The sequence below is a fragment of the Epinephelus fuscoguttatus genome, linkage group LG2 (assembly GCF_011397635.1).
Source record: "Epinephelus fuscoguttatus linkage group LG2, E.fuscoguttatus.final_Chr_v1".
NCBI classification, from domain to species: Eukaryota; Metazoa; Chordata; class Actinopteri; order Perciformes; family Serranidae; genus Epinephelus; species Epinephelus fuscoguttatus.
In genome coordinates this window covers 24,219,287-24,354,049 of record NC_064753.1, presented here as the reverse complement: position 1 = coordinate 24,354,049, position 134,763 = coordinate 24,219,287, and the positions used below count along the sequence as shown (strand labels likewise).

General features: G+C 41.1%; 6 protein-coding genes across 8 annotated transcripts; 2 read left to right on the top strand and 4 right to left on the bottom strand.

Annotated features, from left to right (window-relative positions):
* Window positions 1-31,443: 31,443 nt before the first annotated feature.
* LOC125882096 (protein phosphatase 1 regulatory subunit 3E) lies at window positions 31,444-36,376 on the bottom strand. Its single transcript, XM_049565765.1, has one exon. The coding sequence runs from the start codon at window positions 35,999-36,001 to the stop codon at window positions 35,078-35,080; it is 924 nt and encodes a 307-aa protein (XP_049421722.1). The 5' UTR covers window positions 36,002-36,376; the 3' UTR covers window positions 31,444-35,077.
* Window positions 36,377-36,763: 387 nt separating this feature from the next.
* On the top strand, window positions 36,764-40,939 carry si:ch73-103b9.2 (uncharacterized protein LOC100150067 homolog). The gene is made up of 3 exons (XM_049565691.1): window positions 36,764-37,022; window positions 37,093-37,311; window positions 39,404-40,939. Exons 2-3 carry the CDS (start codon window positions 37,117-37,119, stop codon window positions 40,232-40,234), a joined length of 1,026 nt encoding a protein of 341 aa, XP_049421648.1. The 5' UTR covers window positions 36,764-37,022; window positions 37,093-37,116; the 3' UTR covers window positions 40,235-40,939.
* Window positions 40,940-42,455: 1,516 nt separating this feature from the next.
* atmin (ATM interactor) lies at window positions 42,456-51,603 on the bottom strand. The gene is made up of 4 exons (XM_049565326.1): window positions 51,259-51,603; window positions 47,118-47,243; window positions 46,536-46,735; window positions 42,456-46,437 (listed from the first exon to the last, which is right to left on the bottom strand). The coding sequence occupies exons 1-4, from the start codon at window positions 51,505-51,507 to the stop codon at window positions 44,661-44,663; spliced, it is 2,352 nt and encodes a 783-aa protein (XP_049421283.1). The 5' UTR covers window positions 51,508-51,603; the 3' UTR covers window positions 42,456-44,660.
* A 328-nt stretch (window positions 51,604-51,931) lies between these two features.
* On the bottom strand, window positions 51,932-57,957 carry cenpn (centromere protein N). The gene is made up of 10 exons (XM_049565678.1): window positions 57,658-57,957; window positions 57,406-57,451; window positions 57,251-57,310; window positions 56,902-56,975; window positions 56,629-56,802; window positions 56,432-56,533; window positions 54,366-54,420; window positions 54,096-54,205; window positions 53,786-53,909; window positions 51,932-53,428 (listed from the first exon to the last, which is right to left on the bottom strand). Exons 1-10 carry the CDS (start codon window positions 57,826-57,828, stop codon window positions 53,307-53,309), a joined length of 1,038 nt encoding a protein of 345 aa, XP_049421635.1. The 5' UTR covers window positions 57,829-57,957; the 3' UTR covers window positions 51,932-53,306.
* Window positions 57,958-59,784: 1,827 nt separating this feature from the next.
* Window positions 59,785-62,290, top strand: cmc2 (C-x(9)-C motif containing 2). Of its 3 annotated transcripts, XM_049565917.1 has the most exons (5): window positions 59,788-60,099; window positions 60,407-60,480; window positions 61,044-61,114; window positions 61,202-61,273; window positions 61,382-62,288. In XM_049565917.1, exons 2-5 carry the CDS (start codon window positions 60,444-60,446, stop codon window positions 61,463-61,465), a joined length of 264 nt encoding a protein of 87 aa, XP_049421874.1. In that variant the 5' UTR covers window positions 59,788-60,099; window positions 60,407-60,443; the 3' UTR covers window positions 61,466-62,288. The 3 variants fall into 3 exon arrangements, with proteins under 3 accessions (XP_049421882.1, XP_049421874.1, XP_049421890.1); XM_049565925.1 differs by lacking the exon at window positions 60,407-60,480 and having other exon boundaries at window positions 59,785-60,099; window positions 60,998-61,114; window positions 61,202-61,253; window positions 61,382-62,290; XM_049565933.1 differs by lacking the exon at window positions 60,407-60,480 and having other exon boundaries at window positions 59,792-60,099; window positions 60,998-61,114; window positions 61,382-62,287.
* Window positions 62,291-65,177: 2,887 nt separating this feature from the next.
* LOC125881963 (chromodomain Y-like protein 2) lies at window positions 65,178-115,905 on the bottom strand. Its single transcript, XM_049565483.1, has 7 exons — window positions 115,392-115,905; window positions 96,277-96,883; window positions 88,417-88,634; window positions 70,689-70,861; window positions 70,383-70,593; window positions 68,580-68,723; window positions 65,178-68,483 (listed from the first exon to the last, which is right to left on the bottom strand). The coding sequence occupies exons 1-7, from the start codon at window positions 115,413-115,415 to the stop codon at window positions 68,325-68,327; spliced, it is 1,536 nt and encodes a 511-aa protein (XP_049421440.1). The 5' UTR covers window positions 115,416-115,905; the 3' UTR covers window positions 65,178-68,324.
* Window positions 115,906-134,763: the final 18,858 nt, after the last annotated feature.

Sequence of the window (134,763 nt, the reverse complement as noted above, 5' to 3'; positions counted from 1 at the left end):
AAGCTTTTCAGCACAAATGGTTAGTAACTGTTTGTGTTCACCAGCGCAGAGTATCCAATGTTCTTTCAATTCCAGGTTGTATGATTAATGTGCTGACTGGCTATTAGCATCTTAAATCCAACAGTTGGCCTTTGTCACAACTAGATCTTTGATGCTGGTTTGGTGTGTCTGGGCCTTAACACTGAAAACAGACCAAAAGTGTTACACACACACAAACTGCTCAAACTGGAAAATAATTTACAACCATGACATCACCTAGACAAAGCTCAGATATAACAAGCCGCCTCTAGCCCAACAGCTATAATGGTTTCATACAATTTAAATATCTCAGTTAGCTGTGCCAGTGTTGTATTGTTTTACAGTAATCAGGAGGCATCAATGCTAAACCGACATTGAAAGAGTCAAGATGATGTAAATGATCCCATGAAGATAAAGCAACGAATCCAAATGATGTGAATGTCAGTATTTACAGAACTTGTAGCTGAAGCCAGTCTGCAGATCATGTTTGATAAGTCCGAGTCTTTAAAGAACTAAAACTCTTTTCTCAGATCTGATTGATTTTATGACTCAGGGGTATGTAAAAAGTCGCTACATAACATGTTCTCTATCCAGCAGTCCTCTGACCTCTGCTTCATTAAGAGCTTAACAGTCCTTTCACTCTTCCTACTGTTAATACTGCTTGATCTGCTGTTTCTGTCACAGCTTTCGTCTCAAAAAAGTTCAAGTATCCTCAACACAGATGTTTTCTCTCATCTTGCCTAATTAGCCCTGTCTCCAAGGGCTGAGTAGACTTATACAAATTAGCCAGGATTGGCAGCTCTGTTGACTCATTGTCACTCAGAGTCTTCCTAACTTTTCTAGTCATGTTTTTACCCTCCTCCTTTCTTTCTTCCTCTGTGTCTCTGCTGCATAATTTTAGAAGTACTTCTACATTCTTTCAAACATCTGATGTAGACAGGGCTGTAATAAGCGTTCCTGAGTACAGTGTCCTGGGTGGAGTGTCATTATTAGCTGCAGTCTCTCGTCACCTGTTTGTTTTTCCTACCATGATTATGTCAAAAAGTCTGCAATGAAAAAGGAAAGTCTGGTGTCAAACAAACTAGCAGGAAACATTCAGTTAATTAGTGTTGAATGGAAATTTAAAAGAAGTTTAATGAGAGACGGAGATCCTCTGACAGACAGGGCAGGAAAGATGTGAGCGTAGCAACACTGACGCGTCCTCTTTGTGTCTGTTAACTTTCTAATGTCTATTGTGTTTATTAAGGTTTTAAAGCGGCTGATGGCTTTTGATGCCAGAATAAACAGCCGTGCTCAGCTGCCAACCACAGCTCTGCATCCTGCCAGGCAGGAAGTGAGGGTGTGCATGTCCATTTCAGGGAGGTGACACAGGAAGTAAAGCAAGCCAAAGGGTCAGCAGTTCAGGTCCTTGACGGAGAGTCATCACAGTGGCTGAGAAACAGGTTACAAATTGTACACATTGTTGAATAAAGACAAGTTTGGGGGGAGATTAAGGACAAGTGTTTGAAATTGTGATACTTTTTAACTGTAACAAGATACATCTCAAAATCATTGTTGGGAAAAATTGGATGATTCAGTTTTATCAGCAGCAGTGACGCATGATACACAGACAGGAGAAAAAGAGAAAGACAACACAACCTCTGGAGAGAAGCCTGGACTTTCTCCTTGTTGTTTATTTATTCATTTATTTCTGCAGGATCTTTCCCTCTTTCCAAGGTCAGAGGTGCAACTGAGGAATGTGTTTCCTCCAAACAAGGGAAAACTAACACGTTCAGCTCATACAGTGTAGACTGGGCCACAGTTCATGTGGCTTACTGGAGCATATTCCCCTGCTTACAGAGGGGACCTATTATGCTCACTTTTAGGTTCATACTCATATTTTAGGTTTCCACAACAACATGTTTACGTTCTTTAATGTGAAAAAACCCACTTTATTTTTCTCATACTGTCTGTGCTGGAACACCTGTGTTCACCCTTTGTCTGAAACGCTTCATGTTAGCGCCTGTCTCCTTAAGCCCTCCTTCCGAAAAAAGCGTTTGCAGTTCTTCTGTATTCCATTATTGCAGCCAGGGAATGACTGTAATGCAGTGTGGTGGCACTCACTGTGACAAAACCCTAACCCCCTAACCAAAATATTCACAATCAGACATGTTTCAGCAGGAATATGATCTGAAACTAGGGAGAAATGAACACCATTGGCAGCCAAGATTACATCACATGTTTCCCTGATGTTAGCATGTAGCACCATGTAGCATTGTACTGTACTTGCAGCCAGGGAATTGATTGTAACAAAGTATAGCATCACTCCAAATCACCAATAAAAGCCTCTCCAGCAAAATCTTCACAATCGGACATGTTCCAGCAGGAACATGACGTGAAATCGAATTTAAATTAAAAACATCAGCAACCAAGATTACATATTTCCCTGACCTAGCATGCAGCTTCATGTAGCAGTGTAGGCTACATAATGTTAACATTTGCAGTAGCATGCCAGGAGCAGACTGCTATATAAAGACATCTGTCACAAGCTAACATCAGCTTGTTTCAAAAGTGGGTCCTGGCATTCATGTAGATGCCCCCTGACACACTCCACCCACCCAAAGATTGTTGCAGACCAAGTGTCCTACTGTCATGGCAATGGTACTCCCAGATGGCAATTTCTCTCCAGCAGGACTATGCACCTTGCCGCATTGCAAAACTGCTCAGGAATGGCCCGAGGAAAGTGACAAAAAAGCTTAAGGCATCGGCTTCCCAGATCCAAATCTGATCGAGCATTCGTGGGACGGGTCAGCACGCCACCGTACAACCTACAGGACTCAAAGGATCCACTGCCAGTGCCCTGAGAGCCAAGTCCGACCCAAAGAGACCCCATCATGGATCATGGGCACCTTGACACAAATGTTCAATCGTATTGGGATTGTGGAAATTTTAAGGCTGGGTTGATGCCTTGAGCTCTCTGTCACATTCCTCAGGCCATTCCTGAACAGTTTTTGCAGTGTAGTATGGTGCATTGTCCTACTGGGGGTGCAACTGCCATTGGGAAATGCCTTTGACAGGAGTGATCTGCAACGGTGCTTTGGTGGAACATGTCAAGTGGCAAGTTTCCCAGCAGAACATTGCATTGTAACAAGATGAGCAATGTTATATACTTCACGCGCTGGTGGTTGTAATATTTTGGCTGATCGGTGTATATTTATGAGAAAAGCATAATAGGTCACATTTAAAGTTCAGCCGTGTAGTGTAATGAAGTCAACACACACAAACAAAAAAATGTGTGTTAAAAAGACATTCAACAAAACCAATTTATCTACAAGGTGGTAAAGCTGTGACATTGGTTGAATCTATTTCAAGGCATAAACAAAAAGGTTTTTCAGAAAAGCATTTATTAATGCTGCTTCAGTAAAATCACACAGAGTTTCAGTTAGTGTGCTCTCCACTTCAAGTCTCTGTGATGTTAAAAGGAAAAGCAAAAGCAGAGAAGACTGCAGGCCCTAATACAGATTAAATGTATTCATGTGACATGTGTGGGTCAGGGAGCTTCTACTTTCCCTTGTAGCTCACCCCATTACAGCTGTAGTTGACCTTTAAACTCTTTCCCAGAGAGGCATAGCCTGGCTGGAGCCTGTGTGTGTGTGTCGTCACTGACACAAGTTTGACCCAATCCGCTTTCACCTGTACTTGTCAGTCAGCCATGAGGCCCCTCCCAGGCCTGAGGCTCCTCTCCCCTCCCTTCGGAGACCTTGAAAAGTCTTGACATACTTCTGATGAACATTCCTCCCTTCTCAGGTCACAAAGACCCAACGGAAGACAGCTCCACCGGTGGGAAGAATAAGAGAACATTTAGGAGGGGAGAGGAGGCGACGAGGAGAGAACAAGAGACCAGATGAGAGAGACAGAAAGAGTGAATGTGTGGACAGTGAGGACGAGTGATAAGAGGCCCCGACGTTGTGTTTCCCTGCTGGGTCATCAGTGATCCACATGGAACTGGAGATCCTGGGACACCTGTTCTCTGCAGCAGATGTTAGCAAACTATCTCTCAGTCTGTCATCCTCCTCTAGGTCACAGCATGATGTCCTGCTTGTAATGCATGTAGCAACTATAGAGATACACATGTGGATAACTGTTTTCCTTGACCTTGTATGACCTAGAAACTCTAGTGGTTGGAATTTTATCAAGATGTAGTTTAAGGATGAGATGGCAAACATTCAAAAGTACACACACACATTCAAGCGCACACACACTCAGTCTTTGTAGTAGCAGAAGCCCTTCAATCTCCTGCCCCTCCTTCCCCCCTGCTCTCACTGACATAGCACCGTGTTTCGCCTCAGCAGCAGGAGCAGCTAATAACCAAAAAATAATGACGAGGATGAAAACACAGGACATCAGGGGCGAGAGGAAAGGCCAGCCGAATCCGAGATGGTGCTGCTCGTAAAGAGACGCCTGGAATAATGGGAAAGGAATGTGGTGTAACGACTCCCCTGGGACTGGCCCAGCCGAAGGCCCTCTGGCTCGGGAACAACAAACGGGAACGCTTGAGGAGCGCAGGGTGCACACATAAGGGCTTTAACAGCACCCCCCCACCCCCTACCTCCATTCACACACACATACACACATAGATCCACACAAACACACACTCACCCCCACCCCCCCTTCCTGTGCCGACCTACTGGAGTCGGCTGTTGTTGTTGGCTGCCTGCCACCTTCGGAAGAAGCGCGCCCTCAGCCTCTCTCTCCTTCCCCTCTCTTCAATCCCTCTTCCCTCCCTCTCTCACTGCGAGCAAGCTGCCAGGGAAATGCTGATGACATGACATCTTCGGAGAGGTCCCTGGAAAAAGTGATTACCGCCCACCCTCGTCCCTATCAAATAATCCTATTCCTTGTCTACCGCCCCGCCTTGCAGTCCATTCAGCACTCAATATCCACCCCATCTCTCTCTTGCTGCCTCTCCATCTCCTTCCATCACCTTTCGGTCTTCATGTGTGTGTGCGGCTGTGCATGTGTTCACACGTGGGTGTGTGGTCGTGTATTTCTCTTGGTATTAGCAGCTACATCACTTGTCTTTTCCCCCAGAGAGGAGCAAATGCATTTATTCTCAAACCCTGGCAAACACATTTACGCACATGCAGTCGCAGCTATCAAGAGCAAGCATTTTTTGCTCAGGTTCTGCCCTTTAACCCATGTAATCATCTGTGTGTGTAGTTGTGTGTGTCTGTGAATGGGGTATTCAAGCCAGGCAGGTAGGAAAGCCCCTTGTCTCCTGCTCATTTTTGCCTCAGTGAGCAGAGGTGCTGTCTGATACATGAGGTGCCTGACATACACATACTTGCATACACTTGCATAAGGAGTCTTTAATTCCTTGCGCGCACACACACACACACACACACACTCCTCTCACGGTTCGTCTGGATTCCTGGGGTGTGTTGGTCACGCGAGGAGCAGTGTGAGTGCTGAGCATGAGCCAGTAGTCAGATGAGGAGAAACAGTTCAGAAGGGGGGAAGGATGGAGGCATGATGGAGGCAGGCTGGGCTGCTGCGTTTGGGTCAGAGCCATCTTTACATTCAACCCTTTGACTCAATGCTTGGTCTCTGTTGCCAGAGACATTAAACCACTATGAACTCTGAATTTCCAGAGGATGTCTTGGAAGACAGTGAGGAAACAATTGGGTGACTTACTGGCTAGCTATTAACTGTTTCTAATTATGATATGGATAAAAGACATTGATGTTTTTTTAATACACATGCAATGAATGATGTGCTCACTCTTCCATATATAACAATGTCTCTTTTCAATGTAGTAAATGTTACAATACTTTTTTGTCTTTATTTTTGACAATTCCCAGAGATTTCTTCACTTTCTGTCTCTAGTGATGTGGCTCTAGGAATGTCAGCTGACAATTACCATGACATTTTGCACAGTTATTCATTGTGCCACAAGTGGCGACGAATCCCAATGACTTTGGTCATCCTCTGACTTTTTATCTAGCACCATCAGCAGATCAAAGTTTTCACTTATCCAGTGAGTTATATCAACATATAATGGATGGATTGGCACAAAATTTTGCACAATGACCCTGGGGATTTTTCCTCTAGAATAGCCATGATGTTGATGTTTGTGGTTTTGAGTGAAATGTCTCAGCAGCTACTGGATGAATTGCCATGAAAGTGGGCGTATACAGTTCTTGCAATGCCTGCAAACTAACATGCTAAGATGGTGAACATGGTAGAACATTATAATGGCTAATCAGCATGTTACCATTGTCATTGTGAGCATGTTAGCGTGCTGATGTTAGCATTTTGCTCAAAGAGCCACACTACCATAGTTTTTGCTCAAAGAGTCACACTGCCATATTTGAGCCACTAGCTCAACTCTTGTTGCTTGATTTTATTTATTTATTTTTGTGACAAGTCATTATGGTTTCTGTTTCTCATTCAGATTAACTGTAGTCCTTTGTTGTTGCTACTACAAAGTGCATTGTCTTAACATGAAGGTGCAAAACATGGAATTTGTTCCTTTGAGAATGATATGTTACTGCCTTAGAATTTCTAATCAGTCACCTTCCAATTCCCTGAAGTACTTTTTGCTGAGCCTATAAGGGCCCTGACACACTAAGCTGACAGTTGGCCGTCAGTCAACATCTGGCCGTCTTTCAACCTAGTTTTTGCGCTGTGTCCCACATCGTTGGCACCAGCCGGCCCTTGTTGGCTTTTATTTTTTGGCAGATTCAGCAGATTGAATCGGCATCAGAGATGGCAGAGCCCATCAGTGAATGAAATCATGCTTATTTGCAGTTCAGCTTTGCGCACAGGAAGAGAAACAGAAGTGAGGAAAGTAAACAATCGGCTTATGTCAAAAGAGTGTGAAATGGAAACAAACTTGTTATAGGTAGGTAATATTTTTTTATTCATTGAGGTCTTTAGCACAAAACTGTTCAGAATTGTATGTGTTATTGTTCGCCAGCATAGGGTAAGTATTATTTGGTCGTTTAGCGTCAGTGTTGTTAATGTGCTAACTGGTTACCTAGCATCTTGAGTCCATCCTGCTTTCAGATTTCACTTTTTGAATGATGAATACAGACTACTCCCGCTTGCTGCTATGGAAAATAATTTCCTCTCACACAGGAGCAGAATGTACATGCTGGATGGCCAATGGCTGTAGTTTTTGTGGTGTGTTCAAGTGGAACTCTTTGGCCGAGACACAGGCGACACAACAGTCAGCCTCCCTCGCCACTAGTTCTTTGATCTCAGTTTGGTGTGTCTGGGCCTATTAAACAGAGCATTCAAAGTAGAGACATCAAGTAGCCAGTACTATGGATCTCCAGAGAGCAAATCTCTCCTCCTCTCCTATCCTTCTCTCTACTCTCCCGCTCTCGCTCATGACAACTGCTTTCACAATCCTCCTTCCCCAAGCCATGCTGGGCTAACAGCCAGGCCTGCTGGAGAGCAAAAGAGCCCGTCTTTCTTCTTCTTTCTTTCTCTCAGACAACACAATTCCATCATACTGAAACCACAGTCTTCAGTACTTGTAGGTTTTCTTTTTCCTGAAGGAACTCTTCACAGACGAGATCACACAGTATGCATTGGACAGTGTATTATAGCTGTGGTAGGAGAGAAACACGGGACTAAAAGAAAGTCATTCTTCACTTTTGTTGATTCAAAACCATTGTCAGAAAGATGAGTTCCGTTCGATATCGAATTTCCATGAGACAGCTCTACCAAACCTACGTATTCATCCCGATCATTCTTTCTTTCCTAGTCATCACTTTTTTGTACAACAGCGCTCTTCTCTCTTATGATGTATAGGAAATAGAAACAGGCATGATTGTTTGGTTTGGATGATAAGAGGAGTCGACAGATTTGGACACAGCTCTCTATTTTTCCACTAGATGTCTCTCACATTGAAAAGTACTGTACTGCATGCTGGACTGCGTTTGTGATGTTAAAAGAAGAGATCATTGATTTCTTCATCAGACCTCAGCAGATGACTCGTAATGGTCCATAAAGTCTGCTGTGCTGTATTTGTTCCAGAGTTGGTGTTGTAATACTGTTAGTGTAACTTAGTCATTCCAGCTCAGGCTGCGTTCGCCACATCCAGGAATTTGCTGTTGTGTTTGTCTGTGTCAGTGCGTATTTATGTGGTGTGAATCATATGTGTGATTGTGCATGTGTCTGAGCGTGCATCTATTTCTGTATGCACAAGGAAGTGTGTGTATGTGTGTGTGCGCGCATGGTACATTGCTCATCCCCAGATGTGCCGAGCAGGTGGCCACATTACTCTCCTCTGAGCTAAACTGCAGGCAGGGGAGGCCACTCACCACAGCTCATATACTAATTCTCATGTATCACCATTTACCTGATGACAGAAGGAGCACAGAATCAAAAAGCAGCCCCTGTTCATTTAATCAAGTTTCACCCTGTTTGTGCACGCATGTCTGCGACTTCTCATGTGTGCGCGTGATTGGGCACATGTGTGTTTATCATGATGCCTCACCTCAGCTCTCCCACAGCTTCCCGGCAGTTTCCCGAGGATGAAAGCGAGTGAAACCCCAGACTAGTGGGGCTCCACAGCCAATTAGGATTGTTTATTTAGCCAGCCACGGCCGCCTAGCAGAACAGGAGCACACAGCCAGCCACACAGTCCTGCACTGGAAACCTCTCTCTCTCGCTCTCTTTCCACTCCTTTAAACTCCTTTGGCGCCATCTCCTCTCTTGCTTCTCTCCACCCTTTGCCCTTTTTCTCCAACTTTTATTACCCTCCAGTCAGATGCAACCTTTACAGGATGCTCCAGAAGTCTTACGCTGATAATAGTTATCAATAAGTCAGAGATCCTTTGGTTTGTTTACTCTGTGGTTTCTTTATTTGTTTAGGGATGCAATTGTTGCTACTAGCATTAGCGCCCACAATCAAGCCCTTGCACAGTACCTAAAGAACATGCTCACATAGACTGAATGATAAGCTATTTTCCCTCTCCAACTTTCTGATATTCATCCTCTGGTAACATAATAGTCCAGTTGTGGTAAGGCCTGTCATACATTGTTGCATTTCCAAGCAGTCCGGCATCTGCATTTATCCAATCTTCCATTGTTGGACTCGGATCATGACAGTACTGTGGTTTCTCCCTGCCTGACTTTAGCTGATTCCTGACCAGTATAAATCCTCCAGCCTTTTGTCTGATGTTTTCACTTGAGAAAACTGACGTGCTGAGTTATCGCTGCACAGGGGTTCTCACGCATATTGGCGCTAACCAAGGCAGGACTTCTTTATAGGAAAAATAATAATCCAGCTTGCAACAGATATCACATATGTTCTCTCTCCCTCTCTCATACAAGTCCTTTTTACACAGAGATCATGCTGTATGGGTCGCTACAAAGTCCTGTCTTTATGCCTCCTTTGCATGTTTATACAGAACCAAACGCACCAGTGTGTGATTTAAGTTAGCATGACGGGTGTGACATGTAACACAACACTGTTTGCCTCTAGTGTGACATATAACACATGCGTTAGCAGCACTTTATAAGCAATAAAAATGGTATAACATGGCAACAACATTCATTTACGGTCTCTGTTACATGGCTGCTGATCTCATCCTCTGCTCAGAGGGTAAGGAGTTCTCGGACCTCATTGATTCCCCAATTTGCAAGACATTTTCAGCCGCTCTTCTTCTTCTTTGAGTTAGCTGCTAACTGCTGTCAGCCACTTTTTAAATCTCCCATGGCATAAGATGTCCTGCCAGCTGTCCCATTTAGACAGACATTGTTTCAGCACTGTTACTACCTCTGATGCCGGCTTAAAGGTGAGACAACTCTGCCCCACCCATTCTACGACTGCACCTTTTACATAGCACAGTGAGGCAGAATAACTGCGTGAAATTTCCACCTTGAAGAGGCACTGTAAAAGGGACCACACACACTTATCCCAACCTCACCCCTCACCCTCTGCCGCCTCTCCCTCCAGGTTTTCTATGTCCCTTCACACCAGCTATCAGCCAGCATCCTCTCCCTCATCCAACACTATAATCAGGGCCCTCTTCCCCCCCTCTAAGCCCACGTCTGTTCCCCTCTTCCTCCCCCTACTGCTCTTTGTTTTCCCTTTTCTTCTCATCAGCCCAAACTTCCCATGATGGATTGGCTCGCTGACTGATGCCTGAAGGGGTTTTAGTGATGTGTGTGCAGTGGGGTGTGCGTTGTAGGGTACTGGACAGAGGCAATGTGCCGAGGAGAGAGACGGGGTGAGCGTGCAACACAATATCCCACAGAGATACATTTAGCTTGCGTGGGATACCTTCACGGGGGAAAGATAAGTCTTTATTAAATCAACCACTCCAATCACGCCTCATACATTCTTAAACACACACACATGCTCAAACAGAGTGATTGGGTTTGAGGTGTTTGTTCTGGAAAAAGTCAGCTGGTTGCTCTGAGTGGAGAGTCCTCCTCGACCCCCTCGCCCCAACTGAAAACACCCAGAGGTTTCAAAGTGTTTTTGTACGTACACAAACTTGCAGTTACACACACATATGCATGCATACATTAGCACACACAGGGCGCCTGGGGCTTGTGCTTCCAGGAGAGTGGAAAATGTAAAAGGATCTTTGTGTACCTCTGCACATGCCTGTGGTGCCAGGGCTCCTGGATAGGTGGGGAAGTACCTGTTTACTCTGACATACACTCAGTAACCCAATCAGTGTGTCGGACAGGTACTGAGAGGCCAAATGGGCTGCACATCCCTCGCTGGGCAACAATCCAACTTGACAGAGTTCACTCTGAGGTCACAGAGCAGACAAACAAAACTCTCCAGGTAGGAGAGTCAGCATGCAACCTGGACAAAAGCAACTTAGTGAGACACGTTGCACAGTGCTTTTGAATAAGTTTCAGTATGGAGCTGGCAAGGAACACATTACTAAATGAGTAAGTAAAGAGAATTGACACACAAAGTTTAAGTGAGTTACTCATAGAGCAGCTCAGTGCAGGAATAAAGGTCTGTTCACTGACTCGTTCCACATGGGTGTCTGTGGTTTGGGCCTGTCGTGTGACCACAGTGCATGTGTGTGTGTTTGTGTGTGTGTGTGTCCTCTTACCCTTCCTCCACCATCACTCAACAATGTGGGCATGACTGTGGAGAGCCAAAGATCATGGAAACCAACATCATTTTACAAGACCTGACAGGACTTTGATGAGTAAACCTGGGCGGCTGAGAATTAGTGAAAGACAGCGTTGACTAATTTCTTTTCATTCCTCCTGTGGGTGTACTGTGACCACCTGAACATGTCATCAGCCATGGACTTTGGAGGAGAAAATAAACACTTGAAATGTTTTAGTATTTCTAAATTTTGTTGCAGTAATTGTGATATTCTTCGGATTTTTTTTGAATGGTTTGTAAAGTTGGTTTTTGCACAGATAGCATTTCAGTTAAAGTAATAAGAAAATGCATAAATAGACCAACCTTTCTCGACTGTTCTTGGATAGCGTGGAAGAGCATGTGTCAACGTTGGCATTTTGAACCATTCTGAATCTGAACGTAGATGACAAAAGACAGATTAGTGCTCTAGATCTAACAAAGACACTGAAAAAATGTACATTATCTAGAAGGGTAATGTCCTTTTTTAACTAACACAATGCTATCTGTCACAAAAAAACTATTAAAGAGCTATTCTTCATGTTTCCAAGTAGAAACTTTACGCAAATTTTGAGTGTAAGGAGCACTTGAACTAGAATTCATGTCCAAAGATTCTTGTATGAAGTTGTGCCTAGTTGATTTGCTGACTGATAACTGAAATCAACTTTGTGTTTGAACTGTTTTAATATTAGATTTCAGTGGCCAATGCTTGTTTGGAATTAATTTAAAACCAATCCCAAAACCTTCAACAGACAGTTTGAGTGAAAGTCTGTTAAAGGAACAGTGTGTAAGATTTAGGGGAGTTTTGAGGCATCTCGCAGTAAGAATTGCAGATTGCAACCACTCGAAACTTCTCCCTGTTAGAATTCCTTCAGTGTTCATTGTTCGGGTGGTTTTTACGGGGAGATGTGAACTTACCGGTAATAACACTCAATAAAAACAGTTTCATGTTAAGAAAATCAGTGTTTCTTCAACCTAGAGAGGGTGCTAACTACAGTGGACGATGCCATCCATCCATTTTCAACCACTTACCCGATGCCAAGTTGCAGGGGCAGCAGGCTGAGCAAAGTATTCCAGGCGTCCCTCTCTCCAACAATGCTTTCCAGCTCCTCCTGGGGGACCCCAAGGTGTTCCCATGCCAGATGAGATAGGTTGTCCCTCCAGCATGTTCTGGGTCTGCCCCGGGGCTTCCTACCAGTTGGATGTACCCAGAACAACTCTAACGAGAGACGCCCTGGAGGAATCCTCATCAGAGGCCTGAACCACCTCAGCTGACCCCCTTTCGACACGAAGGAGCAGCGGCTCCTCTCCGAACTCCCTCTAAATGTCCAAGCTCCTTACCTTATCTCTAAGGCTGAGCCCAGCCACCCCACGGAGGAAACTCATTTCGACCGCTTGTATCCCCAATCTCATTCTTTCGGTCATTACCCAGAGCTCATGACAATAGGTAAGGGCTGGGATGTAGATGGACCAGTAAATCGAAAGCTTCGCATATGGCCTTATCTAGAGCCAGTGTTTGTTTTGTCCTTTGTGGGCTACTGTAGAAACATGGCAGTGGAACAGGGTGACCTCCATGGACGAGGACCCGCTTCCTATCTCCCAACAAAAACACAATGATTCTTATTTTCAGGTGATTATACATAAATGAAAACATACTTATTATATTATATTCCATTTCTGCCAATATTTCCCCCAAAATTCTTCACACTGAACCTTTATTTAATAAACTTAAAGATCTTAAAATCACCTCCATGTATAATTTGTAAAAGAATTTTACTTTGAGTACAGTCATGTTACTGTAATACTTAATGCATTTACCATTTACAAACTAAAAGACAGATTTTTTTTTATGGAAAAATGATGTAAGTAAAAAAGCACCCGTTGTAAAAAACTTTTTTGGAGATCAGTTAATGGTATTTCGCTTTTTGTCAGAGTGGTCAGAGGTCAGAGTGAGCCCAGAAAAAAAGTAGCCTATTTCAAACTGGGAAACTACACAAAAACAGACCAGCTAATGCAAATTTAATCATTTCCAGTAAGAACTGTGACCTCTGTTACCATTCTGGGTGAAAAGTTGGCTCACATAAAAGGCGGCTCACAAAAAGATAAAAGTTGCTCTCCCTCAGCGGCGCAGCCAACATGTTGGATACCAGTAAGATCTCATCTATCAGATGCAGTCTCTAGGTTGGCTGGATAGATAATAAAGATGATCATACACAGTCTGCCCACTTCACCCCCCATGTGGAACACCTTTAAAAAGAAACCTGCTGTCTGGACTGTGCTTGGTACATCGCAGTCTTTCCCTCACAGTCTCTGTCTCTCTGACTTACTGTCAGGTTGGCAGAGCTGTTGCTGGCCTGCAGACTGGCAGGGGCTATTGTTTTCATTTCCCTTCCATTAAACACAGCCTTGGGAGAAAAGAGAGGGAAAGTAGGAGTGGAGAGTGTAGGGGAGGGGTGGGGAACCATCTTGGGAGGATCTGTTGCTACTAGACAGCGTGTTTATCATAACAGCTGCTGTCCACAGGGGAAACTTGGCAGTCTACATCAAAGGCTCATTCACTGCCCACCTCTACCATCTGACACACATGCACAGCCATGCACACGGGCATACGCACACCCACAGGAGGACGTGCTATCTTCTCATTTAATGTACAAAATATATTGAAAGAAAAACCCTGTAAAAGGCTCATTCTCAGGTTAAAGGAAGTTATGTTCCAGCCTTTATTACCTAAGCTGTTAGCTCTCGGCAGTGAGGTCTGTTTTTACGATTGTTCTGGTTTTTGTGTAAATGAATTAAAGTTCCATTTGAGTGGCGCCCCTTGTATATGCCAACACATTCTTCAGATTGAGAGCTGAGCTGGCTTCGCTTCAACACATCTCTCTCACAGACTCTTGTTAATAGGCAGCAGTCCTTACAATCCCTCCCCTCTAGACACAGAGAGGGAGACAGAGAGAGAGAGAGAGAGAGAGAGAGAGAGGAGGGGAGGGGGGGCACTGAGAGCGTTTTTATGCAGCAATTTTACCAGACTCCTCAAAGGCTCAGAGGATGAGGTTACAATTTATTTCCTTGTTAAGACTCCCCCTGCTCTGTGAGAGGAGCCCAACCGTGTCACTCTGCTGCCATCATGAGGCCGAAGAAATCAACTACTAACAATTCACCCACACTTTACAGTTACATGCTGCTGCATGTCTTAAAAGACACTTGATTTGGGGGAATTTTAATATTTTTCCCACTTACCCAGAGTCAGACCAACTCATGAATTCCCTTCTTATATCGCTATTTTATAAATTCCTCATATCTCTTTAGAGTAGCTTAGTGTAGCTAAATTTGGGGTTTTTATGGGATCAAGTTACAGGTCTAAAAATACATTATAATCTACATATTTATGTGCCAAATATTACACTTGCAGTTTGGTTGTGCCAAGGTTTACATGCTGATCTTACATTTGAATATGTACAGATTGTGAATAAAGTCTTTTATTGAATAATTAACTGGTTCATTGAACACAAAGGCATTTGAAAAAGACAGTTTAGTCCAAAATTTAAAAACAAAAACATATTTTTCCTTTTACCTATTGTTACTTTTATTAATCTAGATTGTTTTGGTGTGAGTTGCAGAGTGTTGGAGATATCGGCCGTAGAGAGGTCTGCCTTCTCTCAAATATAATGGAACTGGATGGCACTCAGCTTGTGGTGCTCAAAGCGTCACATAATACATTAGAAAACTCAACAGCTAAAACTCTTTCCAGAAATCATGACCCTGTTACTCAAGGTAATCCACAGACTTTGTTGTGAGCAATTACATGTGCAGAGGGAAGCATGCATCTACTAGCTCACGTAACACCTCTGTGCTTGTTATGCTTTGGTAAAGTGATATTATTACTTATTACTCCCTGCCAACAGTAAGTCATTACACTACCTGATATATTATATATCTGTTACACACCACAACATTGGTAGTTGCATCCTTCCTCTTCAATAGCCAGACTTCATATCATGTGTGCCTCTGTGTGAATGTCAGTGTAATTAATCCCTGGTAAGTGCAGCTAAGGTTAGATTGCTTGCTATTGTTTTTTTTTTTCTGCTGCCTGTGACCAATATTTTCCTAAGAATCTGTCTGAAAGAGGGAAAGTAAATCATAGAGACAGGCCCTCATTTCATCAACCACATATTCAGCCAGATTTTTCACTGGTTCTTTGTCACTTGTAGCCTGCAGCTGTTTAGCCAGTGTGGGGCTACAGAGGGCTCACCTTTGGTTGGGTGTATTTCCACGACATTCACATTGCTGTGCTGTCAATTGTAGTGGGTGTTTCAAGAGGTTTGAGGTCATGTCAGTGAAAGAGTTTAAGTACCATCTTTCCTCTGGACAAAATCAAAGTAATAAGAATATTTTCAGCAGATGAAAGCTTGCTGCTTTGTGACATGCAAGCACAATGATTCAGAAAATAAATCCTGGGATGTGACTGATTGTTTCAAATCAATAGTGGACGACAACAAAGGTAAGGTCTTAATGAGTTATTTGTTTTGGTGCTAACTGTAATATTGTGACTGATATTTTATTAGTAATTTGTTACATTACTTGTTACTGGGAAGGTAATGTTGTTACTTTACTGTCCAGCATTACCACTGAGCTACCTTACATTACAGCTCAGAGGAGGACGCGTTGATGCTTACATTTTCCGCTGTCACAAACACAAGCCTCTCGTCCAGGAGTGATGGCCCTACCTTCTGCGCAGTGATACAGTTGGCAGGTGTAGTTCAGTTCAGTAGCAAGAAAATAGTTCCCACATGCTGCTCACAACAGGGTCTCTGAATTGTCGTGAGTAACAGGGTCATGATTTCTGGAAATAAATGTTTTAATGTATTATTTTGGCACTTTGAGCACCACAAGGTGAGTGTCATCTAGTTCCATTATATTGGAGCGAAGGCAGACAACTCTCCAGCTGATATTTCCAACACTCTGCAACTCACACCAAAACAGTCTAGACTGATAAATAGCACTACAGGTAAGAGGAAAAATATGTAATTTTGATTTTTGAGGTGAACTTTTAATAGTCAGCATTTGCAAGGAATCAAACATACACTGTAAAAAAGTGACATTCATGCTAAAAATGGGCATATTCTAGTTGTTCTCTTTGTTCTTTTTTCTTTGTGAGAATATCTTTGTATGTAAAAAAAAAAAAATAAATAAAAGCACAGAGCAGACAGTCAATAAGGGCCAGTGAGGCTGAGAAGAACTGTATCTCGTTTGCTTCCAACATCAGGAGGTCAGAGAGACTGCAGACAATCTTGTATCTTGAGATTAATGTTTTTCTGAACGGCCCCTGACAAATACATTCAGCAAAATAAAAATGAGGTCCATATCAGTCAATGGAACACTGTGCAGACTGCAGTCAGAGGGCAGGAGGTGAGGCCGTCGCATTTCTCAGCAGACATTTTGACTTGCCATATAAATCACAGGTAACACTAACAATGACTGCATTCTAGTCAAGTGTCCTATTCTGGTCTTGACAGTGTGACAGTGAGCCATGCACAATACCTAAACAGAAGTCAGCCATCATTCATTTTGATTATTTACACCTGTGCTTTTCTTACTGTCACATGTCAAAATGTTTTCTATGACAAATGTTTATCATCAGTAAGGCTGCTTGTTTGTTTCATTCACCCAAGAAAATTTGTTGAGCTTGTTTGCACTCTTTTATTGGCAGCCTGCTTGAGTCTAACTCAGTTACAAACATTTATACCTGGCAGACCATTGTACCGTTAGTCCTCCGTCTGGCTTCTGAGCAGATACAGAGGAAGAAAAGCAACTCTAATTTAATTATGTTGATGTTCACAAATTGGTTTTTGGCTTTTTTCGATGAAGGACGTGACTAAACAAACTGACTCATGCTGTCTTTATTGCCTCTGAGGATGTTCAGGAGTGAAATCAGGACGTCTGACCCTTTATCTGCGAGTAACAGTAAACATAGATGCACACACACACACACACACACACACACACACACACACACACACTACAGCTGTTCTAATCCAAAGGGTAATGGTATGCAGTCACCCACTGTAGATAAATATGTATTACATGCTTTCCACTGTGTTGTAATCAATCTTTCATGACTGTAGCTCCTTTTTTTGCCCTCAGCAAACACAAATTACCCAACATCAGTTTAATCAATTGACGTGTCACGACAAAAATTGCAAGCTTTTAAAAGCTGCTGTATGGTACGAAGAAACAATGACAACATTTTGTTCTGTTTAAATGACTAAAAAAAAGCTCCACTGCAACGAAAACTGGAAACATCATTTCACCTTGACGGCCTATAAATGCAAAAATACATGAAACGAATGCTCCAAACTCTCATCAGCTCTCATCTCATTTTGTTCCCATTGAACGAACACATCAATAATAATAAGCAGCTCAGTCATGGCAGCTGAATATGAACAATAACAACTGTTACTGGCAGGCTGCTGCTGTGTGACCTGAGACTGTAGTGGCACAGAGGCTGTTTCTTTCTCGCTTGTGTGTGTTGCAATAAAACATAATGCAAATGCTATCATACGCTAAGGCCCCAGGTAGAATTTATATGGTGACGGTTATCCACACAGGCACTCAGAAACACACACACGTATGCAATGAGCTACGTCTGGAGGACATCAATACAGAGACAGAACACGCTGACGTCAGTGCAGCAGGGCCTTTCAGCTTGCTGCCATATTTCATCCCTTTTTTCAGTCTGTCAAGTTTGAATGAGGTCATTACGGCTTCAACACACTGTAAGTGTCTGATGGTGATTTTGATGGATGATTGAATGAATTTTAATAATGAAAATCATTTCAGTACTATAGTAATTAATAGTTTAACAGCTACACTTTTGGAGTTTCAAAGGATCTGTGTCAGTAGGGATGGAGTATTGTTTGTTTTTTTTGTCTGTTTGTCTGTCTGTCTGTCTGTCTGTCTGCTGTGTGCTGTTGAAATCCTTCCCTCTGGATGTCTCCCCGCTGTCCCTGAGGCTGCCCAGCTGAAACAACACCGGGTTGGAGGACACTTAAGAGCCCAGCTCTATCCTCTCTCGCACACTCACACAGCGCCGCCAAAATCATAAGCCCTCCACTCATCTCCTGCCAAAACCTCTTCCTCGTGGCACGGAAATGTCAGCTCTGTTTGACAGCTGCTGTGATGAATTAGCGCAGATTTTTCGACCTCATTGTTTGTATTAACCTCTCTCTACTGCTTTTTTGGAGTTAGAGAAAGAGCGGGCTGGTCAGTGCGGTGAATCTGACCACATTCTGTATATTCACCTGCAGATTGGGGTCTCACCTATGGTAGAGTGGAAGGTCACCATGGCAACAGTGGGGTCTTTGGAGAGATGAAAGCAAATGAGTGAGATGGAGAGGGGGAGAGAAATTGGCTCACCTGGTGGAAAATAATAGTGAGGTCAGTGTTGGTGATGGGCACTCGGATCTAACATCCTGCAAATCACAGGATGTTAGGTCCTCTCCTGTGTGTATGTGTGTGTTAAGTTTGATATATGACAGTATGAATTTAACTGGCCTGCGCTTGACGGTGATAATGATCATGATGACACAAAACACGCACACACACACACAAATAAAGAAAGGACCAGATGTCCTTCAGACAGATGGAGGCGGTGATGCTGTTTCTGATGACAGGGCCCCAGAGACAGGGGCAATCGCCTGCGTGTCTCTGCTGCCAGCAGGCTCATATTCTGGGCTTTGTTCTCTGTAATCTGCCAACCTGTGGAGCATCCGGGCAGATGAGACACATTTAGAGGGTTGTGAGCAAGAACACAAGCCTTCAGATGGGGCACCAACAAAGCCTCTTTCATTAACCTGACTTGCCTGAGGATTTACACCAATTTAAAAGGATTTGGCTGTGAGTGTGTGTGTGTGTGTGTGTGTGTGTGTGTGTGTGTGTGTCTGTGTGTGTGCTGTATGGTGTGGCTTGTAATGTTGTGTTGACCAGCAAATGTGTCTTTTGCAATATTAACAGCAATGTAGGATTAAAGACAGTTACTAATAACAAGGCTGTCAGTGTCGTCAACACTAAAACATTTACAAGACAGCAGATTATGAATGGTCTCCAAAAGGACAGTGTCTCTGACTCACTGATGTGCTGATGATTTCAGAGCCTGGATGTTCGTTTGCAGCACTTGAAGCATTGCAGGTCATGGAAAAGACAGTAATGTGTTAACTTGTTTGCACAAAAGAGGGCAGCAGAGAGTGCACTGCAAACCTCAGGAGGAAAAGTCACCATATGCAGAGTCTCAGTGCACACATGCATGAAGTGCATCAGTTTGGTTCATCACACAGAAACACTTTCTCCTGCACGTGTGCATGTGCTCAAATAACCCCATCTTTAGCACGCGTCAGGGCTGTGGAGCATCTGCAGAACTACAGCGTCTGGATATATATATATGTATACATATAGCTCCTTTCATTGCCATTTACACAGTCAGTAAGTAAAAACTCATTAAGTCAAGAAGGTCAAAATACAAGTATATAATGAGGCTGTATCAAGATTCATTGCAAAAGCAGCATTTCAAAAATGTTAATATGAAAAAATAGAAATGTAAAATGATGAATTAGAATGTTAAGCTAGACTCTTCAATCTTAACACACTAAAACAATTCCATTTAAACAGCTATGTAAAATTATTTTCATATTTTTATACAGAAATGGGTCAGGCACACTCCTGAACTTACACGGGTCACTGGCAGAGGAAGACGACAGTGCGTCCAGTCACACATTCGCTCCATGTGACCTGCCACTGTCTGTAGGAGAGACTCAGAGAGACATAAGAGAGTGCTCTGGGATAGAAGCCAGACACACAGAGAGGTGTGTGAGAGTGCAGTAACATAATTATTTCATGAGACCTGTTTAGTGAGTGCACTCCACCTAAAGGCAACAGGGCTTATGGAGATGTAGCCACCGGGGTGAAAATGATACGATTCAGGTTACCATAAGGCAGACACACAGGGAGAAGACAACCTAAATATACACACAGTATCTCCCCCCCCCCCCCCTTTTCCACACACACACACACACACACACACACACACACACACGTGGATGCGTAAACAAACTTGCAGTATTTTTTATGTTGCATGCATGACCGCTGCTCCGTGCTTCCTACATCTCCAGTACCCATCTGTAGGGAGCAACAAGCATATAACAAATATTTGTCCTGACAGCAGTCACGTTTTGCTGAATCACTCACGCGCCCTGTTCTGCTCCTAAACAGCAGACAGGGTCTTTATTTGGAAATGAGGGTGGGGGTGAGAGTCAGTGGCGTCATTTCTGGTGATAAAGTGCCCATGGCACCTCTGCAGGGGTGACAATGGTGAGAAGGAAGGACTGGGGTGTTTGAGCCACCCCACTCAGCGTACACAGGAACACACAGTGAGAGACAGGCTGGCATCTTTGGCTCCTGTTACAGACACACTGGAGAGGCACATTAGGCTGATATAGCCCGTCGTAGCACTGTTGAGTATTGTCGAGGGTGACCTTCTCCATTTGCCGTTGAGTGTATTCTCTCTTTCTCTCTCTCTCTCTCTCTCTCTCTCTGGCAGACCCTCATACACTTACAAAGACACACACACACACACACACAAACACACAGAGTGTGCTTTTACAACATGAGTCTAATTGAATGGTTTTACCCACAGAGTCCCAGTGGAGTACAGTCCATCCATGTACAATACATCCATGTAATGGGTGCAACTACCACTTCCTGAAAAATGTCATACCCAACAATGCGTTACACAGCTCAACCAGCTCTGACATTTTGATCTTCTATAAAGCTTTCATTCACTCTCCCCTATTTCGTCATTCATGACGCTGTCTCGGCCACACCTCTTGGCTCGAGTCCATTCATATATTTCTCTGCCTCTTGAAATCCAAGAAGCATCGCCATCCCGGTTCACATTACCCAGTCAAGTCAGCCCAATGCCACTGCTCCCCTTGCTTATATCCAGCGTTCAACCACCACCCTCCACCCATTTTAACTGACATTACCCCCATGCACCAAATAGCCTTCTGCATTTAATGTGTCTTTCTTTTATTGAACAACATATTTATTAGTTTTTTAAAATTTTACAATAAGTAAAATATGGATACATGAACAAATCCACAGAAAAGAATAGATACAAAGACTCAAACACTAGAAACAACACCAGAGGTTGCCACAGTAATGTGCAGCATGAACAATCAAGAAAATCCCTTCAGCAGATACTTACAGATTAGAGATTATATTGACCAAAAAAGAAAGAAAAACATGGCCACAGAAAATGAAATACTAAATATTTATTGGAACACATGAGAATGAACCTTGTGAAAAGGTCATGTTGAAACTGTACCTGAGCCTTCAACAACTTAACAAGGAAAATACATTTATAGTTAAAATAAGGTGGGAGACAGAAGGTAGTCTGACTGTGACACAAGAGGAATGGAAAGGCAACAATGGAAATCAACAAGCTTCCCATCCTGGAGAGAATTCAGTTGGAAGAATGTTATGCGTTACTTTTTTACTCCTGCTCAGAAAAAAAAATTTCTCAAACCTGACAGACTGGTGGCGATCGTGTGGCAACAAAGAGGCAAATTACTTTCATATCTTTTGGGGGTTCCCCTCAGTCACTCCTTTTTTGACTAAAACTATTCTTGAAACTTTTTTAAAACCAGAATAACCTGTAATTTTGAACTGCTGTGCCTGATTAGATTGGAGGAACTCGAATTGAGGAAAAAGGACAAATATGTGCTGAGAATATTATCATTGGCATGTAAGAAATCCCTAACCAAGAAATGGCTAAAAAAAGAAATACCTAGTATTGATAAATGGACTGACTTGGTATATATTTATGTAATGGAGAGAATGACTTTTAGTTTAAGAACCCAGAAGGAAATTTTTACTGATAACTGAACGAAATAGCAGCACATTGTGGTGTGACTATTAGCCCCCCCTACTGTCTCTACATACGTACATCTTGATTTAACTTCCTTGTCAGCACAATCTATTTATTTATTCTCTATCCTTATTGTATGGTACAATTTCTATTTATGTTGTGTTATTACTCGTAAAACACTTTATTGTGATCAAAATCCACCCCTTTTTTGTTTTGGTCAAGGTCTTGTGGATTTTGTTTGCATATGTTCATATTGCTTTCATAAACCAATAAAAAAAGACATAAAAATGGTCTGTTTTGGGAGTAATATGCATGTAAAGTATTCTAATGCTCAAACAGCACTCTCTGCCAGCCTCTAACAGTGGGTACTTTAATCCACTGCGATAAGATGTTTTTCCTTGCGGCATAAGCTAGAATATAATACTATCTTTTATTGAACTCACATGTTACATATCTGCTTGGAAGACTCAGGGTGAGGAACACTGGGTCCATCTCTGGTTCAAAACTCAATATTTATTCTGTTTCAGGTTGCACACTGGACCAGCACGTTGTTGCTTACAGCACGACCAAAGACAAAGATGTCCAAGGGATATATGCATTCTGTGTGTATCTTAAACAGTATTGCTTATTTAGTCCTCAGCTTCCCGACACAGAGCTCTGACCTCATTGCCATCTAACACCTCTGGAACAGGAACATGGACTGTGAGCCGGGCCTTATCATGCACCCTCAGTGCCCAACATCATGACTTCATCAGTGCTCTTGTGCCTTAATAGGAGCAAAGTCCTGCAGCCAGATTCTTGTGGAAGGCCTCTCCAGGACACTGCTACAGCACTATATTGATTGGCATAGGTACAAGATGTTCAGTAATCACATATTGGTAATATTTCTGTGCCCACCTACTTTATTCTTGTCAGAGTATGTACTTTTAATGAGTTATACTTGTAAACTGATAGGTAGACATTTACCTTATTTTCTAAACTGCCACCATTTCAGCCACCATGGTGCCTTTCATGGGCACCAGCCTTTGCCATCAGTATCGGCTGAAGCAAAATCCTTCCAGTGTCCTCAATAAGTTACCTTTCTTGGCGTGGAAGACAGGCCATTTTTAGAGTGCCAACAGCAAACCTGTCAGCTGGGAACTGATGATGCTAAATGTTCTGCTGATTACCTTGTCTCACCACATGGTCCTTCAGTATGTGTGTGTGCCTGCACTCTGATGTGTGCGTCTTTATAAGTGCTTACTAAGTCCACCTGTTTGTTGACGGGACACTTTTCTGTTTATCCATCTTAGGTCAGACTGACATGATGCAGAGCCGATGAGAGTGTGGAGTCTGTCTGGATCAGTAGATTATTTATGAGTGTGCTTCTGGCCCTGAGTTCTTCACTGGTGCCAGTGCAAGAAATTTACTTTGTCTGCAGTGGTCTGAATGTTCATTGCATTATTGGAATACCAGATACAGTGCAAGACAGTGAGAGCATAGAGACATATAAAGGACAGTGATTAAAGTGCGGAAAGAGGGAGAAGGAGAAGACAGCAATGAGGAGAATGGACAAAGAAACATTTAATTTATTGGAGAGCTTCAGCAAATACATAGGCTAAGAGGCAGGTAAGAAACTAAACTGCACATAAAATCATGTGAGTGGGGCAATGATGGAAAATGAAAACAGTGGAGAATGCAAAAAGGAGAATGGGATGAAATATTTTAAAATGAGGAAATGTAATGTTGTCCCTTTTGTTTTATTCAGAGTCATTTTCCGCGCGCAATAACTCCCACTGTGCTCATATGAAACCATTGTGTTTTATTACATGACGTCTGGTGGACCTTGGAGGTCTAGAAGGAGATCAGCAGCATACTAAACAGTCATTGATGGTGGAGAGGACCGACTATACAGCTCTCCGGACTCACACTTCACACACAATGGATGAGGCTAAGACTGTTCAGGATTTTTTGAAATGCATTTCACTTTTTCCAGTGTCAGACATATTCCATTCACTGCTCAGAAAACTGCAGAATAGTCTACCCTCTGTATAGTATGACTGCTCTTACAGTTTAAACATCTGCACCAGACCTGTGAAAAGCATTTGGTGAAGTAATATTAAAATATGTAGTTAACTGTAACATTTAATGCAAACATTTTACTGTATTTAAAACCAAAACATGCAACTAGTGTTACTGATTGCAATTTCACAGTGCTCTATTACAACATACATTAACACATCGCATCCTTCCGTCTTGCATCAGCAATGTACCAAGCGCACTCCACAAAGCCATTCAGGCGGATAAAACAATGCTGAAACCAAAGACCAGAAAGCACTAGCGAGATAAATAATTAGTGTGTGTAATACAACACACCCCTCACCACTGAACTGCATCTCACAGCAGGAAGAGGTGGGCAGACATTTTATGGGAAATCTCTTTAGGGGATAAGATAATCTCATCTCGTATCTGACATGAGCTCACACTGTAAACAGTAAACAAGGAGGGTTATTATGGATAATGTTGCACATCTAATGTGGACCACTTTACCAAAAATAAGTGCCCCGAAATGTAGTGTCAATGATCTACATGTCACTTAAAACAGATTTTTCACTTTCCTAAATAACATTTCAGAAAGTAATTGTTAATTTATGTGACCATACGAACACTGATAATTTATTTATTTATTCTTATTCTTATTTTTGCCACTTGGGGGCAGTAGAGACAAGTTGCGAACACACAGTGACATATCATCACCTTTTAAGTTGATAGGGCAAACTTGTCGGCAAACAGCTCCTTATTGACACATCCAGTCGTTACTGAGCATTATAATTCTTTTGGAGTCATGTTTGTGTCTACCTGATGAATGTTAGCCCAACATTCACTTTCTTTTAGCTTCAGTTTTGGTCTCTACCGACTACTGAGCAAAATATCTTGCTCTTTATCTGCTAAATGCACCTCTGTGTTCACCAGCTAGTCTCTTAAGTCCTGTTTTCACCAAACACTTTCTGCATGGTACCTTTGGAACCAGAGGCCTCAGACATTGTACATCGACCCTAGGTCCACTTACCGCAACCAGAACTCTTTCGTGTGGACGGAGTTGTTGTCACTCGCTGCTCCATCCAGCACTCCACAGAAAGGGGCTGCATGCCGACATTTTCTGAACAAAATAAAACAGGCTGCAGTGAGAGTCTCTCTCCATGGGATATTTAAAAACAGCAGGTTTGCGCATTTGGTCCCTCTAAGGCAAGCTCTAGGGTTAGTGTTGCTGGAGCCCACAGGAACAACGCTCCACAGCGCTTTTTTTTTTTTTCTCTGAGTGAGGATTACAATATATGCAGTTCACATAACCCAGCCAAAATTCATATATATAGACACTTGAAGATTAACTCATTACTAAAAGTGTATGTCATGTAAAAACTAAAATAATGGTCAAAGTTGTCACAGCGAGTAACATTACAGGTAAACTTTCCACCTTAGAAGTCGCAGGCAGTCGGCCCAGTGAATTAAGTTATTTTTTCTCATTTTTTCTGCTGCAAGAGGCAGACATTTCAAAACATTTCATTTTATAGTTACAGTCTAATAATAAAACTCTCCACAGTATGAACAGAGGTTACATGCCAGCCACAACTCAGCCCTGAGCAGAGTGACCATCCACTATTGACCAATCAACAGACTGCAGTGTTCACAGCTCCACCTTTTACTACCAGATCTGTGTGCTAGGTACCCCAACAGAAGGGGTACCAAAAATGGGGATGGTACGAAACAGTTCCATTGGTACCATCCACAAATTTTCACAGTGTAAATGGAAAAAAAAGCATACCGAACTGAACTGAACCATACTGCTCAGTGGATACAGGGCTTAACTATGCTTGTATGCTGTTTGGTGCTGAGCAGGTAGTGTACAGTGGAGTTATTTGAGCATTTTCAGGGGATAATTCTCTGTAGGTTAGCTTCATCACAATGAACAATCCCTTTCACACAGTCCCATTGTTTTCACATTTAATTTGATTTTGTTATTATAAAAATAGCACAAAGAGCTGCTTTAAGCTGAAGTAGTATTGTAGTGCTGTGCAGTTTCCAAGCATTGCTGCTACATTAGTATAATATCCACACTGTTAGCAAAGTACAGCAATAACTATACATAGATCAGTTCTTTGTTTCTCTGTAGGCAGTGTTATAAATCATTTGTAACCTTATCTGACTCAACTGTGGTATGCGGTTTTGGCACAAGGCCATTGTTTTGTAGAAGAATTTCCTACGAAGCCTCTTTAAACAAATTCCTTTGGAATGTCTAAATATGGTGTGTGAGGAAACAAGTCATCTTTCTTTCTCATAAACAAGCCTTTTCAAGAGAATGGAAACTTCCACTGAGAGCTCCAAGTCAGGAGGCCTTCCCACAGATACAGATAAACCCACTGTGGTGTGATTTCTGTGTGTCCTGATGTTTGTTTATCTAATGTTACCCAACAAACCTGTATTGTCGTGGAACTACCTGTTAAGACAAGCACAGTTGACCTGGTAATAGGGTTTCACATGAATGGGACAAAAGCTGAACTGCATTTTCTTCAGTCTGCTGCACTTGCTGCTGCATCTTGGGCTGCCTGCCACCTCCATGAATATTTCATGGTGTGTACTGTATGTCTTCGTGAACTGTTATGAAACTCTAAAAAGCACACACGTGACTTATGTCCCAATATGCATGTGTGGTTTTCAGCCATTTCATGAGACAAACTCACATGATACACACATGTGTGGATTTTGGACCAAATGTTTGGGCTCACGTGTCCTTTTATACAAATTTCACGCAATTTTAGCAACAGAGGAGAAAAAGCATTAACTATACATTGCAGCCATAAAATGATGTAATAGATAAAAGTAGCAGTTGAACATCCTCTTCCTCCAGCTCTCCCCTCTCCTGTCTCTGTCCTAAGCCCCTCCCACCAGATGATGACAGGCATAAGCACACACTTCATACGGTAACCCAGTGTTTCCCATGAAGTGATTTATTTAACCTTAATCTGCCCCTCCTTGCCCCATTGTCTAGCACCCTATGGTCCCTCCAGCTCGCTCCCTACCACTGTGGACTGCTTCACCCGAGGGATAGTGGACAGCAGCTAAAGAGACAAATCTTCAGTCAGCAGCTGAATTAGGCCAATGCAAACACACCAATGCCAGGTTTCACAGCAGGCTCTTGGCCAGAAGCAGCGATGGGTCTCGCCAGTGTAATGGCAGCAACAGAAAGTTTGCTGATCTGGCAGGGAGTTAGGGTTGGCTGGTCCCCTGCAGCTGGGGTCAGCATGGGATGGATTTGAATTGCTATGGTCTCATACTGGGGGTTTAGTCTCTGGAGCTGCTGCCAGCTCTCCTGGCGAGGTGGTCTGTAGTAGCGGGGACTGAGGCAGAGAGCAAACTGTGATTCAAAGCTCTTGCTAGCATTAGCAACAAAAATGTGAACACAAAGCCGCAGCTGTTAGCAACATTTTCTCTCTAACTCTGAAACACTTTGCCAATATTGACACGTTTTATTACATTTAAGGTTGGACTCCCTTTAAGACTCTCTTTTTGATAAGTTCATTTTCTGTTTTTGGGTTGCTTTGCATTGTAGACAGTTGTCACCAATGCTGGAACAGCAACTATCTCTGCAGGATTCTGTCAGTGGATCAGGCTTTCGCCATCTGAAGGGATGTGCACATGCATCTGCATTTGTAGAACAGCCAGTAATAATGCTCTCTCTGACATGACCTGTGATTGGCCGAAGTCTCCCATCATGGGCTAGAATTTCTAAGCCTGATAACAGAGCCGAGAGGAGATGCAGAAGTCTAGTTTTCCCTCATAACACCTGAATTACAATATGCTCCAAGTTAATTATTGGATTTTTGCCCAGTGATGCCAAAATTAAACTGCCTACCCCAGCATTATGTATATAAATTTGAAACTTAAATAAAGGAATACCCACTTAAATGAACAAATAAATTAAGAAAATAGAGAAAATGAATACTGCTAATAAAAAGTGCAATGAGTGAAGAAGGAAGAGTTGGTGGAGGAAGGACAAAGGCAATGTGAGGTAAAGAGGGAAAGAGGATGGGAAAAGTAGGCTGGCAGGCTGTTTGACAAAGATTCAGTCTGACTTCTGCCACATCTGATTTTCACCTTGTTGTGAGCGAGTGAATGTGCATGTATATGGGCGAGAATGTGTTTTGAGACATGGGAGAAAGTTTACTTTTAACAAGAGGTTTTGAGGAATGCAACATGATGGGTGATTTACCCCGGGGACTATCAAGAGGAAGAACGCAAAGGGAACAGCTGCGGTCAAAGAAATAAGGACACCATCTTGGTTAGCAGTGCGAGTAGATACTTAAAAACAACAGAATGAATTTTCCAAAGTTGTAAAAGGCCATTTAGCCAATTAATTATTCAGGCCTGGTGCTCAATGAGACGAGGTTATGGCTGCACCCATACACTGCAGCCCTGCCTGCTGCTGAGTCAGGATTGATCTCATGGCACAGCTTTTCTATGAATGTCTCACATGAATTTTTTAAAGTGGAAATCATGAAACCTATTTGTGTGCATCAACTTGACCGTATTATTAGAGCCGTAGGACACACATTCTGTGAGGCAGGAGAAGCTACGCAGGTGGGATGAAAATGGCTCTGTGGTTGCAGTCTAATAAAGCCAAACGCCCGAAGGAGAGAACAATCAGAACGTCATCCATCACATGAACACGGCCGTTATGTAAGCATCTGTTGTTACACAGCATGACAATGTTTCCTGATTACCACCGCTTGGTAATTAATTAAACAGACAAGCATATAACACATGCACTGTGCTGATGTATGTCATGATTAGATACACACACACACACACACACACACACACTGCTTGATGTTTATATATCGTATGTGTCTAACAAATAATAAAACTCACAGACAAGAGAAATGTGCCACGCTGCAGTCAAATCAAACTGTGCATGTCTTAATTTCCTGCTTCACGACTTACTGACACTGGATATCTTAATCTCTCTTTATCTGTATTCTGGGGAATTATGTGATTTTCCACTTCAAGCAAGCTGCTGAGTAGCTCTAATCATAGAATTAAATTGGAATCTCGCAGCAGGTTTTTATTGACTGGCCATATGGATTCACACTGATTGCTAACAGCATTAAGCTGACATGCAGAGCAGCTTCAAACTGCAGGGATTCCTTCAACACAGCTATAAGTAAGCAAAGTTTAACTCAACTTTCTCTGACTGCGGGTCAACGCAGCTCAGTCATCACTTCTTTAGGTTAACATGAAGATTAAGCAGGATCATGTTCCTAATCTGGCACAGAGGCTCCCCGGTACACCACCTACACAACATACACAACATGCACCTGCTGCACATGCCCAGAAAAAACCTTAAAGGTCCAGTGTGCAAGATTTAGCAACACATTCTCACTTTGACCTCATCACATATCATATCACATATCATGTTGGTCATGCACCTTACACGTCCAGATACACGTGAAAGGTACCCTGGATGTGTTGTTTGTTGATGTTCTGGGACGCTGTGTCAAGTTCTGCCCATTACATGCATTGTCTTCTTTCAAAATATTCTTTCATTTTCACAGGAAATTTACATTTACATACAGTCTCTTTCAAAATAAATCCACTATGCCAGTGCAACAATGCGAACTGACATTTTTTCCCCCTCCAACAACACACACACACACGTGGTTGGGTTTAGGAAAAAAGATCAGAGTTCGGCTTTAGAATCTTACGGGAAGTGAACACCAATATACCGGGTGAAAGTCGGTGGTTGTTGGATCCATCAACCGCATCTCGCAGCCACCCTTGTCGGACTTTTGTTGCCTTAACTTTCGTTCTTGTCGCGCTGCATTTTCCCCTGATGCCACCAAGCACTGTTAAATTATAAATGCATCGGCTGTGTCTGTTGCCACAAGTTGGATTTCCATGATTTTGGAGTGAGACCAGGTTGGATTTAGGGGCATCCAGTAGCAGAAATGGTATACATGTATGTAGGATATATTTTTAACTCTGTTTTCATTTATAATCACCTGACACTGGGAATCGTTTTTTTTTTGTTTGTTTGTTTGTTTTCATTTCCTTAGTATGAGGTTTGTATCTACATACAGAGTTGGCTCTCTTCCACTGAGTCCTCCATGTTGTTCTACAGCAGCCCAGAGCAGACAAATCAAACACTGGCTCTAGATAGGGCCTTTCGCCTTTTCATGTTGGCCACTGTAATTCTCTTACACACTTACCATACAGAAGAATTTTCAGTTCTGCAACCTCACCACTAGATGCCACCACACCCTTCACACTGGACCTTTAAGTGCAGCACATGTTCACTGCATTCATTTTTCAAATAAAAAAACTTCCAGTATCAGACTTTCAGAGAGTCCAGAATGCATCATATTACAGTGCCATTATCAGCCATTTAATTCGTAAACTGAAAAGAGTTGGAAACTTTGCAAAGAGACTGTGGCTTTATTTAACTGCATGCCAACTGCCCTATTATTTCTTACTCATGCTATTTAGAGAGAAGGCTGGTATGCTTGTTAGAAGTGAGGAGATTGTAAATTGATCATAATTTGTTTGTCATTAACCAAAATACTTTATAACATAAGTAGCACAGAAAGTGACTGAAATAGAATGATACCACCGATAACCTTTAAATGTTATGTTTGGGGATACACTGTATGCACATTTGCATAATCATATCTGATGTACAGGTGTGGAGATGTTATATAATGTTCAGATCTGATATGTGGTTGAAAGAAAAATGTGCTATTCCAAGCTCTAAACAGATGGGAAGCTAAACAAGCAGCTGTCTGCAGTTTAATAGCTGCACTACCTCTTTGGTCCTTGAGGAAATGCTTATGTGTTCAAAGGACCAACAGTGAAAACACTCACACGTGCTATGTTTCCATTAGCTTTCATTATATGATCTCTATATGCTGCTTATTGCACCTTTGCTCGGCTCTCCTGGCTTCTTCCTGCTTCAAGCTCCAGCCCCTCCCTTTCAAAGACAGAAGGGGGTGTGGTGTCAGAATGTGATCAATTCAAGGACATGTCCGAAGCCATGTTCACAATGGCGATGGCAACAGCCCACTGCAGTGTGCAGCTTTATGAATGGGGGCCAGCAGCAGGCCTTTCCCCTTTAAGATGCTCTGCTGAGCTGATAATCAGACTCCTTGGGAACACACACATGAACAGCTCTGCACACACTAGATCACAGTGAGCTCTTATGATAACAGTAGCTGTAGAGTTTGCAAGAGAGATGTGATATTGCAATAACTGTTAGGCAACAGACTGTTCACATAATTATCAGATAGAAATTAAATTAAAGCAGCAGTGCATAGATAACACTGGGTAATCTGATAGTTTGAAATACTGGCAGGGTTTAGTTTCCATCACAAATGTCTTTATTTACTATTGTTTTAACAAAATATAGGTTACATTATAAACTAAACATAGAAATAAAGGTATGTTAGAGCTGTACATGCAAACATGGCTAACCGTCACTGCAAAAGAGAAAATTAAAGACAGCACACAGTACAGATTAACACAGTCAGCTGAATGCAGATGTTACAACACATTAGGGGATGCATAGGATTTACAAAAACCCAAAAACTCACTGAATTAGATTCAGTGCCGTACAATGGTTATAAATAAGACAAAGGTGATTTAGGCTTTCCACAGTGAAAGACAAGAGCAGTAAAAATGGACAAGGATGGAAATCATCTTGGTTAGTAGCTATTCACAGGAGAAGCTTTCGTACATACAGTGACCCGCAACCCGTTCCTTCCCTTTTCCTTGTTCTCATGCAAAGTGCTTTGAACCTGCTTTAACTGAGTCTGCTCAGTATCAGCTACAATCATAAGTTACTCGTGCCAAAAGTTATCAAACTCCAAAGTGCATCTGGCATTACCTGTGCTGCCCAGATAGGTCGCCTTATCATTGTCTAGAGTCCACACATTTTCATTTTCATTAGCAATCACATTATTTCTTAACAAACAAGCACTTCCTCCATCATTGCTTCATGTCTCGAAGAAAACTCATACTTTAGTAAGGCAGTGTATACCTATAGTTACGCACATCAGGATTCCAGTGTGTTAATTTCATTCACATTTTGGTACATATTTAAGGGGAGATCCTACAAAAACTTATTGCAGCATCTTATTAAACATCATTTTGATACAAATGATCACAGTTATTGGTATTACCAATTCAACAAGCAGCTTTGCTTTTAATTATATTTAAGAAAGTTTTTATAATTAAATCTAATATCAAGTGTGCTTTGAGAATTCATTGTTTGGGCTCATACTATTTTCCAACTTCACAGGCTCAACACAATCTTTTCACATCCTGATCTCTCTATTCTGCCTCAAAAATGCTTCAAAATACACACAACATAGAACAGTAACAGGAAGACATTCAATATGAAACATTAACACATTTACATACATATCTATATATCAGTGAGTTTTGATGCAAAATGTTATGTATACATTGAGGTGAAAATCAGACCAGAAGCCCTTCGTTTTCTTGATGGCAGGGATGATGCACCAATAACAACAGAGTGTGTGAGCGATACCAGAGTGAAGTTGAGTGCTGGTATCCTACAGCCTCATACTTTTTGGAAACTTAAACCACAGAGTCACAATTGATGGAATATGGAGAAAGCATTATTTTCAGACCGTCGACCACCAAGCAATCTCGAGCTGTGCCAGGACTCCACACGATAATATTAATACTAAACATAATCCGCAGTGATTAATTGGTATTGATGCATCTCTCAGTGCCCACATCAGAAGTCTCAACCTGGATAATTAATGCTTTCTGGTATCGCAGAGCATGAATTCTTGAGCAAAGTTTACACAGACCAAAGCAGGCAATATAACACACAGTAAGCTCTGCCATGGCCAGACCTTTTATATCCACAGTGTATTCAAACAAACACATGAGAAAATGCAGGTCTGTGTGTGATAAATAAAAGCAAACATCAACTCCGTGCTGGCCGTCTCTCACATCAGCAAAACTCTAACAACATCAGGTACCGCATTTAAAAACGATATCAGGTTTAGACAAACATTACTGATGGATTCACAGTGGAGATGCTCCAAAAACTAAGTGGTTACAGGAATAGTCTTTATCCACATCATAACCTGATGGCCTCGTTAAAAGGAGAGCCGCCCTCTGATGCCACGATGATGTAAACAAAGAACAAAGTGATGTTCGGATTACAGTCAGAGCACTGGAATTAAAAGCATCCTGCCTGTTGATTCCTCGACTCACTGCACCGGAGTCTTAACTTTCTACACACCTAAAAAGAAAGCACAATGAACACTTGCATTTGCAATAAACTCGTTTGCCTGTGACATGCAAGCCTGTTCGCCACAACGTGCATAATGACAAATGGCAAGGAGCTGGTTTGGAAGACTACCCGCGGGTGGTTTAATTAAAAGCTTAAGGATGCAACATCAGCTGTTGTCTGGAGAGAGAAGACTGGTTGTGTATCATCAATCAAGGCTTACGGTGTGGAAATCAGGCGACAGTTTGTCACCTAAGGACGGAAATATCAGACAGTCAGGTGGTTCAAACCATTGAGGTCATGTGGGGTGCGAGGAGCAGCACTATTCTTGCACAGTGGTGACTGAGGATATTATCATGTACCACAGTCGTCCGTGTAATAGCTACTTTGTCTACGGACAAAAACAGAGTTACACAGTGCAGTCCAAAAAAACATCAGAAATGAAATACACAGTATGTGTTGAATCTCCAAATGTACAATAATACCTATCTGTCTGAATGCATCTGTTAGAAAACAACTACTGTGAAAATAACATCTGCTTTATAATGATCAACCTGAAGAAGAAGAGGAGGAGAGGTCCACAAGTAATTTGAGGTAAATTTAACCTTGCAAAAATTGCTACTAAATGTGTTTTCCTTGGTGGGACAACAACCACGCTACAGTGTGAGTGTTGAAGCCCATTCTTTATAAACCCAGCCTTTATGATTTGATGGAATATGCATGATGCGGATATAATTTGGGGATTTTTTTTTTTTACTTTTTCATCCTCTTTGGACTTTGGTAAGGCTCCCTTAAGTTCTCAATGTGGCAAAAAGTTTAGTTTTTTACATTAATTCAGCAAAAAATATACAATGGGTGTTGAGTATGTGCAAATATATGGCTGGTTTATGACTAAGCATGGAGTCCCTGGATTGAAAGCCAACAGCTATATGGACACTACCTACTTCCCAGTGCCTGAAGGCCTTGTTTTAAAAATGTAAGCTTAATGTTGATAATCATATAATGCATTTAATCTATGCAAGCCCCATGAGGAAAACACTGTACAGCATTCAATGCACAACGTCCCACACCATGGCTTAAAATAAGGCATTTTTCAATGGCATGACAGTGGGATATTATACAGAGAATTTTTTTTTATTATCAAGATAACCTGCCACAAATTTCTATCCGTCAAAACGGCAAAACACTATATTTCTCCCAACCTGCAGGAGACTACTAGAGGAGTATGCTACTAGGTTCACATGGCATCCATATTCGCCAAAATGTGATGCTTTCTGCTCCCTATCAAGCCAATATTTTGCACGCATGCAAAACAAAACATCTCCGTGCCACTAATTCATTTTACAGCATCTCCTGAAAGGAACAGTGATGGCTGAAGTCGGCGTTGCCCGGCACGTTTTTCCGTGGCACGTGCTTCTACATTACATAACGTGATCATGCCCCCCCAAAGGGCTACAAGCTGTACAGAGAGCCCTGACATCAAGGCAAATTATCTAACAGCATCCCTCGCCGGGCACCTAAGGCTTACACTGTAGCCCTCACCACTTAATGTCACCACAGCGGGGCAAATATTTGAATTATTGTGGGAAATTGTTTTCAGTGTCACAGCATGTGTGTAGCTGACAATGGCAGAAAATAATCATTTATAACAAGCTACAGTCATACTTAAGGTACCCGGGGATCAGTTACGCGCTAATTACGCACGCAGTTGTGCCACTGTGGACAACAAAGCTCAGATAAAGTGAATCCATCCATTCTCCCATTCCCGTGGTGGGGACATCTTGAACCGGTGGCGCCGCACTTTGTAGTTGTTCCCATTGTTATTGTCCCAGAACTCCTGCCCGCCGACACAGTATTTAATCGCAAACTGAAATGTGCCTCCGTTGTCGAGGTAGGTGGGCATGACTACCTTGAAACAGAACTTATCAGTGACACCGTCGCTGGAGTCAGGGACGTAGGACGCCAGGCTGTCCATAAATGTTATCCAGTTGTTTAGAGAATACCGCAAAGAGACGCTCTTTTCGAAAGCCAGATTCAAGACGCGCACAAACCCGGATAGGCTGAATTCATCCGCCTCCACGGTCTCCAGCAAGACTTTCACCTCCCTCACTTTCTGCTCAAAGCCGGGTAGTGTGCCCGGGTTGGTGAACTGCAACTCCATAAACACAGACTGCGAGGGCGCACGGGGGAACTTTGTGTCCAAATGATTAAGATGCAGGGTTCCTTTGGGGAGTTTGGCCAATATGCGCTCCGGCACCTCTGGCTCATCTGAATCATCGAAGTGCTTCACTGAAATGAGCTCCAGGCCCAGAGAATCTGCGAACCGGACCTTTTTCTGACTGGTTGGACTCCTGCTGCGGGAGATCTCCAACTTCGCTCTCTCTGTGGGCGTGGGCAGAGACTTGCACCTCCGACGCAGATTTGGACTCTGTGGAGGCTTCAGGAGGATCTCTCTGCCCCGGGGTCTCTCCTCCACCACGGGGCTCTCGGTGGTCTCACAGGTGCCGTTCATCATGTCATACTCTTCCCCATCTTCCAGCCGTGGGTTCGCCGCCGCCAGGCTCCCGAACAGTCCGGCTATGCAGCTGTAGTTCCTCGGCAGGCAGTTCTTTGGGGGCAGCATGACCACGACAGGACGCACAGACTCCGCTTCCATAAAACGCAGCAGTTCCTGCACTGCAGAGCCGAAGTGGTCGTGATGGGAAAAGACCGGCGTCGTGTCGAGAGACGGAGCCGTCAGGTGTCAAGTATTCCGCGCGCGGATAGGTGCTCCGGCTGCGTCACAGGTTGACACTGTCCAGCTCTGGACCAATAAACCGAGCCGTTGGTGTGCGCCTTTGCTCCTGCGGATCAGTCACTATAAAATTGTGACGAAGACATTTCTATTTCTCTTCTCATTGCGAAAATAATAAAAAGTCTTTCCTTCCGGCAGAGATCATCGCTCGTTTCCCCTTTTTTCATGTGGTGAACAAGCAGTGTCCTCTCGCAGCTGACGTGAACCTGCGCGCAACACAGTGTGACGTCTACGTGCAGAACTGAACGTTGCAACTAACCAAAATGGTTTCCTCCTCCTCAAGAGATGAGCCGGTTAACTCCCCCTAACCAACCACAGTATTTATTAATAGCTTATAGGCCTGTGTTTTTCATTGTGACACTATCACGCTGACCTGAATGACCCACAGACAACCAATAAAATGATTTTAAACACATCATAATTAAATTTGTGGGCATTTTCTGCAGTCTGACATAACATCTTTATATTAATATCAGCGTTTTCCCATCATAATCATCATATTTTAATCTATTTCACTTTATTACACTCTACTGCTTCATGCACCATCGGCTTACCGGGGGATACCGTGTAAAATGATGTCTTATTGCATAACATAAGTGTAATAAATCATCTGGGGGAGTGATCTGTTGCAGCATGCGCCCATCCCCTTTTCGCTACGTCACACACCGGCGCAGCCTCTACTGGTTGCTATGGCGACGGCGTTGCGGCTTGTCTCTAAAGGCATTCGCCGCTCCTACACTTGTGTTTGGGGAAACTCTGTCGACCGGAAAGAAAACTCAGCACGACAGGTCGCAGCAGTTGTTTGTAAATGGTGCTTCACGACATGAAGATAGTGATACAAGCCTATTTAAAATGCTGCAGGGACTCAAAGTGCTTCTTTTAGGTGAGTGGAGTTTGGTGTAACTTTGAGAGAACTCCACAGTAGGTTATTTAATATATATTCTACTTTTTAGGAGTCATCATGAGCTAACTCCATAATGGAAACCTTAAAAGAAGTGGACCACAGAGCTGCGAGTGGATCAGAGGATGAGTTTCCATCACAGGAGGACGCAGTTGAGGAGCAGACTTCAGAGAGGAGACTTGTTGATGCCCTTCTAGATATCAGTGAGGAGGACTTCATGAGAGAGCTGGAGCCGTATGAGTATCACTGTTACTCTGGCTGGGAGGAAGCTGTAAGTGAATGAACAGGCTATCTTCTTACTGCAAACCTTTTTAATACTGCTGGGCTTTATCTGATTTAGTGAAGTTAGTTGTACCAACAGCAGGTGTTGGTTCTAAGTGTCTTCTGTTACAGTTTAAAGTCAGTGGCAAAGTTGTTTTTCAAATGAGAAGGAGAAATTTATAGAATATCTGCTTCAATTTATGATTAATTATACATATGTGTTTTGATATAGCCCTTATCTATATGGTGTTTTTGATAAATTTACTCACATACCAACAGTGTTGGGCAAGTTACTCTCAAAACCTAATTTTAAAGTAATGTTACTTTACAAAATTACTCTCTGTGTAGAGTAATAAGTTACTCATTACACTACTTTTGTGTTACTTTCACCAAAATGACCTCAGCAGAACTAATAGTCATTTTTAATGGATAAGGGTCATGTTGTTACACAGCAGGTCTGACCCAGTCATTCACATATAGTGGTTACCACTCTGTATTAAATCCCCTGCTTTCATTAATAAAAGCATGATGATAAAGGACAAATAAATAGCCCAGACCTTTTTAAATAAATGAATAGCCTGAGACACAGCGAGGGTCAGGCAGAGGATCACAGTGTTATAATTATGAGATAGAGATAAATATCTGTGGGCCTGTGATATGAAACACACTAAACAAATATTGAGGCTAGCACAGGAAACAGAATGGCCTGCCCTGTAATCAAGTCACTATGACAAGAGCAAATTAATACATCAGAGCTGGAATGCCCACCTGCCAGTTCCCATTGTGCTGGGCAGCTACAGCAGCACTGGAGAAAGAGTTATGCATGAGGACAGGAAGGTGGACATATGTGCTGATCACCAGGATGAGGAAAAAATAAACTGGAGGCCAGCTCCTTACCCCGCTACTTTCTAGTAGCCTCAGGATGCAAAAGCAGAACGGGATCTGTGTAGATGTTGCAGGTGTATTAACGGAAACACACTGAACATTTTAATGCACAGTACAGCATGACCCAGACATGCCGATCACTGACACCCTTCTATAATGTAGCGTATATTGACATGACAATACTATAAAAAACAATATTACTTTGTTATTGCTAAAACTTTATATATTACTGTAACATGTTACCCCCAACACTGTATGCCAATATTAAAGAAATACTTCAGCCACAAAATGACAATTTGCATATCAGTTATAGGCCAGGAGCCAAGTCCAGCCCTCATGATGTTGTCTGCTACCCTTTTTTCATTATTATTTCCTATTAGCCTGAACCTTGTGCCATCACAAGTTGATCACGAGCACCCCCAACTCAGGGCCATTTGTTCTCAGGGGTCCCTTTTTTGAGACATATTTTTGGCAAGGAGTACCCTGACACAAAGGGGAAAGTAGCAAAATAAGATTCTGGGGCTTGCTGCCATTTTATTTCAACATATCACACACAACATCCCCCCACAAAAACCTAAAATTGACTGTCCGTTTGACAAATGATCATCAAAAATGATCATTTTTCATCACTTTGTGTTTAATATCATTGCTTCACTTGCACATAGAAAACTTCCCAAGTTGATAGGCTTCAACTTGAGCCCATGTTGACCTTTCTATCTTGAAAATAACACTTTGGCCTGAAATTAAATACTGGTATACCAGTTGTATGTATTAGTCATGGCGTGTTACTGTGAATCCGGGAAGCAAAATTTGTTTTGTTTTATTGACTCTTTGGGGACCACATTTTACAACAAATCTATATATAAACATCCATTTACAAGCTTTCGCACAACTTGCACAGTATAATCCAAGTCTCATATGTCCAGTCATATGCTCAGTATTCCCCAAACACACGCATTTTCACTAAAAAAAAACCTTACTATTGAAGTCTGGCTTTGAAGAGAGTATTTTTCTTAATGAATACGGTAACACGGCATGACTTACTGATATACAGTACAGTCATTTTATGGGTGAAATATGCCTTTAACATCATTTCCACTATCACATTTTAACTTGGACTTGGCACAGTAATTCCTTTGATGCATTTTCAGTGCAGACATATCAACACAGTTGTTTGCATATTTAACATTCTATTCCATTTGACCATTTGAAAACAGGTTCATGGCTGGGCCAGAGTTGCTCCACTGAGCTGCATACTTCTGCCTCAGAAGAGGAACAGGAAGCCAAAGCACAAAGAGGCTGACAACCCAATGCCCTCTGCTGTTGACCCAACAGACAGCTCCACCAGCATTGCAGAGCACCGCTGTGAGTCTTATGTGGCCCCGCATAATGGCTTAAAGAAATCCATACCATTAAGCCAGCACATAGGATCCTGGGGTAACACTGCTGAGGTTGCTCTGCAGAAAGATGCCTCAGAATGGCCTGTCCTCAGTGCAGTACAGAAAACTGTGGCAAATCTCATACTCAAGGAAAAGATGGAGGAGGAAGGGGCGCATCTTCCCTCAAAATACCTGGAGAACAGGCCTGCTAAGCCTCAGAAACCCAGGCACAGGCCCAATAACACAGTGCTTCCTATTAAAAACTTCACATTTTTACCACCTATTAAATCACCACACCTGAATCCTCAGAAAGCCAGTGGCCAGTTCTGCAGTGGCAAGAAGGCTCCAGAAGGAGAAACTATAGAGGAAAGCTGTTTCATGTTTGATAAGAAGAGCGGAACAAGAGTGGATCCTAATGCAAACCCAGAGCTCCCCATTTACTCTGCAGCCCTGGACTCCAAGTACCGGACATGTCCGTACAACCCCCACTTGTTCTCTGCTTTGAGTGTTTCTATCCCCAAGAGGTATCAAGTAGCTATGTCTTCCAAACCTGACACGGTGCACCGCACTCGCTACTCAGTGGGAAAGAGCCTCACGCAGACCCTTCACTCCAGCACTGCGGCAGGTGCACAAAGCCATATGCACCCCAGCAAGACTGTGTGTATGTAGTATGTTACTGTCTTCAAACTCTCAGGTACAACCAAATAAAAACATGTATATCTCACTTTGTATCGCACAGGCCTCAGCCTCACCACATTATACAGAGTTTCCATCAGAATAGTTAGCTGAAGGCTAAATCATCAAAGTAACTTATTGCAGACGTAATTCATTTGGTCTCGTGTTCAGTTATTTCAGTCTGACGTAACACTGTAGAGCATACTATGAAATGTTAAGCTCTTTATGTTATTTGGTGCCGTTTTGTTCTGACTGGTTCCCACAAGTGCTTCTTCAGCTGTTCTAGTTACCTAGCAACGGTGCAACTACCTCATAAGAAGCATGGCAGCGTGCCTGCCTTGCACTACGATGTAATCCTCAGCCACAAGCGACAAAGTGTTGCTCTGTGACTATATGTGATGATGATATTAACTGCTGCCAAACTGGTGCATCTGCTCTGTTAATGTTTTATCGTATGCAACTTTAGTTTTATATCAGTCAGTAGGCGAGGCCTGAAGGCTGTGGGTAGAGATGATGATCAGGATGGTTATGCAATGTACAGTGGTTATCAGTGCAGCATTACTCTGATCACGCTTAATGTCAAGTTGGCCTCCAAAGGGCAGACAGTTACAGCAATATCTGATCTTTATACTTTACATTGTTATACTGCCCCTTTGCCATTTAGCTGCACTGTAAAATAAAAAAGATGTGTAGCAGGATTGTTCCACAGTATAATCAAAAGAGCTGCAGTGTTCATTTTACAAAACGTTTGTGATCCCTGAATGTGAATGTCAAATAAAATGGTTACTTACAGCTGATTTGTTGCTTATCCAGAACAAGCCAGGATTCAGAAAGATGGAACTGCATGAAGGTGAGAAGATGGTAGACATGATATATTACCGTTTTGTGTTCTTTAATAAGTACAAAAGAGGTTCCACTCACCTGAAAATGGAAAAATACTTATTTTTCCTCTTACCTGTGGTGCTGTCTATCAATCTAAATTGTTTTGGTGTGAGTTGCAGAGTGTTGGAGACATCTGCCATAGAGATGTCTGCCTTCTCTTGAATGAAATGCAAGTGGATGGCACTCAGCATGTGTCTCAAAGCGCCAACTCAACTCAGCAGCAATATCTCTTTTGAGCAGTTTCATGTAGGAACTATTTTCCTTCTACTTCCTGTGTAGGAATTTGTGCACTCAAACAGTCTGACGATTTAAAGGGGTAATTATTAGTTATTGTCATTCACAACTCAAATATAAATTAAGCTTTCAATTTACTGGTCCATCTATGTCCCAACCCTCACCTATGGTCATGAGCTCTGGGTAGTGACCGAAAGAATGGGATTGTGGATACAAGCGGCTGAAATGAGTTTCCTCTATGGATTGGAGCTCGGACATCCTGAAGGAGCTCGGAGTAGAGCCGCTGCTCCTTTGTGTAGAAAGGGGTCAGTTGAGGTGCTTCAGGCGTCTGATCAGGATGCCTCCTAGGCGCCTCCCGCTGGAGGTGTTTCGGGCACGTCCCACAGGTAGGAGGCCCCAGGGCAGACCCAGAACGCGCTAGAGAGATTGCATATCTCATCTGGCCTGAGAACACCTTGGGGTCCACCAGGAGGAGCTGGAAAGCGTTGCTGGGGAGAGGGACGTCTGGGGTGCTTTGCTTGGCCTGCTGCCCCCGCGATCCAGCCTCGGATAAGTGGATGAAAATGGATGGATGTTTGCAGGATATTGTAAATCTCCCTAATGTCTTGTTGTCCAGCATTCTTGGGGGATTGAAGAAAGAGCCAGTCCTTGTAGCTAGGTTGTACTGTCTGCATTAGAAACATGAAGAGACTTTCTCCTCAACCTGCCAACCGTATCACTGCGCAGAAGGAATTGTGCATCTACTCATGGACGAGAGGCTTGTGCTTGCGACAGTACAAGTTGGAAACACTGATGGTATCCTTTGCTGAGTTGTAACAATAGCTAACGCAGTGGTGCTACATGAGCTAGCAGTAGATGCACGTTTCCTTCTGTGCTGTGATACAGTATGCATTTCTAATTTTGGGAAGAACTGTCCGTTAAATTCAGCTCTCAGTTTCTGATTTTAGCACAGGAGAACAGATTTAATGCACATTGAAGAAAGCATCACCAAATTATCTGTGTATTTTATTCCACTATGCTGAACTGAGAGCTGAATTAAAGGAGCAAGCTGACTGATTCGGGTGTGTGAACCCTTTCTGTACTTTTTGGACACAGATTGTGGTTACACATACGACTGCTCTGTTTTTTTCTTCCACCTTTGCTCTAAAATAACTGACAAGGAGCACAATATACACTTTCCAGCAGTTTATTAAGAAGATCTGTAGTGTAGCTTCAACAATTAATCAAGGCAACCATGAACTCTACACATATAGGCAACAGAAACTCAAATTCTGCTAAAACAAATATTTTGTGCTGGGAAAATATCTGCATGCATTCCCTACTGAGAGAAAATAAAGCACTGTAACTGACACTGGAGACTGACGAGGCTTCTCTCTACACACAGCTCTGTTTAATCCAAGGCATTTTCCTGTTCCTCTAAACCAGCAGGGACCACCTGAATTCAAGAACCACAAACTAGAAGTTGCTACTAATCTCGATACGACAAATTTTGAAATTTATGAGTCAAAATAGAGCATGTTATACTTGGGCACAGTGTCATGTTCTGTACATTCTTCAGTTCCTACAAATATCTATAAACTGTAACAGCATTAACCATCTGTCGATAAAAATAGTGAGATGGCGTTATTTTTTTTTTTTTCAGTAAAATGCTGCATAGCATTATTTTCATGTGACAGAACAGAAATTTTTCTATAGAAATCATAGAGAACAATTAGGGACACTCCAATATTCCATGCAAATGTGATGAGAATACCAATACAGAGTGGATTAAACATGCAAAGCAAAGACCGAAAGGATTATGACAGTTTTCCAGTGTTCATTATCCAAAGCATATTCTGACAATTAGTAATTATACTGAAGCAGCAAACTGTAGCAAATACTTCGGTTAAGGCACCAACGTAACAAAACGAAACAAAGGATCAAGGCCTGGAGCTCTAGGTTCCCCAGTAGAACTCAGTCTGCATGTGGTGCCTGTGCTTAATGAGGTAACTCGGTGCAACAGCTCAAAACAAAATCAAAACATCAACTTGAGTTTCTTGGAGAAGAGATAAAAATATAACAATAAATTAAAATACTGTGTGCGAATGTTAAGAGTGGAACGTATGATGATTCTAAGAGAAGATAACCAACAGGACTTCTTTCAGTCAAAATCAGGTGTTGAATACGAACAATAGCTCCGTGCTAATCCTTGCGCTAATCCACTATACGCTTCTGTACGGTAAAATTACTGGATCACTTTAGCACAGAGCTCTGCTACTGTATACACTTACACCCAGCTAATGAATAAGTCAAAGACGTTGACAGCCTAGTCTGCTTACTGGCTCGAACTGTCTGCTTCGCTATAGAAGCCCAGACACAAAGAGTGTTTACACAACATCAAACTTCACAATCACATTTCAATGAAAGGTGCGTAACAACTGACAAGACATGAACTACTTGTTTCTACTTGTGCCACAACTGTAAGAGTAACGGTATGTTTCAGAGATACATCTTAACGACTTTGAGCAATGCCTTGTTCACTGTTTAAGGTTTTATCTTGGAAATCATAAAGCTGATATCTTCGCATTGGTCAAGTGTTTCACTGGCTGCAAAGCTTGCACGATGTATTCAGAGTTAATAGTCTCACTGCAGCTGACAACGCAACATCAATGAGGCAGCCATTCGATGCACAAGCAGAGGACAGATGTTTTACGCTTCAGTGCTGCTGACCAGTTGAAGGCTTCATGCACGTTTACAAACCTACACGTTAACTAAATGCACAATGTTTGCTTGTGTACATCTGAGATGAAACTTCTCATGCAGTATATGCATATCTGAAAGCTGTCGTACAGGGTAACAATTTCATAAGCCTTTTCTTCACAGCCACACACAGCTAAAGATGTTTCCCTATCCCTTTTATGTGCAGATCTAACACTGATGAAATGTTAAGTCGTTTTTAAACTGCTAGTAAGACCAAACAGTGAAAACCAGTCACAGTGGCTATACACTGAAATATAGAAGTAAACTGGCATTTCAGACAAGACACATATAATATGTTACTTTATGTGCAAATAAATATGTAAACTGTCACAGGAGCTGATTGATCATGCCCAATGAGCTAATAAAGTGCACCAGAGCTGTCAGGATATACACCTGGAAAGGCTCTGAACATGACGTCTCCAGTGGAATGTTCAAAAACATTTTCACAGACTTCTTAGTGCCGAGACTGTGGTCCGCTGGAGGACAGTGTAGACTGATTCCTCTCATAGGAACAGACATGAGAAACCTGTACTGCAAAAGCTTAGGCAGCTTCACTGGGAGGCCTTCAGCTGTTGGGTTTCTCGGGGTGCTGAAAGAGAGCACAAAGCTCCTCACACGTCTGAGTTTCCACAGAGCTGAAATGGGACTCCATGTTCCACGCCAGGTCCGCTGACAAGAAGTCATCCATGACAGTTTGTGTTTCGTTGCTCGTTAGGAAGAGGTGTCCCAGCCCTTCGGCCTGGCTGGTCACAGTCTGTGTCTCTGTGCTGTTCAGCAGCCTTGCGTGCTCGCCCTGACTCACAGGAGCCTGAGCAGAGAGACCCGTGGCAAATGAGGGGAGATCTGTCTGTGTTTCTGTGTCTGAGGACTCTGTGCTCATAGAAAAGCTCGAATGTCGTAGGATGCTGCTCAGGGGCATGTGGCTTCCTGCGTTTAGCAGGAAATTGAGGTCAGTCTGAGTCTGTGTATCGAATAGCTCCAGATCGCTGGCTTGGGTTCGACTTGGTCCCTCACTTTGGTCCAGTTCATCCATCAGGAGGAAGTCCGTCTGGGTCTGGATGTCCAGAGACTCGAGCGGAGTGTCACCGCTCAATCCTCCCAGCTCGCTCTCCTCTGTCTGTGTCTGGATGTGCACAGCACTGAGAAACTCTTCAAAGTCAAAGTCAATGCCGTTGTGGTGCTCCTGAACAGATCCCAGACCTGACCCACAGCCTGCAGAGGTCTCTGTGAGCACCTGGTGGCCCGACATGCTGTCAGACAGAATATTTTCTAGATCATTTAACAAGGTCATTGTTTGGGTCTGGTTATCTGCCATGTTGTTGGAGTTAAGCTCATCTGTCTGCACCCCAAAACACATACCACCAGCTGACTTTGAGTCCTCGTACAAACTGTTTCCTGCAGCAGTGAGGGTGTCATCTATCTCCAGGGCAGTCTGGGTGGATACACTGAGGGAGTCACTGCCAAATAGCTCAGAGCACATGATAGTCTGGTCCTGAGCCTTCTCGTCTGACTGTGGTATGGCAAAATATGTCTGTGTCTGCCTGGTTTTGAACGGGGGCACAGATGAGGAGGAGCAAGGAATTTGACTCATGCACTGGCTGTCTGTCTGAGCTCCAATAGAGGATGTAGCTTTGGCCCGGGAGGAGAATGTCTGGGTTTCAACACTGATTGGCAAGAGGACTTGGGCACTCACACTAATGTCTGTCTGGGAGCAGGATGACACGGAGGACTCACCCACAGAGCACAGCCCAATTCCCTCCCCTACTCCCATTCCTGTGGGCATTTTTGACAAGTATGATTTATCTGTCTGAATGTTGGTGGAGGTGCTTCTTCCCCGTGCCAGGCCGGCTGAGTCATCTGTGCCAGCAGGGTCCAGACTGACCTGCACGCCTGTGCTAATTGGCCCCAGGCTGGAGCGGGAAGTAGGCATGCTATCCTTGAAACCCAAACTCTTAGCATCAAGCTGGGGGACCACAGCCCCCATGGCTTGTGGCAGGAGGTGAAGGGTGCTGACGGAGCCTTGGCTGTCTACTGCCAGCACTACGGACCTCAGAGCCCCGCTTTCTGTAGACGGAAGGAGGACAGGCAGGTGGGCCAGCTGCATCACAGGAACGCTGACCAGAGCCATCTTCGGCTTCGGCAGGAGCAACTTCTGGGGGCTCTTACGAGGGTTGGAGATCTGATTCACTGAGTCTGTGTTATGAATAGTCGTATCAGAAGGGAGCGCAGTCTCTGTAGGCTCTTTACTGGCGGGCATGATCTGACAGCTTGACTCATGGATCTTGACCTTTTCAGCAGCGCTTAATAGTTTCTCCATCTTTCGCTTTTTTACTGGAGGAATTCTGTTAAGAGACAAAACATACAGAGAAAATCAGCCACATTAATCTTTAGTTAAAGCAAAGTTTTGATACAAATCACCCTGGGCTGTGCAGGTACATACCTGTGTTCTGTAGGAATCTCGTGACCTGTCCTGTAGATATGCGAGAGGAGTGCGGCCCTACTAGCATAGGGGCAGCCACATGTGCAATGGTAGGTCTTCCCACAGTCTTCTATGTGCCTCTTTAGGTCCCACTCTGTGCTGTAGCCATTGTTGCACTTGAAGCATTTGTGTTTCTTCTCTGCATGCATCTTCATGAAGTGCTGCAATCAAACACATCAATGAATAAATTGCATACAATTTCTTTTCTTTATATTTCACTTTTGAAGTTGGCTTATTTTTTCCAAGTAACAACTGGTCTCAGAATTGCGAGAGGGGTTAATTATTTAAGATGATTTTACTCAGTACAAGTAGGCTTATAAATCATGCAAACAGTATTTAGCATTTATTAACTCATGGCCGTAAAAAAAGTATTCAGGTATGAATAAACTCTATCAGTATTACACAACTCCTGTAAAATTGATTTTTGTAGTGCATTTGGTGCTGAGTAACACATTAGGAGCTATTCTACAGAGTTGAGACCTCACTACTTTACTCTACTGACGGCATGGATAGGATTACAGATCACAGGAAGAAAAGGCTTACTTGTTTAACCAGGGAGAACTGGGAGAAGGGTCTGTTTGGCCCCCTGGGACAACCCTCGATTGGACAGCAATACAGCTTCTGAGAGCCCTTCATGTCCTTTCTGACCGTGGGATTGACAATACCATCCTGAGGGGGACGATACCAGTGAAAGACAACAAGAGAGGAGAGAGCAGAGAAATATTTGCAATATCAGCATGGCTTACAGTGAGTGTTAAAGAATTAAAAAATACCAGAAATTCCTTGATCACCATAAATACAAGCAACCAAGAGAAAGACCTGTAGTGGTTTCAGGTCATTTTAAGAGACTGAGCTAAGTTTTAAGTAAGCAATCGAATGGCGGTTTTACACCGCATGATTTTTCAAGTCATTTCACTGTCGCAGACAAATTTCCAATGTCGGGATAAAAACATAAGGTGGTCATAAAACTCAGTACGAGCTGTTTTAAGGCGGTCTTTGTGTCTTGCTGTTCCGACAAAATTAAAACATGTTTAATATTATCCATCCACCCATCCATTTTCATCCATTTATCTGGGGCCAAGTCGTGGGGGCAGCAGACCTAGCAAAGCACCCCAGACGTCCCTCTCCCCAACAACGCTTTCTAGCTCCTCCTGGGGGATCTCAAGGCGTTCCTTGGCCAGATGAGATATGTAGTCCCTCCAGCATGTCCCTCCTACTAGTGGGACGTACCCGAAACTCCTCAAACGGGGGGATCCTGATGAGATGCCCGAACCACCTCAACTGACCCCTTTCGACGCAAAGGAGCAGCGGCTCTACTCAGAGCTCCCTCCGGATGTCCACGCTCCTTACCCTATCTCTCAGGCTGAGCCCAGAGGAAATTCCTTTCAGCCACTTGCATCCACGATCTCTCCTTTCAGTCTCTAAATATTAATATTGTTAATTATTATTATCATTATTCATATTATCTTAAGTTAATAATCTTGGCTCGAGAAAATAGTGAAAAATAGGTGTGTTGTCTCCAGCACTAAGCAAGAAGCAAACCGGGCAGACAGTAAAACATGGAGGGGACTCCGGGGAGGAGCAAGAATGTAAACAAGTTTTGGGCACTCCTGGACTGCGGAAAGGGAGGAGTGTAAACACATGTCCTTATTTAATTCGGCCTGTATCTGATCCGACAGCCAGCACTTATTTTAGTGAGATATATTCAAGTTTAAAACAGGTTGCCTCTCATCCCCAGTCTTCTCCAGCTAAAATAAGACAGCTAATCAACAGAGGCTGGTGGCGAGGTGAGGCGACAAAATCCAAAATGTAAAGTTGGTACACAAATATAGTATATTTTTTATATTTTTACAGTGAAATTACAATTGTGACGTCAACATGATGCCTTTATATGTTGTGTTTCCAGAGTTATGTGTTTTTGCAGACATGTAAAGATTTGTTAATGACAATCCTTAAAGTGAGTTTGTCGTGATATTTTCCACCAGGAGCAGGGTGGGAAACAATCTCACAAGAGATCTACCTGTAGTCTTGCAAATAGTGACTCTGCAAAATCCCCAGTCTTTGCAAAATCTTATGGTGGTGTAGCTAATAAGCGACATTGTCCTAAAGTGTGAGAGGGTGTCAGACTTTCGTCTTTAAAAAAAATTGTTGTTTTTTTTTTTTTTAAATCTTGCAGTGTGTGGTAGGCATAACAGGTTCTCCTTATGACTGACAATCAAGATTTAAGCTGATAAAGTCAGGTTTTACTCAACCGAAAATAGTTCTTACGGTAACCGCTATAAAAGACACTCAGTGTCAACTATACTGTACACCAAAAACTACAAAATGTTTGGTTTTTTTTATACCAAGTTTTATTCATATTTCAAAGGCATCATCATGACTACAGATAATAAAAGTGATGGTCGTACATTGCCTTGCTCTCCTTAGTCAGTGCGGGTAAATATTATGTGAATTTATAAAAAAGTCACATCTCTGCAGTTGGCTCTGCTCTACATAACTGGAAAAAAAAAATTAGTGAGCTTGGCAGTGCATGGGATGTAAACATTTGCAGCACCGCTGCTCCTCTTTTACTCCTAAGGCAGACTTGCTAAATCAGCTATCATCATAATGTATATTCAGAGTCAATGGACAACACATCTATCACAGAAAACAGCGCCTGCACTGAATGTATGTTGTACGGTAAAAGCAGACAAAGCCATCACGCTCCATAGCAGTCATTAATACTGCAGTCTTCCAGTGGTCAAGGTCACCTCCATCTGTCGTAATACTTAAGGGAGCAGAACAGCCAAAGCTGACAAACACCCTCTGGTTTATCATGAGGAGTTAGCTTAAAGAGACATTCGCTAAAAATGAATATTCTTGTGGCTGGCTTCGACTACGTCATCTGGTCATAAGCCTGAGTCATGTCAAGACATTATTAGTCATCAGTCAGTGGCTGGCTGTAGCCCAAAAGAGAGAGCAAGCCAACATTCACTGATTTCTCCACACCAGGGTCGGCCCACAGCCTTTTAAGTGGCCATTGCTGAGGTTGATTCCCTTTTTTTCTAGGAGACTGCGCAACACAGTAAGTCAAGTAATAGCCCAATCCTGCTCCTTTATGCTGCTGAGGTCAGTGGTGGATGACGGACAGCTCAAAGCCACGCCAAGAACAGTTACATTAAACTTATGAAAGGAGTCTGAGGTGGGCTGAGTAAACAAGTTCAAATGTAATGCATCAGTCTTCATGACCAGAGAGAAACAGATCGGAGTGAGTGATCAGCAATACATTACTGCTGTGCAATGATGCAGTAGAGCCACAGGGGTGTTTAAGTGGATGAAACACACATGGTGCCCCATACCATGGCTCAATCTTGCAGTCAGACTTGATGAATAAGGCAAAGGGGGCCTACAGCGTTTGAGAACTTCATCATCATGTCAATCAGAATATCATTACTACTGCTGACTGGTGTTTTACACAGATGTGGATTAAAAATAACATGCTGCTCCCTTCATTTTCTCTCCTTGCACCCTTTGAAGGTGCAATCTGTGATGCAAGTGTGGCTGAGCGATGAAAAATCTGCTTTGAACACAGTTACTGACATGTTATAAAACATAAACAGTAACTAAACACACACGATCAAAGTTTCCCGTCGCTCTTAAAGGTCTGTTTACATCAGTAATATTTAGGCACTCATGTAAAAAACAGTCTATATTTAAACTGCACCCCAGACATCCCTCTCCCCAGTGATGCTTTCCAGCTCCTCCTGGGGGACCTAGAGGCGTTTCCAGGCCAGATGAGATATGTAATTCTTCCTGGGTGTTTTGGATCAACCCCAGGGCCTCCTACCTCCTACCCAAACTTTCAAATACACCTCAGTGTGACTCAAATTTATCTGGTAGAGCCACCAACCGGACCTTTAAACACCCTTCCAGCTGGGCCACATGAACTACTTCCAAAAGCTCATTCAAATTCTCACAATCACCTATTTTAAACAAAGAGCTTAGTCTATTGCAGGACAAAAGGCAGCCTTTCCCAGCAAAGAACTTCATTCATGGAGGGGAAACAGTGAGTTACTGCCTCCCACGAAAAAGCCCAGTCCAGTGAGGACATATAAACCAGGGTCAGAAGCAGACTTCAGTCCAAATGCTTTGCCTGCCTTTAACTTTGCTGGTAATGGTAGTTGGCTGACTGTGTATTGGATGCAGCAGTGCTCCAGTGGAGGAGACCCTCACCATCATCTTCACATGATAAGCTGATTTATCCCATCACACTCTAATTTAGCACTGCCAAATCAGATAATCGCCAAATGCCACTACAAACAGTGCAGCAGGCGAAATGTAACGCATGTAAGTGGGCGGTGTGGACGGCTGTGGGGTGCAGCCAATGCAGTAATCAATCATCACGTGAAATCCACATTATTAATTGGTAACATAAGTAACGTTAGCAAGTTAGCTAGCTTGCTAACCACACACGTTACTGAGTAAACTACGGAGCTTCACTCTCGTGACAGTGAACTTTTACCTATGGTTACCGAATACTGCCGTGTTCGCTAAGCATCTCTACTATGTGTTAACGTTAGCTAAACCGAGCTTGTTGTGGATGACTTGCGTTTTCCAGTTTTATGACAGCGAACCTGCGATAATGCGCTAGCTAAGTTAGCGTTGCGGCTACCTGAACACCTCAACATATATACTTGCTAATTACCTTTATCCTGTGTGACTTGACGAGATGCATGTTCAATGCAGGTGTGTTGGGGAGAATCTTGCCACATCCCTCCACGGTGCAGAGGATGTTCGTCCTTACTTCTTTGGTCAGCTCCGTGACGGTGGGCTTTATTATTTCCCGGGACTGCAAAGAGTCTTCGTGACATTTCGGACTGTCCGCTGTGGCGTTATCTCTGTTATTCATCTTGCTTGTCGCAGAGGCAGCCATGTTTCTGTGTTGACAGTCCATTTGTGTTTGGCAGAGAGCCCCGGCAGCAGCATTGAATGAGTGGTAGCATTCCGTCCCTCAGTTTTGCCTGAAAGGCTAGTTTGCTACCTTCCACAAATAGGACGGCTGGGACATAGCCCTTACGTCACATCCGCTATAAAGCAGTACTTCCGTTTAACAAAATAAACTTTTCTAACGTAGCTAATTTCCTATTATATATGTATATTCCTGTGTTTTTGTAGTATTGTTGTATGTCACACATACCGTAAAACTTCAATTAATAGACCGGGCTATTATTTTTATTTGAATAACTGAAATCAACAGTCCCTTATATGGGACAGGCATTTAAATCTTTTCACAAAATTGTTGCACAGCAAAGATCAAAATCATCAATCAAGATCAATCAAATTGTTTTATTTTATACCAGTATGAATATTACCTGTTTAAAAATTCGGCTTAAAATAATATATCAGTTATGCATCATTCATTTGATCTAGTTCTGACAGACGGCATCGGAGAAAGAGAAAAGAGTTACAGTACTTGAGGATTGCATTTGATTAAAACATTATTAGAACTTGTAGGTAACATTAGCCAAGGTTGTGAGAACATTCCCTTCTAACTCAGCTGTGAAGTGGTCATAGTGGGTGGAAAAGAACTTTTGAGTCTGTAAGATACCCACTTGATTCAGCTAACTCAGGCTGCTGATGCCTCATATTAGCTGTAGCTGAACTGGAATATATTTTTGAGCAAAATAAGGACTGGATTTTGAATCATATCTCTCACGGCCAGAATACATGTGGCACAGACACGGTGCGACACATCTGCTGCAAACAGAGAGCATCCATTATATCAACTAAAGCTGCTACACTGACCACCATTGCATGGCTCAATGCTATTTTCATACAGCTAGTCTATTTTTTTTTTCTACGAACTGTATAAAAAATCAAGTACAGTTTGTTTAAAAGTGATTAAATTAAATAGCCCATTGTACCGGGGCAATACAACACAGAAGAACAGCCTTGTGGGTGTATTTACATTTCACATTAAAATTAATCAGTCAAATCAATACATCCTGTTGGTAAATGATCCAGTTAATGAATTCAGTATTGGTCAATATAGCATACACCTCTAAACCCTGCATAACTAACTGCATTATCACTTTGGCAGAACTCACATGTACACAGCTGGAACACCACTACATGCTACAAAGACAGAGTGTGTAGCGGGTAAGAAACCCTGCTCCTCCCTGCCCACATGACGCTTCACATCCATGTCCCATGTGTTTCGGCTGTTACTATGTAGCTGTGTTTGGAAGGGATCTCTTCGCAATAACTATGGACCAAAAACTCTTTAAATGTATGTGCAGGCACGTGAGTATAGTTTTAAGATGAACTTGTAAGAATGTGAAACTATCCTTTAAATGGTTTGTGCACAGGCCAGAGAGTTTTAATGAACCCTGAAACAAGAGCTGTAAATGCCAACTTATTAAGAGCCGATTTACTCACATTTCACTGCAAGTAATGGAACAAAAACTTCAAGAATATTATAAATCCTGCTTTTATATTCAGTTTGGACAAATAAAACATTTAATGGCAGAAACATTCTGCCACTTAAATACCAGCAAAAGATAATACAATGGCAATTATATATTGCCAATTTATTTACAACTGTAAGCACATAAAGACACATTAATTCATTCTGAAATCCCGGGAGCCACTGCTCCTCAAGAGCTAGGTTAACGAGGGGATCAGTGACAGAATGGTAAAAGCAAACTATTGATGGATTAGACGTGACACGCCACCATGTGGACTTAGCATTTATCAGTTCTGTGGTTGCCTTGTTTGTGAGGAGGGACCAGGTCCATTGTCTGTGATGACAAAATAATTCCTTCCTTTTAGGGGAATAGATGAGAGCAGAGGTGTGACAGGGGTGGAGGCGATTCCTGTAAAATTTAACAATACATTCAATTAGTTGAACTGACTTCAAGAACAAAACTATATAACAACAATTACTTATGAATGTGTTGGTGTGATATAAAATGTCAGAAATAATAATTCAGGCACTGAGGGTTAAAAAAAAACACTTACAGACTGTGACATATTCATGATGAATAATATTGTGAGATACAGCATTTCCTCTGTGTATATGCATGTGTATGTTTGTGCCCTCATGTGGTCATTTATGGGATTGCGAGGACTATGAACCATTCAAAATCATTTACTGTTTTACTGATTTACAATATTAGTATAAAGTCTTCTTCCCAAAATGCAAGTGTCTGTGGCTAACAAAGTCTTGGTACCTGAAGATGCACAGTGTCTGAGTGACTCCAGGAGGTTGGTGCTTGCAAATTTGACAACACATCTGAAAGGCTCCTCTCGCTCTGTCATGGTCTTGTTGGTGTGGTCTCTGAATTTTGTCTCCAGCTGAGAAAAGAACATAACACATAAATCAGATGATCACAGCACAGAGTAATACAGAAACCATTTGCATTTTCACTGATATGGTGACACAGAAAGTTACATTATTTGTTTCTTTGACATTGATATCTAACTATTAAAAGTGAAATACTGAAACTCAGTACTCTAAAACATGAGCATGTCTCAGGATACCTTGTAAACTGCCGACTGTAGCTGAGGCAACATCCCACCACCGAAGGCCTCAGAGGCCATCTGAAGTCTGTTTGCTGCAGACTCTGCTTGTTCTCTCTCTATGTGTGGGTCTGTAGATAGAAAGAAAGACAAATAAATAAAATAACAATGCACATTAGGTCCACATTAAGGCCAATACATTAAGCTCAATAAACAATTCTTAAGTACGTGTGACATTATATAAAACTATTAAAGTGGCTTTGGTCAGATCAAATGATTTAACAAACATACTTGAGGCAGTCTCGTTGTTTTCTTTAAGGGGGCTGGGATACTTGGTGGGAAACACCTGGAAAAAACAAAACACAGTCAGAATCCACCCAAAAACAAAATTCACAATATACATCAGTTCAATCTTTTCAAACTATCTTTCATGGTCTTTTTTTTTATTCAATTATGAGAAACCCCTCATCAAGGGCTTTAATAACTTAATATTTAACTAAGAGTTCCTCTTTGTTCAGTGGCTCTACTGACACAAACTGTGACATCATGCAGTCACAGACATTTTGTTGGTATTATTAGGCCATAAAAAGTGATGGTACGGTAATGACATGATAATTCTGACCATAGCAAACCAACTAGACAACCTCCACTGAATTTTATCACCTAAACCACTGGTTTTCAAATCAAGCCAAAATCTCAAGGCACACCTGTATTTTTATCTGTGCACAATAGCTTCTATAATGTGTGTTATGACTCTCATCACGACCTAAGACAATAAAAATAAGAAAAAATAAGACGGGCAGCCTTCGTGACACTGTCTCCTGACAGGTTTTTTTTCTTTTCTTTCTGTGGTAGGTCGTCTTTACTGGTGCTTTGTTGTAATTTGCTCTGTATAATAAAGCGATCAATTGTCCCACTCACAGCTTTCTCCTTTTAAATGTCATCAACCCTCACACTGGCTGCCAATCAGGGCTTTTGATGTGTCACACTTATAAATCCCACGCCAACGGCAACAAATAGCCTCCCTGTGAAGGTTTTGTAAATTCAATTAAATTGCATTTTCAGCTAGAGTTTGCCTCTTTATCAGGAAATTGGTGCGCACAACATACTGATACAGTCAACTTTAAATACATTCATAACTTTTTGTATAGGCCCAGCTCAATATTGCAATAATACTGTATGGTTATCACAGAATCCCCCGGCACACTTGGACTGGCATCATGGCACACCAGTGTGGCGCAGCACACCATTTGAGAACCACTGACCTAAACCACTCAGCTGACAGTAAATATATTGCAAAACTCACGAAAAGACTCGGAGTGCAAAGGTCAAACTCGAACCAGGAAGTAGTTCAGCATCATGATTGACATTTACAATCAATATACTCTAACACCTTAGATAGAACTTCCCTTTAATGGCAAACAGAGTTGACTACAATGTATGATACTTTTCACAGTTCATTGTTAGGGTTGTAAAAATGTTGTGTTATCATATTAAAAACAGAGAACAAGAGAAAGGTAAAGTTTTAAAGGAGCTGTATGTAAGAAATCTAAAGCAAATAGTCATAAAATCCTCCTAATATGTCACAGAGACTAAGGAATAATGTTCATATAACATACTGATCTCACAGACAACAATAGTACAGCCAGAATATTCACATTTAAAAAACATTTTTACGGTCCACAAATCATGTTTATGTTTTGAATTTGTGTTTTGGCCTGTTGCGCCACCCACCGCTGTCTACCAGTCACACAGTCAATAGAGTCTCAGCATCAGTTACAGTTACGACTGAGCTACAGCAGCACGGCAGGCAGCATTAGCAGTGTCCCAGTACATAGCATGAGTGGCCGGCTCCTCATGAGCTGTATCCCGGCAGCAGCGTTAGCAGCAGAGAAGCCGGACTTACTCGAATGGTCTGCTGGAAAACTGAAGATCAAGGACACGGTGACGCGGCCCTGCCACGGCAGCCGCCCGTGGGCAAACAAATCAGTCTCCAGCATGCCGCTGTCCAGCAACCTCGAATCTGTAGGGGAGGGGGGGCGGACACGACTCGCGGCAGTATTTTGCGGCAGAAACCGTTTTTGCCACATTCTTACATACAGCGCCTTTAAGTGTAGTTGCGGTGCACTAAGGGTGAACTTGGCATTGTACATTTTTCCTCAGCTGGTGGTCATCAAGCTGAATAATATAATAAAGATAATTTTACTCCAAAATCAGACACTCTTCAGTACACGATGGCAGAGTTTAGTGATGAGGCAATTATAAACACTCCTGCACAGTGCTTATCAGGAATCTTTGATTCAGTGGGGAAGACAGGGCAAAGCTTTGTATGGTGTGTGTAGTTAGCAATGTCTTACCTGTTCATATTGCCTCATCAGCAGGTCCCTGATGGCACCGAGCTTCCGTCCACTAAGGTTAGCATCTTTGACAGCTTGATGTCTGGTGGACAGAACCAAGGCCTGCAAAGTACATCACTTTCTTAGAGGGAAATGGAAAGACAGAAAAAAAACCCACTGTGCAAACAATGTCATGGATTGTTAAACTCAATCCTCACCTGGGATAACAGGGGCTTTTGCTTTGAGGTCAGGGTTGTCACAAAGACATAAGGGGTTTGAAGATAGTGAACAACATATGTCGGTTTCAGGTGGTTGGGCCGAGAAAATGTGTCTCCCCACGCAATCCGAATCCATACAGCTTCATCTGTGTGCTTCTTTATCTTGATGGACACCTTGAATGCAACGTCAAAAGCAGAGTGTTAAACACAGAGAAGCCCATACAACGTCTTCCAATGGTGCAACTCTAGAATTGTTAAGATTTTCTAACTTACATGTTTAATGAGCTCTTTGAGGTGTGATTTAAATTGTTCCTTGAACTGTGTCAGCTCTACAGAAGGAGCATCATCTGGGAAACAGAAAATGGTACAATACATACATTCAAGGGACAATATGGATTTGATCAAGCAAACTCAACTTCACCAAAACAGTTTTTGATTTCCTGGAACAAGCAGGTAAAGAATACATGTGACACTGGGATGAAATGTGCAAAAATGTTACCTGTGCTTTATAACCTTGTAACAGTTGAATAACAATCTTTCAACTAAAAACAAAGCCCTGATCCCAGCAGCAGCTGTGGTGTTAGGTTAGCATGAAAAGCAGCTGAATGCTGTTTTAACATACCTTCAGGGTCCATGAGCTGGAAAGCATACCACATTCCCTGGTTTGGATTGTCCATGACATCTGAGAGATAATGACACCATAAGTGTTAGTGGATTGGCAGTGTATGATTATGGTTAGCTAGGCTGCCTTGGCCAAAATCATTTCACTTGACTTACAGATCATCTCCAGTTCTGTGAGGTGTTTGACTGCACACTCATTTTCCTGTACAAATAAAAAGACAGGTTAAGAGACAGGTAATCCACAACAACATTAGCGGTTAAGTGCTGTGCAACGATGGGTTTCACGGTCCACTTCAGCGACCATTTTGATAGAGAACATGCTGCTAGCTAAGGTTAGCTACCAGGTTGCTAATTTTTATACACTTACTATTTAAAACATCAACTTTTTTGAGGAAAAGCACCACTTACCTCGCAAATGGCGAGCAGTCTTTCCGTTAACGCCCACTTCGACAGAGTATAATCCATAGACTGCTGCTGGGCCCGAGTCAAACGGCCCCACTTGTCCAGCGTTGTTCTCAACATCTGACTCGGTATCCGTCTGACGAGTCGCTGCAGTAAGCGCTTCATAGAGTCGTCCATTGTTCCTCGGCCAGCAAGTATATCGAGCTTCGTTGGTGTATTGGAAGATAGTTTTCGTTAGTTTTAAGGAGTCGGCTCCGTCCACTTTGCACTATGGCAGCAGAACAATTCCAAACAAACCGCCTACAACAGAACACACAAATCGACCAATCAGATGCTGCCAGAAAATCTGACGCACTTCCTGTAGCGCCCTCTGCTGTGCTGGAGTGGTATTACCTGTAGCACTGTCGCTGCTTTTTTCTTTTCTTCTCTTTTCTTTTCGTATTAATCATATTTATTGAGAATGTACAGAACATCCTTGACAACACTCAAATTTATTAGGTACTAGGCAGTGCAAAGAAATAGCAAAGGACAATAATCTGTTTTTATTTTCAGGAGTTTTCAGTAATGTTTGATTTTCTTGTAAACTATTGATAACTTGAACAGTTATTTAAATAAAAGCACCTGAGAAGTTTGGGGGGGAGGTCAGTCTTCTTCATCAGTGTTAAAGGAATGCTTAACCCACAAAATGACCATTTGTATATCCATAAATCATGCCGTGTCACCTTGAATTTGTGGAGAGAACTTTGCTCTTCTTGCATCCCTCCATGTCGTGAAGATATTGATCTACTGATTGATTGGAGACCAAATTTAACAACAGCAAAACTTAATCACAACATCCGTTAAGACATTTTAAACTTGTGCAGTATAATCTAAGTCTCATGTATCCAGTTGTATGCCCAGTCATATATTTGTTTTGTTTTATTTAGTTTTTTCGTTAATGATATTTATTATTTTGTAACAGTTTGTAAACTGATGTTTTGATACAGTCCATCTTCAATCAATATGTTTATAGTTTTCATGGAGATATGCGAGAAGAACTTTTTCACTAAAGCTCATAGAAAATGCAGTATTTTAACAAACATACAGTAAACATCCCACTTAAGTTCAGTCACCATGACACCAATTACTAATGTAAGTTAAGATCACAATGGACCCTTTGTCCAGTAGGCTTAAACAGTGCAGCAACACTGAGCTATAGCTGAGGTATCTTCTGCATTAGGTTGAGACAAAAAAAGTAAACCACATATGAAATGACAGAACAGGGGCAGGGCTATCTCAAATTAATTTAAAAATATCTAGTAGGCCAAATGAAAACACTTAAAGACCTTCCTTCCAGGTTTCAGTGACTTACTGTAGAGTTTTAACTTATTCTTCCAATGGTTCAAACTGGGTGTAATCTTAATGTATATACATGTATAAATGAAAAACTTCCCCAGTCCACATCCTTGTTTGAGATGCAAACACCAAATTTCACAATTTCCTTGTCACCAAATGTACAGTTATTTGCATCAAAATTAAATCTTAATGTTAAGAATTCGTTTAGGATTTTGAAATTAAACCTATTTTATTTATTTATTTATTATTTATTCATTCCAATCTAAATGAATGGAAAGGAGCAGGATGAATTAAACTTATAATACCTGCCCCTTTCTTAAAGCATATAACTGCTTACATCAGATAAGTTGCCATTACAGCTATTACAGTGAAAAACAGTTTACACGACAGACAAAGAAAATAAACAAATCCAAAATCCATAAGTAGAACTATTTCATTACATGTTCTTATATAGCTTCTCTATTCTCTCCTTATACAACCTCTTAAACTTTACCTTGGGAGGAAGTGGAATTGAAATATATATTCTCCTTATTTTCTTACCTTCTTCAACATCAAATCCCTTAAGAATATCTTTCTGAATATCCTTCTTACTGGGTTAGGGAAACATTGCATTTATTGGACAACTGCCAAAGTGTTAAATAGAGCCATAAGCAAAAGCGGAAGTACGCAAGCGGGAACCATCTTGTATCTCCTGTAAACTTCCGTTATCAAATGTCCCGCCTTTTACTGAGAATCACGCATTCTATTGGTGGATAGACAAAAAAGGTGGACGCCGATTCGCTGTTTACCGCTGTCACTCAAGTCGCAGTTACCAAACACTTAGAGGGAAAGCGACAAACGTTATACCAGGCAGGATGTCATGTAGGTCCTTGCTGTTTGTGGAGGTTACACTCACGTCACTACAAAACCAGCACATTTAGTGGAAATTATAGAGGAGTCGTAGCAACCTGCGTCGTTATTTTACGCGAAGAAAGACGAAAACCAGCGTAGTTTGTCAGTGGTTATATGGACCTCTGCAACGGCCACCGTTAGCTTGAGGCCTAGCAGTTAGCTAACGTGACATTACACCGAGGTTTGCTGGGATACTTCTCAGATGACACAGGCTTTCCACCGGTAAGTATATCACAGTGTTAGCAAAGAGCTAATAGTCAACAAGTAGATACAGTACAGATACAGTAGTAGTAAGTAGATACAGTATGTATATTAGTATATTGTTTTGAGCAAACAGAGTTGTCATGTCACAACCCCGCTGTATGTCTAAAGTCAACTCAGTGGTGAAACAGCTCCATTCAGCCAAGCATGTGCCCTGATCCAGAGTCTTCTGGCGAGGGCTGTGTTGTTTACACGGTTCCAGGTTATTGAGGGTGAATGCAGGTAGGTTGTCACATTGTTGTATCTCACTGCCTCTCTGTGTCTGCAGGTAAGTGTCCAGTGGAAAAACAAACCCCATCATCACAATGACAGCTCAGGAAGGAGAGGGATGGGGAGGCATTAGTATCCTTTAGCAAACATCTCCTCTGCATATGTAACAGTGCTGAGTTGACACAGTGCATGTGTCATAAAGTACCACTGAAACAAATAGTTGAGATTTTGTTAAAATCTATTCATTTTTAAGCCATTTATCAAGCAAAAATGCCAAACATCCATAGTTCCAGATCAAATATGAGAACATCCTGCTTTTTTTCTGTTTTATATCTTTATAAATTTGGTTTTTGGACTGTTAACCAGGCCAAACACTGACCTTGGGCTTGAAATTGTGATGATCATCTTGACTGTATTTTTTGGCATTTTGTAGACTTTATACACAGTTGAGTAATGAAAATAACCCTTAGTTGCAGTCTTAGTATGTCTAGCATATTCATACGTAATGAAAAAGGGCAGCACAGCAAAAACGTAAAACTACTTCTAAAGGCAAACTTACAAATGTGTTGCATCTCTTACACCATTATGTAACAGTAATTGTTACATAAAAGCTCCTGAATCAGTGCTCCTCTTGTTTGTGGATTTTCAGTATTGCCGCAGTGGTTCAGTAAGCCCTTAACTCAGCATGCACCCCGACCTGTCACCTCACCTGCACACAGATGAGTGTAACGAACTGATAACTCGCCTGAGGCAGTGCCACGCAGAGGTACGTCACTCTCTAAATGATTTGATTGCTGGGTGCTAATTATGCTCAGAAAATAACAATGTAAATCTTGTTTCATGTTCTCCTCAGCACAATGTCATGAAGTTCTTCGGCACGTGTAACGATGCGGACCGTGCCATGCGTAAGTGCCTGAAGAAAGAGGTGTGTCGGTTATTTCTATGTACCTTGTGAATGAGATGCAACAAGCTCTCTAAGCCCTTCTGTTTTTTTTTCAATCAATATTTTCTTTGTTTCCTCACCATTCAACAGAGACTGGAAAAGCGGGAGCGCAGCAAGCAGCATGCACAGGAGATGAGAAAGAGGCTGAAAGAAGGGCCCAAAGAGCAGCTCTGAAGGACATCTTACTGCAACTTTGCCACTGGCACTGAGAGTTAAAACTACTCAGATAATGGGACACTGACTTAATTATGACACTGCTCAGCCTGCACTGCTCTTTTGATGTTAAGACAGAGGAAGAGTTGTAACTTCTGTTTTATTATATTGGCACTGACAGGTCTAAGAGTCATGTGCTGTTCTTCCTAGTGTAATCACTGTTTTGACATTAGCAGAGAGAAACATGAGTAAGAGGCAAAGTTATTTAAATGTTGGGATCATATACCAGCGATGACATGGTACAGATGCACAGCTCACTCTTACATTTCCTGTGACGTGAACCCTTCCAACACTTTTAACTGCTTTATCATCTGCACAGACTGAAACTTGCAGTGTTACCAGAACATTTTAGGTCAACACAAAAACAACAGCATTCGGTACTTTGGATTAAAGATTGCTGTCGGGGATCATCATTTATTTCCCCCTCTGTTAGCAGAACAGCTCCAGCTCCATCAAAGAGATTAGTGTGGCTGCTGGCACAAGCCTTTCATCAAACCATTATTTAAGTTGGCAGGACACCTCAGGAATATTCTGGTGCCTGTTTTATTCATGAAAACAGGGAAAGTCAATTTCAGGGTATCAGAGGAGCATGGGAAAAGAAAGACCCAAAACAGGATGACCAGTGGCTTTGTTTTACTCTCAATGTGAACATACACTCATGAACACACTCATCATTGTATGAAAGTTTATTTGAATGAGGAATCATAGTGATTCGTTACAAGTTTGATTGCTGTCAAATAAAGTGAAATTGTGACTTACTTTAAGAAACCATGCTTTGATATACTGTGTTGTTATTGTAAAACAAAATATCAATCAGTATCTGCAGGTTTTCCTCAAAGTATTTCCTCAAAAAGGCCTTAGAGGAAAGTAAAAAGTCTTAAATATTTCTCTTGCCTGTCGTAGGCAGCAATAATGGTTATAAAATGTTGTATAATCTTAAAGTGGAATTCTGCAACAGTGGATTGTGCATTCAATATAGCGAGTATTGTCACTGATGGTAGCTGTAGTGGCTAGGAAGTTTATGTCTCTTAATAATGGGCATCTGTTTTTGCAGAAAAATGTAATCTAAATAATTCTAGCAATTACTTCACACTTGGACTGGTATGACTGCTACACAGGTATTAAATCCAATTCTATGCCCTTAAAATGTCATAACTCTAACCCTAACCACAACCCCATAACTTGTTGAATCTGAGCTGGAAGGTTCAGTTATTAACATTTCATAGAGATTTCAGCTGCATCCTCTGGTCCGCATTCAGCAACTTGAGCTGCCAAAGGTTTCGTCATGTCACCTTGTGTCACGTGTGGTCATATAACCCCTCTCTTTGTTTAAGGATGGTCTCCTCCATCATTCTTTGGCTGTCTGCTGGCTCCTGATCGATGACCATGTGTTCACATTCAGGTCATGAAATCACTCTTTAGCCATCTCGATGCGCTGAGTAAAGACAACGAGATGCTGTTGAGGGCTTAGAAAAGCTTGGATCCTCTGCAACATATAGGGTATTCTTTGTTGTTTTTATTTCCGGGTAGGCTACAGAAATAATCTTAGCAGGCCTGTTTCTTCAGCGAGGGCTCTTATTTTCTCACAGACAACACAGGAAATGGCAGGTACCTGTCTGTCCAACAACTGAGCTGAGTTCAAAGACAACAGCTCAGAATAAGAGCTCACATCCTATGTGTCAAAATAGGGTTTTGTTAGATACAGTATTGCAGGGGGCAAAACGGGGGAGTTATGTCCAAAAAAAATTAAGCACTGAGGAGGGACTTATGTTTTTTGTATTTTGGCGTAGGGGATAGACATACAACTTTAAATTATTGTATTTTGTATTTATTCTAAATACCCTCTGAACCCCAAAACCCAGTCCCGCCACTAGAAAGAGGAATTATCATTGGATTTTCAAATTTCCAAAGGTCCTTAAACACATTGTGCGCAACTAAAACTTCCCTTAGGGACATAACCAAATGGTAATATTGTTTGTTTTGGTAATAACTTCTGCTTCAGTGCTGTTTCTCCAGTGCATTACCTACATTTGGTGCGAATATTTAAAAGATATAGTCATGTACAGTGGAGAGAGGCTCACACATTTTCCATTAAATATATGTAGCTTTGGGGAGAGTAAAAGTCACACCCCAGCCTCCTCAGATAAGTATAGAACAGTCTCTTAGTCCTTTTGTGCTTAAGGAAATGTAAAAGAAAACCACACTGTGAAAGTACTATGTCTTTATTTGAAGCAGCTGACTCTACCCATCACAAAGTATGGATCAATCTTTGACAGATATTTAAACTGTAAGGCACCCTAAGGTGTGCTTTGAGACAGCGTGGGGAGAAAAAAAGCATGAATGATGAAACACACACTTACATGGGACCATACATGATACTGTGATTTTAACAGATGAAACACCAAAACCAGCCTAAAATGTAGACATAATGAGGCAAATATGTAGTTTTTTTTTTCCTTAGTAAAAACTTATTAATTCAAATTTTATTATAAAGCAGATGTCAAAGATGCTGTGATGGGAATTTGGATGCAATGTCTAAAAGAGAAACTCAGTTCAAAACAAGTATAGAAATGCCTTTAATATCTCAGGTGACACGCTGAAAAGAATTTGTAGTATTTTACAAAATAAAATAAATACATAAAGACCCATGTCTTAAAGGATCAGTGTGATTTGCATTCAGGAGAATCATTAGACAGATCCTTACCTCATCTTGTGACCCTAAAGCCAAGAGGAGACGAGGAACACTAACTATTATTTACCAGCAGACAAGGATGAGGGAGTGATTGTACAGGCCGAAGTAAGGAAAGAAGAAAAATCACAATCAGTGACGACTGATTGATTATTTAAGCCTCAGTGAGTCTTTGGTCACTAAACTGCCGAACTGCCTTTCTGTAGCTGATTATATATCTGGCAAATTTACATAAAAAGATAAACTCAGGTGCACTTAAATAAATCTACAGTTTTATGAGCATAAAGGAATACTTTACCCACAAAATGATCATCTGTATATCAATTAGTCACGCCTTGTTACCTTAAAACTGTGAAGAAAACTGTATTGTTCTCACACACCTCCACAAAATATGGCAAACATTTTGAGCAATTAATTGGGGACTACCAACAACAAAACTATATACAAGAAAATTTGTAAAAAAAAAAAAAAAAAAAAAAACTCAAACAGGTCATGCTGTATAATTCAAGTCGAATTTATCCAGCCATATGCCCAGTACTTAACTAAAATCTTAGAATATAAAATTGAACAGAAAGTAACAGAAACATATCTTTGTCCTCTTCAAAGTCAGGCTCCAATACGAAGGATTTTTTGTGAAAATGCATGTGATGGGGAAATTTACGCCCAGTCTCACTCCGAAGTCGTCGAAATTTGGCGCTTGGGCGGTGACTTGTGTCATCAGAAACCAATAGAAAAAGGCATGCTTTAAGGTCAGCATGATGCACAGCCGGTTGCTGTAATAGTTTAACTGGGCCCGGTGGCATCAGGGGGAAACACGCAGGACAAGACAAAAGTTAAAGGAAATGGCCACTTTAGAATAAAAATACAGACAATACTTACTCACTAACTTACTAAGCTGACAAGAAGTCCGGTATAGTTTTTTAATCCACAGAACTCATTCAGGGTATCAGAGGATAACAGCTAGCCGGAGTTTTCCATACATTTGAAGTGCATGGAACCCACGTCCAAAATCATTTTGAAAATGTAATAAAACTCTGCTAATGCATTTCAAAAACATCAGAATGGCTCGTCCGTCATAATCCAAGTGCCCTGAAGCTGCGGCATGCAAAATTGACTTGAAAAGACATAATTTACTCAAGTTTTATAGCATCATTTCTCACCGTGGTCAGTTAGCCTGCCCTGCAGGAGTGCTGTGTTTACATGGCAACTCGCGCGAGACTCGAGAACCTTCAGACGTTCTTGTTTGGACGTGGGTTCCATGCACTTAAAGTGTATGGAAAACTCAGGCTAGCTGTTATCCTCCGATACCCCAAACGAGTTTTGTGGATTAAAAAACTACACTGGACTTCTTGTCGGCATGAGGGTGAGTAAGTACTGTCTGTATTTTCATTCTAAAGTGGCTATTTCTTTTAAGGTGGCCAAAGTGCGTGTGTGGTGGCCACGTCCTGTAAGATTCTAAAGCCAAACCTTGTTCTTTTTTCCTAAACCTTACGTGTTTTTGTTGCTTAAACTCAACCATGTGCGTTAGTTGTTGAAGGAAAATTTGCAGTGTTGTACCAACATAGTGTGTTTATTTTGAAAGAGACTATGTTAATGGTAAATTTCCTGTGAAAACGGAAGTGTATTTTGAAAGAAGACGATGCATGTAACAGGCAGAACTTGACACGGCGTCCCAGAAGGTCAACAACCAACGTACCCAGGGTACCTTTCACATTGTACGTGGACGTGGAAAGTCCATGACCAAAAGTCGATATGTGATAAGGCCAGAGTGAGAATGTGCTGGAAACATTGAGCTTACAACCAATGAGACTTGAATTATACTGCATGAGTTGTGTGAGAGTTGCTGTTGTTAAATAAGGTCCCCAGTCATTCAATGAGTCAATATGTTTGCCATTTTCTTAACAAATTCAAGGTAACACAGCATGAGTAATTAATTTACAAATGGTCGTCATGTGGGTGAAGTATTCCTTTAAGTTTTTTTTTTTTTTTTAAATTTAGTAGTTTTTAAATAATTCATCAAACTATTAATCATACCCTGTAGTTAAATACAACAGATGACTGAAAATCAGTAAACAACACCATGGAACACTGACACTGAGTCTTATATACTTGAAATTGACAAATCTGAAATACAATAAAGGTCATTTTATTGATCATCCATTCATACCTATATATATATATATATAAATTATCTGACATGACTTTGATAATTTATGACAAAATAATTCATCTGTTAATGTCAGCTCAAGAGGTAAACATTCACGTGGGAATAGTGTTTACAGATTTTGAATTTGAAACTATATATGTATAAATGATCTGCCCCATTTTCTTCTTTAAAGTTTTTACGGAATAATTTAGAAAGAGTGATTGACAGAGTCGTGTGGGCGTCTGGAGCAAAGGAGACAACATGGCACTGCACATCCAAACAGTTATCTCAAATAAATACAAAAATAAACTGCACCATTTCTAACAATACTTACAATGTTTATACAAAAACATACCCTGAAATACCAGGTACTTCCACAGGCAACACATTCATATGTACAGTATATTACATGCAAATAGTTACACAAACAGTCCACATCATCTATATATTATCCTGTACTGCATGTGTACCACTGCAAAAAAATGGACAAATATCTTCTGAGTTTTACAAAACAATTCTCACAGACCTACTTTTATTTTTTTGGTAAAACAAAATAGATCCCTACATATAATACACGTCGCGATATATAAAATGTCTGGAAATCTTGAATCATCACATGCAGGTAAGGACAAAGTCAACTCCGGCTACACGACTGTTGCATTTCCACGATATATAGATCACTGACAATTAGTGTAGTCACAACATGAGTAACTGGAGGACCAACAATTATCATCTCTTTTTGTGTGCTCGCAAAAAAATACACAGCTAAGAAATGACTGTCGGGAAATATCAACATGATGATCACGCATTTCACACAATAACTGGAAGCCATGTTGTACAGATGAACCACCACAGTACTGCATGTGTATGTAGCTCTAACTAAAGGGGATCAAATCCATTACTAATCCCTCCACGTGACATGTGCCACCAGTTCAACCCCAAAACATCACTTTATTATTAACGGACATTTTGTATATTTAGTGCTGGCATTCCCATTAAGCTTCCACTGTCCTCTAATCCCACTCCAATTTGCATTTCAATTCCAACAAGTCCACCTTAAAAGAAAAATCTTGACCTCAATGAGACTGTATTCGATAAATAAAAGTTAAATAAACGCTTGCCAGTTTGTTGCAGGAGAAAATATCTAAAGACAAATAGATGTTGACAATGTGACGATGATTTTTTTATGTACTTGTAATCACCAGACGGTTTCATTAGCACATAAGCATTAATCTTGATTTCATGCAACGGGAGCAAATTTATGGTGATTACGATAATGATGACCAAATTACTGGAAAACACGATGCCTGTTCTGTGTAATGAAGACTTTAACAGTAAGAATAATGAATAATCATTAAAAAAAAAAAGTCTTTCGTGACGTTTCACCGCAGTCGCTGACTGTGATCCGCTGACATGAACGAGCATGTGTGGCCAGTTCTCGTCTGTCCGTACAGAGAGGATGGAATGTGCATGTAAGGAGCAGGAAACAGTGTCCTCATGCAAATTTACACTTCAAAACAAAAAGCAACTAAAGAAAATCCTTATATTCAGAAAGCAACTCTTTTTCACGCTTGAAATAAATATATATTAATATATATTATCACCTATTTATCATCCTGTGCTATCAGACACATATTGATTTCATACATCCTGATCATTTCAAGTCTCTCATATGTACAAAACACTCTGTACCTCCCTGAAGAACCACCTTCAGTGTTTATGTGTTTAAGCAATGCACATTTGGCTCTTTGACTCCGAGAGAACAAACATCTGGACAGCTGTGGGTTTAATAAATATAAAATATAAGTTGATTTACAAGAGAAGATCATGAAGTTGTTGGTGGTACACGTGGAAGCAAACAGGACTCCAGTGAATCCTCTCTGCTGATGGATGGAAACAAAAATCCTTTGCTTCAGTCTGAGATCACACTGTCATCATCCTGCACATCCCTCCGCAGGTAACCTTTGACCGATGGCTGTGGGTGCTCACTTCTCATACGCTTTGTTCTGCAGGTAACTGAAGAGTGCCTCCAGTCCTTTGGTTGAACACCACAGCTGCTTCAGCATCTGACACTCCTTCTCATTCACCTCCTCCAGGACTGACATGAGGATACTCCTCACCAGGCATTTGGACTCTTCTAAAACCTTTCAGAACATACAGAGAGGGGAAAGATCACTCATTAGGGTCAGGTATATTCGGGAAAAAGCTTTGCCCTCTGAGTCGTCTAGACCAGGACCTACCACTGCATTGCATGATGCCATTTCCTTCACACGCAGCATCACCTCTTGGTTAAATGTGGTTGGCCAGAAGACCTGTGACACCAGACCTCGACTGCACGCCTCTTGTGCTGTGAGCTTTCTTCCACAGAACAGCATCTCATTGGCCTGCCGTTGGAGAAAGGGGGGGGGGGTTTATAAATTATTTTCAAAATGTCAGGCAACCAAACTGGGTTTGATTTGGGTAAACAAAGGGGAATCAGGGAGTTTTAAGCAGTGACGCCCCGAAGGTGGGATGGGGCAAAGGGGGCAATCCACAGGCTCATCTTGTTAGTGGTATCTTATGAAACTAGACAACCTAAGGCATCCATTGGTACCAACCATGTCACAACAGTTGAAAGGGGGCTAATAATGCTTCTGCATTAGTTTAAAGTTTGCCAAGAAAAAAACTGGCATGGCTATTTTCAAAAGGGTCCCTTGACCTCTCACTACAAAATATCTGGATGAAAATGAGCTCTATGGGTGCCCACGAGCAGTGTCTGGAATTAACTTTTTGACTCACCGGCCAAGGGTGCTGGTAGAGCCCGCCAAGGATTTTTTTTTTTCCCAGATTAAAAAGTTGCCTTTTTTGTCACATATACGTCACATATAAGATGATTTTTAATACTTCAGCATGTGGATAAGTTCCCTCTGGTAAGTAGTGATGTAGTGTCTGTCTAGGGCTTTTATTGTGAAAGGTAAGGATGGAAGAAGTAAAGATAATTAGGGTTGGGTGATATGGACTAAAATTCATATCTTGGTATGGCGATACACGATATATATATATATCTCTGTATTTTCTATGAAATGGGCTACATGTTCAGCTGCAAGTCACAGTCACATTTGAGATGTCACAAGCATTTTTATATAAACAGACTGATATAAATAAAATGCAAAGACAGGGATTTTTTCCCTTCTGTTTTTTTCCCCACTTCTGCATGAAAAGAAATATATAAAATTAAAAGCAGGGCTGTACGTTAACGTTTTTTTCACACAGCACTGGAGCTACAGAGGTTTAAAGGTTTGCCTAACACTAGTGCTGGAAAATTATTTAAATGTTTTTATTCATTTAGGCTATTAATCTTAGTTATGTTACACAGCATCACCAGAGAGGCTGAGGGAGGGAAGGAGCAAGAGACACTTTGTCCTCGTTATATACATCTTGTATATGAAACGTCTGTGTTGTTGCTACTTTTTTTTTTTTTTTTTAAACACATCGGTTGCCTGCATCCAGGCACTGTCTCCATGTCACACAATAGACTGCAACTACCAAGAATAACAGCAACGCGCTATGCGCTGGGTTGCACGTGTGCTACTGTGGTCATTTCATTCATCTCACAGACTGATTTAGCGTAGCATATGCAACATATAGGCCGAGTCCCATTGTAGACTAATTAACAGACAGATTAAACAGAGGAGCAGCTCTGTGTCTCTCCGAGTGTTGCTGGAGAACTTGTGAGTGAATGAGTGGGGCTGAAATGTGTGGAGAGGAGAGATGCACACTGGTTACATTATGTAAGGCAACTTCACTCTATATTGATATAAATGGTGTTGTCTAAATTTATATCTTGCTTGAAAATATATCGATATATCATAAATAGTCATTATATCACCCAGCCCTGAAGCTAACATGCTGCTGCTGACACATATAGTTATGGCTTTCAGTTTAGGTGTGACACCCAAAGATTTTCAGTGGGCATCTGGCCACCCCAGTGAAAAATTTCTGGGGGCGCCACTGGTTATAAGGGGAATCAAATTACGACAAGCCTCGATATAGCTTTGACCCACCAGAGCTACTCCCAGGATCTGTGGGAAGGTGTAAGAGGAGCATCCAGAGGGGGTGAGGTGGAGGGCTGCACACGGAGTCTGAAACCAGGCCCTCTCACTGGCCCACACCACATCACACAGGGGCAGGATGGAGGCCCCTAAGCCCAGAGCAGGTCCATTTATTGCCGCCACAATGGGTTTCTTGAAGTGGATGAATGCCAACACAAACTCCCTAAAGGGGTCACAGAACGATCAGTGCCAGCTCTGTAAAGTGTAATAGCAAGTGAAAAGAGAGCCAGTGTTAAGAGCAGAAACATTTCTTCTTACCGCACAGCGTCAGAGATGCGGCTGCTCTCTTTTCTGCGGTCAGTGGACAGGCGACCTATCAGGTATGACGGCTCCAGGCCACTGCAGAAAACAGTCCCCACAGAGCTGAGCAACAATAATTTACTGTCATCAGCAGCTGCATTACCCAGAGCTCGACACACTTCCTTCATGATCTGCAGAGAAATAGGAGGAGATGCAAATTACAGTCTTACCTCACCTGACACATGAAGAAAGGTTTTAAAAAATAATAATATATAGAAGTTCAATCCTTAGAGCAAAGCTTGACATCCACTGAAAGATTCGGCAGACAGACATGCCTCAGAAATAATGATAAACACTGGGTATGAAAGAATGATTGCTTTTATTCCTACAATACTGACAGTGACAGCTAATGGGGAAAGTGCATTTACAATAGCACTACTCATCTAATGTACCAAGGCACCATATGATTAATATTTTCAATTTAGGGGCCACAGATTTGCAGGATCTAATTTTATAAGTGCTGCTGCTAAAGTTACTCATAATGTAGGCTTTTAGTCTCTTGTTACTGTTACAGGTGCAGTGGTGTGTGTGTGTGTGTGTGTGTGTGTGTGTGTGTGTGTGTGTCTCTTGTGTGTGTCAGCCTTCCCTCCTGCTTATGGTTTCTGTGGGTGACACACCGGTGTTCACTCACTGATTTAGGACCCCAACAGTTAAAAGACCAGGAGACACAAGCAGATGGTGAGCCATTTGGCAGTTTGGAAGCTGTGTATTGGTTGTATTACTAGTCAGAACTCCAGTTGTGGAGGGTCGGTAGTTCTCACACTGGAGAGAGCTTGTCTATTGGTTTGATACACTGTGTTGAAGCCTTTGTTTTATTAGTTCATTTTGTCATGTCTATTAATTTGTTCCGCTTTCTTCTTTTTTTTAGAAAGTAGTTTTTTAGTTCACATCACAGACTGTATGAACTAATTGACATGACAGCTCCCTAAAAGTTTAGCCAATACGTCACGATTGCCCCCTGGTGGCTGGCCACAGTATAGGTCATAAGCCCTGCCCCCTCAGTGTTCATGGATACAACATGGGCATAATTTAATGTTCAATGTACAGGTTACATTTTTCCCAAGGACAGTTTCTGTCATTTTAGATAGTTTTTATGATGTACGGTCAAGTGTTTATTTTTCTGATAACTTTGGTTGTAACTAGCCAATAGGTGTGCTCACATTCAATAGGGCTGCCTGAGATTGGTCAGACAGGGGTTTGGATGGGAACGCCATACCGTGGAGACAGCTACTGTGCAGACTCCAGCTGAATCCAAGTATCCACCATGTTGACTTGCAGACTGAGCCCTTGCGGACTTCAGTTGTACATAGTGTGATGTATTTACTGTCATCGCGTAAAGTCTGCAATGGCAGAGACTGCAAGCGGCTGATAGACAGCCCTTAAGATTGTTTTACTTGTTGCCCTGGAAACGTTCAACTATTACTGCTGTCATATTCATATATATGTCATATGAGTTGATAATTAGTTCCCACTCATCTGTTCCTGAAGAGAACAAGATATAAATCCCATGTATTGCCTTTTTTGTGACTGAACAAAAATTATTAATACATCTCTATATAACAGGCTACAGGGGTTCAAAAACAGAAATGTTCTTAAATAAGGACAGGACTATGACTCAATAAATTGGGCATTACTTACATTAGAAGCCTTCTTTAGTTTAGTAATTTTTTAGCCTATTTCACTGCACAGCCGGAAAGGCTGCAATAATAAAATGCATTTTCATTCCCTCTATAGCCTATACTTCAACATATTTCTGCATCATGATGTGTTTGAATATTATTTCTGCCCTACGCAATTCAAATAGCATTTTAATAGACCTAACTATCAATAACTATTTTATGCATTAAACTGTTTTTTTTTGGCACCTGAAAAAACCTCAACATCACGTCCATATTGCAGTGGACTGGGTTATTAAATCAGTGAAGTCTGTTGAAGTCTGCACCCCAAGCGGACTCTCTGGAAGTCTGCAGAAAGTCTGCTTGAGGACTGGCTGAATTGTGGATTTGGACGGCCCTCAGCACTCCCAGACTTCCTGGGTACGCGCCCGCAAAATCCACGAGTCCGCAAGTGCGGTGAAGTCTGGACATTTGGATTCAGCCTCAGGCTCCAAATGATACTGCCAGTGCAAGATGGCCGCGGCCGTATCTGGGATATTTTGGTTTCAATTTCGTACAGTGGGATTAAGAGGTGATGCGTTATCTGTCTTTCTATACGGTGTGTGTTTTATATCTCAGACCTTGTTTTAAGTCTTTATTTTCGAAGTATATTAAATTCTACATTTTTGGGTCATGCCCTTCTGTTTGCCTTGTTTCTTTATCTATCTTGATCTATTTTACCATGGCATCTACAAACAGCAAGTTCTTTCAGCAAAGTGGAATGAATAATAATTGAATTAAGAAACAGAAGCAAACTTCAAAAGAAGCCACATTCCATTAAAAATAGCTCCAGAGCACAGTGGGGTTTTAAAGGAGGCTTTGTCTAAAGTTACAATGTCTTTATCATGTCTGTTTTACAATTTAAAGTATCACAGAATCATGTGTTGTCAGCACAATGCATCGACTACCAATGCTAGTTAAAATGGTACCTGTTCATGGAAGTCAATGACTCATTTCTTAGATATAGTACATTTAAAGGAACAGGGTGGAGGATTTAGTGGCATCTAGCTGTGAGGACTGCAAATTGCAACCAGCTGAAACTTCCAGCATGAACTCGCGGTAAGAATTCCTTCACGGTTCTGTGTTCAGGAGGTTTTCACCAGGAGCTGAATTATCTGCAGAGTTCTCTTCCTGTCCAAAACAACTGGGCCAATGATATAAAATGGTAGTGTTTTACCAGCACTGCTAGTCACAGAGCTACAGTGGCTGATGCAAGAACACAAAAAATGTGACTGGCCCTATCTAGAGCCAGTGTTTAGTTTGTCCATTCTGGGCTACTGCAGAAACAACATGGCGGACTTCTTGGACAAGGACCCACTTCCTATGTAGATATAGACGGCTCATTCTAAGGTAACAAAAACAAAAAGATTCTCACTTTCACATGATTATACACTAAAAAAAATATACTTCTTATATCATATTCCATTTCAGCATACATATTCCCATAAATCCTTCACACTGGACATTTAAGACCCTGATGATGTAGAAACTATGTTAATTCAATGTCCATAGCTAGTATCGTCTTTTCACTGGAAAACAATGTTAGTATCGTATTCGTATATAAAATAAATTTCAAAATATGGAAGTCAGATTGTGTGGTGACACTGTTTCTAGCTAGTTAAGGTGACTTTCTGAGCAGCTCAGACTGCAGGTGAGAGGTTTACATGAAAACTTGCTGGGCAGCTTGTTTCCCTGACCAACCACCTGCCGGCAGCAACTGACTTGACTGTAGCAGCTACTCCTGCTGGCCGCAGTTTTGGACCAATAGGAAGAAAAGTTGTTAATGTAGATGCGATGTAATGACTCAAATACAACTTCAACTGTGAAAGAGTTGAGATGCTGTGTAAAACTTAAATAAAAACAGAATGCAATTATGTGCAAATCCTTTCTGACATATATTCAATTAAATACAGTCAAGAGACAAGATATTTAATGTTTAAACTGATAACCTTGTTGTTTTTAAGCAAATTTTCACTCATTCTGAATTTGATACCTGCAACTTGTTCCAAAAAGGTTGGGACAGGGGCATGTTTGACACATCTTGTCTTTAAACAACACTCAGTGAGCGTTTGGGACCTGAGGACAATAACTGTTGATGTTCTGAAAGTGAAATTGTTTCCCATTCTGGCCTGATATTTCCCATTCCGCCATACATTTGTGATAATAGTCAGGTCTGGACAGCAGGTGGGCCAGTCTAGTTCCTGTACTCTTTTACTGCGAAGTCACACTGTTGTAACATGTGCAGAATGTGGCTTGACATTGTCTTGTTGGAATAAGCAGGGACATCCCTAAAGAAGACATTGTCTGGATGGCAGCATATGTTGCTCCAAAACCTGTATGTATACCCTTCAGCATTCATGGTGTCCTTACAGATGTGAGAGTTATCCATGATGTCATGGGCACTAAAACACCCTCATACCATCACAGATGCTGGCTTTGTACTTTGTGCTGGTACCAGAATCTGGATGGTCCTTTTCCTCTTTAGCTCTTTAGGACACAGCGTCTATGATTTCCAAAAATAATTTCAAATGTGGACTCATCAGACCACAGCACACTTTTCCACTTTTTGTCAGTCCATCTCAGAGGAGCTTGAGCACAGAGAAGTCAGCGTTGTTTCTGGATGTTGTTGATATGTGGCTTTTGCTTTGCACAGTAAAGTCTTAACTTGGATTTCTAAATGCAGCAACAAACTGTGTTTAATATCAATGTTTTTCCAAAGTGTTCCCGAGCCAATGCAGTAATATCCTTTAAACAATCATGTTGGTTTTTAATGCGGTGCCGCCTGAGGGGTCAAAGGTCACAGGCATTCAGTGTTGATTTTCAGCCTTGCCCCTCATGTGCACAGCTTTCTCAAGATTCTCTGAATCTTCTGATGATATTATGGATTGTAGATGATGAAATCCCTAAACTCCTTGCAGTTGTGCTTTGAGAAACATCCTTAAACTGTTGGACTATTTGCCCACACATTTTTTTTTATAAAGTGTTGAACCTTGTGCTGTCCTTGCTTGAGAACAACATAGCCTTTCAAGGATCCCCTTTCATACCCAATCCTTATACCATCATCTGTTACCAGTTCACCTGTGGAATATTACAAACAGGTGTTTTTTGAACAGTCAATAATTTTCCCAATCTTTTGTTGCCCCTGTCACAACTTTTTCGCAACATATCGCAGGCATCACATTCAGAATGAGTGTATATTTACAAAAAGTTCATCAGTGTGAACATTAAATATCTTGTCTTTACACTGTATTCAACTGAATAAAGGTCAACGAGATTTGCAAATCATTGCAAATCTATTTTTATTCACACTTTACACAGCAAAGCATCCCAACTTTTTTGGAATTGAGGTTGTACATTTTTCTCTTAAATAATCAATTAATCAATGATCAGCCTTCAGCTAAGTACACTTGCATTGTTGTTTCACCCTGCCAGCAGTGCATCATTCAGCATTAACCGACAGGCGTTTGGCCTTTGCCTCATGTGATGAAAAAGGGAGCAAGCCTACATTGTCAGACAGCTGACCTGATAAGAAGTCATCTGGAAACCCACACCGCCACATCACTGTCTGCAGTCAATCTGCCCACTCTGTTGCTGCATTTTAATCAGATTATCACCCTTGACCCATATTAACCATTCAACCTCAAAGTGAATTTAATTCTCTGTCTCACCAAGCGCATAATCTGTCCCCAGTTTTGACTGGGTGTGGTGTGTGTGCGACTGTGGGTGATGATATTCTAGCAAGGTGAATTAGAAATCCTGCTCAAATAAGAAGCAGAGATAGGCAGATTCTGGTTCCAGTCTGCGATACAGAGGAAGAGAGCAGTCAAAGTGACATTCCTGTGTGGTGAGCAGACGCCTCGAGGACATTTGTAGACAAACAAAGTCTTGCAACAGCAAGCATCAACTCCTTTGAAATGAAATCACCACATCTAGGGGTCAATTAATCATATGTTTTAAAATTCAAGTAGGTCTGACAAACTTTTTTCATGTTTAGTTCTTTAAAATTTCCTTATGCCTTTTTGATATTGTAAGCTAAAGATACTTTTGGGTTTTTCTGTTGGACAATTTTTGATTTCACAAAACATAAATAGCTTGCATTTTTCTGGGCCTATATCCAAAACCACTCCCTTGTTCACTGAGGCCTTGGTCAGACTGCCAGCCCAAATCATGTTATCTGGCATATCCACATTGTATCAAGACTGATTTTAGGAAGTCTGGCAAGAAAAAAAACACATGAAATGTGACTTTCAGTCTGAACACCGCTCAAATAGGATTTCAAAGTGTCTTTAAACGCAACACACAATGACTATGTCAAATCCAGAATGACGGAAGTGCTGAGCAGATCTTTGCTGCTACTAGCAGAGCACTAAAGAGGAGGACATAAGGGACAACAGCCCGTGGACAGACGCCAAAATAAATTGTTTGTAGGGCAAAATTACAGACCTCCATTTCTCATGCTTCCGTATTGGACAACTGCATCACCAGTATTGCTACATAGCTACTGATGCCTATATTGTTACCACAGCAGCCCATGCAGATAGATTAGTGATGTCTGGACACACAAAAACAATCTGATTACTTGCAAATAAGAGTGTGGTCAGTCTGTTTTCAAGATCTGATTTGAGAAACAAAACTGATTTGGCTGCAGACTGAACGTAGCCTTATTCACTGCTCCCTACAGTGCAGACAGTAGTTTACTCTAGAGAGCGGTAGACACCACGGACATACATAAACTCAGATAAAATTACAGACAGTAAATTTCATTCACTACACGGTAAATGTTGAACAACTTAAGGCAGAGTCAAGTAGGGGTGTAACGATCAACATATCAAATCAATGATCAACGATCCAATATCATTGATACAAAGTGAAAACATCGATTTATATCATCATCTCCAGGTTACTAGCCTGGTTCCAGACCATAGACCCCACCCACTCAACTGAGTAGGCTTGCAATACTGGTCTGGCATACTTCAATGAATTTGCGATTTATCTTGTCCAAAGGATGGACGGACCAATGAACGCCGGGGGTCTAGCGATTAGCCAATCAGCGCCACGCTGATGTCAAGCTGTACGCCAGTGGGTAACTGGTGAGGATAGCAACAATGGCGACCGCTACAGATCCTACAGACCACATTAAAGATGCTATCGAGGTATTTCGCCACTACTTGCGTTAATGGAGGACCAAATTAAGGAAGCTGCTAAACTGGATTTAACAGCAATGCAGCAGGGCGCGCACAACGACGGAGACATTTTAAACGGGCAAGGCTCGCTTGTTTTCGGCACCCCCGAGGCATGGATACTAATGACGTCAGATTCTGGGTGAGTCGTTGATCTCTACTGATTGGTTAGGGAAAAATCAAATTCCCTCCCCCTTGTAAATCGCCTTCAATGGAAGCCATGTCAGACTGAAGGTTCTGGGAGCTTCAGTCTGACACTCAGGCTACCAGGTTACACCTTTATTTTGAAAGTGTGTGTAACCGTCAAACAGCAGCAGGCAGATGGGTAGCAGCCAAGAGAAACATCTTGAGGATAACGTTATTTACTCTACTCTACTACAGGTCAACAGACAGAGCACATGGCGTATGTAAACAATGCAGATATGAGATAAAACATGATGTAAGTGCCTGGATGGGCATCTAACTCTGCTAACTTCTTGAAGCAACACAGCTGCTCTGTTTCAACAATGTTCGGCTGAAAAAATATGCATGCAGGCTGAAATTCAGCCATGCTATTCTATCAAGAGATGTAGAATTTAACAGCAGGTGGACAGATTGATTTACTCTCACTGCCAACGCTACAAAGTTAAAATACCAAATAATCATAAACAGCCCATTGCAGAGGAGCCATCTTGTGGTAAAACAGATTTCTGAATGCTCATTTAGATCTATTTTTAATGTTGATAGTTTAATTTAGGCTTAAAACGCAGTGTTACAATAAGGCTCGGATATGTTTGGCAGATTGAATTATTTTTGGACAAAAATGGCTCTTTTGATAGTTAAGGTTGCAAAAACCTGCCTTGAAGGTTAACTTATCCAATGTGCTGTTTTATGTGTGGTAGTGGAGTCAATTAAAAGTAAACATTACTGCACTTTTTTTTTTTAAAGATATTTTTAGGGCATTTTTTGCCTTTAATTGATAGGATAGTGAAGTGTGAAATGGGTAGAGAGAGAGAGGGAGAGACATGCAGCAAATGGCCACAGGCTGGAGTCGAACCCGGGCTGCTGTGGCAACAGCCTTGTACATGGGGCGCCTGCTCTACCACTAAGCCACCGACGCCCCAACATTACTGCACTTAAGCAGTTACAAGTATTTACATTGTGTATTTGTAGTTTTTTATCTTTTATGGCCAAAGGCAAATAAGAAAGGTGTAGCAGCTTCTTCTGTAACATATTGTGTTAAATGGGCATATTATATTGACTCATATCGATCGCAGGCCCCTGAATCGCATCGCATCGAAATTGTATCATGACAGACTTTGTAATATTAGCAAATATTGTATCATTGTCCAAAGAATCAAAATAAAATTGGGATTTACACCTAAAGTCAAGGTGTCTCAGAGAGCTCCACTTAAGTCATTCATTTTTGAATCACTGTAAATTTCTAGGCCTTCATTATATCAGAAGTCATTTTCTCATGTCACAGTAAGAAAATCACAAATGTAAATAATGACATTACTGATGGCTGAAGTGAATTCCATTTAGCTGCTTTAGTTTCAGGGTGCTGACACTGTGCACGCTCTTTGTCACACTGTCACGGCTCACTGGGACACTTAGAACAGAGCAAGCCGTCGTTAATGTTATTAGTAACACCTGTGCTTTTCCTGTTATGACAAGTGGATATGTCTGCTGCACAAAAGGCCTATTGGGACTCTTTCCCCCCCACCTAATTAGTGTTTATTAAAAGCAGGTGTGCAGGAGTTTGGCTTTTTACATTCAAATAAACTAAGCACAAAAAGTAAGGAGATTATTTCTTTGTTGTAACAATGCTTCTTGGCAATAAATCTTATACCACTGGGAAGAATGTTTATTTCCCTTTATATTGTGCCATATTTGTAAGGTACATTTATGGGTTGCGCCCATGAAAAATTTGCCAAATCTTCTCTGCCAATGCCAAACAGCTTTTTTTTGTTTTTGACTCTTGTTTGGTGGATTGGATGATTGAAGTCTGAAGAAACAAGACATATTCACAATTTAACAATTTATTCATTTATCAAACAGGAGGCTCAGTAGCATGTGGAAGAACCATACACAGCCACAACAGCCTGGCACCTCCTCCTCATGCTGGTCACCAGCCTGTTCACCCACTGCTGTGGGATGGCATCCCATCCAGCATTTGTCGCGAGTCATCCAACGTGGTTGTGTTGGTCACTCTGGCACGAACAGCACGCCCAAGCTGATCCCACAAGTATTCAATGGGGTTGAGGTCAGTACTGCTGGCAGACCATTCCATCCTCTCCACTCCCAAATTCTGGAGGTAGTCTCTGAAAAACCCCCGCTCTGTGGGGGCGAGCGCTGTCATCTTGGAGGACAGAGTTTGGTCCCAGACTGTGGAGATATGGGATTGCCACTGGTTGCAGAATTTCATCTGGATATCTCTCTGCATTGAGATTGCCTCCAATGATGACAACCCTCGCCGCCCACACCATCACACTGCCTCCACCAAAAGATGTTACTCTATCGGTGCAGCAATCAGCAAAGCGCTGCCCACGTCTCATCCACACTTTGACCCTACGGTCCAACTGCCGTAGGCAAAATCTGGACTCATCGCTCAACATAACTTTCCTCCACATGTTCAGGTTCCAGTGCACATGTTGCCAACACCAGCGCAAACAGGCCTGACGGTGAAGGGAAGTCATGGCAGGCCTCCTGGCAGTCCTATGAGACTAGACATTGGCTGCATGCAGACTGTTCTGGATTGTCTGAGCAGAAAGCCGTCAGCCATATCATCCTGAAAACCTTGACTGCAAATCTGAAGAAGACTGCCTGCGGTTCCTAAGTGCTGACAGGATGAGGAAACTGTCTTCTTTGGGTGCCGTCTTCTTGGGACGCCCACTTCGCGGCCTGGCTCTGACATCCCCCGTTATATGGAACTTGGCCTTCAGTTTGCAGATGATATTAGGGCTCACTTCAAATAATGTCGCAACTTGGTTTTGCGGAACACCAGCTTGAAGTTGCCCTATCGTACGGGCTCTATCCACATCAGTCAAACGTGGCATGCAGATTCTTGGAGCAGACACTCAATAGCTATGTTTCCATCCAAAAGTGATTTGAATCATTGGGAAATGTGCATTAAAAGAAATACGAATCCTGTGCGTTTCCATTAAATGTACGGATTTTGGTGAAAACTACGAACTCACCCGAGTTCATAAGCTATAGATGATAGAATCAAGTAGATTTAGACCATTTACCTACAAAAAGAAAAAGTCAAATAATTCTTTGTTAACTTCTATGGGGAAATATAGTGTCAGATTAGTGGTGGATAGTAACAAAGTACATTTACTTAGGTACTGTACTTAAATCCAGTTTTTGAGTATCTGTACTTTATTCGAGTATTATTTTTTGAAGATTTATTACTGTGAACTTCTAAAATGCAAAAGTCCATTAACTGTGATCATGCAGTTCTGTGTGTGGTTTAGTCTCGCCACCAGACAATCAGAGATCTCCGCCTTCTGATAGTCTGGGGACACTCCTTTCTAAAGTGTGTTTAACACACCGGCGCGTCTTGCATTTCTAAAAAGGACACGCCTTCTTGGAAATGTGCGCTCCCCCTTTTCTCGTCCGCAAGAAAACAAACACACAGAGAGCTTGAAAATGGATGCCGAGAGATTAAACTCCGTTTTATCAAACGTGTGCTCATCCGTGAAGAATGGACGGATGACTTAGTTACAACATGATTGAGCTAACTGAAGTAGTTTCATGTCGTATCCGACGACGGGAGGCTTTTAACAGATGACGTCATGATGTTAGCTTTGCTGCTGTTAGCTGTCCCTGTCAGCTGCAGCCACTGATGCTTTCTAGACATCGTGATTTCCCAAAACTGAATAAATACCACACACAGCAACACAAAACTGCTTTGCTAGCTCAATCATGTTGTAACTAAGATATCCGCTGGAAAAGATATTTTTTTGAGGGACCGTTTAATGAGTTATTACCTATTACAGACACGACTAACGGCTAAGAAATAGTAATGTTTGTTCAATCATTGTGTTAATAGACTTTACAAACATCAGATTAGTCTAAACGGTGATACAGTGATGTGAAAAATGTGATATATATACAGTACAGGCCAAAAGTTTGGACACACCTTCTCATTCAATGCGTTTTCTTTATTTTCATGACTATTTACATTGTAGATTCTCACTGAAGGCATCAAAACTATGAATGAACACGTGGAGTTATGTACTTAACAAAAAAAGGTGAAATAACTGAAAACATGTTTTATATTCTACTTTCTTCAAAATAGCCACCCTTTGCTCTGATTACTGCTTTGCACACTCTTGGCATTCTCTCGATGAGCTTCAAGAGGTAATCACCTGAAATGGTTTTCCAACAGTCTTGAAGGAGTTCCCAGAGGTGTTTAGCACTTGTTGGCCCCTTTGCCTTCACTCTGCGGTCCAGCTCACCCCAAACCATCTCCATTGGGTTCAGGTCCGGTGACTGTGGAGGCCAGGTCATCTGCCGCAGCACTCCATCACTCTCCTTCTTGGTCAAATAGCCCTTACACAGCCTGGAGGTGTGTTTGGGGTCATCGTCCTGTTGAAAAATAAATGATCGTCCAACTAAACGCAAACCGGATGGGATGGCATGTCGCTGCAGGATGCTGTGGTAGCCATGCTGGTTCAGTGTGCCTTCAATTTTGAATAAATCCCCAACAGTGTCACCAGCAAAACTCCCACACCATCACACCTCCTCCTCCATGCTTCACAGTGGGAACCAGGCATGTGGAATCCATCCGTTCACCTTTTCTGCGTCTCACAAAGACACGGTTGGAACCAAAGATCTCAAATTTGGACTCATCAGACCAAAGCACAGATTTCCACTGGTCTAATGTCCATTCCTTGTGTTTCTTGGCCCAAACAAATCTCTTCTGCTTGTTGCCTCTCCTTAGCAGTGGTTTCCTAGCAGCTATTTGACCATGAAGGCCTGATTCGCGCAGTCTCCTCTTAACAGTTGTTCTAGAGATGGGTCTGCTGCTAGAACTCTGTGTGGCATTCATCTGGTCTCTGATCTGAGCTGCTGTTAACTTGCGATTTCTGAGGCTGGTGACTCGGATGAACTTATCCTCAGAAGCAGAGGTGACTCTTGGTCTTCCTTTCCTGGGTCGGTCCTCATGTGTGCCAGTTTCGTTGTAGCGCTTGATGGTTTTTGCGACTCCACTTGGGGACACATTTAAAGTTTTTGCAATTTTCCAGACTGACTGACCTTCATTTCTTAAAGTAATGATGGCCACTTGTTTTTCTTTAGTTAGCTGATTGGTTCTTGCCATAATATGAATTTTAACAGTTGTCCAATAGGGCTGTCGGCTGTGTATTAACCTGACTTCTGCACAACACAACTGATGGTCCCAACCCCATTGATAAAGCAAGAAATTCCACTAATTAACCCTGATAAGGCACACCTGTGAAGTGGAAACCATTTCAGGTGACTACCTCTTGAAGCTCATGGAGAGAATGCCAAGAGTGTGCAAAGCAGTAATCAGAGCAAAGGGTGGCTATTTTGAAGAAACTAGAATATAAAACATGTTTTCAGTTATTTCACCTTTTTTTGTTAAGTACATAACTCCACATGTGTTCATTCATAGTTTTGATGCCTTCAGTGAGAATCTACAATGTGAATAGTCATGAAAATAAAGAAAACGCATTGAATGAGAAGGTGTGTCCAAACTTTTGGCCTGTACTGTATATGTATATATATATATGTAGCTAAAAGCTCTGCTGGTTTTCTACCTGAAGTATTTGTAAACAACATGGCGATTCCCTCTATAATCCGGCCGGACGGATGAGTCATGGCCTTGTAAAAGATTATGTTTGTTTCTTTTAGTTGGCGAGAATGTGTCGCCGCAAACGCGACAAACATCCACTAACTTTGACGGCGTTTTCTGCGAGCGAGGCTGAGCCATTTTGTACCGCTACATGTGTTTCTAGTGGCACTATGTTTACAAGCACAAGAGTTCAGCGAGCCACCGAAGGACCGCCCTGCAGATTTACTATTGGTTCTGCAACGTAGGGAGTTTTTTTAAACTCTGAAATTGTATCCGCCCATCTAAACCCAAAATCAGGGAGAAAGTCATCAGTCTTTAGTTAAGCAAAGCGTCTAAAGACTGACTTGTGAGCCTATGTGTGGTTAGTTAAGCGAAGTGGTGTTTCCGTAACTCTAACTTGTGTGTGTGTGTTACTCAGATTGGGTAACACATCGGTAGAGATAGGCAGAGGAAGAGGTCATCAGCAGCCAGTTGTATTTAGTTTTGCAGTGTTACCATGGCTACGGCAAAGATTTCCCACCAGATCACCAGTGACCATACCTCAAGTCCACGTTTGAAGTTTTTGAGATGAAGAATGATTCGTATCACTGTAAAAGTTTGCTCTGTTTACAGCGCACAAACTTCATCACGGCCTACAAGAGTTTGCTAGACAACCTGAGAAATAATGTCAAGGTCAGTAAACACTGGCTTAATTCTAGATGAAAATTTTAAACAAAGTTGTCTAAGAGTGCAGTACATGCCGTTTTTGTGCTATGTTTGGTCAAATGAACTTGCCCATGAAGGTGTCGTACACTGAAATATTTGTACTGGGTGTTTTCACTTAAGCTGTGCATTCATATAGTACCCGGTGTTGTGTGTACGTGTAAAAAGTACTTTAAAAACTCAAGTAATTTTAAAAGCAAGTACTCCAGTACTTCAACTCAAGTAATAATTTGACTCAACTTTCGCTTGTATTGGTGTACTATTTGACCAGGAGTGTCTATACTTTGACTCAAGTAACAGAGTTGTGTACTTAATCCACCAATGCAGATTCTTGTAGTTAGTATGTTGCTTGATAAAACTGTCAAAAAGTCATAACACAGGATGTTAAAAAAAAAACATAAATAGCAGTATAGAACAGCACGCAGCAAGCTACAGTGTATTAAGCCAGAGAGGTGAGAGAAAGAGAACCAGCTAACAGCTCGGGGGACTTTCTCACCTAAAGCAAGCACCGAGTGTTTGGATAAAAAATGTTCAGGGATATTTTTGAAGATTTTTCGAAAAGCCATTCAGTAGGCACATCCGCAGACTCTCTTGTTCCTGTAGCTTCAAAGACTGAACGACAGAGAGGGAGCTATCAGAGCTGTTTGATAAGCCCACAGCTTACGGGCTTACTGTCACACATGAAAGTACACACACACACACACACACACACACACACACACACACACACACACACACGTGCACACACACAGTTTAGGCCACTTCAGTGCCTGTGAAGTACAGGCTGCCGTGCACACGGCGCCATATCAAAGCGAGAACCACCCTCTGTGGAAGATCTAAGACGCATCCTTCAATCTGAGGGGAGGAAAATCCTGTTTACTTAGATTTATGATCCAGAGGTGGATGATTGTGACACATGCCTTTATCCGTGGCTCAACTCTATATTTAAGGACCTCTAAGGAATCTTTTTTTTTTTTCAAATCAGTTTTCATTTCTTTAAATTGTTTTCTAAGTGTCAGTTCAAATTAGATAAAATTTTAAAATGTTTCCTAAATTAACATTTTCATTATGGCATGCTTAATTAGTATTATAAGCAAGTTGTAAATATGTACACCTGAATGAAATACGGCCTCTCCACTGTACAAGGTCAACATTAGTAAGTGCTGAGTAAATGTCACAAAGGCGTGTTTTAAAAGCATTCATGGAAAATTTCAAAAGCTGTTTGTCATATTGACAGGTTAAAACCTAACTGCTGGTACAGCAACATGGTAATTCATAAATTATAAATTTCTAAAATCAAACGGAAGGTTACAAAATGTCACAACAGTCTGTACAAAGAAGAGGGGGAAAAGCATCTACTGAACTGTGAGAGCAAGTCACTGAATATTTCCAGTGGAAAATTTTAATGGAGCAGCTTGTCGTTGATTGGAGTGTGGGAACAAGCAGCCAATCACAGGCTGGTACTTTCGTGCAGGCAGCCAATTCTGCAAGTGGATCATCACAATGCAAGAAGCTACAGCATCCGAACAGAGAGCCAATAAACCACAGTCAGTGTTGCAGATGCCCCAGCATTATTAAGCTGTCATTTTTTTAACCTCTTCATTGAGAATGGCTCGTGTAAAGCAGCACATTGTGACAGTAGCAATCATACACAGAAACACCCCCAAAATAGGTATAGTGTTGGATCCAATGTTATAATTACAGTCTTTGATAGAACTCATCCATCACTGTGACAGGTTATAGTGAACCACAGTGCAACTCCTGAATTAAAATGCACAGTTTGTTCTGCCACTGGATGTTTGATTGACATGGACTTTGCAGGTGATCGACAAAATGCTGAGGAGAAAGCACAGCATGTAGATTATGCACCCTAAATGCCTGAAGAGACGACTCAGCTGGTATATCATCAGACCAAATCAACAGCGCTTCTAAAATAGCAAGATCCTGTTTACATGTGTTCAGTGTAACGGAAAATCAGCAATCTATTAATAATTTACCAAAAATCTTTTGTTGTTTTAGGGTCTAAATTTCATCAGGCACAGACATCTGTTTTCAGTCACCATGAAATTTTATCATTGCAAAAGCAAGACCAATCTTTTTTTTACATTTTTGACAGCTGCTTCTATATTGAAGTATCCGAATAACACTGAAAGTGGAGCAAACAAGTTGTCAAATTGTTTAGGTTACTACACTGAATAAAATTTAACACTTTTGTTTTGGCTCCCATTCTCAGGTTTCAGTTAAAGATCCAAGACTTTTTTCATGCACTCAAGAGAAACATTTATCTTAAATTTTGGCCATAAATCTGTTAAAATCCATGTAAATGAGCACTTCTCTTTTCCAAAATAATCCATCCACCTGACAGCTATGGAATATTAAAATACTGATCAAACAGCATCATTACTACACAGGTGTGCCTCAGGATGGTCATAATAAAAGGCCACTCTAAAATGTGCAGGTTGATCTCACACACACACACACACACACACACACACACACACACACACACACACACACAATGCCACAGATGTCCCAAGTTTCGAGAGAGTGTGCCACTGGCATACTGACTGCAGAAAAGTCCAACACAGCTGTTGCCTGTGAACTGAATGTTCATTTCACTACCACAAGCCCTCTCTAATGTCCTGATTTGGCAATACATCCAACCAATACAGTGAAGAACTGCTGTCAGGTCAAGAACCTGGGGTCTCATTTATAATTATTGTATATGCATAAAACGCAGCCTGAAAGAAGCGTATGCTACCTTCCACACAAAAGTTGTGATCTATAAAAACAGACTTGATGGGAGAAAGTTTGACCCGTGCTTACAAACACTGGAGACAGGAAACTGACGACGCAGACAGTGAGGTGGAAGCCTGATTGTAGAAATTGTCAAATATTTTTTGGCACACGCCATTTTTGGCTTTTGTCCATACGTACATTTTTAGTATGGATCCTACGCACTGTTTTATAATGAGATCGATGATGAGCATGCCAATGAGCATCCCTAAGATGGTTACTGACAGTTTGTGCGAAGTTTTTCAGTTGAGAAAACCAACTCTTGCATCAGCTGTTTGGTAGCTGCCCTACGTTAATCTGGTGTGGCTACTGATGGGCTATTGCAGTTTCATGTGGTCTGCAGTTGTGAGGCTGGTTGGATGTACTGCCAAATTCACAGAAATGATACTGGGAATGGCTTATGGTCGTGAAATGAACATTCAGTTGTGGTGGACATGCCAGTGGCACACTCCCTCAAAACTTGTGCCATCTGTGGCATTGTGTGTGTGTGTGTGTGTGTGTGTGTGTGTGTGTGTGTGTGATCAACCTGCATATTTTAGAGTGGCCTTTTACTGCGACCATCCCAAAGCACACCTGTGTAGTAATGATGCTGTTTGATCAGTATTTTGATATTCCACACATCAGGTGGATGGATTATTTTGGGAAAGGAGAAGTGCTCATTTACACAGACTTTAACAGATTTGTGGCCAAAATTTGAGACAAACATATCTATTAAGTGCATGAAAAAAAGTCTTAAATCTTTGACTTAAACCTGGGAAAAATGGGAGCAAAGAAGAAGTGTGCATAAATTTTAGTTCAGTATATTTTGATTATTCTCCCAATCTTAATGATCACTATGCCGTCTTCCAAACAGCCCGTTTAGACTTATCTTATCTGACACTAATTGGACAAAACATAAAAGTTAGCGTTGACATTGCAATCTCTGGCAGAGATGTCAGTGTTATTTCTTAACAGCAAGCAGTGGACACATTGGAAATCTTGCCATCTCTAGGGTCTCCAAGTATAATTACACAATGCTCACCTCTATGAACTCCCTGCATAATTTTCTCTCCACTTCATCTGACATTTTGCTGCAATAACAACAGATGGCATAACGCTGGATTGTATGTACCCCTAATTACTTTACTTGTAGAAATCTTGTTTGGCAGGAGGCAGTTTTTGAGGAAATTCTGTGTCAGTACTAGGGACAGAGCCCAAGAGCTACTCCCTAACCTTTATGCTGAGTATACACGCTCTTTTTCGGAAATGGCCTGAGTAAGATTCATGCAGCTTTACATATTCACACCTGGCAGCTGTCAAATAAAACCACACTTTTCTAAAGTTGTCTCTTGAAAAGCTCCCCTGGAGCAGTTGGGGAGTAAATGCATAGCTCCAGGGCATCTGTACAGCCGTTAATGAGGAAACTTTCCTCATTTATATTTCTCAAACAGAGCTCCATGGCAACTGGGATACAATCAAAAAGTTACATAATTAAATGCAGTTCTTGAAACACTGAAACACACCAGAGAAATACAGAAACATAGGAGATGAAAGCACATTCCCGCTCTCACCTCTGGTGTCAGAGAGTTGTTGTCTGTCGTTTGGCTGGAGAGAAGGACATGCGTGAAGCCTTCCTCCTTCCTGACAACGATGTCTCGGAATCGACAGTTGCTCTCGTTCTGTCGCACGTTGTACCTGAGCCTCTTGTCGAACACGTAGCCTTTCTCCTCGGCCAGCTTCCGCTTTACTGAGCTGTGTAGATGCATCTTGCCATTGGCCAGAGGGGAGCCTGACACAGAGAGGGAATGACAAACAAGTCAATGTGTCTTCTTAGACTTGTGTAGCTTTTAGACACTTGCTGATAGCATTGATAAAATAACACACCCCCATGACAGAAAATGATCAATAATAATTACCCTTCATCCAGTGAAATATTTACAGATAATGTGGTTAAACTGGAGAGTTTTTAAAAGCTCTGTGACTGAGCGACTTGTTTTTTTAGACAGGCTTGTGGGCTGCAGAACTCTATGGAGTTTGATTTGAATTGGTATACAACAGATTTGCATATCTGCTGTAGAAAAGTGGACAGTCTGTCTGTGTAATATCTCACTGACTGTCCGCTGAGGAAAACTGCTGCACAAGCTTTGAACAGGTTTTCTTCCCAGCTACCATAAGGCAGTGGTGTGGACTCAAGCCACAAGACTTGGACTTGAGTCAGATTCCAGTCACAAATTTGATGACTCAAAAAGACTGGCAACTTGATTTGAAGTTTAGCACCAATGACTCATGACTTCACTTGGTTTTGACTCTAAAGTGCTTGATATTTTAGCCCACAGATTAAAGAGTATGTTGTTTAAAAAGTGTGCCACGAATTAATTTATTTCCCTTTATCTCCTGAGTCATCTAATATTAACACTATTCATTCCCAGCAAGTACACACTTGTTTCTCTAGATCCTCTTTGAACCAATTCAACATCATCTAATCAACTTGCAAGGCAGAAGCATGAGAAACTAATGTTACATTACTGAGTGTCAGCTGCAACAACATTAGGCCAAAACCTAGCATATGGTTGGACCATGTATAAAATGCTATAGGGCTTTTAATAAGAAACGAGAACTTTTAATTTGAAACGGGAAGTAGCTGGCATATGCCCAGTCACAGACCTTTGTTCACCATGTATTTCACTTAGAGTGCTGGCCCCCATGATGCGAGCCAGCCCAAATGTTCATGTAAATACATGTTAAGATGAAGAACAGTACACTTAGACAATCAAACAGCAGAGGGGACCTGCTTTCTCTGGAGCTGTATCCACTGATCATCTAACCCAAGGGATGTATGTCCCTATGTGACTGGTGGAGGCCGCTATTAGAGCCAAGTTCCACCAATAACAGCAGCTTCTAAAACATCCTATTGGCGACAATTACAAAAAGGGCACCTATTCCAACATTTTAACATGTAATAGTCATTAATGTTTAAATAAATTTAAGGCTTGTGTTTTACAGACATGGCTTGTTCTCAAACAAATTGATGAGTTGATCCTGTTTGCCATTTTGTCGGCCGGTGGCTGGCTAGCTAGCTAGCTTGCTAATTCCACCGTGCTTGTATGCTAACATTAGAGTGGTTCCAGAAAAGGAGCCGAACAAAGTTTTGTCACTCATCTGATCATAGCATTGTGTTTTCCTACACTGTGACAAGAGCCACGATGTGATTTTGCCAAGTAGGACATGCTCCTGGATTAACATCCCACATTGCATTCCTGGACCATCATTGCAGTCAACCAATCACAGCCCTCTGACGTCATCACTGTGCTGCTCCTGTGCTTCTTTCAAAATTCCTTTGTGCTTCTTCAGAGCTAAGATAGTTTTCCAAATTGAAGTTGAACAAAATCCTTCATAACACTCAACAAAAACCTTGTTAGCTACTGCAGGGTTAGCGAGTTAGCTTGCTAACTAGATAGGCTATGCTAACAAGTAAGCTTATAGGCTAAAATATTGTTCATCAACATTGAGAGTAAGCACAGTAACATTTTGCAGTTGCAAAGACCTGTGAAGGACACATGTTCCCTCTTTTTTAATAGCTTATTCATTTGAAATCATTATTATTATCATATCTCTTTTTTTTTCCTTTTTCTTTTTTTTTTCTCAAGATTACAGCGCTTGTGTGGATCCAGGACCATCACTGCCATGTTGACCCTGGATAATTTGTTCATTCATCCAGAACTATCGCCATTGTCTTTATCCCGGATAACTTGCTTATGTTGATCCAGGACCATCATCACCATGTTGACTTTGGATAATTTGTTTCTGTTAATCTTGACCATCATTGCCATGTTGATTCTGAAAAGAATCACTGATGTTGATCCAGGACCACCACTGCTATGTTGACATATACAAATATACAAGAATCAGCATGGTGATGATGATGGCCCTGGATAAACCTAACAAAATATATCCAGGATCAACATGAAAGAAAGGAGGGCAATGTGTTAATTGCAGGAATTTCCAGTTGAAAAATGATATTATCCTTACTCTTTGTAAGTGAACAATATTCTAGCCTATTGGCAAGTTTACTCCTTATCATAGCATACTTGCTTTGCAAGCTAATTCGCTAACCCTGCAGTAGCTTACAAGGTTTTTGTTCAGTCTTACTGAGGATTTTGTTCAATTGTCTAAACTTCAAATCGGAAAACTAGCTCAGCTCTGAAGAGGCACAAAGGGATTTCAAAAGAAGCACAGCGGCAGTGCAGTGATGATGTCAGAGGGCTGTGACTGGTTCATTACAATGTTGGTCAGGAACACATGGTGCGATGTTTATCCAGAAGCATGTCCTGCTTGGCAAAATCACTTCGTGCGTGACGCAAGTGTGTTAACAAAGCATTATGTTGTTAGATTGTACTCATGTAGCAGCTGGCTAGTTAGTTATCTAGCTTGCTAATTCCACTATGCTATGATGCTACACTGGTTACAGTAAAAGAGGAATACACTAATACAAGACTGTCGGCGTCCACGGCTCTGTCAGCCTGTCAGCACCTATTCATTTCGAAAGAGCAACTGCCAGCAGGGAAACACCAACTCTGACAGCATCAGTATCTCCGAACCAATGGCGTAACATCATCACTCACTCATTCAGCTCACTCACTCACAGACACACTTTCATTTTTATAGGGCTGACCTTGCCTCTGTGGCCCAGCTAAAGAATTATACCAAAGATGATTCAGTAGTATACAAAAACTACACAATGGTCAACAAAAATATGGAAATGGTATTACATTTGGCAAAGAGCGCATTATGGCTAATTTAGGACTCGAAAATCAAAGTTTATCATTTAGGGCTTGTGGCAGGACTTGCCTGTCTTGACTTGGACATTGACTTGGGACTTGAGTGCAAAGACTTGAAACTTGTGTCTCCAAAATGATGACTTATTCTCACCTCTGCCACAATGTTTTCTGGCTAGATGAAACAGATATATGTACACCAAGTGTAGATTGTTTGTCAGAATTTTATTGTGAGTCTGTTGTTGTTTTTTTTTGGGGATGTTAATTATTTTGAATGTGTTAGTGATTTTCCTTATTACATTTGTTTTTGTACGACATTTAGAACTGAGGCATAATGTGCCAAGATAGCAATCACCTATTTCTGTGTCATCCAACAGTATATTCTCTGCATGATATCTGAGCTGTCTCTGTGGGACTCACTGAATTTGAACTTTTGTTGATTGCATTAAAATATCTAGTTTGAATAGCCTAACCACACGCAGAGCTGAATTTTATTGTGGTTTTACTAAACTTTCACATTAAAAAAGTAGCCTCATTACTGTCCATCTTTTCCAGGCCTTTTCACCCAGAGAAACCTTGACTTAAGGGAGCAGCTGTTGATGAAAAGGTTTCTGTGACAGCTGAGTAACACAATCTCAGTTGTGCACTTTTCATCTGCTGAATGGATGAAAGGAAAAAAGAACCAGTAGTTAGGCGGAGCATGAGTCCTTTATCTAAGATCTAGTGATGCAGCAGTAGGAGACAATGAGACACAAATAAGTCATACATCATTCAGCAACACATGCACAGTTTTTCTCACCACAGCGAGTGGTTTGCTGCTTTTTTCAAAACATTCCAGCTAACAACATCAATGATGAGAATACTAATACAAGAACTAGGTTTTTAACACAAATGTGGGTTTGATATATGAAAAAAACCCCAAAAACTCAGTGGAGACTTTGAAACAACCTGAAAGCCCTCATTGAAAGCCTCAGTCTGTGTTTTTAACCATGAGTGATTTCAAGATGAATAATGCAGTGAAGCTAGAGACCCAGCCTCCGCTTCAAAAATCACTAAAACTCGACCTTTGAGTGGGTCACCGTCGCTGATAGAGGCAGCAACAGCAAACTAAATGAAAAAAGCAGCCTGAAATATTTTCTAAGGTATTACAACAACACATGTAGGTAATGGTTGAGATCCTTTAAGCTGAACATATGAGAAAGGTTTACAATGAATCATTCCTCCAAGGTTTCTCAAACTCTGACCCAACATAAAACAACTCAAATTACACTTAACCGTCATATATGTAGTGCTGCAGCAATGAATCCTAAAGGACAGGATTTAACACTTTAGCACTCCTGATTCCCTTGTCTCAAACTCAATGGGTTTTTGGTTTGATGCCTGAAGTAAGGTCTGTGGTTAAAACAAGCTTAAGAGGACTTTCACGTGTTGTTTTTCAACATAAAATTCGTCCGTAAATGCCCCACTCGTCAGTTCGAAGACTTGTGTGTCTTATCAAAGACTATTGCTAGCAAGTAGCCAAGTGAGACTATCGAATGTCATCACGCCGAACACAGCTTTACGGCCTCGTTGTGGTGGCAATGTTAAAGTCATACTAGTGTGGTGTAGTCGATTTATCGACCAACATTAGCGTCTTAGTTCTGACAACTGCATTTACTCTTGATCATTTGTAAAGATTTATCTTAAAAAACAAAACACACATATCATAAAATTTTGTCTGCCACAGAATTGTATTTCTGCGATAATCCAAATTTCAATAGAGAACTGGTCTAAGTGGCTATTTGTTAAGGGAACAGAAGCGATGTTAACTTCCAGGTCGGCCTATAAATAAACATCATGCCTGCAGCACTAAATTAGGGTCAGTTCCTCTAACAAACAGAGTTATCTGGAGTTTGACTCTGCAATACAAAATTTAATTAACCGTGATGAAGAGTCTGCTTCAAACAGAGGAAGACCATAAACAGAGATTAGCCTGGATACAAGGGATTTCTAATGGCAGCAGTGATTTAAAGTGATTGTGGGACAAGAGGCTGAGACTCTGGTCTCACTGATGGCACTCCAGACACATGGCAACACTATGCTTTACATTTCAAGACAATTAAGAGGTGATGTCCAAATGCTACCATTGACTTGCCGTTTGTTGAGGAGATGCCAGCATCTCAGTCACTGTGGTAAAATCAATGACATTTGCAACACCCTGTCTTTGCTCCCACGTTTTATTAAAAGGCATTGGTATAATAGCAGTACGAACTGCTATCTCCCCTAGGCTACAGCAATTGCAGGGATTGTTTCATGAAGAAAGGTCAATCAAACCAGCATCTAGAACAATACTGACAGTGGCTTGTTGCAGCTATGCAAGAAAATGTAAGGCACTCTTTTTCTTGCAATTCTCTGCAAAGAAAAAATAAAATTACATGACCTTGCGTGCACACTTTGCTATTAGTCGACAGTCACAGAGACACCCTCTGCCAGCGTAGCAGATTAATGGGTGGAGCTGAGGGTGCTGAATGAGGTGAGCGGCTAGCCTTTTGAGGATTAGGTAATTAGGATCCATAATGGCGTGCCAGACCAATAGCCATTAGGTTAGGCTGGTAGCCCTAATGTTCTCACAAAGAGAGGATGAGATTTCACTATCAAGTTGTGGTGTTTTGAAAAGAGTGAACCACTGACACACTCCATATACAACACAAAATTTAATATCTTTAAGTTCACATTCTGGTGTGCCTACCTAGAATTGGTGATGTAGCCCCAAAAGGACACTAGCCATTGGTTTAATATACTGAATAACATGACTGAAGTTGATGGGAACTGGGTGATAACAAAAAGCTAGATCAATAATCATCAAGAGAGCGCAACAAACACATAAAGTACATACCAATATGCACTTCCTGTATGTTCTGTATATCTGAACAGAAGGCTAAATGTACCCAGCACCCACAGCAGATGACAAAACAGTCCTTTAACAAGTATTATGGACAAACTCCAAATAAATTCTCGCATTGATACGCTGCTCAAATATGGTAAAAAGTTCATCCATTCTGATCTGGATTTTCTGCTAAACAAGCTGAGATGACTTTTTGAAAACTTAAGTAATGATTAACTCTGGTGGTACAGGCCCTGGACTGTGACCCAGGAGTGAAATTCAAAGGTGTTATCAGCTGCTCCTGTAGTAAAGAACCATGGTGGTGACTTTAAGAGCTGTGTGTCAGCACAAGTCTCTACAGAATAAATGTATCCCTGCTTAAATATACTCTTAATTATCTTTGTAAGCTATGCGATCTATCATGAAACAGGAAATAATCATCATGGAAATATATATACATTTCAAATCTCTATGTGTGTAGCTGCTTGGTATGTGAGGAGCTTTTCAGCATCCGTATCATTTATATCCATTAAGAAAGGTCCACCCTCCATTTACTATTAGAAACGAGCCAGTACATCTGCATGGCTGATATTGGCCATTAGCTATTTTAAGCTTGTCACAGCCAATGTATATCAGCATGAGTCTATGCATGTATATCAGTCAATAAGCAAAGAGTAATTGCAGTACAGACAGGTCAAATATGTATATGAGGTCATTTTAAAACCAGTCTCACCATTAATTATTCACAACCTGAACTGCCATTTTGTTTCACTTACTAATTGGAATCAGTAATTGGAACAGCCATCGAGAACATAATGGAGGAAGTAGAGGTGTGTCGATGTCTGAGCAACCTAGGCTTGTGGGTAAAGTTGTCTGGTGTTGAAAAGACACGAAACAGCCAATGACCCTAAGTTACATCACTGATGGTGTGTTCAGGAGCATCACAGGGATGTATTCTATCAGTATGAATCGCTGAAATGGCGTCAGACGGTGGTAGCAATTCAAAGGTTTGAAACCATACTAAGAGGGCACTGACCAGTTTATTTGTCATGACTGTAATATGTCCCATTCATATCTTCAAAATTCACAGTTCTTTAATAACTAAATTTAAGACCACAGTTTGGATAAAAAGATGTTTCTTAATGCAACTTATTTATGTTAATACATGCATACGCACACATCCGTATACAGGTGTGTAACACAACATGAAAACATACCATTAGACAAACTGGCATCCACTGCAGCAGTTAGAGCTATCAGAGATCCAAACCATTGTGTTGTTAAAACGGAAAACAACAATTCATGCTTGCACGTGAAGAACTACAGCATGGGTACTTGGTACTTGGTACCTGGAATATCCACCAACATTCTTTTCTTTTTGTCAACTTTTTAGCTATGATCTCTGAAACCTAAAAGCTCCACCATTCAGTCCTCTCTGTCACACTATCATTACATCATTTTGTTGACTTTATCACTCTATTTTCTTTTCTTTGCTACTGTTACCATTATCCTTTACTGTTACAGACACTTGAGGCCAAGGTGGCCTGTGTTCAGCAAAAGTTAGAGTCTTGTTTTAAACCCTGATGGTCTAAACTACTTGAGATACTGTTGGGTAATGTTTTGTTCCAAAGCTGGATTGATGGCTATTTGCACTAATATAAATGTACTGGAGGTCTGAATGATATTCTCCTACTTTCTTATATATTGTTATCTTTCTTTTTTAACTGTCATATGACGATATCAATATCAGCTGAACTCTATTTTCCATTTCATTTAATTTCTGAACATCTTACCTAGCTCAGATGTAAACTGCTGTCCAGTGGTATCCACGTCTCCTATCTCTCCATCCGCTCTGTCCGAGGGCAGTCTATGTGACCTTGCTGCTGTCCTGTACACGAGAGGATCCATCTCTCCATTCTGGAGTCCGTTGTGAGGAACTCTCACTGGATGAACAAAGTGAGGTCCTCCCGGTGGAGGAGCCTTGTATGTCATGGCTTTGCCAACTCTGTCCCCTAAAGCATGTTTCCCAGGTCCAACACCCACCTTCCTCTGCTTCTGAGTGGGTCCTGACCCTCCACTTCCAACCCCTAGAACAGCTCCTACTCTGACCCCAACAGCTGGGCCACAAGTCCTTTTCTTCTTTCGGGCTTCAGACCGAGCTCTGGAGTTTTCCGTAGCAGATGGCTGGCTGGCAATGAGGGGCTCTTGACGATTTTTAGGAACTTTGGGTCGTTTGTGTGAGTGCAGTCTCAAGCTGTTGAACTGGTCAATGAATTCCTCGCAGTGCAGTAGGTGGTGCTCTGGCTCCCACGTGTCCTCCTTACTGCCATAACCTTTCCACCTTATCAAGTACTCCCACTTACCCTTTTTGTTCCGCCTCTTGTCCACGATCCGCTCCACCTGAGGACAGCACACAGAAAGGTGGGAAATCAGACAGCATATTCCTAACTAAAGACATTCTTAATATACAGATTTAATAGTTCTTCCACTCCCAAAATACTGCTGCATTTAAGAGATGAAGAAAATTAAACTGCTCTGCACTAAAGTTCTCAGTGAGCTGAAAAGACAAAAAGATTTTACATATCAAATCAGTCTTTAAAAATACAATTTCAAACAGAATATAAAAATAAGAGCAGTTCATAAGAAGATTTTATGTTGCTGAAAAGCAGGGCCCTGTGGGAGTGTGTGGCCCCCTTGTGGGTGTACTTCATTGCCAAGCACTATACACAGCTGCACTGTGGGTCTAGCAGCCACAACAGTGGAATTTGCTGTGAATATTCATGATCCCCCGAAGAGGATGAATCCTCTTGTTTGCTGTAATGACACCATCAGACCCAAATCTCTACTTAATAATATATTAAAAACTCTTTTAAAACCTTGTGGTCAGGTTTCCACAAAAGTGACTAAGAACATTTACATGTCCCAGAGCATTAACCCTTCAATTACTGATGTATATAGGACGATGATGTATGTTCGAATGCTTAATTATATTTCTGTTACAATGCATGTGAGGTGTCAAATCTTAAAAAAAAAGCATACATTTTGTGACATATGTCTAGTTTAAGATAAGGGCTAATTCCCTGCAGAAGAAAGATAAGAGGCCAGAGCAGAGCTGAGATGAGCTGCAGGCTGCTGTCATAAAGAAACCTTTAACATCAGCTTTTCGAGGTCAAACCAAGACTAGAAAAGCCTGTGTATCTTACAATTATTTAACACCAGCAAAAACCACAGCCCATCAACAAATATATATTTCTATTTGACACAGGCGCTTACTTATGTGCAGTAACTGAATAAACCCAGTGTAAAAAGTGACACTATTCAGACACTAATGATGCACCAATCCAACTTTTTCAGCCCTGATACCAATACTGTGACACCTGGGCTCTGGGTATCCGCCAATACAGAGCAGTGATCCAATACCAATGTTTAATTAATATGCTGTATGCCTCACTGTGCGGAAGTGACTGGGATCATGCGTTTTTGTGTAAGGCGACTGGGGATGGGCTTTTTATGTAACTTCCATATTTAAGGGCTCACATTAAGATATCATAAAGAACTTAAGTACTCATGAAAAAATAAAAGGAATGTAAATTGCCAGACAATGGAAATCAGATACAATTTGATTAAACAACCAGCCCTGGTAGCCAAAATGACCTGGCCCAGCCATCGGCCCAAACTCGCCATGCCGGATTAAATTGGCTGGGCCACATGCAGTAGCCTGATTCAGCTGAGATTCAGCATGAATGACGCCTCAGAATGGGGCCAGCTCAACTGGCCAGATTTCTGCTGCTGTCACTGGGAAAACGAGCCAATGCTGGCTCATATTTGGCACCATGGAGCTGGAACACAGCCAAGTCAGCCGGCACTCAGCCATTATTAGGCCAAGTCCTATGGCTACCTGGGAGGCTTCAATTAACCATAAATTCAAAGTGATCATGACAAAATCAGCAAACTTTCTGTCGCTGCAATGTCATACGTTAGACGCATCGCTGTAGAATCATCTCTGGAGTCTGGTGCTGCTCTCCTCAGTTTAATGTCTGTCCGGTTAGCTTTAGCTAACACAACAGCAGATGCTAACATCAGACACCAAGCCACCTAACGATCCCAACAAACTCATACAGATATCAAAGCTTGACACAGACATTAAACCCATCAATATCTAATGCTAACAGTTAGTCCTATTACTGTGTGTGTGCAGGTGGACTCTCACCGACTGTTTGCCAGTGAGGAGCTCACAGTTCTGCAGCAAAAGTCTCATGATATCAAAATGAGAGCAAAGCTGGGGCAGGGAGATGCTGAGCAAAGCAATACACTGCATGCAGCCCTACAGTGAAATAAGACTTGAGCCATTTTGAATAGTTAAAGAATAGGCATGTTCACATGTGGAAGAAGGAGGGAGTGGTGATTACTTTATATGCTGAATTAATACTGATGTTCAAATCGAGTATTCATGCCTATCAGTAAAGGCAACATCAGGCTTGACTCAAACATTGCTTCCTTTTCTTAACTTCAGATCAGATTTCAGGTCAGATTTATCTATGGACTTATTTTACAAAGTCTGCAAAAGACACTACAGTTCAAGGCTGGATTACAAAGCTTCTGAGAGGAAATATGATCAAACTGGAGCCTCTGTTGGAACAGCATGACACTTAGCTTCTGAGCATCATTTCAGAGACATTTAACGTTGGTAACGTTATGTCGAGTATGACATCGTCGGCCCTGGAGTTAGTGTGCAGGACGTCAGATTTTTCTCATCAGTCCAGCGACTGGTAGTGTGACAGACTCAGATAACATTGGATTGGACACCACATTTATTTTTCAATTGCCCAATCAGACAAACTGCCTGAGGCATTCCCCTTGCGCACAGAGTCGAGCCCTGTATAACGCACTCATTAAATCAGATATAAACATGGAATTCAATTGTCCCCATTGTCACCAACACTTGATCCAGCTATCTGAGTCAGTACTAGCCAGATATATGATATCAGTGCAGGATCACAGAATCCCTATCAGAAACTACACAAAGTCTTTGCTAAATATAAAGCATGAAATAAAGAAAGAAAAAAAATGAACCTAAGATCTTCAGTTAAGTGAAAAAAAACAGTGACTATAGAACAGATGTCTTCCCCTGTCAACATAGCCACTGAAATTACTTCAATTAGATAAGTTATGGGCTGTAAAACACCAACATATGTTTTAATTTAAAGACTAGCTCAAACACTATGACAGTGTTGTCTACAAAACTTCACACAATGTGTGTGACCAAGCACTCAAATAATCAGAGTGAATCATTACTTTGCAAATCACTTTGATTGCATTCAACTTGATTTGCAATTTAGAAGGTGCTGACACACTGACAGAGTGTGCCGTGGGAGCTGCCACAAAAAGGTTGTGGGGACAAAAACAGGACCAACTAAAGGCTTTAATCAGAGTACTTTGTGTCAGACCATTCGGCCATTGTGAAAATGACAACAATTCAAGCACACACACATCATCCTATCACACAAAATATACATGGCACACGGAACATATCACATCAAACAGTCACACAGACACACCACAATAAAACATCACAGTCGACTGTCGCCCATCTTTAAAAATCAAAACCTGCACCATTGTTGACACATCTCAGATGTAGAACAAGCAGGTTTTGGTTAGATGTCTATACTTAAGGTTCCTTATCCCTGACTGATATTGGGGTACATTTATACTGACAAATATATGATTTACACTATAAAAATCACAGACAATAGCATCCTCAGGCATCATGTAAGCCTATTCTGTTTTTACAATAGTCTCTTACAGTTACTCTGCAGATAAATGCTGAATCCAGCTTTTTGTTCCCTGACACTCCAGGCATACAGGTAAGAACAAGAAAAAGTTTTAGTTATTGTATGTTACTCATGGCGCATTAAGACATGGTTTTGGGCCATGGAGAATGGTTGGAAGGTTTCATCAGAGCCTTTAGTGCAGCTGTGGTAATAACTGCTCATCATGTTCTCAGATGTGCTGCGCACATTAACAGGAGTAAACAGCCTTTGATGGGTGAGCCGCAGGGGTGTCACAGAAATGAACAGACGATTAGGTTGCTTACAGTCCCAAACAATGTCACACTTAACGGCATTGCAGAGAGAGACTCATGCAGAGAAAAGAAGAGAAACCAGGAGAAAGCGTGGGGTAAACTTGTGTACACAGACCGCAGAGGTTTAGAGACACTTGATGCTTTAGTATGAGCTGGCAGGGAATGAGTAAATGTGGGGCACTGGCATCCTCCAACACCAACTATACACTGTGCTGTTTTCATCACATGGTGTGTGTATAAACTCTGACAAACCATGAGCAGTGATGCTGACATGAGGAACAAACAGAAAGACTCTGTCTACATTGAGCCATCTTATTTTTAAAACACTATTTTCGTGTTGAACAACTTGTCAGCAGATGTGTTTCCGGGTCATTTTCATCAATACCTTTCCCCACAGTGAAACGCCTGACAAATAGAAAATGGCAAAATCCTTTCTCCTTCGTGATATTTTAAAACTGTCAAACAAGACTAAGTATCACAGCTAACATATGGTAAGTGGGACAGAAAACACAGTCCTTACTAGAGGAAAACATTGATCGAAGGGGGAACAGACCTACACGAGACCAATATAAACAAACTGTTATCAGCTTAAACACAGGTTATGACAACATCTGTGCTGTGTTAAACTATATTGACGAGAGAAAGAAACATTCACAGAGAGAGTTAGAGACGACTAAAGGTTGTCTTATTAATTTCACTGCATATATACACCCCAGCCCTTACTGGGCAGCTTACATAATTGGTATGCAGTACGGTTAGTGTTCCCCATACACCAAGCCCACATTTTATGATTAAATAACTCTGGAAATGTTTTTTGAAAATCTCAGTTTCTGGGTGAAAACATTGTTTGTGTGGACAGGGGGTTGAAAAGGAGAGAAAAAGATGAAAAACTGAACTGCCGTTTTGTGAACGTACTCATCTGCCACTCACCTCAACAAGTCCAGAAAATTACACCACTCCAGTCCAGTGACATCCAAGCTACACTGACAACCTACAGTAAGCTACAAGCAAAAGCAATTAAGCATGAAGTAAAAGGTAAGTGAAAACAAAATATGATTATTCAAATTCCCCAGTGTAAAATCTTGCATTGCTACTTCCTGTTTAAACTTTGGCCAATGGTAGTACCATAGTTGTGTACACACACATCCATTATAGACATTTTAATTATGTTCACTTATGGTTTCACTTCCAAGTGAATATTTTAAACAACTGGTTTCAGCTTGGGTGTGATGTAAAATGCGTCAGTCATATGATGAGCCCACATCGCATTTTGTTTTGTTTCACCGCCCGCAACTTCACTGTTTTCATTCAGTGTCACCATTCTCATAGTGTTGCTATTGGCCTCAGCAGGCAGCTGTTTTCAGTGAAAAAGCTCCAATAAAGTGAGTGTATGCTACCCGTCCAGTGCCCAGTGACAGACAAAGTTAGGTGAATAGAGTGAAGCATCGAGCAGCTTTTGGAAGAGCCAGCTGTTTCCCTTAGGAGTCAATGAATAACAACAAGGAGCTAGTAGAAAGGTGAATATTGAACCGATACCCATCAGATGGGCAGAAACACCAAATGAATGCTAACGTTTCTTTGTAACTGCTGGGTGTGTAAATAGGTCACTTAATTTGGGGGTGAACTGTCCCTCTAAGCATAAGAATTTCATAGGGTGATAATATGTTAATGTTACGTTAACAGCTTGTTAGGTTGACCTCAAGTGACCAAATCATGAATGATCTTTAATGTTTTAACTTCGTGTTGCGACTGACCAATGAATCCTTTTTCGAACACACTCATTTTGTCTTCTCTCTTATGTTTATATTCAAATGTCCAGTGCCCATTCCTATTATGATAAAAGCTTCTCTTCTTCGCAGCAGGGTCCAATATCACCATCCTCTCTACCATTTAAGGAAATCTTTTGGAGTCAGGCAGATAAATTTGCAGGTAGAGATTAAAGTAAAGTTGCTATAAACTGAAACTGTATATCATGATGCTTACAGGTTGCCACTTTAAAACTATAGGCTAGTGCAGAAAGAACAATGTGTATAGTGCTGCTGGTTAACAATGGTTGCGCTAGAAACAGACAACAAAATGGACATAGCAGGAGGAAGACCTTGGTGTTAAGATGAAACAACACACACCCAAGTATGGAAATCCATTTACAACAGGAAAATTCACTTACAATTTTCTCACAGCCAACACTCTTTCTACTTATGTATGTTGAATTTTCCTCACAATAATAACAACACAAAGATCACTGTTAGTGTTTTTTTAAGGGAAGAAATGTACTTTATCCGTATTAGAGTGTGTATGTAATGGTTTCATTGATAATCCACTGATGTCATATTTGATGAAACTGTCACTGTATCCAAACAAGAGCACATGAGACAGATAATCTGTGGAAAAAAAAAATCACATTCCTCCTCCTCTTCCTCCTCCTCCTCCTCCCCCACATAATGTTTTAAATGTTGTCATGAGGCACGGCTAAATTTAGGCTTTTATGGCTATTTTACAAGTCTAGGTGGTGCTTCTTATGGTTGGTGTTGGATTGTGGTGGCATGTGGCTGCAGATTGTTGTCGGGATGGGGAGGTAAGCTCACTAAGCTGTAAACTCTTTCCTGCCAACTTCTAGCTAGCTGCTAGCAAGCGAGGTCAAGGTTTTCAAATGTAAATGTCAGTAAACGTCCAGAAAGATGGAGAGGAAATGGGCACCAGCTGAACTTGCACCCTGCTAGCCATTTTCCAGGCATTGGAAAATAAACTGGACGATCTCTGTGCCTCAAGAGCTTCCATCGGGATTTCGGGAACTGTGATATCCTTTGTTTCACCGAAACTTGACAAAAGCCAACCAGGTGACTCTTTCTCTATAAGCCAATCGGACAGAGCCGAGGACCGTGACGTGATATGGAGAGGAGTAATGTGTTTTTATGGCAAATAAGGACTTTTGTAACGGTGGGAATGTGAAGTGCCGTCCCGGCTGGTAATGCTGTGAATTACTGCATGGTGGCTGCATTGTGGCAGTGCCATTTCTGGAAAAGCGACCATGTGGCTTTCTTATTGGGGTCCGGATGTGTGGACAGTTAAATCATTCCACAACCAGAAACCATGGATAACCAGAGCCATCTGGAAACATGGACAATTATAAAGCAGCAGACATCAATGTAAGATGACGCAAAAAGGACTACACTACAGTGCACAAATTTAAGGAGCTGATGGAATCACATTTCCCTGGAGTTGTACCTTATATAATTTCCATGTGACAAAGAAATGATTGATAATGGCATTTGCACAAATCCCCTGTAAGTGAAAGACAGCAACCAATCAGTGCTGAGGAGTCTGCAATGCAGCTGTCAATCATATCAATCAAAGCACTGGCCAAAGCAAACGTTCTCATTTTACAGATAAACAGTGCACTAAATTATGTTTCTGAAAACATCTGAAGTGAGAGATATGCAATGTAGTAACAGAATCCTGATGTAAAGACAGTTTCAGCAAATCTCACAAAAAAAGTTTTGTCGCACTTGTTGCTTTATAAAAGTTGCCAGCTATAGCTTTAATTTTGATAAATGCCACACTACTTTCAGAGGTAAAATAATTGCCAGTGATTCATCAGTATACCATCATCTCTCTGGTCCATCAGTTGAACCTCTGCTAATTGGGCAAAGTTAGTCTTATAAGTTTATATTTAAGTGGTTACTGCATAGCTTCAGAGCCTGCACACATAGCTGCCATAGCTGATGAAGCTGACATGCACCTCCTCAAAAATGTAACTATGCATCAGATCTAAGGTGGCTTTAGAATTAGCTCATACAAGAACTGTGACTGATCAACTTTGGCTGCTTGTGTTTTCTCCTGCAAAACAAAAATTGAGTACAAAAATTGCACATAGTTAGTTCAGGCAGGATGTGATGTCAAGCTCAGCTCACATCCCAGCTACATCAGATGATCTCAAACAGCCAATCAACTGATGGAGCAGCTGATTGATGGAAGGGAGTCAGCTGAGAGATCACATGATTGCTTTCTATGCAAGCAATTGGCGAATCTCATTAAGGGTGCCCTATTTAAACTGCTCTGGCTTGCCTACTGTGGCTGCTTCCTCTGCAAGCTGCTTTGCAACCCACCTCCACCCCAGCTCCTCCTTTTCATGTTGTGTCTGACTTATCAATGTTGTTTCTGTTTGTCACTGATGCTGCTCTATTCTGTTCCCGTAGGGTCTTTGCTGCTGCATTCCCTGCTTTAGGTTTTCCATGTAGGCGCATGGAAGGGCAGGGAGGTTTGCTCTCTCTGCCTCTAGACTCACAAGTCAGTCCTTAGACGCTTTGCTTAACTAAAGACTGATGACTTTCTCCCTGATTTTGTGTTTAGATGGGCGGATACAATAAACTCCCTACGTTGCAGAACCAATAGTAAATCTGCAGGGCGGTCCTTCGGTGGCTCGCTGAACTCTTGTGCTTGTAAACATAGTCCCACTAGAAACACGTGTAGCGGTACAAAATGGCTCAGCCACACTCGCAGAAAACGCTGTCAAAGTTAGTGGATGTTTGTCGCATTTGCGGCGACACATTCTCGCCAACTAAAAGAAACAAACATAATCTTTTACAAGGCCATGACTCATCCGTCCGGCCGGACTATAACTTGTTGTTCACAAATACTTCGGGTAGAAAACCAGCAGAGCTTTTAGCTACATATATATATATATATATACATACATATATATATCACATTTTTCACATCACTGTATCACCGTTTAGACTAATCTGATGTTTGTAAAGTCTATAAACACAATGATTGAACAAACATTACTCTTTCTTAGCCATTAGCAGTGTCTGTAATAGGTAATAACCATAGACTGTATAAAAATAATAACTCATAAAACGGTCCGTGAAAAAAATATTTTTTCCAGTGGATATCTTAGTTACAACATGATTGAGCAAGCAAAGCAGTTTTGTGTTGCTATGTGTGGTATTTATTCAGTTTTGGGAAATCACGATGTCTAGAAAGCATCAGTGGCTGCAGCTGACAGGGACAGCTAACAGCAGCAAAACTAACATCAGGACGTCATCTGTTAAAAGCCTCCCATTGTCGGATACGACATAAAACTACTCCAGTTAGCTCAATAATGTTGTAACTAAGACATCTGCTGGGAAAAATATTTTCTTCACGGATGAGCACACGTTTGATAAAACAGAGTTTAATCTCTCGGCATTCATTTTCAAGTTCTCTGTGTGTTTGTTTCCTTGCGGACGAGAAAAGGGAGAGCGCACATTTCCGAGAAGGCGTGTCCTTGTTCGCCGGTGTGTTAAACACACTTTAGAAAGGAGTGTCCCCAGACTATCAGAAGGCAGAGATCTCTGATTGTCTGGTGGCGAGGCTTTCCTTATTTGCACGTGGAAGGGCAGAGAGGTGTGCTCTTTCTGCCTTAGGCTTTCCAACTAGGTGTGTGGAAGAGGCTTTCTGTGTGGGAAAGGCAGAGAGGCCCCAGAACAGAGCCATACCACCAAATATAATACTGCAATGGAAATAAAGTTTTCTTTGACAAAAGTGGTCCTGACTGAACAAAGGATGTTGAAGAAATTAGTCATTTTCTATTCAGTAACACACAGCTATTAAAGACATGTCAACTTTAAACCTTCAGTTCACATCGACCCAACACTGCATAAATTGAAAGCAGTGCTATGAGTATCTACAGTGAGACTCCTTTAACTTTTTGTGTCTACTACAAATCAAGCTTTAGGGGAAGATTTTCAATATTTTCTACTACGCTAGATTCCATCAAAAGCCTGCTTGTTTGTATGAAGGTACACAAGCGTGAAAATTCATAAGATGAGGCATTATGTATCCCCTTGCAGGCAGTCGATCTGTGAATATTCACTTCTGTAGAATCGGAGGGGACCTGACATCGCTTTGTGTTTGTTAAACCAGAAATGGAGGATGGTTGGAGAGTTTTAGAAAAGGTTCAGTGCAGCTGTGGTTATAACTGCTCATCATTCCCCCAGAAGTGTTGAGCACATTAACAGGAGTAAACAGCCTTTGATGGGTAAGCTGCAGGGGTGTCAGTGAAATGAACAGGAGATTTGAATGCTTACAGTCCCTGACAATGTGACACTTAACCATATAACAGCGTAGCAGAGACACATGCCAAAAAAAGGACAAGTAAAGTGGAGGAGGCAGATAGAAAGGCCCAGTTGAATACACAGACCAGACAGGTTTACAAACACTTGGTGCTTCAATACAAGCTGGAAGAATGGAGGTGGGCATGTCCTCCCTCAGCTGTCAAATGCCTCCATCCAACCCAAAGCATCGTAAGTAGAACATACAAAGGTCTGTCAGAGATGTCAAGACAGGTATGCATTGTACACCCTGACATCACTCTTGGGTGTGGTTGAAGGTGCAGCAGAGCACATGTCTGACCACACTCATCAGTCATGCTGGGTCTGCACCAAATCACAATTTCCACCACTCAACTACTGTGAAACTCACAAGACCAGCAATCTACACCCAAGCTACCACCAGGTTCAACAACAACAACTTAAGTCCCTGGAAACATCAAGAAAATGCCTTGACAGTTGACATCAGTGAGGTATTACCAAACTAATTAACCAATTACAAAAAAAATACTGCATGGGGGAAAAAAAGTGAAAATTAAATATTGTAAAAAATAATTACAAAATCAATTAATTAAAAAAAAGGTGTACTTATCAAACAGACACATCTGGCTGGAGTCACAGTTGGCGTGTCATTTTAGTGTCTGCAACGTGAGCCTTTCTCCTCATTGTAAATGCATTTAAGGGAGGATTGCACAAAAAAGGGAGAAAACAGGATTACATTTTCCACTAGATTTACTAAGGTTACACAATTTGCAACTGTGTATACAGTACAGGCCAAAAGTTTGGACACACCTTCTCATTCAATGCGTTTTCTTTATTTTCATGACTATTTACATTGTAGATTCTCACTGAAGGCATCAAAACTATGAATGAACACATGTGGAGTTATGTACTTAACAAAAAAGGTGAAATAACTGAAAACATGTTTTATATTCTAGTTTCTTCAAAATAGCCACCCTTTGCTCTGATTACTGCTTTGCACACTCTTGGCATTCTCTCCATGAGCTTCAAGAGGTAGTCACCTGAAATGGTTTCCACTTCACAGGTGTGCCTTATCAGGGTTAATTAGTGGAATTTCTTGCTTTATCAATGGGGTTGGGACCATCAGTTGTGTTGTGCAGAAGTCAGGTTAATACACAGCCGACAGCCCTATTGGACAACTGTTAAAATTCATATTATGGCAAGAACCAATCAGCTAACTAAAGAAAAACGAGTGGCCATCATCACTTTAAGAAATGAAGGTCAGTCAGTCCGGAAAATTGCAAAAACTTTAAATGTGTCCCCAAGTGGAGTCGCAAAACCATCAAGCGCTACAACGAAACTGGCACACATGAGGACCGACCAGGAAAGGAAGACCAAGAGTCACCTCTGCTTCTGAGGATAAGTTCATCCGAGTCACCAGCCTCAGAAATGGCAAGTTAACAGCAGCTCAGATCAGAGACCAGATGAATGGCACACAGAGTTCTAGCAGCAGACCCATCTCTAGAACAACTGTTAAGAGGAGACTGCGCGAATCAGGCCTTCATGGTCAAATAGCTGCTAGGAAACCACTGCTAAGGAGAGGCAACAAGCAGAAGAGATTTGTTTGGGCCAAGAAACACAAGGAATGGACATTAGACCAGTGGAAATCTGTGCTTTGGTCTGATGAGTCCAAATTTGAGATCTTTGGTTCCAACCGCGTGTCTTTGTGAGGCGCAGAAAAGGTGACGGATGGATTCCACATGCCTGGTTCCCACTGTGAAGCATGGAGGAGGAGGTGTGATGGTGTGGGGGTGTTTTGCTGGTGACACTGTTGGGGATTTATTCAAAATTGAAGGCACACTGAACCAGCATGGCTACCACAGCATCCTGCGACCCATCCAGCGACATGCCATCCCATCCCATCCCATCCGCTTTGCGTTTAGTTGGACGATCACTTATTTTTCAACAGGACAATGACCCCAAACACACCTCCAGGCTGTGTAAGGGCTATTTGACCAAGAAGGAGAGTGATAGAGTGCTGCGGCAGATGACCTGGCCTCCACAGTCACCGGACCTGAACCCAATGGAGATGGTTTGGGGTGAGCTGGACCGCAGAGTGAAGGCAAAGGGGCCAACAAGTGCTAAACACCTCTGGGAACTCCTTCAAGACTGTTGGAAAACCATTTCAGGTGACTACCTCTTGAAGCTCATGGAGAGAATGCCAAGAGTGTGCAAAGCAGTAATCAGAGCAAAGGGTGGCTATTTTGAAGAAACTAGAATATAAAACATGTTTTCAGTTATTTCACCTTTTTTTGTTAAGTACATAACTCCACATGTGTTCATTCATAGTTTTGATGCCTTCAGTGAGAATCTACAATGTAAATAGTCATGAAAATAAAGAAAACGCATTGAATGAGAAGGTGTGTCCAAACTTTTGGCCTGTACTGTATATACCTAATGTTTATTTGAAAAAAATAGAGCTTCCCCCGTAAGTAGAAGATTCAAATCATCAGTCGGAGAACCCTTACTCGACTGAGATTCTTCAAGTTGAGCTGTTGTTTTTTGTTTGTCAATCAGTGTGCAGCTTCTGCCCCCAGATGTAGCGGCAGAGTGAGCGCTGATTGCTTTTACATAGTTCTCCAGTGCAGGCAGCTACAGACCTAGACCCGGGGCAAGTCTGAGTGAGACAGAAACAGCTGACCAAAGGAAGAGAAGTTTTGCCCAGTGAGGCTTCAAGATAACTTTAGAGGGGATGAAGTTTCAGCTCACAGCAACTTAATACGATACTGTCACTGGCTTTTGTTTGATATTTAGTGTCAGCGAAACTGCTGTTGTACATTTCCAATCCATTACTAGCATAGTTAACAGCCCTCAAAGGGCTACCTTGGCTTGTTTACTATATTACATGAGCGTTGCTGTCACCCTAAACATCCTGCCGAATGCCATTCAAACTCTCAAACAAGACAAGATGTCAATATCTTGCTAAATGACACCACAAGCTAGTTTACATATCTGTGACATGATTATGTAACTGTTTTACATATAGTTAAAACATTTTTAAAAAATGAAAGTAAAAATTAAGGTCTATCTAAACTTAACTGACTCTAACTAGCTTTCTAATTGGCTATTATTATTTTCAAGCTGTAATCATCTCATTAATACACATCTAAAGCCCTGTTTACACCTGGTATTGACACGCGTCTTGGGTGATTTGAGATACACTGGATCTGTTGACGTATGTGGAGGTTGATGGATCCTATGCAATTTATATGGAGGGCAGGAGATCCAGCTGCTTGGATACAGCCGACCATTTGAGTTGACCGACCATTTGGCGAATATGAATTTACATAATCATGACTCAACCTCAACTTTATGCAAATGAGGTCCATCCAAGGTAATGCAAAACTCAGGTCAACCTGTCAAACTAGGCAGCGAGCATCGATCAAATATGAATCTAGATTCTGTTTCCACTAGTGTATTGTTTAACTATACAATGAGAAAGTTTGTGCCGTGATCGCCATCTTAAAAACAGTTAAGCAATACCGCCCAACAGCTGGTGCAAGCCGGACTATTTGAGGTTGAGGCACGTCTTTCCATGTGTTCAACGGATTTGGTGTATAACTACCATTAGTACAGGTGTGAAAGCACCCAGTGCATTCTTAATGCCTCTTGACATCTGATCCCTCAGACCACATTCAGAGGTGTTGTTGGCCACATATTGCCACATTCTTTCAGCACACTTACGTGTCTTGGGCCAAATTGAAGGACCACCACTCAGGTAAAACCCTTGCTTATCCGGCTCCCCACTGGATAAGAAAACTTTCTGTTGCTGCTGTGACACAAGTTAGACAAAGCACTGAGGTCCATCCCTGGAGCCATGTTCCCTCCCCGTGAATGGTCAGTTCAACATCTGGCCAGTTAGCATGAGCTAACACAGCAACAGCTGTTAAACGGTCCCAACAAATTCAGACCGACACTGAAACTGCTCGACTCTGTTGTTTAAGCCATTTATATACCATTATGGTTATTAATGGTAATGTTAGCCATGTAATATCAAGTTAGCACTGTCACTATGTGCGTGTGCGGGCGGAATCTCACCAACTGTCCCCAGTCTGGAGCTCACACTCCCACAGTAGTCTCCTCGCAGCAGGGAGGCAGAGGAACAATGGGTGTGCTAGCTGGTCTCATGATAAACAGAGGGATAGAGCAAAAGCAGAGCAAGGAGGTGCTGAGCGAATCAAGTCGCTGCATGCTGCTCTTCAATGAAATAAGATTTTACCTTTTTTAAATAGTGAAAAGAATATCAAATCAATATTTGGCTGTCGATGATGATATTGTGGCAGGCCACGGCAAATAAATCAGTGTATGGGAAACATGTCACAGACTCCCGCAGTATGTCCACTTGAGGCAAACGAATAAATATGTGCTGAAGTGTACATATTGCACAACATACCTCCTGCCGTGTCAATTCATCAACACATTTGGTCTTCGCAAAAGGAAATGATGTTTGAGTTTATCTGCATATAGAGTTGGCAAGTGAGATCCAATCAAAAGTGGTCACTTGAGACACGTGGGGGCGCATTCTAATGCCGGGCGTGAACAGACTTCGAGGTGTCCACCTGTGATCGAATCATCCAGGACACATGTTAATACCAGGTGTAAACAGGCTCTCTATCTACCACAATTTTTTTTTTATCTACCAAAACCATTTTATGAAGGCTGTTATATAGACATCATGAATAGAGATTATGCAGACCCCTGGAACAAACTCAGTCTTTGCAACTAAAGGAGTTCCCCTGCAGACAAACAACAGGGATAAGTGATTGAGGCATTCACTGACTCTCTTAAAGAGAGAAGAGTTAAGGTATGGAGTCGCTAGATTTGTCGCTAGGCATTTTTTTAAATTAAGTCTCTAACACTCCATAAATCAAGAGAGAATGTTGTTAAGTTGACAACACCAGTATAACCAGAATCATTAGGACTCATCCCCTGTGCAAACATTTTGTGCTAATCTTTAAAGTAGATGTTGAGATAGTCTACTGGAAAAATTAAAACTTTGACCTGCTGTTGCCACTAGAAGAAAAGTCAAGGAGGATCACCAACATCATTGGGATGAATCCTCTGGGCACCATGGATATTTGTACCAAATTTCAGCATCTAAAGAATATGTACCTTCAAGCAGAGCCTCAGAGTGTCTGTAATAGAGAAAGAACTAAGCAGTGTCTCTAGTCTTTAATCTATGTGTTTGTAGAGGAGACAAGTTTGAATCTATTTCTAAATTCTCCTTGTTGATGATGTTTACAATCTATTGCAATCTTTTGTTCTTCATGAATACAAAACAAACTTTTGACAGCCAATTTTTAGGCTTTTTGATGCTCAAAGGCCAAATTTTGGGTGGAGATTCATTTTAATATTTAGTTCCTCTGATAAATATAAGATGTTGGCTGTAAACAAAAAGTGCTGATGAGAAAGAAAAAAAATTAACTTCTATACATTTCATTAAACAGGGAGTTAGGCTCTCTATAGATAATTCTGTTCTTCTGATGTGTGCATCTATGATTGTGTATCCAAGTGTTGAATGGGCTTGGTAAATTAAGAGGGAGCAGGGAGTATATCTGAACAGCAACTGTTGTTTTCTTAACTTTGCTGTAGCATTGACATTGACTTAATGCATTTCACAAAGTTGTTAAAAAGCCTGACATTTTTCTGTGACTTTGCAAAAAATGCTTTCGCACTTTACTTCTGAGATGGTTTGATGTCATGACATCTGCTCAAAACAACTTGCTAGATTACCATTTTCCACTATGAAGCAGAACAATGGCCTAGTTTATGGATGGGTCTGTGAAGTATGCAATAGATCAGAGTGACAGTGCACAGAGTGAATGTTAAATTCACACAGATCATTACAGGTCAAATATGAAATTCTTCCCCATTTCCCAACGGTACAAGAACAGTACAAAATTTTACTCAGTCAATCTCATATAGTCCTGGAAGTCACTGCTTGTTCATCCCAAAGCCTTTAAGCTCAGGCTCCTGATCCTTGACTCCCCAACCAATATATGTATCTTCTAACTTCCACTTTTCAAACAATCTCTCACAGCTCCGTCAAACAAACCACTTTTACATAGCATTATTAGCTATTTTATTGGTGCATGAACAGAACACAGTGTTCTCCATATTATAAATGTTGTTTCTGAATGACAGCTGTACGATACCTGCAAACTCTGGCCAGCTTCTCAATTTTTGTTGCCATGCAACCCCATCCCTAGAAAAAATGTCCAAACCACGGATACGTTACATTTGCAAGCTATTATGTAGCAGATAGGCTGAAACTTCACGCTTCAGCAACACTGTGGTTAACAGGTGGTTACATTTAGACACAAAAACCACTTAGTTATGGTGAGGAGAAGATTGTGTTCTGGCTTAAAATATCCTGTTCAGGGGGCCACAATCTCTGCAGGAAAACAGCAATGTCTCGGTACAAAACAACCACTTTTCGGGCCTAAAAGCTGCTGGCACCACAGCAAAGATTCGCTAAATCACAACCGCAGGCTTTTCGCCTTGGTGACACGCCATCCCCCATCCACTCCACCTCCTGATGAGAAATTCAGGGTCTATATTTTGTCACTTTGCAAACATTGATAAGATACATATCAAACATACATATGTAATGTGTTCTTGGTTCACATAACCGTACAATGCCAACATTTTCTTCTGGCGACTGAGCTGTCGCCATGTTAGCAGGGAAACAACCCAAAGACTCAACTGACTGTCGATGGCAAATGCCTGTCAACACCTTGTTACATTCAAAAATAAATTATATTTTGTGAGCGATAACCCAGTAACCTGTTCAACAATGATCAGTCAACAATGCAGCTCCACAGGAAATTAATCAACCTTGAGTGACCACAGGCTGACATATGTAACCAACAACCTGTGTGGAATAAACAACATTTTTAATCAAGTAGTCTCATGTAAAAACAAAAGTACAGTAATGTTTGGGTGCCCTTGAGCTCACCTGTGCCCCATACAGGCTGAGCCCTTTGCAATTGCATGGGTTCGATTCCAACCTGCGGCCCTATGCTGAGTATAATTCCCATTTTCTCTCCCACATGTGGACCTGCACTTTTATAGCTCCTTTCTAGTCTTCCAACCACTCAAAGCGCTTTTTACACTACTAGTCACCCATTCACACACTAGTGGCTGAGGCTGCCATACAAGGTGCCACGTGCTACTGAGTTTTTAACACACTCACACGCCAGCAGGAGCAATTTGGGGTTCAGCATCTTGCCCAAGGATACTTCGACATGTGGACTGGAGGAGCCAGGGATAGAACACCTGAGCCTCTGATCAGTGGACGACCCGCATTACCTTCTGAGTCCTATCTATCTTCAGCTATACTGCCATTAAAGCCAGAAATACTATATTCACTCTGTTGCGAATGTTTTTTTCAGCTGCTTGTAACTACTAAACAATGTGACTTGAAAGCAGCATAAAACAATCAAGGTTTTGCAGCTCAGTAACAGTATGTATGAATGCATGAAGCTTTATCCAACTCAAGGAGGCATAATTAATAGAGCTGAAAATATGCAATTAAAATCCATATTATAAAAGGGAGGAAAAATGAAAGTGAATAAAGCTGACAATACCCGAAACACACAAACACATGGGGTGCAGATGCATTAATACGTGTCAGGATAAAGAGCAGCAATAATAAAAATATTACAGTCAGCAGGGCTAACTGTAACAGTTTGAGAAAAAGACAATTACCAACTGCCTCTCACTTAATCTACTGTCTCCTAACAGATGTCCTGTTTGACTCATACATTGTTCACCAGGGCTGTGGAGATAACGTTATCTACTTAACCACTTGCGAGAGGATCCCAAAGTTTCTCTTCAGATAGACATTTTCTGTGGCATGTTTAAAGTGTGTAGTTTATTTAAAAAATAAAATAAAACTTGCTTTAAAATAAAACTATAGGCTTTTTGTTTGTCCCTGGAAGTCATCAGACATTCACTGTCCCCCCATCTCTCTCTGTCACCACCACCAACTGAAACATATGACACCATGTCAGCCTCACAAAGGCTAATGACAGTAAGTGGCTGAATCAGTGAGGCTGATGCAGAAACCAGGCTTCATGCAAATTCTGGCACCGGTTCCAGAGTGATGTTGCGCACGAGGGCAGCGTGACCTTCCTGTCACCCATTTGGGGCAACTTTTACGCCCCGAAAAAAACTATCGGAGTCATGATTTCACCAAATCGCCCCATCAAACCGGAGGAGAAGAAGCTCACGCAGACCTGTTTACACCGCTCGATAAAAATAAACTGGTGTCTCATCTTATGTGCCTGCGAAAACAGTCACAGTGCAGTATAAAGGCTGTGATGACAAAATATCTTTTGGCATGTATGCGCACCTTCACAACCATCACTCCGTCTGTAGCTATTCACCATGCCCGTCCGCTCCGCTCCGCGCTGCTGTCACTTTACCACGACTTTCAACTCGGCGACAGACTGAGGAGTTCGGCTCGTAAATGACATCTTATCTATTTACAACAGCCGCCAAGAATTATGGCAAAGTATATCAGAAGCGACACAAAGTCCGAGCATAAATTAAGCAACCTTGTGTTCGCAAAGCTTGAGAAGGGTTAGTTTCGCCTGTTAAAGGGCTTAGTACACCGCTTTTTACATACGCGACGCCCTCCCCTTTACTTCCTAATTCCATTATTCGTCAATATTACAGAGCATTTTCCAGGGACATGGCTTTATCTTACCTCGTAAAGGTCTCCTGAAGCCATTCTGGGGTGCGGACTCCGGCGGCGCGGCGGTCTTGCCTGCCTTGTTGGCTTTTTTTGGACCCTACTCTCTCGGTGTTTCGGCGAAAGCCCCGATAGACGGGAATTAGCGAGCAGCCGTGTTATTCTGAGCAATCCGCAGTAGCAGATCAGCAGACAGTGTCAATCGAGCCCGGCGCTGTGCGATGGATCGCTCCACACTTAAAACAAACAACCATCGGGGCGGTGCTGTTTACCCAGACCCAAGTGGAGGACTGGAAATTAGTCCCCAGCTAAGAATGCGCAGCCCTGATGGTCTGCACGCGCCCTGCTCCTCGGAGCTCTGTTGCAATCCAACTACTCAACGGGAGATGATATGCTAGATGTCTTGTGTTCAGAGACACCGGCTGAGACACTTCCCTCTCTGTGACCCTGCTCTACCTGTCCACCTTCATTTAGACTCATTAGGAAACATCCAGAACAAATTCACTGGAACTATTTATAATGAGTGATGACTTAGTGGAAGCTGCTTAAGTGTGCTTATTGATGTTCATGCGTGTTACCTTTCATTGACCTGTGTCACCACACAACTGCTATCATTTGGACAATATTTATACACACATGATTAAAATGCAGGCCTGTTATCATTAACATAAACAATGTGCTGGCATGCAGAAATATACAATAAAAAAAAGAAATATATATATCTTTTTCCACTTTACAATCACCCTGTTGCAACTAATAAAATGACCAGATCCAACAAGGACACAACTGGGCTGCTCATCAGCATGGGCAGACTGTGAAACTTTGGGTCCCTGGGCACAGATATGCAAAGGACCCCACCACCTCTCCTATATATGGAGCAATACACAGACTTTGTCGAGTTTTTGCGACTCTTTGAAGTCATTATGCATCTTTTTATGGTTTGTGTCTGTGGGTATTTTGGTCACTCTTAAAAACAATTTACTTCAACTTAAAGAAATTAAGGTAACAATTTGCATGCATCTTTTTAAGTAGTTCCAACTATGGCATTATCGAGTCAATCCAACGAGTCTTTTATAACCTGACAAAATCAATTCATTTAGCACAACCATTATGATTTGCTTTGACCTTGAAAAACTTAATTAAGTTGAACCAACTTAATATTTATCCAAACGATGTGGTGATGTTTTGTGGTCAAAGTATTTTTTAGATTTTCTAACTTTCTAACTCTAACTTTCTAACTTCTAATTTTTATTCCATCCAACTCAAAAATGTAAAAGTTGTTTTTGACCAAGTTCTTGAAATAATAAACCAAATAAAATGACCTGATCCAACAAGGTCACAGTTGGGCTGCTCATCAACATGGGCACATTGTGAAACCTTGAGCCCCCAGGCACAGATATGCAAAGGACCCCACCACCTCTCCTACAGAGAAGCAATACATGCTCTTTGTAGTCATTATGCATCTTTCTGTGGTGTTGTGTCTGCTAACAGTATTTTGTGCACTCTAGAAAACAAACTACTTGTTCAACTTAAAGAAATTAAGGTAACAATTTGCGTGCATCTTTTTAAGTTGTTCCAGCTGTGGCACTATTGAGTCAATCCCATGAGTCTTTTGTCTGACAAAGTCAATTAATTTAGCACCACCACCATGATTTGCTTTGACCTTGAAAAACTTAATTAAGTTGAACCGACTTATTTATTCTAATTCCATCCAACTCAAAAATGTCTTCATATTGACCAACTTCTTAAAATAATAGAACATCAACATCATTTTTTATGCCGAGAAACCTATTTCGTGTCTTTTTTGTCATTTTGCATGTCCTTGTGTTTTTGTGTGTGCGTGTGTGTTTATAGTTGTTTGGGACTCTTTGTGGTAATTTTGTGTGTTTTTTTGGTTATTATATATAGATACCTTATTACTATTGAATGTTAAAACACAACAAAATTTTGTTGTCATCAATCCACTCAATGTACAACAAGGGGAGACATTACAAAAAAGTTATACATACATTATATATAGGTCTACATTTGTATTATATGTCACTTTTTAGTCATTTTTTGTCTTCTTTGAGGTACATGTCTTTTTTGGTCCTTTTGTGTCACCTTGTAGTCATTGTTTTGTCGCCTTGTGGTTGTTTTGGGTCTCTTTGTGGTCATTTTGAGTCTCCTCCTGGCTGGTATAAGGTTTAATTTGACATTTGACATTTTGCAAATAAAGGCCAGAGGCCCCCCTGACACTTTGGGCTCCTGGGCCTGGCCCTTTCAATGATCCATCCGTGCTCATCATCACAACATTATCAGTGTTGCAGTCCACAGCTTTAAGGTAGGCTTTATGGTGAAGATTCATGTGGTAAAACACCACGTCAATTAGCATGTCATAATGAATTATTGATTAGTTGTGACTGTGAAATGATGTGTGTCAAACTGAAATGTTGAGAAGTTCCGCATCAGTGAAGGTTAAGTACAGACTGATACTCAATGTAAATATAGCCTACTAATACTACTACTATACTACTAGCTTACTAATATTCATTATGAGCTGATTTATATCTCATTCATTGTAGGCCTATTTCACTCTCGTCGTATCTAGAATGTTCAGAGAAATACATTTTTTTATACACAATATAGACACAATTTAAAAAGATCAACGGCAGTGTGGAACGCCAACAATTATACTCATTTTTCATTAATTTTCTTTCTGTCATTCAGTTATTCCTTTTAAATTTTAAAAGTTGACCACACATGCCTCTGCACACATGATCAAAATCAACAAACAGTGAGGTATTCTGGTGTTCAACTCTGTGTCGCATATCTATATGAAAACAAATTTGGGGAAAGGAGCTAAGTGCAGATATTATGTGCAACTGTTCTCCAAGCCACACTAGATTTAGAGCATTACTGTTCCTGTGTGTGTGCTCCAATGTAAAAATATCTCACCGTGCTGCTTAAATAGGAAGACATATCATCATTGATAAAACAAATACCGAAGAAAACAAGCACATCATTTCTGCTGAAAACGCTGAACGGGCCCCGCTGATATCACAGCAGAGGTGTAAACTGGCACCTTTATTTTGCCCTTCATTTAATATTAATGTGAATTGTGCTTGGTAGGAAGAGAGATACTGCACAGAATGACTTTTAGCGTAATAACAGAGGTCAGGTTTTATTTTCAGGAAGTTCAAGGGCATTTCATGGGTCTAAACAAGTTGCTGGAGTTGTTGAACCTGAAGATATGCTTTAGAATATATTAACTTCACCAACAGGAATGTAGCAGTTTTGTCTGTGATGCTGGAAGTAACTGCTTCCTTTCCATGAATATCATGATGGAGCTTGCAAATTATTTTTTTATGATTTACTGATATTCCATCATATCATGGAGTATATGAACATTGTTTAGTTTAGTTTAAGCAGGGTGTCTACAGGTATCAGACACTTAAATTTAATGCTTTTTAAGACTCTTAACCAAATTTATGAGTGATTTTTGGACAGATCATCTTTTTATTATTCAAACATTGCAGGTCAGTATAAAGGTAAGTAAATGTAGTCCTGTGCAGAGGTAGGTGTTATGTAGGAATAGTAATTAGAGTCAGTTAGGTCAATCTATACTGTTCAAAAACATTAAGGGAACACTTAATGGTCACAGTTTAACACCAAGTCAGTTAAACTTCAGGGATATCAATCTGTCCGTTTAGGAAGCACAAGTGATTGTGAATCAGTTTCACCTGCTTTGGTGCAAATGAAAGTGACAACAGGTGCAATGGAGAGGCAAAAGCAAGACAACCCCCAAAAAGGGAATGGTTATACATGTGGTGGCCACAGACAGTTGCTCTCTCCTTATCCTTCCTGACTGATTCTTCTCTAGTTTTGTGTTCTGCTAGTGTCCTTGTCACTGCTGGTAGCATGAGGCGGTACCTGCAGCCCAAACAGGTTGCACAGGTATTCCAGCTCCTCCAGGATGGCACATCCATACGTGCAGTCGCAAGAAGGTTTGCTGTGTCTCCCAGCACAGTCTCAAGAGCATGGAGGAGACACTAGGAGACAGGCTGTTACACGAGGAGAGCTGGACAGGGCTGTAGAAGGACATCAACCCAGCAGCAGGACCAATATCTGCTCCTTTGTGATAGGAGGAACAGAAGGAGCACTGTCAGCACCCTACAAAATGACCTCCAGCAGGCTACTGGTGTGCATGTTTCTGACCTAACTGTCGGAAACAGCCTCCATGAGGGTGGCGTGAGGGCCTGACAGCTTCTAGTCGATGATTTTAGTTTCCATTGAACACTGTTAAGTCATTTTGTTCTCAACAAATTATACAGTGTGCATCAGTAAAGATTTCCAAGGTAAATAATTCATTCATTAAGATCTAATGTGTGATTTAAGTTTTCCCTTAACTGTTCTGAACAGTACATTTAGCCAACAGCTAAGTGCAAGTATAAAGTAAGAAGACTATATTTGACAAAAAAAAAATTGAAAGATGGATGAATTATTATAGGACCAATAAGATCATCAGTGATTGTCCTTACTCAAGACTCACTTGAGGTCACTGAAGCAAAGAGAGCAAGGACCAAACAAAAAACAGTTCTGTATTCTAGGACCATCCATTGCTCTGTGTTTTTAACAGACTCAGAAGCTCAGTTCAATCAGGAGAGACAGGAGAATGAAATAAAGATAATATTTGATACAGAATAAGAGTGTACATATTAACAAATCATTTGTGCTGATTAAGATTTAACAGAAGTCTTTGGCACCAGAGGGAGATAGATCCCTCCATAGAGTCCAGACACTGGTGGTGGTGGTGGTGGTGGTGGCTGATGACTCTGAGGCTGATGGCTGCTGAGGCATATGAGATTAATGAATCCGTAAAGACTGGGTGGTGATGGGGAGGTGGAGGGCGCTGATGGAAGCAAGAAAGAACTACGGCAGAGAAAGAGTCATATTTAAACTGAGGAGCAGTAAGATGATAGGCTGACAGAGAAGGTGTGTTGCTGTGCCATTGGCTGCTTGTAAATCAGCTGATGACTCAATTGACAGACCCAGACAATGACACCTAGAGACAGTGAGTGAGCATATGTGCAAGGAGAGAATGGCAGGGTGAGAAAGAAACTTGCACCTGAGCATGAAAAGTATTGTCCTTGAGACTGAACTTTGCTAGAGCTTCATTTAGTGAACAACTCAGGATGCCTCGGTGTTCTTCTCAACAACTCAGGAGGCCTCTGTTCCAGCATTTTTAAAGAACACTTTTGGATGTGGTGTTTAAATGCAGCACCTCTCAGCTGTTGATTATGTTTCCAATGGCTTCTTATGGTGTGATTTATTCACTGTATTGTACATTTGTATTTGTAAGCCTTTCTTAGGACCTGCAGACACCCTGTAAAGGTTAGAGCAGGGTTAGGTTCAGTTTAGGGAAGATGTTGGAGGTTAGACATGTAGTTGAAATGGTTAACATTAGGGAATGCATAATGTCACTTGAGGTCCTAACAAGTAGCCCACACAAGGTCAAAGGTATGTGTGTCTTTGTGTGACAACGTAAAAAGGTTTCCTGGGATCCTGTGGCACCATTTATTGTGGCGAGTGAGGTATCTGTTATAGTGCACTCCATGTGACACTCTCCATATGATTTTTTTCTTTGTAAGCTATTGTAGATTTTCCCTTGTGTTTTATTAAGCTGAGGAGGGAAATGTACTTGAATAGGAGGAAAAAGAAACATAGCACTTTCCTTACAGGAGTCACAATGATGAGGGGGGAATGAGGGGGGAAAAAACTGTTGCAGAAGGCAAGATTGTGCCATTTCAGGGCATTTTAAACCATGCTGTTGTGTTTCACACATCTTTGATAAATGAAAAGCAGTTTAAGCATAAGCAGTACAGACGGGCCGAGGAAATGGCAAAACAGGAAGTGTTGTCTGGATAGGCTTCAATTAGCTGTGTATCAGGAGACAGCTATAGACTTTCTGCATTTGGAAAAAATACGCTGTGTATCATAAAAGAAGACAATGGATTTAAGATTTTCTGAACATGTTTCACAGTGTTGCATTTTATCACACATAATGTTACAAGTCAACACTTATATCTGCTCGTGGCAGCACTGCACTATATTTGAATAAATCATGCAGGTACGGTACATCTGTGAGAAAAGGGGAAATGAACACTTTCTTTTCCTATATTCACAGATATGTTATTTCCTCTGTCATTAGCATTGAGTCAGTTGCTATTTTCTGTCATGTCAGGTGTAATTGTAATTGTCTGTCATTCTTAATAATAAATAATTCTATTCCCAGCTGACCTCTTCAGTGATGGTACAGTGTTAAAGGGAAATTAAGAATTAAGCTTATAAAATCAGTAGAATATCCTAGTTATCATAACAGTATAACAAGTACTTAAACTTTGAATATTTACCTTGCAATGAATGACACATCTGTTACAAACTGAGGAATATTTGTTGTTTTTGGCTTTTGCTTTTAAATTTTCAGTATTCATTAATAAATGAGCTAAATGTTTATAGCCGTTGTGTAATGCCCATTCATGCTAATGTTACAACCCAGTGCTCAGATGTTGTGTTTAGTGCATTAAAGAAGCTGTGTGTCCTCTGTGTGTACTCTGATGCAAACTGAAAATCTTCATGAATAAGTGATGACATGAAATGCAATTCATTATTTACATTATGTTTATATTTTATTGTCTGTAGAGTTCCCTGGAGGTTCTTACAAATCAAATGATACTTCATGATAAACAAACAAAAGAACACTTGTTTGATAATCATAATTTTTAAATGAGCTAAACTTGCAACCATTTAGCTATGGTCATATTAAAGGTACCCTGTAAAGTGTTTGACCACTAATACAACTACAGAGCAATGCTTTTATTAGCAGGTTCCCCTGTTGTGTTTTTATCTTGCAGACAAGTAATAAAACACTTGGTTAAGCTCAGGGAGAAATCATAGTCATCGTTAAAAAAAACTGTTGTTGACTGTTATACATTCACTCATTTATATGTCTAAATTTGCAAACTGGCAAATGTGGCAAATAGTAAGTATAGTTTATATATCCAACAGAACTTTCAAAATTTTGGACCAATTATGGACCAAATCAACCCAGTCTCACTCCTAAGTCGTCGAAAACTGGTGCTTGGTCATTGACTTCCAGCAAAAGACATGAAAAAAAAACGTCCTTTCACAACAGCATGATGGCTGGTCATCATTACTGTTAAATGGTGCCTGGCAGCATCAGGGGGAAACACGGTAGGACAATAATGAAAGTTAAGATGGTGGAAGTCCAAGTAGGACAGGCGAGCAGGAGGGGTGGTGGATGGGTCAAACAACCATGGACTTTACTCAGGAGGCCAGTGTTTGCTCCCCATTAGATTGTAAAGTCAAAGTCGCTGATGTAGTGTGTTTAATTTGAAAGTGACTGTATGCAAACTGTACATTTCCTGTGAAAACGAAAATGTATTTTGAAAACAGACAGTGCATGTGACGGGCTGAATTTGACATGGTGTCCCAGAACGTCAATAACCAACGCACCAGGATACCATGCATGTAAAATCTCGACTTGGAAACTCCATGACCAAACATCTACATATGACAAGGTTGGAGTGAGAATGTGTTGACCAAATAACCTCATGGTTAAGAAGCTCGTACTCAGCCACACAACACTATCGTGCTCATGCACAGAACAGGGGAAAAGTCATGGATGTATAACGAAATAAGAAAAGTAAATCCAGCACATGACTGGAGTGTTGTATAGGTTTGGGTGTTGTTCAGTTATCAACAATCCTTCTCCAGAATCACTGACTGCACCTTAAAGTCAACAAGGTTTCAGCTGCATACCTCATTTCTTCATAACTATGTGTTGAGAGAGAAACATCACTAGTGCATATAAGAGCTAATATTGCTGTACTAACACCCTCCCTCTAAACAACTCCCACAAGTCTGACAACCACCACTGGCTTCATACAGTCCTTATACACTTGTGCTTTACACTGCTGCAGCTGCTTGTCTCTCACATGTTCTCTTTTTCAGTTTTTCTTGCTAGTTGGCATTAAGGACATCTGGACTCCTGTGGTTTACCTCCCATGTTGCCAACCATTCTTTACAGGTGGTGTAAGAAATACTCTGTGTTTTCTGTGCACACTGTTAATGTACCTAAAACTCATTATTGGGTGTGTCTGCTCAGCTGTTTGCATGTAGTGTTGATTTAATCATCGGCAGCCTACAATCATGTAAGGCCAATCACAGTGAGAACGTTATACTGCACATTTCTACTCAGAAACATAACTGAACCAGCTCCTTCACATGTATATCAACTACCCAGCAGTGGAAGCTTAAACATACCTCAGTCCCCATGAACTACTACTGTATACTGGTGTTTAAGCCTACACCTTTTACAAAGACTGGCCATGTAGCATGAGCTAATGCAGTGGAATTAGTATAATGACCTTTACTGTGGTTTAAACAAGGTTCATCCTCTAGAGTTATATCCTGTAGGACAGAAGATATCTTGCAGTGTTGCATAGCTTTCATACTGCTGTCAGTTAAAACCATATTGGAAGTTCATCCTATCAATCATCCTGACAAACTCCAGTACGGCCATAAGCAAGACAAGTTGACAGAAGCTGACTAATGCTGCATTTATGAGAATCACTGATCAACGGCCAATTAAACTCCCCTTTTCTTTCAGCATGACAACTCTGTCAATTTGCATTTGAATTTGAATTCCACTCAGTTGTCCAGCCACTATCTATCTGCACTTACTAATAAGTCCGTTAGTCCGTACATTTTAGTCCTGTGTTGTCTGATCAATGAAAACAAAAATACATATCTCTTATAGATTTTCTAATCAATTATCTATTTTAGTTCGTCATTGTCCTCTCCTTATCATGGAAAAAACGTTGTTGACGAACATCTTGTCAATGAAAACAAACAAAAAGAAAACATTCATTTATGCCATGTCATAGTTTTTATTATCAATGATCTTTTTTTAGCTCATCAAAGTCTCATTGATGTCATAGAAAAAAGGTTGCTGATGAACATTTTTGTCATAGTTTTAGTGAACGAAATTAACTTAGCATGTCTGATAGCCCACCACTAACATTTCAGTCCTGTCTCGTCTTGTCAACAAAAACAAAGCATCAATTCAATCAAAGAGTTTATTATCAATTATCTATTTTTAGCTTGTCAACCTCATGCCTTTGTCATGGAAATAAAGGTAATTGATAATGATTTTTTTGTTGTAGTTTTTGCTAACGAAATTGCCACTGTATGTCTGATAGCCCACCACTAACATCTTAGTCCCATCTCATCTCGTCAACAAAAACAAAACATACATTTCATGTGTTTATTTTCAATGGTCTATTTTTAGCTCATCAACATCTCATCTTCATCATGGAATGAAAGTTTATTAAAGAACATTTTTCGTCGTAGTGTCATTAGCCAAATATTAGCCACACCTTCGGTATGAGGTCAATGAATTATACCCCTTGACCTTTCATCCGAAAAAAGGAACATGGTTTCAGTGTGAAGTGTGTGAGTGTAAGAATGCAGGTAAGTCAGAGTAATCAGGTGGACACCCTCCACCCCCCCTTTTGTCTACAACATCACTAGCTACCATCATCAGCTAACAGCATGCTAGCTAACAACAATAACCAGCTAGCACAATGTCATTATCACAGATGCGTAACAATAAGTGGACGCCAAGATGGTGCATATTTAGTCCAGTGGAATCGCTTGCCTGGCACATACACCAAAAAAAATTTCTAGCTTCCGGATTGACTTTTGTGGTATGCAGGCCACTGAGCATGGGTGGTAGTGTTTGTCCTGCTGGCTCCATTTACAAGTTTCCTTGTCTCGTAGACTTGACATTGTGATGCCAGATTTTTAAATTGGTTTTCTCAGCTCAAGGAAAGGTTTACAAATGTAAATCCTCCATGGATCAAAAATACATAATAGGAAGAGTCGTACTTGACCTTGTCTGCAGTTCGAAGTGTCCTGTCAACAACTTTACAGATGCAACTTTTACAAAGTTACAGAGAAAATGCCTGATGGGCTGCAAGTGGCCACTGGGAAAAATTTGAAGCAAGACTGAGCAATGCTTCTAGGGATCTGGTCGATATACAGTAACCAGCTACTCAACCTAACAAGCACCAACCAGTGATCCTGAGCTACCATGCTAAGCTTACTAGAATGCTAACAGCATGCTAAGCTGCTAAACCCACTCTTGAGCCACCTCATCCTGGTAAGCAGCACACCATAAAGTGTACTAAATTTATCAAGAGTCGAGATTTCTTACATGTACAATACAGACGAGGAAAAAGCTGGTCAGCTGCTGGCAAGTGAATGCAACCTTTTACTCTGTTCACTGCCTTTACAGTTCTATTAATTATTTATTGGTTAACTCTACCATGAGCAAGGTCTTGAAAGAGACAGACCTGCAATTTAAAGCACACACATACACACACACTTTTTACCCCTTTAAGTAAATATAACTATAAATTTCAAGTTGTTGTGGCATTGCTTACTGTGACAAGGGAGTCCAAGGACAATGATAACTGCTGATGACAATAAAGCTTTTCAGTGTAAAACCTGTGGAATGCTGTTGTAAGCCCATTTGGTAAGGTCGCTCCCACAGTTTATGCTTACAGCTTAACCGTGATCATATCTTACCTCAGTGCACATGTAAGAGACCTTGAGAGTGCAGCACCCATGTACCTCCCTGCAGAAAACATGTTCCTGCAGCCATGGACTTTGAAGCCAATTTTCATAGTGGCCAAACAGTTGTGCTGCAATTTATGGGGTCCGTCACACGTTGCCCTGTGGCGTTAAAAGACAAGCAACGTCTGTAAATGAGTGGATATACCTCAAAACCTCATTGACCCCCATGGCTCATTTCACCATCAGGATTTCAGTCCGATAACATCTGACAGTCTAGAGGAGCCACAAGATTAAATCACTTGCTAAAGTGCTAAATCGGAAGTTAGCTGTGTGGCTGACCGAAGCAGGTAGCTTGCCCACACTCGGTCATGTTCCGTAGCCATAAGTCTCAAATGCACCTGCTCTATGGGCCGCACAGTGTGGAAGGATCCCTGGATCATCCGGGTAATTTTATACATGGCAGTTAAACCATTTTGGCTTCATGCACCACTGAGCAATTCTCACAAGAATGAATGGGGTCCCTCAATCAAGGCAGTATCCAGGTCTCTTACGATATCCATGACTTGAAAACACTAAATCTTAGGCTCAGTGTGGGGGATTATATATTAAATTTTAATTGTCTTAGAAATCACTATATGGTGTTAAGATGTGTAACATTTCAACATGCTACAAAAATAGCAAAGTCTATATATGCTACTGGATCTTCATCTAGTCAGGCTGATCATATGGAGCCACAGCAGGAGCAGCCTGGACTCAGGCCAAAGTCAGAGTCAGTGCAACTGCATCAGCAACACTCAGACCTAACAGAAGCTGCAGCCATCTACCTTGGATGACGGCAACAACAAAGCCATCTCCCTCAGACAAATCCCCTCCATCATTCGCCACCAACTCTACCCCGGCGAGCTGTGTCCGTGTTACTACAAATTACACAATGACATCTCACTTGCTGCTGTGGAGCTAATAAAGGGCAGCTGAGGAGGATGGACTGGAGTCTGATGCAGGAAAGAAAAACAGACCTGAGGGGGATTTTATGAAATTCACCAAATCAGAATTACTTGTAGTGAACAAGGACAGATCAACAATTATAATAATAATAATATAACCTAGATAAAATAATAAATAACTGTTCACATAAATAATTTCATATTTTGTAGTTATTATAATTAAGAGTAGCCTATACTCCAAGCCACCAAAAAACTACACTTAATGATCTCCATTCATTCTAATGTATAAGGTGCTTATTGGAACATGAATGCAAAAGGTTCGTATGGTAATTCCTAATGAACAGATAACACAAAAGTGGCAGATAAAACAAGGCCCAAACAGTGTGATTTCGATGTCTTATATACAGCATGTTTAATAGTGGTTGGGGAAAATTGGATATATAACATATCCTGATATTTTGTGTGGCAGTATTGTATCGATTTTGGATGCTAAGTATTGATTTTTCCATATATAAATAATTAATATTGCAAACTTTTGGTAGCCTGCGAGAATAATAAAATCTGTTGTCTTGTCTCAGTCCACTTGATACATTTTGCCGCAATGAATATGACTGAAGTGAGATGAACAGACTGAGAACTTTATCTTATTACGTAAAACAGATATTGACAAAGTTTTCCTTCAGGGATTTGCAGTTAAAAAAAGCTGTTATAAATTGCAATATATGGCAACATATGTTACTGCAGAACTGCAGTATGGAATCAGTACATGTAGAGTTGTCTCTCTGTTCAGCTTAAAGCTAAACTGGCTACATTGCTTTGTATGTGCTCAAAGACTGTGGGTCAAACACTTTCAAACTGCGTACACTATAAGAATATTGTCTCTGGCTGGAAATTTTTTGTCCAACCCCTCTCAAACTTTATTTGAAAAATATAAGCTTTTGCCATCACACAGAAGATTTAGAGTCCCACAGGCTCAACTGAACAAGCTGAGGAACTCATTTTTTTCTCAGTCTGTCAAAGTATTAGATCAGAGTAAGGCTTCTAAGTAGCCTGGGTCAAACACTGAATGTAATATGTTGCACTATTCACTTTTCTCAATGTCTGTTGTGATTTGTTTGTCGTATGATTTCATTGTTTGGTTAAATGTTGTTCTGTATTTTTGTATTTATGTGTAGGGTAAGATGGAGAAGATGCCCCCCTTGGGAACAGAGTCAATTTACTGTAAAATTAAAAAAAGAAGTTAGAATTAAATTAAATTTGGATATGATTTTAGTATATGCAAGATGATAATGATGAGTAAACCAACATACTGCTGGGAGAGATAAATTGGTAGAATAGCAAGTTTTGTTGTAATAACATAAAAATGAAAATCCTTTAAAGAGATCTAGCCCCACTGTTGGGACAAGATGCCCCCTGCTTGGAACAAGAACCTCCCCCAGGCTCAAAACAAGCTATCTAACTAAATAAAACAAACTAAAATCCCAATCCTGACCAATTATTCGATTATCTGGAAGCCTTGTAGTCTTTCCTTCAGGCTAATTGTTTTTATTTTAGGATGTCTTCCCCCAGCAAGCTTGATAAAAACGCTGACTAATTTTAGATAGCTGGCAATGAAAATAGCTGCTGGCCAGCCAGCCAATATCACTAGCAAGTTGTTGAAACTACAATACTATACTAACACAATATGTAGATATGAACTATATTAAGTCACATATGACCATATACTAGATAATCTAAGTTAATAATATTTTGATGCAGGATGCCCCTGAGGTGTCTGCCCCCTTTCTGTGGGGGCCTCTTGCCCCAAAAGGTCTAACTTTACATTTTGCTCTAAAACAGGGGTTCCCAACCCAACTGGTCCAGCCACAGAGCCCAGATCTCTCCCTAGTCTTTTGTTCAAGGTCCACACAATTAGATACATTCAGCATTGTACTTGCGTTCGGCCATGTTTTCGAGCTAGTTTGCTGCCTCTGTCAAGTAGCTGTTCCTGTCTACAGCAGGAAACAGCACCTCAAATAAATAATAAAATAAATAAATAAAAGCTCTGCTAGAAATTCACTGTACCTAACAAAAAGTGTGTTTTTTACAAACCTGACACATGTGCGAGTCACTTTTCCATTCAGAATGGACCTGCGACCCACTTTTGAACCATGACCCACTGACTGGGAACCACTATTCTAATGGACAACCATCTTTTTTTCTTTCAAAATGAATTGAATGACTCTCCCCACAAATCCCCAACCATCACATATACATTAAAGCTTTTTATGTACAACCTTGTATAAATATATAGATCACTGTTTTCCAGTGACAAAAGATTTGATCTGTTTACCCTAAAACAGTTCTGGTGGCGTAAATCTCAAGAATGCAGCAGTTCAGATGAAATGTCACAATTCACTGTAGCATAACCATTCAGTACATGTGTTGAGAGAAGACTAAGTGCCATATATTGGTGAGGAGAGGAATTAAGGGAGTGGGGGCATCTTCCACCATCTTCCTCTATTCATGTTAAACAGTTGACATCCTGGGAAGCAAGACAAATTACAGAATTATTTTCAGACAATAAAGTGAAATCAAAACAAATCATGTTTAAAATTGCAATACATCGTGGGGCCTCAGAGATACCCACCCCTGAGCGTGCATTCTGAATCTTAGTAGGTACTGCAGCTGCCCTGTTGCATGCAGTATGCACACAATCAGTACATACTACTTTCTCACAACATTGCGCCCTGAACTTTGACCCTCTTGCTTTTATATCCGTTGCCCTGGTGATAAAACAAATGCCACTTACCGAGCTTGCCAGAGACAGAGTTCAACCCGAGAGCTCTGCTGTTGTTACTTTGCAATGATGAAGTTAAACCATAACTGCATAGCATGTAGAGTCTAACATATTTGCGACAGTGAAATTACATCTGCAGTTCTCTGTCACTGTTATTTTTATAGTTATGTCCTATAGTAATACTTATGAATATTTTGTTCACGTAATTAATATTCCCAATATTACATGTGTTTTGCAGCTCAGCTGATGTGACGTACAGAGGATTGTGGGTCAGAATAGCCTGAAGAGCATGCTGGCTTACATACTAAAAGATCATAACAGATGTAGTAGAACATTCTGGTTTTTCTGGCATACTGCATTTGACATACTATATACTGGGACATACTAAATCTTGTTCTGGCATACTATATAGCATGGTAGTATGGGTATTGGAACGCACAGTCATTTTTAATAGAACTTGGGCTGGTTCGAGATAAGCCAGGACTGTGCAGATTCGATCACTGGAGATCACTGCATAATGCATGCCAGTTAGATATGTGTCCGACTTCATCCCAACCTGCTCTGATGTCATGCAAAAGTGGACAACAATATTCTCGAGGTTTTAGAGCCATGAGCTGCAGTTGCTCTCCACAGACTGCAAGACCCAGGGCATGATGGGAAATGCCTGGCTTTCACCTGATCTAACAGCTGATTGGTTTAGATGTTGACTCAACAATATGATGTTTTAGATAAACTTTTCATTTTTTATTTATTTATTTATTTTTTTACTTTCAGAGATTTAGACGTTATTTGTCTGATTTGGTGGTTTATTCTGTTAACATATTATATGCTGTGTTACTGATGGGGATGTTTTGTAGTCAGACATGCATCATAAAATGTACAGAGTCTACTGTGTATTAATATTGGACTGTTTTCTGAGGTTAGCATCACAGAGACTTGTGGAAAGTGGGATGCTATGATTCTTAAAATAACATCTATACAGATGTGAAACCCTGACTATGTCTGACTGATCTTTGATGATAGCTGTTGTTTTGTATTTTCTTTTGTATTGCTCCTCTGAAAACATTAACCCTAATTGTCAAACACGATTTATTTAGCCTGTGTAGATGCTGTTTTACATGATGTAAAATGGGCGTTAAACTTTGAACATAAATTACAGATAGCCTCTAAATTTTAATTTTAATAGGTTAATCATCATAATTAAAACAACTGAAGACTGCAAACACACTGATATATGCGTCTGATAACATTTAAATTAACCAGAATCATATCTGACAGGATGTGAGTGTTTCTGTGACTTCCTGTACAAACTGCTGGAAACTGTCAGGTAACTATTCGACTTCATCTCGCCTTTTGTCACCGCCTCCTATGGCAAGCCGTTTTAACATTTAATCACTAAGTCCGACTATCCGGAATTACCATTATAGATATCTATGACGTCATTTTGACTAGTAGTAATGTCATTGTGACTAGTATGAATTTTAATTTAAGATATCTGTAACATCATTCTGACTAGTCAAAACTGAATTACAGATATCTGTAACGTCATTTTGACTAGTCAAAACTGAATTACAGATATCTGACTAGTCAAAACTGAATTACAGATATCTATGATGTCATTCTGACTAGTCAAAACTGAATTACAGATATCTGTAACGTCATTTTGACTAGTCAAAACTGAATTACAGATATCTGTAACGCCATTTTGACTAGTCAAAACTGAATTACAGATATCTATAATGTCATTCTGACTAGTCAAAACTGAATTACAGATATCTGACATCATTCTGACTAGTCAAAACTACAGTTACAGATATCTGTAATTCAGTTTTGACTAGTAAGATTCAAACTATTTTTGCCATTCATGTGTATGGGGTTTGTCATTATAGATATCTACAATTACATTATGACTATCTATAATTCCAGTTTGAGATATCTACAACGTCATTTTGACTAGTCATAATTCAGGTTTGACTATCTACAACATCTACAACATCATTCTGACTATCTGAAACTCAATTCAAGATATCTAGAAAGGACCATGTAGATATCTTCAATTGATGATAATTAAAGATATCTTGAACTTGAATTATGACTAGTCAAAATTAAATTGTAGATATCTCAAACTGGAATTACAGATATCCACAATTCAGTTGCAGATATCCGCAACCACATTGGAGATATCTGTAATGACAAACCCCATACACATGAATGGCAAAAATAGTTTGAATCTTACTAGTCAAAACTGAATTACAGATATCTGTAATTAAGTTTTGACTACGCAAAATCTAATTACAGATATCTTGAATAAGAGTTTTGACTAGGCAAAATTATGTTGCAGATATCAATAATGAATATCCAGTCTAGCGATTAAATGTTAAAATGGCTTGCCATACAGCTCATCTCCAACTAACCTGTTTTCACGGCAGCCATTTTGACTTGCTCCTCTTGAAAAAAGCACAGGTGTGAGTTAATTAATGAGGGCCCCACCCTTTTCAAGAGTCCGTTAGCCATGCAAGTGATAAGGCACGCCGACCACTGAAAATCAAAGACTGTAGTTATTATTAATGTCACTACCACATCTTGCCCTACCGTGATGGGCTACGACTAAATGCTGCATAAACACCGAATCCAGTTTCAGTTGGAAACAAGCTTCACTGGATGCAACACCTGTCAATCAACCTGACCTGTTGATGGACACCAGCTACATTCTTTTCGTCCAAAATCAAAAGAAGAATCAGATAATTGCAGCAATTACTCTGAAGAGGACGGTAAACCCACATACTTTGAGGACAACCCGGAGGATAAAAACTGTGCGGCCCTGAGTAACGTTAGCTTGCTAAAGCTAAAGTTGATGCTAGCTAACGTTAGCCTTGCTCGTGACAGCGGGCCAATGGAGTCAACTAGCATGAGCAACCAGCTAGCTAACCAGCAAGTTCACCCATGGCAGCGACCTTCTCAAGTTTGGATACATGGTTTGAAGACTGTTTTGGATTATCTCATGGCGGTGAAAACATCTGCGTGGAGGAGAAGGTGCAAAGAACAGCAAACAGCTGGTGTAAGGTAGGACTGCTGGCTTTGATAATGTTTATTGCTGGTTTAATGCGCAGTGGACACTAAGGTTTGCGCTCAATGCATCAGAAGCTATGTGTTGGTTCAGTGTGAGTTTGGAGGTGTCAATTGTTGTAATTCAGGTTTGATAAATGTGACTGAGACACATTTTTTCGGAGTGACTGGTGTGCATAGAGTTGGCAAATTAGTGTCTCCCCATCTACCGTATGTTCACCTGCAGCTGATTTGAGTTTTATACATGAAGCATTGGCACATGACCTCCTGATGTTTGGATGATAGTTGTCTAGATGCAGTGCAGTCATGTAATATTGCCACATTTAGGATGTCTGATATCACAGGTTTGGGAGTTTGTGTGTTGGTCCACAGGCCTCCATGTTCTTCATTTGTTGAAGTGGACATTAGAGGAGCTGGAGTGTGTGTCTCACGTGTGTGCATGTTGTTCACTAATCTGTAGTTGTGTTTGTGAAAGAAGAATTTTAACACATTTTCGTTGCTGCAAAATTTAATGATGCCGATTTCTTTCTGCTGTGTATGTGGTTAAGCTCTACAGTAATGTTTTGAAATCTGCTGTGTCATTGGTGTGCTTTTTTGAAAGAGTATGAGCTACTTTATCATTTTAATAACCTTGATGATGTTGTGAGTGCTAAAAAAACGTCCAATAGTGGCTTTTGAGTGTCATTTTCTGAATTATGGGTGTTTATTTTCTCAGATCTTCAAATGACTGAATCAGTGCAGCTGCAGCAGTACATCTTACATCTTCGCATTTATAAATTTTCTCTGCTCCTTGTTTTGCCGGACACTTTATTAATACTGAAACCACATATTTGTTGTTTTCTGACTTTATGTGAATGTATATACACATATAATAGAATCAGAATCAGAACTAAATGGGAAATAAAGAGCTTTAAATCGCTGAGACCTTAATTGCCCCTAAAACCAGGGTAAGGGCCGTATTTTGTATATGCATACGTCTGGCAAAGCTGCAGGTCAGCAAAAACTAAGTGTGTAATTATCCTAACTCAAAGGAGATGCTGGTATTAATAATATACTATGTTGTAGCCTGTTTTCCTTCTTGCAAGACCCAATCTCACTCACTTCTGTCGCTGATGCAGCAAAAATAGCCTTCATCAACAAACACATCCCAACAGACTACACAAACATCCTCTCCAGACAGAGATAGCACCCTTTTACCCATCACAAAATGCACCCTCAAAGCACATCATCGCCTGAAATGATTACGGGCGGGATCTATTTTTAATTTCTTTATTATATGAGCTTACATTATGTTTATTTACGTCATTATAAATCATGTCAGATTTAAATCCATTGAATAAGGGGGAAAAGCCTTTATTTGACATTTGACAGTCATGCGCACCTTAAAACAGAGAAACTAAATCAATCTCACCCCTAATTCTGGTTTACTTGTCATAACACAGTTTGTCCTCTAGATTGTGCCCCAAGCTTACATTGACTGATTGCCTCAGTCGTGGTTCAGGTTAAAAAACTGAAGAACCAAATGTCAGAAAAGCTATGCAGTCAGTTTTGTGGCTTCTTGTCTCCGTTGGATACATCAAAACATGGTGAATATGCAGTTTACCTGAAGGTGAGTCAATGTGAGATGTGGATTAAAAAACAAAGTCTCTCAGTTGTTAGTTTGATAATTCTCATGTGTAAACTTGCTGGATGCTGCTGGTCAGATTAAGCAGTGATGCTAGGTTTAAATTGACAGTGTCTTGTTGGCTTGGTTTCAGCTACAGTATTTATGTTGAATTTTACTGCATGTCTCTTTGAACCTGTCTCTGTGTGGCGTCTACTGACTCAGTCAACAACACAGATAGGGCTGAATGAACTTGGAATTCCCCCAGTGTTGCATGTCACCCATTCTTGAGAATTGGGACGAATTACGTCCTACCAAAAAAAAAAGCTTTAAAATTACAAGTTATCAACACAC

Coding starts and splice junctions, on each gene's coding strand:
- LOC125882096 (XM_049565765.1), bottom strand. CDS start 36,001: ATGGAAGCGGAGTCTGTGCGTCCTGTCGTGGTCATGCTGCCCCCAAAG.
- si:ch73-103b9.2 (XM_049565691.1), top strand. CDS start 37,117: ATGGAAACCTTAAAAGAAGTGGACCACAGAGCTGCGAGTGGATCAGAG. Junction 37,312..39,403: donor ACTCTGGCTGGGAGGAAGCT/GTAAGTGAATGA, acceptor ATTTGAAAACAG/GTTCATGGCTGGGCCAGAGT.
- atmin (XM_049565326.1), bottom strand. CDS start 51,507: ATGGACTGTCAACACAGAAACATGGCTGCCTCTGCGACAAGCAAGATG. Junction 46,736..47,117: donor AGTTCTCCCTGGTTAAACAA/GTAAGCCTTTTC, acceptor GTTTGATTGCAG/CACTTCATGAAGATGCATGC. Junction 46,438..46,535: donor GAGATTCCTACAGAACACAG/GTATGTACCTGC, acceptor GTCTCTTAACAG/AATTCCTCCAGTAAAAAAGC.
- cenpn (XM_049565678.1), bottom strand. CDS start 57,828: ATGGACGACTCTATGAAGCGCTTACTGCAGCGACTCGTCAGACGGATA. Junction 54,421..56,431: donor TGATGAGGCAATATGAACAG/GTAAGACATTGC, acceptor TGTTTTTTCCAG/GTGTTTCCCACCAAGTATCC. Junction 53,429..53,785: donor CAGACACTGTGCATCTTCAG/GTACCAAGACTT, acceptor TAAATTTTACAG/GAATCGCCTCCACCCCTGTC.
- cmc2 (XM_049565917.1), top strand. CDS start 60,444: ATGACAGCTCAGGAAGGAGAGGGATGGGGAGGCATTA. Junction 60,481..61,043: donor AGAGGGATGGGGAGGCATTA/GTATCCTTTAGC, acceptor GCATGCACCCCG/ACCTGTCACCTCACCTGCAC. Junction 61,115..61,201: donor TGAGGCAGTGCCACGCAGAG/GTACGTCACTCT, acceptor TGTTCTCCTCAG/CACAATGTCATGAAGTTCTT.
- LOC125881963 (XM_049565483.1), bottom strand. CDS start 115,415: ATGGCTTCAGGAGACCTTTACGAG. Junction 70,862..88,416: donor ACAACTCTCTGACACCAGAG/GTGAGAGCGGGA, acceptor ATTTCTCTGCAG/ATCATGAAGGAAGTGTGTCG. Junction 68,724..70,382: donor AGATCCTGGGAGTAGCTCTG/GTGGGTCAAAGC, acceptor CTCCAACGGCAG/GCCAATGAGATGCTGTTCTG.